The sequence below is a fragment of the Balaenoptera ricei genome, chromosome 7, assembly GCF_028023285.1.
Source record: "Balaenoptera ricei isolate mBalRic1 chromosome 7, mBalRic1.hap2, whole genome shotgun sequence".
In the NCBI taxonomy this organism is placed as follows: domain Eukaryota; kingdom Metazoa; phylum Chordata; class Mammalia; order Artiodactyla; family Balaenopteridae; genus Balaenoptera; species Balaenoptera ricei.
Genome location: NC_082645.1, coordinates 63,908,524 through 64,052,702, shown reverse-complemented (window position 1 = coordinate 64,052,702; position 144,179 = coordinate 63,908,524). Strand labels below are relative to the sequence as shown.

The following is a 144,179-nucleotide window of genomic DNA, read 5'->3' as shown; positions in this document are numbered from 1 at the left end:
CCTTCTCTCCACAGGTCCTCTTATTTCCACATTAAACTTAAAGGAAATTCCTTTTTAAAAGAACTTGAGAATAATGAAATATTATGATTAATTTAATATTCTGAGTAATGAAGACACTGCCACACATATGAAACTTTTAATCCTGGATCATACATTTCAAGGAAATAATAAGATGACTTTAATACTGAGACTAAGTCAAACATAACTGTACTGCGTTGTGCTTCAGAAGGCACTTTCATCTTGTGGAGTTGTAGGGCCATCTATAGGAACATGAATTATTGCCTATGACTACAAAGAATTCTGGTTATTTCAGTCTGGCTAGATAGGAGCTTATGGTATTTGCTTCAATTCTCCTTTTGACTTCATATAAATAAAACCTTAAGTAAAATGGTTTTTAAAACTTTTCTTAATGGTCTTTTTGCAGTACAATAGACTACTTCTTATGTTAGATGTTTTCTTCAAAACTAAAAGTCATGAAAGACTTGCAGTAACTTAAGTCCTATTTGTTAATTTACTTCTGATTTAATATACTACATTATTAACTAATATTAAAATATAAAATATAATATAATATATATACTACATATATTAAATCAGAAGTAAAAGTTTTTATCTATCAGGAAAATCAATGGAAAATTACATTTATAATGTGCATGACAGCATAATGCCCCAATTTAAGAAATAAGTTTAATTGGGAGATCAGTGAGGGAGCATATCCTTTTGAACTTTTCAATTTCTGAAACCATGTACATGTATTACTGTTTCAAAAAAAGAAAACAAAACAATTAATATTTTATTAGGCTAGAATGGGGGCAATAATATTCTATTATTGTAGCGCAGGTAAAATGGCTTATTTTTTTTGGCCTTTTTAAAAAATTTTTTATTGGAGTATAGTTGATTTACAATGTTGTGTTAGTTTCAGGTGTACAGCAAAGTGAATCAGTTATACATATACATATATCCACTCGTTTTTAGATTCTTTTCCCATATAGGTCATTACAGAGTATTGAGTAGAGTTCCCTGTGCTATACAGTAGGTCCTTATTAGTTATCTATTTTATATATAGTGCTGTGTATACGTCAATCCCAATCTCCTAATTTATCCCTCCCTCCCCCTTTGCCCCCTGGTAACCATAAGTTTTTTTTTATTATTATTAATTAAATTTTTTTTTTGGCTGTGTTTGGGTCTTCGTTTCTGTGCGAGGGCTTTCTCCAGCTGTGGCGAGCGGGGACCACTCTTCATCGCGGTGCGCGGGCCTCTCACCGTCGCGGCCTCTCCCCTTGCGGAGCACAGGCTCCAGACGCGCAGGCTCAGCAGTTGTGGCTCACGGGCCCAGTTGCTCCGCGGTATGTGGGATCCTCCCAGACCAGGGCTCGAACCCGTGTCCCCTGCATTGGCAGGCAGACTCTCAACCACTGCGCCACCAGGGAAGCCCCCATAAGTTTGTTTTTTACATCTGTCACTCTATTTCTGTCTTGTAAATAAGTTTATTTACACCTAAAATGGCTTATTTTTAAAAGTACCTTGCAGAGTCAGAATTATAATTTTTCTCCGTTCTCTGTCATTGCTATTTTCTGGTATTACTGTTTGACTTTCAGCTACTAAGTATGGCTATTTCTTTAAAAAGTAGTAAAAATCATTCATTTTATGAGAACATTGTGACTCAGATTAGAGAATCCTGAAAAAGTCCTTTAATGTTTAAAAAAAAATGTATTATGTTAAAAAAGCATTATTATGTTGAGTTTGGAAAAATGTACTCAGAGGCCAGTTTCACAGTGGTTCTTTCAAAGAAAGTTGACGTTTTCCATATTGGAATATGTAGAAAACAGGTAGATGGCTGCAGGGGAGTTTATTTTCCCAGCTGACCTAATAAAACCACATATATCCACTTATGTTTTATTCATGGGAAGACACAGGACATGTACATTATTGTTGATTTAACCTGGAGTTTAGGACAAAAGGTAGAACCCAATAGTCTGGTGTTTCTGTGGAACTGTGAAGGCAAAATAATATTAAATACTTGATTTTTTGTGCCAGAAGTTGAGATTTGGAAACTGATGACATCTCATCAATTTTTTTAATTGACCACCAGGCAGCCTAAGTAATGGCAGTCACCTAATTCTCATTTGGTTATGTCTCCAAATTTATTAGTGGTTTTTAATAAAAATATTCTATAGACTCCACTAATGAGATGATTTTGTAAGATAACTCCGTATCTGCCTAGAGAATGTTGCTTGGTTCCAAATGTTTAGCTGAGTATATATCATAGCAATAGTTCATTTTTATTGAGTGCTTACCATGTGCAAAACATTTTACATGAGTTATCCCATTTAATCCTCACAAAAATCCTTATAATGTCGGCAATATTATTATTTGTACTTTACCAATAATGAAACTGAGACTCAGAGAAGCTAAGAAACTTGCCCAAGAACCTGTTCATAAATGTCAGAAATGGTATTAATTCAGGTCTGTCTGAGTCTAAAATCTGAGCTCTTTCTATTATGCTATCATCAGGCTCCAGATCTTAAGTTCATAACCAATGACATAGTTAGACAATATTTTGTTAAAAACGCATAAATTTATTAAAGATTAAACACCTCTCAGGGCTTTGACAAATTGTCTTTTTTTTTTTTTTTTTAAATTTTTATTTATTTATTTATTTTTAATTTATGGCTATGTTGGGTCTTCGTTTCTGTGCGAGGGCCTTCTCCAGTTGCGGCAAGTGGGAGCCACTCCTCATCGCCGTGCGCGGGCCTCTCACCATCGCGGCCTCTCCCGCCGCGGAGCACAGGCTCCAGACACGCAGGCTCAGCAACTGTGGCTCACGGGCCCAGCCGCTCCGCGGCATGCGGGATCCTCCCAGACCAGGGCTCGAACCCGCGTCCCCTGCATTAGCAGGCAGATTCCCAACCACTGCGCCACCAGGGAAGCCCGACAAATTGTCTTTTATTCATTGCAATAACAGATGGGCCACCTATTTCTTCTGAGGGTTAGTTTTGTTCCTGTATGTCACTAATTCAGTTTTATGATATATTGTTCCTTTTATATTTTCCAGGATTAGATTCTAATCTGTATTGTGATGTTCCAGATCTTTAAAAGTGACTTACATGATAAAGTATTTCACATTTCTAGTTTCTTGCTGATTTTGGGGGGAGTCATTTTCTTTACATAATTACACAAGATCCTCATTTTTATCCTTACACCCTTCTGTGGTAAGGAACTAAATGTTAGGAAATGCTTCTGTCTATAAGATACTACTCATTTAAAAAGAATTAAAATCTGAGTTTGTTTTCACAATAAAATGATCAATAATGCAGAGAAACTGCTTGTGATGAAGAAAGTAAATAAAAATAATAAAATAGCAATTAAGTTTTACAGCACCATCCCTGGGTACTTCCCCTTACAATTTCTACTGCATTATTTTGCACTGATTCAATCAGTCACTTTGTCGCTGTTCTACAGTTTCATACACTCCTCTTTTGTCATCTCAATGACTTTATATTTTCACTGGAACATCTTCTAGGTTTTTGTTTTTGTTTTTTAGATTCTGATCCTGAAGATCTTGGTATTATGAATAAATTAGCACTCAGTAAATGCCTACTAAAAGAATGCTTAATCATTTATGTGTGAAGGGAAGAATTAACTCCATTAACTAAGAAATAGGATTTATTTATTTCTGAGTCAAAGCAACAAGATGGAATTAATACATTTTTATAGTTCTAAAATCCCAGTGTACTTTAAAAAACGTGTGCCTCCTTAAGAGCAAACACCAAAGGATTAATTTATCAACAGACATAGCATTTTCATGGAAAAATCATGAGAAAGAAAAATGTTTATTAAATTTTATTAAGGCAAAGTCTTAGGCTACAGGGTGGGAGTAGATCACGGCTCTCCATTGCGGTTTTTTAAATGGAAGTGGAAAGAGCATAGAAACCTTATAGTCTTTGGGCACAAGAGTATCACACACTCTTCCTGAGAAGCTGCTAGAGTTTTGGTGTGTGGGCGTGTTATCCAGGCTACTAGTCCTTCATTAGCAACCCAAGAACGTTGGTTTTACTATGTAGTTTGTCTTTTTGTGTTAGATTTATTTGCGATCATTTGCCACCTATTATAGGCGCATATTATTTGGATCTAGACAATCTGGACTAAACCTTTTTCCATGAGAGGAAGTGAAGGTATAGAAAGATGAGTGCCAGAACCCAGAGCATTTTTCTATTTAAAATTCAATTTTTTCCCTTCTTGAGTCTGGTTTTGGGATACAAAATAAACACCGGGTGAAGCTAGCAATAAAACTTACCTCTACAGACCCCAGAAAATATTCATGGATTCTACTGGTACACGTTTGATTTATAATTTAGACATAAATTTTGTTTTGGTTGATGACTGAAGTAAGGTCTTCTGCAAAGGGCCCAGGATATTCCTGACTCCTACAGCTGCCCCCTCGCACACCACCAAAGTACTTGCTGAATTTCCTGAAGCTGGGACAGCAATTAGACCCATAAAAATGAAGTTCATTAATGAAAGCTAATTGAAAATTAATTCACCACGACGGCAGGGAAGAGCTTGCATTTAAAATGTTGTGTTGTTAGCGAGCGAGTCTCTCATCATGAGAGCATGGCAAAAGACTTCAGAATGACACATAGGTTAATGAGGTGGTGAAGCATCAGAAGAACAAAGTCCTGTAACATTGAAATAGCCACCAGGCTGAAAACGGCTGCCTTGCCCCTCCCTCTGACTTCCCTTTCTGCCTCATTCCACCTACTTGTTTCACTGTCACTGGACAGAGCAGACCCCATGTTGTTATCCCTTCCCCCAGCAAGTCTTTCCTAGAGGTGAAATTCCACAATAATCTCCAAGTTTTGATTACTAACTATGAATTTTGCAAATGCCACTTTATCTACTCTACAGACCCTAAGAAATACACTTTTTCATTTTAAAAATATTTATTATGGAACATTTCAAACCTATGTAAGAGAGAAAATGAAACCCCCTCACCTGACTTCAACAGTTAGCTACCAGGAACCTATTTTAAACCATATTTTAGTAAACTTGAAAGAGCAAATATTTAGACTTACAGTATTTTCTTTCTCACAAAATAGATATTGTGTCATAATAGGCTTGCTTTTCTTCTTTCTTTCTAATTCATCTAAAAAAATATTTGTTAAAAGTATTCTATGTGCAAGATTAAACTAAGAAGGATGGAGCATTTATTCCTTTTAAAATTCCACCTATATCTCTTCTAAAAAATCATCTAGGATCCTCTTGAAGCATCTTTATATGCAGATAGTTTCTAATTTTATATTTATATTTATGGATTTTTTTTCTCTGTTAGGCCTCAGCCCTCATTAACATTCTACTGTCTTTTGGGCACTCCAGGTGGGATTGTTCTCCATGAAAATATCTACATACATATTTTCACTTTGCTCTTAACACAATTCATAGCTATGCTAGTATTAAAAATATTGGTAAACCGGTATGTGAAAAAATCTGATGAATCACTGCCTTTCCTCTCTATAGTATTACTTTATTACTTTTGAAAATGATAAATTAAGGGAAGAATTTTGAAGATAAGTCCTTTCTCTCCATTTCGTTGTTACTAGAGTCAATTTGTATTTCCTTTATCGTCGGTTCTTTCAGCAAATCTCATCTCTCAGCTTGTCCAAAATTTATTATGCAAGTATTCAAGCTTCAGTCTCAATCCAAAGAAGATAATAAATACAATCTCTTTGTTATATCTCTTAGAAAGTTTTTAAGAAAACTATTCAAAACTATCCAACTATTCTAGAAATCTTTAGTACATTCTTTCAAGGTATGGAGTTTCCACATACTTTCACGGTAGAGCAGGGCCCTCTTAAAAATCCCTTCTTTCTTCACATCCCCCTGTGTATATGAGTTTAATTTTTCACTTCTTACAACAAGTCATTTCAGAACAATTCTGCTTTAGTATCTTCTTTTTAGAATTTCTTTTTATATTTATATTTCCTCCCATATCACATCATTCTGACTTTCTCAACTAAATGGTTTAGGCAAATATATATTTATGGTATTGCTATACTGTTATAATGATTTGAAATAGGAAATTTTTAAGTGGAAAAAAGGAAACTTGACAGAGTGAAAAGTTAAACAGCCTATGAAAACACCTAGCACTGCCCAGCTGCCCTAAGAGATTGGTATTGGACTCCAACTGTGATTTTGTTATTTATTTAATTGCGAAGAAAAGGTCTTGTGTAATTCAGTTTTTAAAAGAAGGTTTGATGTTATACTAGTATCCACAAACTTCTTAGCACTAGAGCCAATTACAGTGGGAAAATGGAGACACGAAAAAGACATGGATTATCTCAATTTGAATGTCTATATAATTTATCTGATATATTTGGTCAGATATTTTCCTCCTTTGACTGAATTTCTTCTGCATTTTACAGTTACTGATTGAAAGGAGTATTACATAGTCTATTTTGGGTTCCTTCCTTTCCCTGCTGTACAAGTATACTATGCTTGGTAAGAAACAATGTGATGAGTTAACAGGAATCATGCAACAGGAAAGGAAGTAGACTGTTTAACTGAAGGGATCCATTATAAGAGGAGCCCAAGACTGGATGCAAGAAGCAGCACATAAAGTTGTCTTCTCCTTCACAGAAATACGAGCTTACCCGCCGCACGTGTACTAAATGAAACACATGCACACAACATTTCTTGAATTTGTGCACTAGTAGTTAGTTTTTAAAAGTCATACCCATTTTCTGTGCATCAAGTTCCTTGGCAGTGGCCAATGAGGGGGATTTTAGGATGTGAGCAAAGTATTTGAATGACAGTATCAAAGAAAATTTGGCTGCTTTCCTTTATTAACGACCAGCCAATTAAATATCTCTAACTTTCCTTAGATAACTTAACAATGGAACTTATAGCTGAGACTTGATCTTGTAAAAAAAATTTTAACTGTAAAACCACCACCACAACAACAAAAGAATCCTTGGCTTAATTTGAGTTTGAGCATTTCAAAGCTGGTATTTGCAAACTCAGAAAAAAGAGCTTTTCATTAATCCATGATTTTGGAAACAGTTACTCTAACACACAACCGCATACAAATACAAAAATCCTAATGGGACTATTTTCTTACTAAGCCTGTAACAGTTTACATTCACCTAATGGCCTGGGGTTATGAGCAAACTACTCAATTAGAGAATTTAGGCTGGTTGCCCACATATTTTAGAGCAAATTATCCCTTTACAAATGCAGAACCCCCTATATAAAACGCCTAACCAGTATTTTCTGTAAAAAAAATACTATTCCCTAAATTCCCACCTTGAACCTACTAAGAATTTCCCTTTTTGCTAGGGCAAAGGTTTTATGGAAATATTTGTTTTTATATCACATACCTTACTGTTGGTCTTCTTGTGGGCTTGTGTTTTGACCTTAAAGCGGCTAAGAATTTATAATCAAAACACTTCTAAATAAGATATTTCTTTCTAAGTACATTTGCTAAGTACTCAAGCTAAGAACCTTAAGTTAGAAGGTGTAGACTTCTGTCAATTCTTTGATAACAGATCTTCTGCTTGGGGGGTTAAATGAATTTCATGGTTATCCTTAACACTTACTATTTCTTCTTAGGCCTCTTTCATTTAAAAGGGGGTCGGTGCTTCCAATCTATAAACACCTATTAAAAGTTCTCCACCCTTTTATACTTGGCTGCTGGTCCTAATTGTCTGCAGATGGGTGGATCACTACATTTTTATTTCAAAGGTAGAGATTTGCAAAATGTAAACGAGCCTATTAAAAGTTCTAAATCGAGACTCTCAACATCCATTAAAGGGATCCATGTGTAAATGCGGATAGAACTCAATCTGAAAGTGTCTTTTTGTAACAAACGTTTTCATCCACATCTAAGTAAGAGTGCATATTCCCACCAATGCATTACACATGTATTCAATACAAATAGTGCATCACTAGAGGGGTATTTAAAAATTTCTTGCAAAACTTGGAACTAAGGAAAATATGTGTTTGCAAAACATTATTTTTCCCTTTTATAATAGTTGATAGAGATGCCACATAACTTATCCTACATTATAAGTTTTCACTGGGTTGATCAGAAACAAAAACATTTTTTATATTTTATCCAACAAAATAAAAAATCAATACAATATACACATATAGTACTACCAAATATTTTATTGCACTTACTATGAAATCTTAAAATGTGACTATTTTCAGTTCACCTACTAAATTATTATTTTCCATCCTGGTAAAATTCCTTTTTTAAGAACTAAACCTCAATTCGCAGTGTTGCTTGTGACTGAGAACTGAAATCTGAGCTAGTTGTTCTTGGCACTGTGGTGTTCTGGCTTATCTTGCCTAAGGGACTGACAGTTTATCTCAGATTCTACAGTTTCTTCCATCCTTCTTTCACTAGCATTTCCCCTTAGTCTTGCTTTTCATTAGCCCACCCTGATGGCTGATCATTTCTGATCTATAAATTAAGCAGAAGGAAAACACAAAAGTATGCTTCTTTTATCTCTGGAAATCAAACCCATCACAAACGCAATTTAGTTTGAGGTCTTTAGGTCCAAAATAAAATATTCCAAGTAGCACAAAATGTTGCTAGAATACCTGAACTTAAAAACCAGCCTGAGGGACTTCCCTGGTGGCGCAGTGGGTAAGAATCCGCCTGCCAATGCAGGGGACACAGGTTCGAACCCCGGTCCGGGAAGATCCCACATGCTGCGGAGCAAGTAAGCCCGTGTGCCACAACTACTGAGCCTGCACTCTGGAGGCCGCAAACCACAACTACTGAGCCCACGTGCCACAACTACTGAAGCCCACGTGCCTAGAGCCTGTGCTCTGCAACAAGAGAAGCCACTGCGATGAGAAGCTCGCGCACAGCAAGGAAGAGTAGCCCCCGCTCTCTGCAACTAGAGAAAGCCCGCACGCAGCAACGAAGACCCAACGCAGCCAAAAATAAATTAATTAAACAAACAAACAAACAAACAAAAAAACAGCCTGAGATACTCACCTTGCAATGGAGGATACAATGGAATTACTTCGGACTATTTTATTAACTTTGGCTTTGAGCCCCACAATCCGTACCCAGTAGTCATATCAGGGTTTGAACATCTGACAACTATATTTCCTTCATCCTTTCTCTAAATGCAATGCACAATTTATTTAATTTTAGGGGAATGGTGTTTTCCAGTTTTAATATACAGACTACAGTGACAGTAATTCAGAGAAGACCCAATCTTTGAAACCGCATTTTCTTTTCTTACTTAACTTTTCCGTGTGACAAAAAGGGAAGCAGAAGTTGGGTATCTAAATAGAAACAAAAAGACAATTTAAGTTACTCTCCTTCAGCTTACAAAAATACATTTACAACCTCTCAATAAAATTTTACTTTTAAAAGCCATTTAAATATTTGTTATCTTTTTCTGAGTAAAATAAGCTGATGCTTTTACATGTGGATCTTATTATGTGAAAAGCTGTCTAAACCTGCTATTGAACATAATCATATGAATTACGAACTGTGACTTTATTTCTTTTATAATCTTTGTAGTTTTTGCCATTACTTTTACATGTCTATGTCTGGCATTATGTAGCTTTGAAACTACGCCAAAAATATTTATTGTCGTATATCTGGCATTCTCATACTATGTGGCTGAGTTTGGTTTCCAAGCTGGGTAAAACTTATTAGCAGATATAGTTCTTGGCATTTGTTTGAAAAAAATCATATGTAATTTAGTACCCGCCCCCCCCCCCCCCCCCCCCCGTAATACAACTTTTTGCACTCTTCAAAACATGTATGGAGTTGAAATTCCTGTGCTTGAGCTATCTCTTTTTCCAACTTTGAGTAATTCTTCAGTTATAAAGCACATAAAAAGTAACAAAATAACAACAACAAAAGAAAACAGAAAATAAAAGAATGAATTTAACTGCAAACCAGGACATTTTGAAATACTTGTATGGATGGTCTCTGTAAAATATTTTCCTAGTATGCAAATCCTAAGAAGCTGGGGAAGGGTCTGAATGATACAGTGAAATGCTAGTACTTTGTTACATGGACTAACAATAGTGATAAAAAACAAAATATGTAAGAATAGTTTTTTTAGTAATCTCTTTGCAGCTTGACTAGTAAAATTCTTTAAAGGTGTGTATTCAGTTCCCGCTCAGGCATAGCACAGTGTTCATGTAGTTCATTCTCAATACATCTTTGTCTACATAAATAAACTATTAGTATTATTTAAGATGTTTTTAAGGTATTAAAGCATATTTTCTAAAAGAAGGTAAAGTCATGACTCATACAAATATAAACACATATCAAATATCTAATTTAATGCATTGATTAATGAGGGAACCAGTAGAATGTTATATGCAGTTCAAAGGAGAATTCAAAGAACCACATACATGTGGGCAGTATGGAAAGCTAAACTACATTTACAAATGATGCAAAACTGATCTATGCATAGAGCAATAATCAACTGCATTCTACTGGGTATAATTTATTTGCATTTCTAAGGACAAGAATCATTTGTATTATCCATTTTCTATAATTTACAGAGTAGTGTATAAGAATACTTGCACCATGTACTTTAGATGGTAAAGATTTTATTATTTGAAATTTAATATAAATTATTCTGTATTTATATATTCATGAATTTTTTTTGGTCGACAAAATTTTTTTGAGTACCTATTATGTGTTAGGTATTGCATTTGATGCTGGAGATACAACAGTGATCAAAAGTAGTCCTCACAGATCTATAGTTTAGTGTGGGAGACAGACATTAATCAAATAAGCACAAAAATAAATGTACAATTGTACCTGTGAGTAAAGCCACAGTGTCTCAGAGGAGTCTGTAGGGCTCTGAGAGGGTAAAATTTGTAGAATTTTACTTTAGCATCTCTAGTTCCTGATTTTTGTATTTATCAAAGGCGATATTTTAACTTAGAAACCTATTTAAAAAAAATTCTATCTTGCTGTGTTAATTACTCGTACAAAACCTAGTAATTCTGCAACACACAAATAAGTCTCATATTTACATACTTTAATATTATTGTAAAAAATACTGTGCAACATAAACTTCTGTGTTAATTTATTAATTAGGATTATAGAAGAGAATCACAGATGGTTACAATTTGTAAAGTCAAAACTAAATCAGCTAATCTTTTGCCAGTTGCTTCTTCTGCAGTCCTTCTGCCTCCCCATACCCAAAGGCCCGCACGGTTTTCTCTGTGGTTCAGCAACCAGTACCCTTGTTCGAAACAATTACATGCAATATATTTGGGCCCCCAAAAGATGTCACTCTTCGGTGCTTTAGAATCCATGATATCTTGTATTTGGAAAGGCTCTAAGTACCTGTGGGTTACCCAGTGCTGAGGTGTCACTGAGCACTTTCATTGCCCATTCTCTCTGTTAACTTAACTGTATTCCCTTTATCTTCAAAGATCCAATTAGAAGACTGCTTTTATGAAGCTTAATTTGATAATATACAAGATACAAATGCATTCACTTTTTGAACAAATTGTAGATATCCACATCACAAAAGCTAAATTTATGTATATGAATGTACCCCTAGCAACAGAAATACACATTTTCGTTTGTTTGTTTGTTTTTTTCCCACAGTAGTGGTGATAGCTGCTAGCTAAGTCATTCATACTTGTCCAAATACTTTTTGATCGTATGTGTGAAGCCACTGAAAATGATCCAGCACCTTTAATGCTTTACCTTGTGTCTTAGATTAAGTTTCCTAGAAGCAGACCATCAGATGAGGATTCATGTGCAAGTGATTTATTAAGAAAGTACTCTTGGGGGAAACCAAGAAGGGGATGTGGAAAGCAGGACAGGAAAGAGAAGACATCCAAGCAAGGATGAATCTCAGGCCAACTCCCATAGAGAGTAGCTTCAGCCTATGCTTACATGGGAACTCTGAAATGTAAGTTATGCCTCAGAATCATCCTGACAGCAGAGGGTAAGGGGGCTGGTCTTTCATACTCCTGCACTCATCAGTCCCCCCTGGGTGAGGTAGAGTTGGGGGAGGTAAATTCCTAGGACTTTCCAGTGCTCCTAGAGCATCTTCTGAGAAACAGTCCAGTGTTTGACATTGGAAGCAGAAACACATAAAGAGGTAAAACAGGATCTGAGGCTACTGGGGAGAAACAGCGTGGAAGGAAGGGGTAGTTACGGAGTTTGGGATTGACATGTACACATTGCTATATTTAAAAAGGATAACCAACAAGGACCTACTGTATAGCACAGGGAACTCTGCTTGATGTTATGTGGCAGCCTGGATGGGAGGGGAGTCTGGGGGAGAATGGATACGTGTATATGTATGGCTGAGTCGCTTTGCTGTGCACCTGAAACTATCACAACATTGTTAATCGGCTACACTCCAATATAAAAAATATATATATATATATATTTGCCTTGAAATATTTTTTATTAAATATAATCATGTATATGCATCGCATTGATAGGCAAATTTTCCATTTTAATCGATTCTTTATTTTTTGAATTTGTTACAACTCAATGAAAATTTGAAAATATTTTCTTTTTCTCTTTGTCCTGGAAAATAAAAAATTCTTTATATTCTAAAAAAAAAAAAACAAATCTACATTTAAAAAATATTTAGTTATTTATTTGGCTGCATCAGGTCTTTACTGCGTCATGTGGGATCTTTTGTTGCATTGAGCAGGCTCTTCGTTGTGGCGCATGGGCTTCTCTTTAGTTGTGGTGCGAGGGCTCCAGAGTGGGTGGGCTCGATAGTTGTGGCACTCGGTAGTTGCAGCATGCGAGCTTAGTTGCCCCATGGCATGTGGGGTCTCAGTTCCCCGACCAGGGATCAAACTCGCATCTCCTGCATTGGAAGGCGGATTCTTAACCACTGGACCACCAGGGACGTCCCAATGTTGATAATGTTTGCAACACCCTATCTGGGCCCCCCAAAATCCATTCTCCTCTTCTTCATGGTCACATGGCTAGCCGGTCTCTCTTGCCAAGTGTGGCCCTGTAACTGTGTTCTCTTCATTGGAAAGGAGTGCAAGTGATGTGTGCCATTTCTGGGCCTGGGATAGCTTCATCCATACTGTCTTTCTCCTCTCTGCTGGCTGGAACTCTGGGTCACCCAGCTTATACTATAAAGATAGTGACAATGACCTAAGGTTTGATTATGCAACATGATGGAAGGACTGGCATCCCTGAATGGCTTTATGGAGCAGAACTTCTTGATGACAGAGCAGTCAGGGTGGACCGTTAGGTAAGAAACAAACCTCTTCTTCAAACCACTGAATTATTGTTGGGTCTCTATCACAGCAGCCTAGCTTTTTTCTAATTCATACAAGGTGCTTTATTCTTATCATAACATTATATTATATTACATTATAGATCCATTTTTAATTGCTTATTCTTGATTTCTTCTATTAGAATATATATTATATGAGAGCAGGAGATCTGCCTATCTTTTTCTTGCTGGCACAAAATACTCAATAAGTACTTATTTAGTGAATAAACAAAAGTGTTGTTACCTTATCCTACAATAATTAAAAATTTAAAAACCACATTATAATTAAAGAACTTACTATAATGTTAAATTAGGGGTGATATAGAACAAATGGAAAGAATTTAATGATGGGCTTCCCTGGTGGCGCAGTGGTTAAGAATCCGCCTGCTGATGCAGGGGACACGGGTTCCAGCCCTCCCTGGTCCAGGAAGATCCCACATGCCATGGAGCAACTAAGCCCCATGCACCACAACTACTGAGCCTGCGCTCTAGAGCCCACCAGTCACAATGTGAGCCCACGTGCCACAACTACTGAAGCCTGCGTGCCTAGAGCCCGTGCTCCGCAACAAGAGAAGCCACCGCAATGACAAGCCCGCACACCGCAAAAAAGAGTAGCCCACGTGCAGCAACGAAGACCCAATGCAGCCAAAAATAAAAATAAAATAAAAATTTTTTAAAAAGAGTTTAATGAAAAGTAATCCATATGTTTAATGAGATAAAATAGTGATATAGAGAAGATAAATTGTGTAAACTTGAAAAAACAAGGCTGAAGGGCACCTTGGTAACTGTCTTTGCCTATTGGAAAGGTGATTATAAAGAGGTTGCTGACCAACTGTTTTCCATGTCTGCAGAGGAAAAACTAGCAGGAAAGAGCTTAAGCTAACCTGACAGTAATAGTGATTAAACATTAGAAAAGGCTCCAGAGTAATACTGTAGAATCTCTGTCCCTGGTGAATTTTAAGGACAAACCATCTGTCTTAGACATTTCAGGCAAAGCCTTGCAGGAAGAGAGAGGTCTGGATTAAATGACTCCTCAAGCTGGCTCCTTTTCAATTCCAGGAGTCTGTGCTACTATACAGGTTATCAGGGGATCTGGCAGTGACATCTTTCACTCCAGTGACCAGCCGGATTGATTAATTGGCATCTCTTATCTGTAACTTGAGAGAGCTATTTCTCTGGATGAGGATGATCAGGTGGGTGGAAAGTAGGGAGTAAGAAGACTGATTCCCCCCCCCCCAAAAGATATTAAAAATACTAAGTATTTCCATACTATCAATACAAACTAACTAGAAAAGTTCTAAGATGTTTGATACATTTCAAGTGCTAGATTTTATTTAGTAAGACTAACTTCTATAACAATGATTAAAAGATAATGGTATACTACTATATATAAACTAGATAACTAATAAGGACCTACTGTATAGCCCAGGGAACTCAATACTCTGTAATGACCTATATGGGAAAAGAATCTAAAAAAGAGTGGATATATGTATATGCATATAACTGGTTCACTTTGCTATACAGCAGAAACTAACACAACATTGTAAATCAACTATACTCCGATAAAAATTTTTAAAAATTAAAAAAAGAAAGAGAATGGTTTAATGCCAACAGTGAAATGACATAGAACAGAGGGAAACATTACTATTGACATTCATTTACAATATTTATTTACATTGGTGTTACTACTCTAGCAACAATGTAAGAATGTTATTTATGGATACCGCATTAAAATTTATACTATACTTATGTTACTCATCAATAAACATTTTAGAAGGTCCCTAAAGACAAGCTTTCATTAGAAGAGGGATTTTCTAAGTCTTAGAAGTTTACTTTTTATTACTGAATAATATCACAGCTATTGTTTTGAAGGAAAACATTTTTTATTGGTTTTTTTTTTTTTTTTTTTTTTTTTTTTGCATTTTGGCATGGAATTGTGAAAAGCAATTCAAATTGAGCATTTATATACTGTGGGGATTTCCAACTTTACTAATAGATAATCTCAGTGAAATTTCACATCTTTGTTACAATCCAAAGATAAACTTTTGAATTCTTCCAGAAAAGGTGGAAAAACTCTGCTTTTATATCCTAAAGTGTTGTAATGTTTTTATTTATTTATCTATTTTTTTTTAAATAATTGTTTTATTTATTATTTATTTATTTATTTTTGGCTGTGTTGGGTCTTCGTTTTCTGTGCGAGGGCTTTCTCTAGTTGTGGCAAGCGGGGGCCACTCTTCATCGCGGTGCGCGGGCCTCTCACCATCGTGGCCTCTCTTGTTGCGGAGCACAGGCTCCAGACGCGCAAGCTCAGTAGTTGTGGCTCATGGGCCTAGTTGCTCTGTGGCATGTGGGATCTTCCCAGACCAGGGCTCGAACCCGTGTCCCCTGCATTAGCAGGCAGATTCTCAACCACTGTGCCACCAGGGAAGCCCCTATCTATTTATTTTAATGGTAGCTGTTATAAAGCTACAACTCAGTAGGAGGGTTTTTTTTTTTTTTTCATTGAAAGGAAAAGAATCTAGTCAAATCTGGAAGGAAATATTGACTACTCTTTCCATAATGAGCCTTGAAAGTAAATGTTGCTCTTAAACACATGAAGTGATGATCCACCTCCCTAATAATTAGAAAAAATACAAAACTATGATGAGATACCATTTTAAAAAATTGAAGTATAGTTGATTTACAATGTTGTGAGATACCATTTTTTAAAACTATCATACTGTCAACAATTTTTTAAATGTGATCATACACTGTGCTGTCCAGGGTGGGGAAAAAGGCATTTCTGGTGGGAATGTAACTTAGTACAACCTCTGTGGAGGATAATTTGGCAATATCTATTGAAACTATAGTTGTATAGATCCTTTAGCCCAGCAATTCTACTTCCAGAAATTCTTTTTTTTTATTTCTAGTTTCTTTTAATAATAATTTTTTAAAGGCCAATAAGCAGCTACAGACACAATTAAAAAGTAGACAAGTGAAAAAAAAATAGATAAGAAACAGCAAAGACACATTTTTCACTCCACAATAACTACAGAGCTCTATCTGTGTTCCCCCACCAACGTCCCATGGGAAGCCTAGCTCTCCGTGTGGTCAGGAGTACTCTCCATTATTGTGTGGGGAGACCAGAGAGCACTCAGGTGTGATTATGTCAGATCAAATGTGTACAGGCACTGCTGAAATCCAGGTCTATAGTTTTTGGCCCTAGACTTGAGTGGGGGTTGGTCACTCTTAACCTCTTCCAGGCTGTGCTGCATCCCATAGCCAAAGTAGATAGCAAACCCAATCAGCATCCAGACCCCAAATCGGGCCCAGGTGCCAGCTGTCATCTGCATCATAAGGTAAATATTCACAAAGATGCTCATTAGTGGGAGGAGAGGCAAAGCAGGTACCTTAAAGTGAAGTGGAGTGGAGCTCGGTGGCTGTCTCCAGATGACTTCAGTGATCCTAGAAATGAGCATCAGGAGCAGCACAAACGCTGCAGTCCACCCTGGGTCTCCAGAAAGCGGTGGAACGGATCACTGAGCCAGCAGCAGGCAAAGGACACCCAGCAGTAGAGCAAGCAGTGAGGAACAAACGTAGACAACTTGGCCAGAGTGGAGTGGGGATGGAGTTGAGTGGACAAAATAGTCCCTGTAGGGTCAGCTTCTCTGCTTCATGGATCTTCTCCTCCTGCAACTCCACTTCACCCTCCTCATTCCTCATCTCCTGGTCAGGCTGATACCTGAGGATGAGAACACAAATAGCCACCAGGGAGTAAGCAAGCAGGGTCCCAATTGACATGAGGTCCACCAGATCAGTAAGTTCAAAGAGGAATGTCATGAATCCTGCGATAATGCCAGAGACCACAGTGGCCACGATGAGGGTGTGTGTGCCGGTGTGGTTCCCGGCAAGGACACGAAATAGGAGGCCATCCTCTGCCATCGCGTAGATCACCCGAGGCATGGAGAACATAGAGCCCAGAGGCTGGTAGACAGAGCACAGAGGGATCCGACGGCTACAACATAGAGGGCAGGGGCCCATCCAGTACAAAGAAAGGCCTCAGGCAAGGGGCTCTCGGGTTGAAGCTGATAGTAAGGCATTATGAGCGTGAGTGCCAAAGAGACACCAAAATAGGCCAAAAAGCAGACGAAGAGTGAAATCACAATGCCTGTGGGGATGGAACGCTGGGAATTCTGGGCCTCTTCCCCAGTGGTAGCAATACAGTTGAAACCAACAAATGCATAGAAACAGGTCGCTGCTCCAAGGAGAATCCCCTCAAAGCTGAAAAGCACAAACCCTCCAGAGCCCAGAGGGCCCAAGCTATAGGTGTCATTGAGTCCAGCCATGGCCAGTTTGTAGTCCTCTTCTGTGAGCTTCCAGTTGTGCAGATCTCCCGTAATGAAGCCAGAGATGATGACAAAACCGAGAACCAAAAGATTCACCACTGTGAACACTTTGGTAACCCGGACCGACTTACTAGCACCCAGAGCCAGCAATCCACTGAGCAACAACACAAGGCCCATAGCAAAAAAGTCTGGATATTCTGCGAGGACATGGGGAATGTGCAGTGAGATGCTCCCCTGCAGGGTCTGAGAGATGTGGTTCCCAATCAGGTTGTCAAAAGCTGAGCTCCAGGCCCGGGCCACACTGGCTGTACCGATGACATAGGAGAGGATGAGTTTCCAGCCCAGAGTTCACCCACAGTGACGTGGCTGTAGAGATATGCAGAACCAGAATGGGGAACCCGAGCATCAAACTCCGCATAGCACAGCCCAGCCAACATAGAAGATAGGGCAGCCGCTAGAAAGCAGATCACAATGGATGGTCCTGCTTTATCTTTGGCCACCCACACCTAGGGCCACTAAGTCCAGAGTGGTCAAGCATCTGGCAAGGCGAGTCTCAGCCTTGCCTGTCTCCAGTGTACGTCTGCATGCCAGCTTTTGACCAAATCTGCAAAGCGCCTGCCACAGCATTCTAGCTGGAATTGAAGAGGATGCTAGGAAGGATCAGGGAGCTGTTGCAAGCCCAGGGCGCAGAACGTCTCGGATAGGGTTCGGCGAAGCTGAGTTCAGCCGAGTTGGGTTGTGGCTGCCGAGTTCGGTTGCTCAGGCTTCAAAGCTGTTGCTTCTAGAAATTCTTTCTTACAGATGTATATTGATATACAAAGAAATGGCCCATGTAAAAGGTTACAGGCTTTTTTGCATTGCTTGTAATTGTTAAAAGATCAGAAGCAACCTAAATAATGATGATGAAGAATGCTACATCCTTTCAATTGAATATAACACAGCCATTAAAAAGACTGTCATTCTTAACATATATGCATAATAGTGTATAGAATGAAATAATCTTTGTGCAAAAAAAAAAAAAAAAAGAGAGAGAGCGAGCAGAATATATCCTTATATTCACAAAAGACATCTGAGAAGCTAACCAAGAACTGGCAACAGTGGTTGCCTCTAAGGAGAGGAACTATGAGTCCTGAGAACAGGGCGGGAGAGAGACAATTTTCACTGTATGCCCTTTTGTAACTTTTGAATTTTGTATCATATGCATGTTACCCATTCAAAAAATAAACAAAATAATTAAAAAAGAGAAATATGTGACTAGTATAATAATTCATTTGTTCTGAGTTTGAGGATTTATTTACATTTAACACAAAATTATCTTTAATTTCGAAGTGTAGAATTAAGGCAATTTCAAAATTTTTTAGACTCTCCTTATACTTTCTATGTGGGCTATAATTATGGGTTATAATTAACATTTATAATATGAAAACACACCTCAAAACAATTTTAAAATATCACCCTATGTAAAGACCACAAGTTATTCTTTTCTCCTTCACCTTTAAAGTATAAGGTCCTTGAAGCCAGGGATCCTGTACTCTTTCACCTAGAAGGATAGAACGGGAAAAAACTACACTTAAAACATTATTATTTTAATTATAAAAGTAATATGTGCCATGCATATTTCAAATTTGGTGGTTATGTTAGAATTGACCTTAAGCAAGTACCGATTTATACTTTCACCAACAGTGTATGAGAGTACACATTACAGAGCATATCTCAAGTAGACTATCTGAAGTGTTTTACTCCATCACCTCAGAGAAATAGTCATAAATAAATTTGGCTAAATAATTTAGATGGAAAATAAGAACAACTTACTGGTATATAGGTAGAATTCCTAAAGGAAGCGTAAGATCTCTGAAGTACTCTGAAATGAGTCATTTTGCAAAAGATTGAGAGTGAAATTTAAATAGCTTCAGTGTAGGAAAAAATGGAATAGATCATTCTAGAGTGAGGTTGTCTGTAATAGAAATTGATTTCCAAAACAGTAACCTACTTTTCAATAGAGCAAACAATATTTCTAAGGTAAAACAAAGCTAATTTGCGCATAATCATCTATTGTGGAGGGTTAAGTTTTTTTTTTTTTTTTTTTTTTAGGGAACGCGCTATTTATTTATTATTTATTTTTGGCTGTGTTGGGTCTTCGTTTCTGTGCGAGAACTTTCTCTAGTTGTGGCGAGCGGGGGCCACTCTTCATCGCGGTGCGCGGGCCTCTAACTGTCGCGGCCTTTCTTGTTGCGGAGCACAAGCTCCAGACGCGCAGGCTCAGTAGTTGTGGCTCACGGGCCTAGTTGCTCCGCGGCATGTGGGATCTTCCCAGACTAGGGCTCGAACCCATGTCCCCTGCATTAGCAGGCAGATTCTCAACCACTGCGCCACCAGGGAAGCCCGAGGGTTAAGGTTTGATGCTAGAAAAATTAATACTGGAGGTATTGAAATATGGCATCTGTAAAAACAACTGAATATAAAGAGAATAATTTAAATGTTATGAATAGTTATAAAAAATAATCTTCCAAATTCTTCCATCAAGTTTTGATCACCAGTTCCAATGTGAGTCATATGGGAGCCTAAGGCAAAGGAAAAATCAGTAGTACTGATCCCATCGTTAAAAAAATTTTTTGATATTTTGTTCATTATGGATTTTTTTGCACTGATTTTTAAAAAATATTGAATTTATATTGATTACTGAGTTTTTTGACACCTCCCTATAGTTTGGACCTAAGGTAAATGTCTCACTCACTTCATCCTAGTTCCAGTTCTTTTGATCACCCAAATAATAAAATAATGCTAAAAGAAGAGAAACAAATAATTTAAAGCCTCTCTTAACCACCATTTTCTCAATATTTTATGGAGAGATATTAAAATGAGAAAAAATAGAATTGATGAAATTGCTAAATTTAAAAAAATTCTTACAAGTCAGCAATGTATATATATTTTATCCGTATTTTATATATGAAGAAATTGAGGCTCAAAGAAGTTAGTACTTTGGTTGTGACACACAAAGAACATGAAGCCCAACCAAGATTGAAACCCTCTATCTGTCTTTTATCAGAGCCCAAATTCTTTCCAATACACTGAGTTCTTTCTCAGGGAATTACTGACATTTGAATTAAGCCGTGAAAGAAGAGTAGGGATTTGCTAGGAGTAGAAAAAGAGATAAGACATTTCAGGCAGTTGGGGAAATTGTGGATAAAGCCTGGAAGTAATGTCCAGAGGCAGATTTACCAAGAAGCTAAGGAGGTTGATGTGTCATGACCCCTTGGAAGAAAATGTTAATAAAGCTTCTTGATAGGGACTCTAATGACGTGCTCCCCAAATTATATATTTTTGCAAAATTTGCCCAAGTAAGATATTTTAACTCCAACCAGTGAAGATTGCTGTGTCTTTCCTTTCTGGCTTTCCCTTCATCACACTTCCCCTTGTGTTAGGTGGCTTTGCAATTACTTAGGCAGTTTTGGGATCCAGCTTAGAGGTAGTTGATTTGGAGATATGCTATTTTAGGTTTAGTGGGATATATTTACGTGGTTGACAGCCACTCCTATGGTTATTGCTAAGCACCTCAGGGTAAGAATAACCTCTCAGCATACTTCAATTGCCTGTTCTGCCTGCTCACTTGGCATGGTGGTATGAAGGTGCAAGGCCAGAGGCTACCGCAAGATGAGTGGTACCTGGATGGTGGGAATAGGCTGTTAGTGGAGGAGAAACAAGGTTTGCAACATATGGAGCTAGAAGACAGTCTGTGGAAAATTCTTTCAATCATCAGATGAGTAAAATTATAAGTGGAAAATTGAGTTCTCATGAAGAGAGTATCCTTTTGGAAGCAAAAAATTTAAACTGAAGATTCAAAAAAGCTTCAAAATATCAAAAACTTTCTTATTAGCTTGGAATGTATACTAAAACTGCCAAAATCGTGAGGAAAAGAAAGCATTCATTAGAGCCGAGAAAATTTAGATGATTAACATGACAACAGAAGAGATAAAGATTATGAGAATCAGGGCACTCCCAAAGAGGAAATGAAAAAGCAGGAGAAATAGAAAATAGTCAAGCAAAATACAATTTGTATAGTCAACAAAGTTTGGCAGCAGCTTCATGTTGATGACTTCATTGACCTTAATAAGGACAGTGGTCTTTTATTATGGCCCTATTGCAAAAAGTAATAATGTCATTCAGTACTTTAATTAAAGAAAATTTTTTCCTTCAAAATTGTGATTCCAATAATATTTATACAGAATCAAACAGAACATAAAACGGGCAAAAGAGATGTTTCTCAAAAAGATATTTTGAAAAAAAAAGTTTTAAATAGTCATACTCTTATGAGATTCTAGCTAGTTTATGCCAAGGCAAAAAAAGATCATAAACATTGTTTTGTTTGCAAATTATTTTCAACAAGACAGACATTACTTACACGGGATGGGTTTTCAGACTAAGCGAATATATCGAAAGCCCTCAAAAGCTGTGACTATTCTATGGAGCACAAGACAACTATCTTTTCTTAGATTACCCATGAATCAAAAAACAGCTGAGTAAGAACATTCCATATTATTTTGAAGAGCTGAAAAGAGTAGTTGAGGTTATTGCATTTTTAAGGGAACTTCAGAGGTCATGATGAAACAATAATCATGATTCAGTTAACAGAAATTTAATGGGAATCCTAGAAATAATTGTTAAATTTAACTAATTTTTGCATGAGAACTTGGAAAAATGCCCAAAATAGGGGAAAAAGTAACAGTTTATGAAGAATGAATAGAAGTAATGGGAAAATATTTATATAATGGAAGGGTTAGCAGATAAATAAACCAGAAACCAAATACTACTCCATTAGTTGGCCATTATTGTGCTCTACTGCTGTTATCGAAAACTCTATGTATAGTTTTAAATTTTTTCACCGACTGAAAACCAGCCTGTGGCTTTATCCAACAGTGTAAAATAACTTTTGGAAATAGTAACCTGTGGTTGAAAACATTCATGGAGTATTGTCCAACAAAGGTGAGGAAAAGGGCTCCCAGCAACCTTTAAAGAATGTTAATAAGTGTGCAGGATATACACCACATGCAGCTCATTCCTTTAATCTGGTAAGAGAAAAAGCTGCTTCACAGTTGTTAACCACCTCGGCATTTTACAACAGTTATTTTCATTTCAGGTTCCTCTCAAAAATGGAGTATTTTACATAAACATATCAACATGGATTAAAAAAAAAGTCTAAGAGTAATATAATGGGTTATCCATTATAAAGCTGTTCAAGCTTTACAACAATGGGTCAAGGATATTTTACAGACGCTAAAATATATTTTCAAAGATTTGGAAGAAAAACCCCAACACAGAAGAAAAACCAAAAAGCTTATTCAAAAAATTGACAACCAGCAAATACATCATTATAACTGTAATACAGAAAGACACTTTGAAATGCTTCTATATTTAAGAAATTGCAATCACCTTATTTGAATTACATAAAGGGGACCATCTTTCTTCATCTTTAAATCTATAAAGAACTGAGAAAAAATTCAGATAAAAAAATTAATGGAATATGAAACAAAAGTGGAAAAGGTAAGCAATTAAATTAATAGAAATTGTTCTGACATCAAGAAGTATTTGCAACAAAAAGGTGTCAGATCATCACCAAAAGCAGGAATTCACTAAAGGAAGAGATACATTTCAAATAGAAGTGATGAATAGGCTCTTAGATTGTTTGATAATGCAATTAATGAGAGGAAGGAATCATATGAACACACTAGAAAACGATTTAAAACTCTTTTTGATTAGACACAAAATGATTACTTTGAAAAAAGTAATATAAAACTCATAATGTGCTATTACAACAAGGACATCAAGAATGAGTAATAACTGTTATTGATTCAAAGAATATTTTCAATTCATTACTGCACAAAGAAACATGAAACCCTGACATCTTACAATGCCTATATGAAAAAACTAACAGTCTGATAGCACTTTTCCCACGCTTGACAGCCATTCTTAAAATTCACATATTGGGCTTCCCTGGTGGCGCAGCGGTTAAGAATCCGCCTGCCAATGCAGGGGACATGGGTTCGAGCCCTGGTCCGGGAAGATCCCACATGCTGTGGAGCAACTAAGCCCGTGAGCTACAACTACTGAGCCCTCATGTCACAACTACTGAAGCCCACGTGCCTAGAGCCCGTGCTCTGCAACAAGAGAAGCCACTGCAATAAGAAGCACGCGTACCGCAACGAAAAGTAGCCCCCGTTCGCTGCAACTAGAGAAAGCCTGTGTGCAGCAACGAAGACCCAACACAGCCAAAAATAAATAAATAAATAAATTTATGTTTAAAAAAAGTACCAAAACCATGAAATACTTAGATATAAATCTAACAAAAATATGCAGGATCTATATGCTGAAAACTATAAAATAATGATGAAAGAAATCAAAGAAGATCTAAATAGATGGAGAGAAATACTCTGTCCTTGGATTGGAAGACTCAATATTGTTAATATGCCAATTTTCCTCAATATAATATATATATTCAATGCAATCCCAATAAAAATTACAGCAAAATTTTTTCTAGAAATTGATACATTTACTTAAAACTTCACATAGAACTAGGATAGCCAAAACAATTTTTAAAAAGAGCAAAGTGGAGGACTCACACCACCTCATTTACTTACTGTAAAGGTAGAGTAGTCAAGATGGTGTGGTAAACGGCAAAAATATAGAAAGAAGAGGGAGCCCAGAAATAGACACACAAATATATAGTGAACTGATTCTTGACAGAGGTGCAAAGGCAATTCAATGGAAAAAAGATAATCTTTTTAACAGTTGGTGCTGAAACTGTTTGACATCTATATGCAAAGAAAATTTTAAAAATGAACTTCAACTCATACCTCACACCTTATATATAAAATTAACTCACAATGGATCATAGACCTAAAAGCAAAACCTTAAAGCATAAAACTTGTTGATGAAAACTTGGGAGAAAATTTTTGTGATCTTGGGTTAGACAAAGATTTCTTAGATATGATACTAAAGGCACAACCCATAAAAGAAAAAAAATGATAAATTCCCTTCATTAAAATTAAGAACTCATGCCTTTTGCAAGACACTTAAGAGAATGAATAGACAGGCCACAGACTGGGAGAAATATTTGAAAGTCACATATCTGAAAAGGAATACCCAGAATTTATAAAGAATGCTCAAAACTCATTAATAAAAAGACAATGTCATTTAAAGATGCGCAAATTTTTTGAACAGATAATTTCCTGAGTATGACCTATTTGGTGAATAAAGAGAAAACTGTACACCTGCTGTGTCCTCAAAGGTAGCACATGGAGATGGTGTGGGCCCTGAATACACTGTACAGGAAGTTGCCCTTTATCTTGGAGAGAAATATTGGGTCTGATTTCAGTATTGCCATAGCATTGGGACTTTTCTAGAACATATGTATATATAAAGAAAACTACTGCTTTTGAATATATAGTCTAAAGTGAAGTTCCTTTTACATTATAGCTAAAAAATATTCTTAAGCTTTTAAATTGTTCACAATTCAGCTGCATACAGAGTTGTACGGAATCTTATTTATATATACATATGTTATAGATGGAATAATTTGGCTTGAACAAGAAGTTTGGTTTAGTGTCTACTGTTTGGAAAATTTGCTCTTAAACTTTATAAGAAATAAATTGTATAGTTAGGATTTCCAGTTGTCTAATTTCAGAGGTTTGTCAAGCAAATCAATCCTATGTTTTTTCTCATGTATTGGTTCATGTCTCACAGTGGCAAGTCTTTTCTTTTATCTTTATCTTCAGTTTTTTCTCCTTCCTCATTTCTTAGACCTTTGTCTTTCATTTCTCACATCTCCTTTTCATTCTTCCTTCAAGCTTTTGCAATCTTTTTTTCAAATTCCTGGCATTTCCCAATTCTTTGTTTTTATGACATCTTTTTTTTTTATACCAAGTCTCCCATTGGTGATCACTTGTAAATCATCATGACTTAATATTTTTCCTGTTAGCTACTGCCTATACATGTTTTACTAAGCTCCTCAGGGCAGAAAATTTGTCTTCCATATTTTATGCTTTGTAAAATCCCATGTACTCTTATGACTCCTATTAACAATAAATCTCAGTATGGATTAGCTAAAGCTACATCTTCCTTGTTTTATGTGTAAGCTTTACATGCATACAAGTGAAGACTCAAGTTTCACTAGCTCCCTGATTTGTCATGTGTATCATTATTTTTCAGGTAGCATTAGAATGCCATCTTTTAGAATTACTGGGCAGCAAGCCAATAATTTATTTTAGCTTAGTTTATATATATATATTTCCAGAACAAACAAAGTTTTTTTTTTTCATTTTAAGAAGGAAATGTTCCTTTCTTTTTCAGTAACTAGATTGAGCTCGCATGGAACTATCTACATGCCAGGATACTTTGTGTTCTAATTTTAAATTATGCCTTTCAGACACAAATGGTCTCTGGAATTATACATTATTTATGATAATAGATGGATCTTTAATGTTAGACTTGATAAATGTCAATATTTATTTTCAGTTATTTCACAGCAATCTAGCCTTTATTTCTTTCTTCACTTTTTTATTGGAACATGGGAACTACATTTAGCATGCATTTGCTTCCAGAGCATGGGCTGGACGAATCTAAATGTGAAGTGAGCAAACAGGTTGAGGAGCCGCAGTGCTCCTTCTGCTGCACCGCAAGCTCTTGGCTTTTGTTGTTGTGCTTTCCCCGACTTGTCGTCCCTCTCCTCCCGAGTACTATCAATCTACCAAACCCAGCTTCAGAGGCAGCTGAGAGTAGCTTCAAGTGTCACCTTCAGTAGATATACGTGCATTTTTAGTCTGGATTCTAAAAGGTGAAGTGATCTCAGCTATAGGACTTGAGTAGTGTGACCTCCCTGGTATCATCCTACTTCGAGTAAAGGCTTACTTGATGAGCCAAAAAGATTTTTGCTTAATAAGAAAGGTGTGTATTAATTTTCTTTTGCTGCCATAACACATTACTGCAACACACACATCTTAAAACAACACTGATTTATTATCTCGCAGTTCTGTAGATCAGAAATCCAGGCATGTTGTGGCTCATCTCGAGTAATGGCATGTGGTTAGCCTGGTGCGGGGCCCAGGCACGGCAGTATCTGCCTCCTGCGTCCCCCAGGGATGCACAAGCACAGCCTGGGGCTAGAAAGGTCACTCTAGAGGCTGGTTCTGGAGCGGAGTCTGGTCCCCTCCTGGTCCACACGTGGGCCCTCCAACCTGAACATGCCCTTCAAGGTCCAGTCCCTGGAGCTCGGAGTTGCCTCTTTTACATCCGTAAAAGGCCTTCACAGCAGGACTATTGTTTTTTGTTTTTTTAAAAAATTTTATTTATTTATTTATTTATTTTTGGCTGTGTTGGGTCTTCGCTGCTGCACGCGGGCTTTCTCTAGTTGCGGCGAGCAGGGGCTACTCTTCGATGCAGTGCACGGGCTTCTCATTGCAGTGGCTTCTCTCATTGTGGAGCACGGGCTCTAGGTGTGCGGGCTTCAGTAGTTGCGGCACGCGGGCTCAGTAGTTGTGGCTCACGAGCTCTAGAGCACAGGCTCAGTAGTTGTGGCACACGAGCTTAGTTGCTCTGCGGCATGTGGGATCTTCCCGGACCAGGGATCAAACCCGTGTCCCCTGCATTGGCAGGTGGATTCTCAACCACTGCGCCACTGGGGAAGCCCAGGACTATTGTTTTATTGGCTCACCAGGGGATGGGAATCTTGGAGGGCCATCTTTAGAATTCTACCTATTATAACGTATGAGACTCATATGATGAAAATGAAAAATTTTTTTGGAAAACACATGAGGACACTTGAATAAATGTAGAGTTATACCACATTCCAGAAAGGGAAGGCTCATGTGGAAGGATATTATTCTCCCTGAAATTAATACATACAGTTAAAGAAATTTTAATAAAAATCTATAGCCACATCCACATGGATGAATCTTAAAGATATAACTTTGATTAAAAACATTCAAGACGTGAAAAAAAACTTACTCTATGATTCCATTTACATAGAGTTGAAAGACAGGCATAAGCTATATTGTTTGAGTGATTAGTCAATAAAACTATAAAGAAAAGCAAGAAAGTGAATATGTTAATAATCATGACAGTGGTTATTAACCCTAGGTACTTGGGGGTTATAAGGGAAGGGGCACTTTGGGGCCTTTTGGGATGTTGATAATGTTCTACTTTCTGACCCAGTGGGGGTTACATGAGTGTTTGGGTTATAGTCTTTAAGCAGTACACATCTGTTTAATGAACTATTCTGTGTGTTTGCTGTATTTCCCGTCACAAAAAATAATTCTAGAGGCTTCCCTGGTGGTCCAGTGGTTGAGGCTCCACACTTCCACTGCAGAGAGTGTGGAGGGTGGGTTCAATCCCTGGTAAGGGAACTAATATCCCGCATGCCGCATGGCACAGCCAAAAAAAAAAAAAAAATTCTAATCTTCTCTTTTCCCCCCATACTTTCTGATTCTTCCTCTACATCTACAGTACCTCATAGAGAAATAGAGATGTTACAGTGACACTAACAATTCAGTCTTTAAAAACAAAACGCTTACAAAGTAGGTTCTTGAGAATAAAAAAAACCTTGCTGAGAGTGAAGCATAGCATTTGAACCTATTTCTCTCCCAACCCTGGCCAGATTAGCTAAAAGAAACCTCTGAACTGGGAGCATAATACCCGTAACACCTTCCCCAGGGAGGGAAGGATGAGGTTTGACAGGAGTGGCAGAAAAAGAGAGCATCAGAATAGGCTGAGCACCATTTCAATGGACAGGGCGGGAGACCTGGGCTAGGAGCCAGGAAAGCTGTTATCATACCAGCCTGCCAGGGCTGCCTGCTGCCTACATTTGCATCATACAACAAAGGACACCAGCTCTCCTCTGAACTGCCTGGTGGAGGGCCTAGGACACCTCTGCCATAGATGGTGAAATCTTGGACAACCTGGTACTGTACCATCTTCCTTTCTCCAGTCCTCCCATCCCCAGAGATTTTAGTCTGCAGGGCCCAAGAGTCTATATTTTAATAAGCACTTAGGATAACTCTCATGCAGGTGGCCTCTGGCACTAGAGTACCATTGCCCAGAGAAAATCACTGAGAGGAAGGATCACCGGTGGCACTTGTTAAAAATCCGAATTTTGAGGCTTCATACTAGACATGTATAATCAGAATCTATAGGGTAGAAGCCTGAGAACTTGTTTTCTTCAAAATGAAGTCCCCAGGTAATTTGAAAGGAAGTTTGGGAAACAGCTCTAGGGACTTCTACTTTTTATTTCATTTTTCCACAATATTTATAATATTTGCATTTTGAAAAAATAAGTACCTTGTGGAAAAGAACATATTACAAACCATAAAATACTTTTTCTCCAGCCCAGACTTCTCCTCAGTGCTGCAGACCCATAGATCTGTTTACATGACATCTCTCCTTGAAGTCCCGAAAACATCTGAGACTCAACAAGTTCGAATTGAAATCACCATCTTCCCCCAAATCCGACTCTCTTTCAGTGTTCCCCACACCTCAGTGAGCATTGCTATCCACCCACTGGGCCTGCCAGAAATCCCATCATTTCTGACTCCTTCCTCTCCCTCAATCCCCATTCATTCCACTCTGCCTTATCAAAATCCATTCCCAAGACCTCCTATTTCACTTCCTAAATCGGTCCATTTTCCGCACTTGTCTCCGTCTCCTTGTGCCCATCCCAGTCCACTTGAACTACTTACTACCAACACTAACCATGACCTATAGATCCTACCTGGTCCAAGGCTGATCCTGTTCCTGTTCCCACACTGCATCTGGAATGATCTTTTCAAAACACAGATCTGATCAGGTCATATCCCTTCCCCACTTTGCTCTGAAGAAAAAGATGAAGGTTCTCAGTATGGCCAACCAAGTTCTGCTTAGTTTGGTCTCCCTGCAAACTATGCTCTAGCCACAACGGCCTCCTTTCAGTCCCTCAGGTTTGCACTGTTCACTCCTGACAAAATACACGATGCTCTCTGTTTCCTTTTCTCCTTTCTTCAGTCTCTCATCCTTCAGATCCCTCTTCCAGGAGACCTCCTCAAACATGCCTTACCTAACTTTTCTGACCAGATCAGTGAATGACCCTAATGTAAGCTCTCAGAGCACCTATCTCTTGCAACTTTCATTTATTTATCTAAATAAATGTGGCTCACTTATTTGTTGAATTAGACATTTTCGAATTCCTTTGCCTAGAATAGTTTGTTTCCTTGCTCATCTTCTCTCTTGTTTGACTTCACTTCCTTAGAACCTATTCCAGAACAATTTTTAGGATGAATATTTGGACTCAACTGAAGAACCACGTTCATTGGCTTTCCCACATCACCTCTGGCTCTTGTTGCCTAATCATTTTCCAATCTTTTGAAATTTGCCTCTACCACAACCCTTATTTACCTTATATTGTATTTTTTTGTTGTTGTTTTCTTGAAGGTTTCTCTCACTAGCATCAGTTGCTTTAGGACAGCTGTTTTACTTATCTCTGTATCCCCAGCACTTAACACAGGGTCTTGTCCTCAATAAATATTTGGAATGACCGTTGTAGCTTGTAGTACAGCCATATAGTGCATATACTGATTTCTCTGCTTCTAATGTCTTCCCTCACTGTGCCTACAAACTCTTACCACTTGATAGAGGCAGTGCTAGCATTACCTTCAATGATATATGTATAATTTTTCTACTTTTCAGTTTCTTCATTTGAATACTGATACCTTAAAACGTTGCTGGGAGGATTAAAAAAGTTAATTATTTAATACTCTTCTCTCTCCCCTTGCCAGGCCAAATCTCTCCTCTTGTAGATCAATTACCTAGGGAGTTTTGTCTCAGGATTAGGTTTTTGGAATCTCTTGCACCCAGTTAGCTCTTTTCTGTTTCCTTCTCTTGTTTTTGTCCCCTTTACAGTAGATCTTGATGGCTCAATTAAAACTAGAGAACAGGGGCTTCCCTGGTGGCGCAGTGGATAAGACTCTGCACTCCCAATGCAGGGGGCCTGGGTTCGATCCCTGGTCAGGGAACTAGATCTCTCATGCATGCCGCAACTAAGGAGCCTGCGTGCTGCAACTAAGGAGCCAGCAAGCCGCAACTAAGACCTGGTGCAACCAAATAAATAATATTAAAAAAACCCAAAAAACTAGAGAACAAATTATTAGCAAGTAGAAAACATTTCTTCCTTGTTCTCTTAGGAAAAGAGATTGTCCTGAGGTGAGGAGATTCATTTGCAAAACTGCACAGGCCTTTTTTTTTTTTTTTTTAACATGTACATGTATCTATTCTTTTTCAAATTCTTTTCCCATTTAGGTTGTTATATAATATTGAGCAGAGTTCCCTGTGCTATACAGTAGGTCCTTTTTGGTTATCCATTTTTAATATAGCAGTGTGTAAATGTCAATCCCAAACTCCCTAACTATCCCTCCTCCCCCTGACCCTTGCCCCCTAGTAACCATTAGTTTGGCCTCTAAGTCTTGCACAGGTCTTTTTTTTTTTTTTTTTTAAAAAAAAACAACTTTGAAATAGCAAAGGCTGAAAAAACAAAATGATTAAATTTCCATACCAGAATAGGTGAAATGTTTCTTTTCATTTTCTTTTAGATTTGTAAAGTGTCTGACCCAGAGTACGAGAAGAAACTTTGGCTCCCTTCCCTTGTTTTCAAGTTTACAAAGCTATAACTAAAGATTTTAGCAGTTAAGCAACTCTACAGTGAATTATCTGGTAGCTTCCAGTATAATAAATTATTCTTACCAACTAGATACTATGCTCACTTTCTTTTCTTACTTTACCTGTTTGGTTGTCAAAGTTTAAACGTAGCATATTAAAACGGTTATACTCTTTAAAAACTATGGACACTTTTCATTATTTTAAAATGTGTATGTAACTAAATAAAATAGAAAAATCCCATGAAAAATGTTTGCACACAGGGGTAAAATGTGACAAAAGCTTTTGCTGAGGTTTCTCTACCCTTCTCCAACATTACCTTGTGTGGTTCAAGTACCATTTGTTATTTAGACTTGTCATTCCCAGTTGACCAGGAGATTTAACACTCTTTAGCCAATGTTTCAAATCTGAGGCAAATAAAACCTAGGTGGTTCATTCGTGGGCCTAGTACCAGGACCTGTGAAGGGAGTGTTCTTAAGGTAAGAGATAGAAAACTCAGCTTATGTTGTTATCCGCAAGTTTGAAATCAACATCCTTGGGCATTCGATGTTTACCACACAATGGTAAGCGCCCAGATATCAAATGACCCTTTTTGCCGTCCAAGAGTCATGAAAGCCTCAAGCAAGCACTCCTGGAGTCTAGGCTGAATTCCTCCACTGGCTTGTTTGGGAACCCGTCTCTTCTAAGCGGTGTAGCATTAACTTGCTCTTCTGCCGGCTGGATGACAGCTGGTCGGGCACTCTTCGGGGCGGACTCCTTTCCAGGTGCACCCACCTCCACCCAAGCGCACTCTTCTCTCCCGCGGCCGTCTAGGACCATCAGGACTAATTTCGGTGTTTTCTTTCGCCGGTAAGACTTGGCAGAACGGGCTCTAAAAGAAAAGAAGGAGGCAGAGGAGGAGTAAGAAGTAACTGTACTGGTAAGAGTCATAATAAATGACAGTCCACCTGTGAGACGCGACGACGAGCATCCTATTTTGCCGCGGAAGGCACAGGGACATAAGTCCTCGGGCCAACCACCGGCCTCGCCCCCCAACTGCCCGCCCCGGTCACGGTTACGTGACGGGGGAGCGCCGCGCGCCGGCTGCGGCGCCGATTGGCCGACGGCGGGAGCGCGGGGTTTGATGGGAAGTTGGCTGAGCCCATCGCTCTGTCAGTGGCGGCTGCTGCCTGCTCCGGGAGCGGGCTGAGCTGTGGCGGCCGAAGCTGGCAGAGCTGGACGCCAGCGCCGGGCTTTGCCCGCTTCTACTTGAAGGTAGAGGGGTCAGAATGAGGGCCGTTGGAAGGGTTCGGCAGAGGGGAGATGCGCTGAGCTTTTCCCTGGGAAATACGCTTCGGGTTCCCCCGCTTGCCTCTCCTGGGCGCCTCCGCCCCACGCCGAGTGGCCTACGAGCTCTGCGGCGGCGGCTAGTCGAGCTCCTGCCCGGCTGCGCGCTGACCCTGTCTCGCCGCCTGATCCCCTTGGTTTCCCAGCACAGTGGCAGGGGTGGCTCTGGAGTGCTGGAGACCCCTTTCTGTTCCCCGAGGGGAGTTGGTTCCCCAGCCTTTTCTCGGAGATTCGGGACGGGGAAGGGGGGCAGTGACTGGGTTGAGCTGAGCATCGTCTCTTTGGCCCACCTCCCTGTTCGGTCGAAGGGTCAGAAGGTCCTACACTAAGCCATCGCTTTGAGTGGGTTCTACCCTTGTCTTTTGCTGAGTTGTGCGGAGGCGCCACGAGTTGGTGAGATCGGGAGGGACCGAAAACTGTCAGTGTCACGCTGCTCGGCCCAGGCGTGTGGGCGTGGATTGTATGCTGCTTAGAGAAGCCTCTCTTCGACTGTATTCCTTTTTTGAGCAATGGTGGGGTGGAGGGAAGGGCGAGATTGCGTGGGTGTCATAGGCATGGCAGAAGGAGAAGAGCAAATCTAAACTACATCATAGTTTTAATTCTTGAATACAGCGTAAGGGGATTGAGAAAGAGTTGGGATTGGTGCACTCAGTTTTGCTGATGGTGCCCTCACTCTACTAAGTAAAATTTGTGACTCACTGAATTTTCCATATTCCGCTTTTCCCAGTAGGCTTCTGGTTTGTGGTGCCTAGTGTCGACTTTCTTCTCCTTTCTCAGTGGCCTGGGTGTCACCATTGACAAAATTGTCACCACACAAAATTCAACAGCGGGTTGTGTGGATGTGAGTAAACTTGGTTTTAGGCATATGTTCAAACTGGCAGGGAATGCTAATCTCTTGTCTTCAACAGCCCCCGTGGTTTCATTTTAGGAGGACTAAGTTGATTTTCAACACATTTTTTTAAACATTTAAAATTAGAATTTTAAGTTTCTCCGTCATCTACTGGCATCAACCCATTGCTGTTAAAAACCTTAGTGTTTACATATTATTAACTTGAAAGAATAAAAAATGGAAGAAATTATATGGCTTACAACAGGTATGATTTATAGGAGAAACCTTTAAAATCAAATAGTCATTTTTTGGTAGCATTTAGTTCAGAATGAGCATTGACTTACCATGAAGACCAGAACTTAATCATTATATAATAAAAGTGCTTTTAGAGATGTACTTCTTTTCAGTAATTTTATTTTTGAGCAATAAATGTGGCGGTTTGGGATATTTCAGAATTGTCTTTTCTGTTAGGATATTTGAAACTTAGAGTTCTAGAACAAACACTTTTAATCTCAAATTGAATAGTCCAGTGTGTTATAGAGGTACTGTTGATGGTGACAGTAGTTTCTACTTAAGTTTGGAACTTGATAAACATAAAACTAAACTTACTTTGCTGTTAAAGGTTATTTTAATGTAAGAGTCTTCAGAGTATTTTGTTTTATTTTTTATACTGGAGAAAATGAGAGCAATACAATTTCAGTTAAAATACAAACTAACTTTATTTTCCAATTTTAAAATTATGAAACAGTTTCTTCATAAGAAGTTAGAAAGAAATGTGTTCCATATGAGAAGTATTGCCATACTACATGTGTTTTCTGGTAATAGTAGTAATAATATCTATAATTTATTATACACTTATTATTTCATTACCAAGTGATATATAATTTCATTTAACTCATGCAACAATTCTGTGAAGCATAGATGTAGATATTTTCACCGCTTTACAAATGCTGAACTGAGGCTTAGAGAGTTTAGTTTATCCAAGATCACGTAACTAGTATGTGGTTGAGTCATATTTTAAATCAAGACCTTTTTTATTCCATTATTTCAATATGACTTGAAGTAAGCTGAAAATTTGAGAATAACACATCCCAAGATTTCAAATTCTGACACCTAAACCTGAGTGTGAATAGCAGTTAGTAGAAAACATTCAAATAATATGGTGGGTGTTATTATTTATTGAAAAACACATTAGATGCACCCAGCTCTTAAGGTCATGTCAGGTCCCATTGTGATATCAGAGTGGAAAGAGACTCTTTATACACGTTCACGGAAGATTTCTTGGAACAGGCCACTTGAGATTGAACCATCTGTCCACTCAAGGGCAAGCAAATTGATTTATGCTTCAGAAAGAAATGCTAGTTATTTGATTCCCATGTATTTTCCATGTGTTGAAAGGAAGCAGAGATGGACTAGAAAAGGGCAGCAACCACAGCAGTAAAAACAATTTGTATCGAGAAATTAGTATGTGTCAGGCACTGTTGTAAGTACTTTAGAATACATTATGCTGTTTAAGCTTTTCAACATTTGAGAGGGTTCTTAACTATTGTTCTTTTGCAGATGAAGATAATGAGTAACTGAGAGGTTAAGTTATTTATTTGCCCAAGGTTTCATAGTAATGGGCCACAGGAATTGGAGTTAAGATGTTCAGGTGGCAAGGAGGGAAAAAGTGTTTGGAAATAGAAGAGGTATGAAATTAAAGTTGTAGAGAAATAGTTGATTTATTTAATTTTGTTATGCTTTTGTATCTGTTGGAAAGTACTGCTTATACATGTGTATTATAGTAAATCAGGCTTCCCTAACAAATACCAGAATTTGATAGAAAAAATGTTGGGACAATGAGGGTTGATTGGCTCTTTGATTATGAACCTGAAAGGATGAATATGGCATTTAATGACTATTACCATAGTGTGTTGTTCTAGAGGACAAATTTAGAAGCACAGTTCTCTGCTTCAGAGATCTTAAAGGGATCTTATGTAGTTTGTTTCATTAACACCAAAACAATTCTCCAAGCAAATAGTTGATGTCAAAGTTGGTATTAATTGTAATATTATGCATACATTTCATATTACACGTATTTTAAAAGTGATGTGCAGTAAACAAGTAGAGGCAGTACTTGCAGACTTCTAGCACCAGTTCTGCCCCTAGCTGGAGCTGCATGATTTTGGCATGTCATTTAGCTTCTCTTCCATGCAGATTTAAGCATTCAGATTTAATCAGATGAAGGAATTGGGCTACATGATACACTGTACTAACCCTGTGTCTTATGTTTATAACTTTCCACTTCAGTAGCTCTGTTTACCAGCTATTTGAGAATGTCTGAGGTGCTTTTATATATTTTATATATAAATATTCCAATCTAATCTACAGAAAGACTTAATTTCTGATTTTGAGTTATTAGAAATAACTTGTTGCTTTTTTTTTGGCCTTTTTTATTGAGCTATAATTGATTTACAATATCATATAAGTGTCAGGTGTATAATATAGTGATTTACAATTTTTAAAGATTATACTCCATTTATAGTTATAAATCTTGGCTATATTCCCTGTGCTGTACAATATATCCTTGTAACTTACTTGTTTTATACATAGCAGTTTGTATCTCTTAAGCCACTACCCCTAACTTGTTGCTTTTTAAAAAATCAAAACTAAAATACTGAGTCTGGCTCTGCTACTTAACTGTCTTTGGGAACTTAGCAAATTACTTCACTTCTGTAGACTCAGTTTTGTCATTTGTAAAATAGAGTGATGGTAGTATCTAAATGATAAAATTCATGAAAAACATTTGTTTTAGGGCCTGCTAGAAGATTAAGTCCTTACCAAGTGTTTAAATGATATTATTGTTGTCATTACTTTCAAATATTAAAAATTCTGATTTGTGATAGCTATAAACTGTTTCAAACCAAAATGTGTAGGTCAGTTGTGTACAAAACACTGTGCTATACACCATACATAGTGATGTATAGCACATACATTCAACGTATACATGGCATAATGTATACTTTGAAAATACACAAGTTAAGTGGTTCCTCTAAATCTTCCCTTCCCAGCCACCTTTCTTGGTGATTTTTAGCATCTTAAGGTTTTAAGATCTAGTTAATGTCTTAACTCAGAAATTTATACTTTTATTCATTAAAGTTCCTGGATTTCCTACAACCACACTTTAGAAATTTGAATACTGATTTACTATTGAAGGATTAATAATATTTAGATTGCAACTTAAATGTGACTTATAACATTGATTACATTTATAAACTTCAGAAGTTTTCAGGACAGATTATAGGTATTTCTGTTCATAAAAATCACTTTGTGTGTTTCATAATTAGGCTTTTTGTTACTTCTGTAACCAAGAAAGTTCAAGATAGGCATGCCTGATGCTAATTCCAACCTAAAAATAGTATTGCAGAGTGAATGTACTTACTTTGTACTGGCATTATTTTGTGATTACATTTATGGGTTTAAAAAAATGTAAGAATTATGGCCTAACTTTTTGTAGGTGGAAATGAAGCAGTTTTATACATTGGTAGTATATAACTGTAACCTGGTAAAAATATGTAAGTTTGAAAATATACTTTCACTATTTCTGTTTAAAAGAATTAAAAATTATATAACTATTGACTGGTAAATTGATTTAGGATATAATATTGCTGATATGTTTTTATATGTATGGTAATATTTAATACATTTGAGAGTCATAGAAAAACAACTAAAAGAAGGGGATATGAGATACAACTAGCTGACATGACAGTTTAACTTGAGGGACTTAGACACAATTTCAGAAAGAAATGTTTATTTGGGTGTTGAACGGTAGTGAACAGACCAGAAGTCTGAAGATAGAGTGGCTTTGGGTAATGTTTCTTCTGAGCTGTTGGGTGAATCACTAAACTTCTTTCCACTTAATATTTTTGTCTGTAAAATGGTAATAATAAAGGCTATCCTGTGAAAAGTGGTAGTATTATTAACTTTAATATACAGAAAGGAAAATTATGGCTCAGAAACATTAAATGATATGCTCATTGTCACAGGTAGCTTTATAACCCTTATTTTCTTACTCAAAATCCTGTTGGCTTTCTATTATTGTAAGGTGATGTTATTCTAAACATTGTAGAGCACCCCTAATTCCAAATAACTAGTTTAGTTGGGAGACAGCTGAATGATAGAAATGACTGTATCTAAGAATGTAGAATGAAAGTAGTACAGCAGAATTTTTCTTAGAAGAACAATATAAGGGACCTACTTTAAGGAACAGAAAATTGCAAAATGGTATGAATATACACTTTTAAAATGCCTTGCTACTTAAGTCTTTCCAGCTTTATTTTCACTTTTAAATATGTTTTGGCTTGGAAGAAAGGAATTTTTAAAAGGTGGACTGTCTGCAAGACTGTCTGAATTAAAATTCCACATAAGTGGAGTCCAAATAAATTAATATTTTATAGTATTTTTGGGTAGTATTGCAACATCTAAATTTTATAGTGAATATGCTGTATGTTTAACTTAAATTTTAAAAATAATTGCTTTATTTCTAGCTGTGAATTCCTTTGGACAACTGATGATATTTATCATTGTGCCCAGTTTCTACAAATAAAAAAATGGGTGGATTATTTTCTCGATGGAGGGTAAGTTACTTTTCTTTACAGCCAGTTCTTAGTCTAATACAGAAGTGTCACATAAAGCTATTTGTAAAGGTCTCCTTTGTGGTGTAGACTTGAGTAGTAGTTTAATATTATCCCTAACTCTATTTAATATTTTTTCTTTCTTCTCTTATGAATTAGTTTTTTATTTGGACTTTAATGGTTCTACTTGCTATATAGGTGTCTGATGTCTCTGTTTAACAGAATTATTTCACGTTGACCTATGAATTATTTTTATTTCTCTGTTTATACATTCGTGTACAAATGGTTATCTTTTCTTGTTTTTATACTGCCTAAATTTCAATCTTACTTGAAAGATAGTTGAAATTAAGTATTCTATACAATATTTATGTTTTTATAGGCTATATCTTTTTGCTTAAAGCGTGTCACAAATATTTACTAAAGTCACACTAGGTATACTTTTAGGAATTAATAGGTTAAACAAAATTAAAAATATAGTTTGATTTTTTTGGCTAAGTCTTTAGAGGAAGTATCTCAAATTTAGAGCTATAAAATATAAAATATTCTGGTCAATGCTCTTCTCTAATATAAGAGGAGGTAATGTAGTCTAGGACAACTACTTTGCTTATTTTTTGACTCCTTTTTACCATAATAATGGAGTCTAGCAATACTTGGTACACAATTTAGTTTTTGGACTATTACTGGAGTTGCTCTGTTTTGGATTGGCATTACATTGACACCCTCCACCCCCCTTTAAAACCTTATTACAGTTCTGCCTGAGAATCAAATTTATCTATTCTTCCTTTGTCTTTCTTGTTAGGTTGAACCATATGAAACTGCCAGTTTTGACTACATAAACAGCAATTTCATGTGGTTCAACCTAATGTTAACAACTCCTGTGGGCGCTACAATGAATTGATAATCATTACCCTCTTAGATGGTTGAGTATATAATTGGTAATTACTTTTTTCAAATGTTGTATGAGCCATTTTGGCTGGTTTTTATTCTAGGTGATATAAAAAAATATCTTTGACAAACAAGCTCTGCAATAATGAAGTATTCTTAGGCGCCCTTTAAAAATCTGATCTTCAGAAAAGTACTTTAGGAATTCAGAATGAAGGTAACCTGTTGATTTTCGACCTCCAGAGTCCTAAGTGAACTTTTAGCAATAGTAAATCAGACCATCTTTAGTCTTGAATTTTTAAATAGAATTTATAATTATAATAATTTAATAGAATTATTATAGAATTAATAATTTATAGTAACTTAATAGAATTCTTTTGAATAATCATATCTAAGAAAATTTTTCTTAGAGGAAAATTTAAAACAAATTTTCTCTCAATAAAAGTATGTTTTATTGGGGTTGGTTAAGGATGGTAAAAATTGAGCTATCAGAGTTGAAAGTACTTCTAGGACTAAAAATAAGTTAAGTAGGTACATCTTATTTCTTATTTCTTTAGTCTTATGTAATTTTGTTTATAGTTATAATTTTTATTTAAGTCTAAATCTCATTTGTAAAAAAACAGGAATACATATTGCTTGATAACATTGAAAAAACTTAATTTTGGATTAAATGTTCTTTTATGATTATATAAGTCAAAGTGTTTCTAAGTTAGCAATAACAAGTTTTAATGCTGTCTCTTATTTCTGTTTCTATAACAGACAAAACCTTCAACTGTAGAGGTTCTGGAAAATATAGATAAGGTATGTTCTTTGGCTCTGGGGTGTTTTAATTCATTTTAGGTGTTATATAAATATTATTTTAGTACATATTACTTTGGAGACTAGATCTGGTATGGGAATTTAGAGGTGATATAGAGTAAGCCTGAGAACTTTAATGTTAAAATTCAAAGTCTATCAGTGACCTAAGAAGTCTGTGTCAGGTAATAGTGAATGTTAGAATGAAATTTGATCTACAGCATGGTGTAAATCAATGTTACGGATAGGACAAAGTAGATTATAAAATAGTCTGCAACTATTGGTATCAGTTTGCAAACTTCACAGCTTTTTATACTTTCTATCATAAAAAATGGTTATTCTTTGAGAATGTTGAGAGTGATGAATGGATTGAAAGAATCTAGTGTGGGTCACTGTTTCAATTTTTATGAATTCTTTTTATAGTCAAGAGTTTTTTTTTTTAGGCCTTATACAGGGAGAATTATTACTTGTTTGATTTAACAAAGACTATTTATTGGTGCCAATTTTATACCTCTGATCTTTGCTAATTTGATAAGTTATCAAATATTATTTTTAAATATCTTAATTTTGAATTTAAAAAAAGATTTGTCAAATCATAATAGACATTTTTCATATATTTTAACTTCATTTTTAATTTTCTTTTTCATATTATGTTCTGTTTAAAATATTAAGGTATTATGTTTCATTGAATTTTTAAGAGTTCTTTATAACCTCTCTATCATATTAAAAATTTTTTTACCATTTTAATTTCTTTATGAATTTGAGATTTAATAATACATAATAACTTTCTCTTCACAGGAAATTCAAGCATTGGAAGAATTTAGGGAAAAAAATCAGAGATTACAAAAATTATGGGTTGGAAGATTAATTCTCTACTCTTCAATTCTCTATCTGTTTACATGTTTAATTGTATACTTATGGTACCTTCCCGATGAATTTACAGCAAGACTTGCCATGACACTCCCATTTTTTGCTTTCCCGTTAATGTAAGTAAAATGTTCTTTTTGTTGACTTTTCCTCTTCCTGACTAGATAGTTTTAATATAGTCAGTTTCTTTTTATTATGAAATAATAATGTTGCAGATTGAATAAATTTGCATTTTTTTGCAGTTTGAAAACTGTTTCTTTAAAAAGTAGAACAATTGTTTTAAACCTTTATTTACAATCCAACATACTTGAAGAATATGACCCAGTGACATTAGTAATAATGGCTCCGTATGGAATCTTTTGTGATTCTCTAATACATGTTCATGCTCCCTAGGAGTATTGGGCATGGAGTAGGCATTTCAGATTGTGGGTAGTGGCAAGTGAGGAAGGACTTGTAAAACAAAAAGAACAACTGCCCCATGTTGAGTGTATTCCATTCATCCCACCCTTCCCCTCTTTTTAGTAACTGCTATAAAGCAATAGACCCTTATTACAGAAATATTTTGTAATACAGCACTTTACAGGAGGTGTGAATTGAGATGAGAATGATTGAGAATTTTGAGAGAAAGTTGAATGAAAAATTTGTTCATTCAATCAACAAACATTTATAGGTACCAATTGGGTGCATGTTGGATTATAATGGTGTATGGTACACAAAAATACAGAACCTTTGACTGCAGATCTTAGACTGCATACATTAAATTAAGTAAAATGTATAATGAATATTATAATGGGTCCCTAACACAGTCTGGAGTGGACATGCAGGTCAGGGAAGGGCCTTTGTATTCTTTACTACTATTGCCACAAATTTAGTGACTTAACACCCATTTATTATATCACAGGTGTGTAGGTAAGAAGTCCAGGTAGTTTGACTGGGTTTTTTTTTTTTTTTTTTTTTTTTTTGAGTGGGTTTTTTGCTTAGGGTCTTGCAGGCTTAAATCATAGTTATCAGCTGGCCTGGAGTCTCTGAGGGGGGAGAATCTGCTTCCAGGCTCAAACAGGGTGTTGGCTGACTTCTGCTGTATCTCTCTGATTTCCTATTTTGCCCTTGGCTGAGAGAAACCTCTGTTTTTAAGCGCTTAAATGATGGTATTAGACGCACCAGGATAATCTAGGTTAATCTCCCTATCTTAAAATCAACTGAGTAATACTTAACTATATCTGCAAAGTCCCTTCATGGTAGTACCTAGATTACTGTTTGATAATATAACCAGAGAATGGAAATCTTGGGGAGAGAGGGGGGGATATCTTTAGAATTCTGCCTACCACAGCCTTCCTGAGGAAGTGATGTTTGAGTTTGAGACCTGAAGGATAAGTATGTGTAGCAAGGGTGGTGTGACATGGTAGGTAGTGTTTTAGGCAGAAGGAAGAGCATATTTGAAGACCCTGGAGGATAGAGCATGGTAGGTTTAAAGAATTGAAAGAAGGCCAAAGACTGGATTATGGAGAAAAGTCTGGATTGTTAGACGAAGGATATTTCTTGTGGGCCTTATAGTCCATGATAAGGATTGTAGGTTTTAATCTAAGAATAGTGGGAAGCCACTGAAGATTTTTAAGGAGTATGACATGATCATATCATTATCTTGAAGATACCAGTGAGGCTACAGCATGGAGAGTAAATTAGAGGGGAGTAAGAATGGATGCGGAGCAGCAAGTTAGAAGGTTATTGTAGTTGTCTAGGGGAGAAACGATTGATGGTGATTTGCACTTGAGTGGTGGTAGCAGCGTTGAAGAGAAACAGATGGGCTGAATGAAGTGGATGGGTTGAAGAGATTTAGGAGGTAGAATTGAGGTAATATGGAGAGGCTCTTGGTGATTGGTTAGATGTGGGGTGAAGAGGAAGAATTGCATCAAGGATAAAATTCAGGTTCATGGCTTGGGAAATTTGGTTGATGGTAGCATCATTCATCTAAATAGGGAACAACATGAGGAGGAGCAGGTAGTTGACCCACTGAGACCAAAATACCTATGGTCTATCCAGATAGAGCTGCCAAGTGGGATGGTTAAGTATGACTATGAACCTCAGGAGAGAAATTTGAATGGGAGATATAAATTTAGGATTGGCAGCTTATAAATATTAGTCAAAGCCATCATCTGTTCATTCAGTAAATATTTGGCACCTGCAATGTGTTAGGTTTTGGGCTAGCCCGTTGTGATTGAGAAAGTAGGGAGCTTACATTCAGTTGGGATTGGACAGACAAAAAATGAGACAAGTAAACAAACATAGTTAATTTAGAGAGAGATAAGTGCAATGAAGAAAATAAACAGGTGATGTGATAGAGAAGAATAGGATACTTTAGGATGGTCCTGGAAGGCCTCTTTTGAGGAGGTATTTGAATTGAGAACTGAAGTATGAGAAAGAACCAGTATGGAAAGAGTTGGAATATATGGAAGAGTATTTATATATACAGTGTGTAATAGCACATATATCCATAGAGAGATATAGGAAAGGATTATCCTCAAAATAATAATGGTAATTTTCTCAGGTGTTGGAATTTTAAGTAGTCGTTTCTTTCCACATGCTTTTTTTTGATATTGTTAGAATTTTTTACATCAATGTGTTGTTCAAATTAAAAAAAAAAAATTCCAAGAAGAAAGAACAGAAAATGAAAAGTCTGTGAAGTAGGAGAGAGCGTGACTTACGCGAGGGTCAAAAACATAGCTATATCCGGAGTGTGTGATGGAGAGGAAGAGTGATGCAAGGTGAGCTTGCACAATCTAGGTCATGGAGGGTCACAGAGAGGAGTCTGAATTTTATTTTGGGTGAAATGGAAAGTGTGTAAAGGTTTTAGTAGAAGAATGGCATGATGAGATCTACGAAGATCATGTGTGATGTTTTATGGAGATGGAGTAAGAGGAGGGCAAGAATAGAAACTGGGAGATCAGCTAGGAGGCTGTTATAGAAGTTTAATAAAAAATGAAGACGGATTGGACTGCCCAGTGGCAGTAAAGATGAACAGATGATTTGGAAATATTTTGGAAGTAAAACCGAGACAACTTGATGGGAGGAAATGGAAGGTAAGGGAAAAGGAGGAATCAGGGTGATACTTAGGTTTTTTGGTTTGACATTGGTGGGTGGGGTAGGATCTTTTTCTTTGGGACTACTATAGTAAACATTTTTGGTTTAGTCTTTAGGAACTCCTGGTGCTGATACAATTTTAACTTTGTATGTAGGTAAAGAGCCAAAAATCGAGTACATGCATATTACAAAATAATTGTCTCTGCCATTTAAAAAATGTTTCTTCTCTTTTGAAGTCTTTTGGAATGCTTCTTATCCCAGGTGTAGTCTCAGATTTCATAATGCTGAGCCCCTTTCCCTTGTTAACTTTCTATTTTTTTTTTTTATGAAAAGAAGGGAGAAAAATTTAGAAAGGGAATAAGTGTGAGATGTTTAGTTGATTTAAATGTCTTTAAATACTTAAAAAAACTCCATTTGACATCCATTTCCATATAAAAATTGATTTTCTGATTATAGAAGATTTTTATCTAGTTGTAAAAGAATACCTGACAGGGAACTCTCTGTGCTAATTCTAATGCCTATGCACAGATTGTGATTGGCTATTGTGACTCAGAAGATTTTTTTTTGTTTTTTTGCACATAAATCATATACTAATTGTTTTTAAAAGTAAAAAAACTTAGTTTCTTTAAAAATGTTTGTTATTTCTTCAGTTTGATCTTTCTACTCTTTTGAGTATGAAGCTTTGTTATCCTTACTGTGTCCTTCTGCCTGTTCTGCATCACCTGCATCTAGTATTTCTTGGCTTGTTTAGCTTCAGAGCCATTTCTCACTTTGTCTCATTCACATCTGTGACCTGGTTCTCAACTGCTGCAGCTTCTATTTCAGTGAGCTGTTGTTCACTTTTGGAAGCAGAGACCAGTTATCCAACAAAGAATAGAATTGTCCTTCTGATTGATGACAATCAAAAAAGCATGAAATAGAATACAACAACATGAGAGTGGATGTTGTGGTGAACAGAAAGAAGACTTACCACAGGACATTGCCTTTTGTGTGTAATGTGAGCTCTCGCCCAAGCTTACCCCTGGACTTTTTTTCTTTGGAAACAAAGTTTGAGGTCTAGACCAGGGTTTGCTTAAAGAAATGGAGGCAGAAGGAGCAATAAAAGGTATTGCTTTACTCATCACTGTCTACATTAATTATAAAGCTTAGAAATCTACCTGGTAACGGCAAAAAATGACTGTTTTCTCTGCATTCCAAGTTTCCCAAATGCTTTTACTGGCAGAGAGGTCATGGATTCAGGACTGAGCATATATTTCCTAATCATAACTGTCCCCTAATTATCTTTTATGGTAGAGTATCAATACCTAAGAAGCTTTGAGATTTTATCTTGTCTTCTTTTTAGGATGTAATAGGGAGGAACTTGGTGAGATTCCAGTCTACTGGTTTTCTGCTTTTCATATTCAGTAATATATTTATATCTCTCTGATCTTTTCAACTGTTACTGAAACTGAAATTATGGTGAAGTGATTTCATAGGAATTATTAAGATTGTGCTCCATAGTGAGGGAAGGTTTGGTTTACAGTTAAATTTTTGTATTTCTGCATTATGCTGGCAGATAGGCATTATCTTGGGAGTTGGCTCATTTTCTAAGAATGAACAACCATAAACTTTGTCTCTACCCTTAACTGACTCTGCAAGCAATCTTACAAACTTTTATTCCTGGATACCTTATTCTTACAAATAATAACTTTCTAGAAGTTCCATGCTCTATAAGGTCATTTCAGAGACCAATTAGCATAAAATGTTAACCTTACCAGAGGATTTGGCCATATTTTCTTTCCGTGTGTATGTGTGTTTTCCTCTTAAAATGAGATCTGAGGGGAAAAAATTTAAGCAAGGAACTGAGGAATGTGGTTTTGTCTCCTGTTTTTTGTTTTCTTGCTTTCCTACTTGAATTGAAAGCCATTTGAGGTTAGAGCTTTGATTTTATACAATTTTTTTTTTTTTTTTTGCTGCACTGTGCAGCATGTGGGAACTTAGTTCCCGACCAGGGATTGAACCCGGGCCCCCTGCATTGGAAGGTGGAGTCTTAACCACTGGACTGTCACGGAATGCCGCCTTCCCACTTCCCCTCCTCCCAACCAGTTTGTGGTATATATTCCCTCAATCCAGCTAGGCAGCTAACAGACATAATTTGTAGCCTTTTCAGGAAAGTTAAAAGTTTGTCTCATGGCACTCTAATAATAACACAAAGTATCTCCCATCAACTGTAGTTGGCTCTTAAAGGAGAAGGTATCTGAACATCTCTTGGTATTTACTCAAGGGGAATACTTACTCTTAGTTTTTGTAGGTAAGAAAATCATTTTGCAAGCATCCCTTTTATAATATTGATATTAAAATATAGATATTCACTTGATATAATTCTGTACTTAAAAAATTATGTACTGAGACATAATTAAGAGACAAATCCTATTCTTGGATGGGAAAACAAATCCTATTCTGAGATTAGTTCTCCCTAACTTAATCTAAAAATGTGTGATCACAATAAAAATAATAACAATACTTTAAAAATCTTGGCACACTTATTCCATAATTTTTAATGGAAAAATAAGCACATAAGAATAGTCTTGAAAAGTCTAAAAAAGGAGCAGAATGAGAAGCAGAGGTCTACCAGGCATCAAATGCATTGTAAAACTTCATTAATTAAAAGTTTGATAGTGTCTAAATAGAGACACAGACCAAAGGAAGAGATACAAGAATCCAGAAATAAATCCCAAAAGGAATTTTTATCATATATGGTTTTTATATATGATAAAGATAGCATTTCAAATCATTGGGGGAAAATGGTGTTGAGTTATAGCTCTCCCCCACAAATAATAAAAAATAAATAAATAAATAAAGCTTGTTCCTTATACCAAAATAAATTATTGTTACTTGTCTAAATGTGAAGGTAATTCTCCCTAAAGCCTTTGATGGTTAAATAAACTGACAAAATTGTCAACATAGTTATAAATATTGAGATCTGTATCTTTTCATTTTTAGCTTTATGTATTGTTAAGTCTCATCTTAAAAACATTTCAATAAATTGGATTGGACTTGTGTAGTTGTTGGAAAGAAAGCACTTAAATTTGGCAGAAAGGACGAGATAAGTAAAAATTCCTTTTTATATGAAGGTTGGTGAAAAATCATTAGAGGTTTATGGAATGTTAATCCTTTAGTAAAAGTGAGGAAGGTTTTATTATATTGATTGAGTTTTAGGTATTCTGCTACATTTTAACTTTTAGCATTTTTAACTTTAGTACAGTAAAAGCACTTAGTATTAAGGATTTAAAACGTTTACTGAATCTCGGGCTTCCCTGGTGGCGCAGTGGTTAAGAATCCGACTGCCGATGCATGCAGGGGATATGGATTCGAGCCCTGGTCTGGGAAGATCCCATGTGCCATGGAGCAGCTAAGCACCACAACTACTGAGCCTGCGCGTCTGGAGCCTGTGCTCCGCAACAAGAGAGGCCACGATAGTGAGAGGCCCGCGCACAGCGATGAAGAGTGGCCCCCGCTTGCTGCAACTAGAGAAAGCCCTAGCACAGAAATGAAGACCCAACACAGCAATCAATCAATCAATAAATAAATCTTTAAAAAAAAATGTTTACTGAATCTAAAGTATGATTCTGTTTTATTGAGGCTCCAGTTATTCCTGTTAGAACACCTTTATAATTTTATAGTGCAAGTCACTGGATAATATTTAACAGAAATCCATGCCGTACTTACATTTCAAATAGCATCAGTTTCATTCAGGAAAGAACAACAGGAATGATTTCATGAATGTGAGTTAAGGTATTTAGTATGTCTTAGAACTGATAGTATATATGAACTTATTGATTTTCTATACTAATTTTGTATTCAACTATAATAATTGTCTTATTGTTTCTAATAAGTTTTTTAGTTGATTCTTTGAGAGTTTCCAAGTATACAATCATATTATTTGTAAATAGCAATAATTTTACCACCTCCTTTCAGATTTTTTGACTCTTTTCAGATTTTTTTTTCCTCTTTGCTAATTGTATTGGCTAATACTTTCAGGACAATGTTAAGTTACAGAGAAAATAGTCGACATCCTTAACTTGTTCCTTGGGAATGCTTCTAATGTTTCCCCATTGGGCATTATCCTGACTTTTGGATTGAGACATATATTTTATGTTAAGGAATCTTCTAGCTATTTATATTTTATTTAGTTTTTTTTTTTTTTAATCAAGAAAGATTGTTGAATTTTGTTAAATGCTGTTTCATAATCTATGGAGATAGCCATGTGATTTTTCATGTTACATCTCTTGATAATGATAGATTATATTAAATATTGAAATCAAATATTGAAATCTTGAATTCTAGGAAAATTTCTACTTTCTTAGTTGTAGTCATTTTATAAGGACATCAGGAAGCTTTTCTTTCTTTTTTAATGCTCTGGAACAGTTTAAATAATACTAGCATTATCTGTCCTTTACAGGTTTAGTAGTATTCCATTTGAAATCTTTTGGGCTTGGTGTTTTTTATAGAGGGTAGCTCTTAACAACTTTTAAAATTCAATAATAGTTAATTTTTTAGGCTTTCTCTCTCTTCCAAGGTTAGTTTTGTTAACCATTCTACAGTTTTAAAGTGTATTTGCATAGTGTTGTAATAGCAATAATCATTGTCTCATTGATTTTTAAAATTTCTTTGTAGCTATGTTTATTGCTTCCTTATTATTTCTTATTTTGTATATTTGTAATTCTTTTTTGGTTGTTTTTATTAGCTGTTTCTTCCAAAGAACCAGCTTAAAAAATTACTTCTTTTTATTAATTCTTTTTTCTTCCATAGGCTTACTTTATTCTTGTAACTCAAAATGGATGCTTTAATGTATTTATTTTCATTCTTATTTCTTAACACAGTACACCACACATGTATTTGAGGCCATGGTATTTTTCTGACTGCTTTAGTTTTACCCCACAGGTCTTGATAGGTAGTGATATGTATTTACTTTGGTTATTTTTAAGACTTCATTACATTTTTTAAAAGTGTTTTTTAAGTTTTTTTTTTAAGTTTTTATAATCTAAGAGTTATTTCCAGGTGGCAATGTGTGTTTGTATGTTTGGTTTTTGGCTTAGTTACTATTTCTAGTTTTATTATATTGCTTTCAGAGAATGTTGTTTAATAATATTTCTACTTCTTTGATTTTATTGAGACCTTTTTTGGTGGCATGCTATTTGATCAGTTGCTGTGTTTCATGAACACTTGAAGATATGTATTTTTTTTTTCAGAGTTTAGTACTATCATTGAAAACTACCTGACTGTGTTAATAGGTCTTCTGTATCCTAATAACAGTATATTTCTACTTCTCCCTATATTTCCTTTAGTTTTGCTTTATGAATGTTATGCTTTTCTATTTGATGAGTAAATATTCTTGTTATATCTTCATTGTAGGCACATCCTTTAAAAAATACTTTTTATTTTGAAATAATTATAGATTCACAGGAAATTGGAAAAAACAGATGTACAAGCAAGTCCTGTGTACCCTTCACCTAGCCTTCCCAGTGGTAACATCTTGCATGACTACAGTTAAATATCACAACAGGAAATCGACACTGGTTCAATTCATAGAGCATATTCAGATTTCACTAGTTTTACATACACTCATTTGTGTGTATGTGTTTTATATTTCTATGCAGTTTTATCATATGTGTAGCTTCATGTAAGTACCCCACAGTTTAGATCCAGAATTGTTCACAGAGTTCCTTTTTGCAGTCATACCAACCCTCTTCCACATGCCCCATTCTTAACCCCTTCCACCCCATCTGTTTTCCATCTGTATAATTTTATTTCAAGAATGTTATAAAATGGGATCACATAGTATGTAACCTTTTGAAATTGGCTTTTTAAACTCAACATATTCTTGAGATCCATCCAAGATGTTAAGTGTAACAATAATTACTTTTTATTGCTGAGTAGTATTTCATGGCATTAATGTAGCACAGTTTAGCCATACACCTGTTAAAGGACATTAGGATGGCTTCCAGTTTCTGGCTCTAACAAATGAGACTACCATGAATATTTGTGTACAGGTTTTTGTCTGAATGTAAGTTTTTATTTCTCTGGGGTATATGCCCAAGAGTGTAATCTCTGAGACGCTTGTAAGTACATGTTTACTTTTATAAGAAACTGCTAAACTTTTTTTCAGAGTAGAGGTACCATTTTATATTTCCACTAGTGATATTTGAGTGATCTTGTTTCTCTGCATCCTAGGCAGCATTTGGTATTATCACTTTTTTCTGATTTGATCATTCTGATAGGTGTGTATTGATAGCTCATTGTGGTTTTAATTTACATTTCCCTGATGGCTGTGATGTTGAACATCTTTTCATGTGCTTATTTTCCACCTGTATCTTTTCTTCATTGAAATGTCTGTTCAGGTCTGCTGTCTAATTTTCTAATTGGATAATTAGTCTTTTTACTGTTGAGTTTTGAGAGTTCTTTATATATTGTAAATACAAGTTCTTTGCTGGATATATGGTTTGCAGATATTTTTTTTCAGTCTGTAATTTGTCTTTTCATCCTTATAAAGGGTTTTTCACAGAGCCAAATTTATTATTTAAAATTTTCCTTTTATGGATTGTGCTTTTGTTGTTAAGAACCCCTCTGTATCTATAGGTCCTGAAGATTTTCTTTGTTTTTTTGCTATGCTTTTTTCCTTCTAACATTTTACATTTAAGTTCATAAGCCGTTTTGAGCCAATTTTTTATATAAGATGTGAGGTTCACACTGAGATCCATCCTTCCTTCCTCCCTCCCTCCCTCTCTCTCTCTCTCTCCCTCCCTCCCTCTCTGCCTCTCTTTCTTTCTTTCTTCTGCCTGTGGATGTGCAGTTGCTCCAGCTCTATTTGTTGGAAAGAAACTGCATCCTTTATAATACTATAAAATGACCTTCTTTTTCTAGTTTAAAGCTTTTTTTGGTGGGGGTGTAGTCTTGAATTCAGTCTTGTGGCATATTAAGATCACAACCCTTATTTTGTGTGTATTTGCCTACTATATTTTTTGCCCATTGTTTTATTTTCAACCTTCAAAAACAGTTTTAGGTGTCAGTTTACATTATAGGGTTGGTTTTTATTTCATGATCCAGTCTGAAAGTCTTTTTCTTTTGCTCTAGTGAGTTTAGCTCATTTACATTCATTGAGATGAAAGATGTTGGTCTAAGTTTTGAAACTAATTTTCTATTTTGCTTTTGGTTTTTATACCTTAAATAGAAAATCTCTAGCTATGTGGTATGTTCGCTTTGGCCCAGTTATTTGTAAGAGGTTTATGTGAGAGTATAGAGGCAAGTCTTCCTACATTTAGGCTATCTAGAATTTTCCTTATGATCCAGGATTTAGTGTGTTAGTTTGTTCAGCTTTTATCCTTCTCCAGCCAATAGGGTTAGGCAACTGTGTATAAAATTTTTCATAGTACAAAACTTTTCTCCCCTGCTGCCATAGAAACAGAATATTCTTTGTAAATAGGGCATTTCTGAGTGATTTCTCTTTAAGCCCTGCCTTTTCTGTTTCATTGTTGGAACCAAACTTAGGAGTTTCTGCCTGTAGCATGTGTATCTTATTCTCAGTGTAATAAACATGAGTTTTAGGCTTTACACTTTGAGAAGTTTATCTTCCTATCTTTTAGTGAGATAAGCAGTTTTCCTTCTCTGCTTTTACTCTTTTGAGCCTCTGCATGAGCTCCACTGTTTTGGGGAACACTTCCACATATTTTGAGGGTTGAGTTTTAGCTTATCTTAATTTTATCAGAAAAGGAATTTGTGTTTTTGTTTTTGTCTCTTTGCTGTTTGGATGATTTCTAAGAAGAGAAGGGGGAAATGGAGATTAAGCCACTATTCTCAAAGGAGGAGTCAATAGTAATATCTTTAATATCTTCACAAAACATGTTGCTGTATTTTCATAAATTATATTTAATTATTGGGAGAGCAACATCTTTGTTAGGATAAGTAGAACACATATTCCTGAAGTACTTTAATTCTTTTCCTAAATTTTATTTTAAAGAATTATGTAAAAGAATTTCATTTAATTTAGCCTTAAGGAATAACTAACTCTATTATAGTCTACCTTTTCAAGGCTTGAAGGCTTGACACTTAGAAATGTGTATTATTTGATAGCTCATTTTCTCCACCAGTAGTTCTGATAAAAACCAAAAGAAGAATTTGTTGTCCACAAAGGGAAATTAGTGAGTTTTATTGTGAAGTAAGGGAGTATATTTCCATTCTTGTAGTTTTTATACTTTGAAAATTATACATGCTTTAAAAAAATCTACCATTTAAGAAAATTTACTGATTTCCTTCAGAATTTTAGTCATTATCTCTGCAACTCCTTCTCTTGTGTTCTCAGTTTTCTTTCCCTATACTTTTTTTCCTAAATCATCTCTCTCAGCTTGCCACTGTTTCAGGGGGTTTGCAATGGGGAAATATTATGGGACTTTTCTACTGTTGTAGGATCATTGAGGGTTGTGAGCTGTATGTTTAACCTCTTTTCTCATCTCCCTTCCCTTGATAAGACAATGCCCAGTGTCTTTTTTTTAGTGCTTAGATAGTTGTCCAAGTACCATGTAGGAATCTGGTACTGGTTATTTTGGTGTTTTCATATCATAAAAATAAATCATCACCATGTAAAAAACATGTAGGGGCTTCCCTGGTGGTGCAATGGTTAAGAATCCGCCTGCCAATGCAGGGGACACGGGTTGGAGCCCTGGTCCGGGAAGATCCCACGTGCCAAGGAGCAACTAAGCCCGTGCGCCACAACTACTGAGCCTGCACTCTAGAACCCACGAGCCATAACTACTGAGCCCACGCACCACAACTACTGAAGCCCGTGTGCCTAGAGCCTGTGCTCCACAGCAAGAGAAGCCACCACAATGAGAAGCCCATGCACCACAACAAAGAGTAACCCCTGCTCACCGCAACTAGAGAAAGCCCGCATGGAGCAACAAAGACCCAACGTAGCCATAAATAAACAAACAAACAAACAAACAACCCCCAAAACATGTACAAGTTATCTATTGCTATGTAACAAGTCGCCCCAGAGCTTAGTAGCTTAAAACAACAAATGTTTATTCTCTCTCACAGTTCTTCAGGGACAGAATATGGGAGCAGCTTAGCTGATGGTTCTGGCCCAGGGTCTTTTTTCATATATAAATTGCAGTTAAGCTATTGGCTGGGCCTATAGTCATCTCAAGGCTTACCTAAGGCTGGAGAATTTACTTCTAAGCCCACACATGCAGTTGTTGGCAGGCTTCAGCTCCTCACTGGCTGTTTGCCAGAGACTGTTCCTCACCAAATGGGCTTTTCTATAGAGTTCCCTGAATGTCCTCATGTCAAAGCAGCTGACTTGTCTCAGAGCAAGTAATCCAAGAGAGAGAAAGAAAGCAAGTGGAAGAAGAGGCCTGAGATGGAAACTGCGTATTTTTATAACCTAATCTTGAAGTGACATGCTATTGGTCACACAGACCAACATTGGTGAGAGAGGACTACACAAAGTTATGCATACCAGGAGACAGCGTTCACTGGTGATGACCTTGCAGGCTAATTCCTAAGAATAGCAATGATATATTTCAGAGTGAAGAACTAATTTTCATACCTATTATCTGAACTTGCATTTAGATACAATGTATTTCTTTTATAAAATGATGGATAATGTTTGTATACTTATTCGGCCATATTCTAGGGAGAAGGGAATTTTGTTTTATTTACATTGAATTTAAGAGATGACCTGGACAAGTTTGTGATTAGGATCATTCTTTGATTTTCTTTTAATTCTTTTAGTATCATTTGATGACTTACTAATGCAAGGCCTAAAGAATTACCTTCATAAAATCTTTGAAAGGCAATGTTTAGCTAAATTTACTTATCAGTTATTTACTTGATGGTAAGATTTTATTTTTTCTCCAGATAGCTTATCCTATTTAGTAGAGAAGATCCCTCTAATATTAAATAACAGGGAAGGAGTAGCAACTTACATTTGTATAATGGTTTGGATTTGTAAAATGTGTTTTTCCCTAACGTATGGGAATAGATAAAGTTTTAGAGTTGATGCTTACCTAGTAAGAAGGGATTTTATAATTTGTTCTTAATCTTTTGGAGGATTCATAGACTCCTTTGAGAATGATGAGGGTAATGGTCTCTCCAGAGAAATGCACTTATGCACACAAAGGCAATTTCACAATTTGGAGGGACCCTCAGGAGGTCCATGGATTTTAGATTGAGAACTCCTCCTTTGAAAGCACAGGTAGACTTCTGGTGGCCTCTGAAAGAAAGGCGTGCTTTTTGATTTTCAAAATACAAAGGGATACAATGTCCCTAACTCTAATTGGAAATGTGTGTTTGTTTTCATTTTATGTGGCTTCTAATTCATGTATCCTAATGATGGTTTTTGTTTCTGAATTTTGCTTGTTCTATAGCATCTGGAGCATAAGAACGGTGCTTATTTTCTTCTTTTCCAAGAGAACAGAAAGAAATAGTAAGTTTAATTTCGAAGTTTTTATAAATACATTAAAAAAACCCATCTTATGGTGCATTGGTTTGTAATTGAATAACAGGTTGTGAAATGGTATATTGAAGTGACAACGTGGTAAATATTGAAGAGCTGTTTACTGTAAAGTATAAGAAAGGTTATGAATGATCAAACTGGTTCTGTTTTTCAGTTGTGTTATTTCTGTCTTGTCCACTTAGAATTTTTTTTACACAATACACAAAACAATTCATTTCTTTAAATGAAGAGAAATTATATTTATTAAATTATCTTTATAGAAAACATGTTATTATGGAGTAAAATATAGTTAAACATCTTTTGATTTATTCTATTAATTGCATCATTCTCTTCAGGCTCACAACCCCTAGGCTTTTGTTTTTATTGAAGTATGTAAATTATGACAATTTTCCTGTATTCTGTATATGTGCAGATTTTAAAGATATTCAGGTCTTAAAACTATGAGTTATAATTAACCCAAGGTATGCAAATTTCATTTTAAATGAACTTTACATGTGATTTTTTTTCTTGTTTTAACTTTTCATTATAGAATATTTCAAGCATATACAAAAATAGACTGAATAGTATAATGAACACTCATATTACCTATCACACAACCTAAACAATCATCAACTCCTGGTCAATCTTATTTCATTTTTACCCCCACCCACTTCTCCATCTCTGTTATTTTGAAGTATATCCCAGATATATCTATCCATAATGTAGTTAAAAATATGTAAACAATGTACATTATTATACTTAAAAAAGAATTCTTAAAAATATTAAACATAAAAATAATAAATTTCCATTTATCTTACAAATGTCATTTGCTTTAAAAAATATTTTGTTTGACTCAGGATCCAAACAAGGTTCACGCAGATACATAACTTTCAAACTGCCCTCCTCATGTATGACTTATCTTTGACCCAGTTAAGGTTCTGTGATCTAGACCAATGACCATCCCTTTTAGACACCCTTGACTCCTTTGCCTCTCTTTCCCATTCTACTTGTCTGGCAAACCATACCTTCTTTAAATACAGTTATATGCTTAATCTGTGACTGGCAAAACCATATCCTGGTTAAAAACATTTATATGCTTAGTCTATGTCTGCATCAGGAAAGCTGAATTTGTTAGAGGAAAATCATACAACATGCTGACTAGACTCACTTTAAATCTATGATTGCAAATATCAAATGTACACTCAACACTGCTACACAATCCTATTATAGTTCCCTAGTAAATTTACTTTTTTCTCTTTGAGAGTATTATTTGACACTGTATTTCTCCTCAAATCACTAATACCCACCACCATACCAAAACCCCAAAACCAAAACCAAACCAAACCAAAATAAAACCAACCAACCAAATAAAAATTCAGAAGCCACAAATAAACAAAACTTCACAAAATCTACCTGGCCACTCTCACCTGATAGTCTCACTTCGTGAAGAAAATAGATATAAACAGGTGAGTGCTATCTCCACCACCAAAAACATAAAGTTAGCCCCATCTGTTACTCAGTATGCTGTCATCCATCATGGTAATTTGGAAGACCGACCTTGATCCCATCTCTGGCTAAGCCTTTCATTTATGCTCTGGATTCTAGATACTCTGACCATCTCATGAACTTTGCTCTTATAGTTATCCCTACCTGCATCTCTTTTGCATTATCTATTTGTATTGGCTTGTCCCTATTTGGCATGTAATCCTGTCTCAATACAATCATCTGGGGGAAAAATCCCATCCTGACTCCATATTCCCTTTAATTTACAATGCATTTCTCCCTCCCCTTCAAAGTTCTCTCATTTTTACCTCCAAAATTATCTTGAATATGACCACTTCTAACTTTCTTTACTACTACTACAATTCTAATTCAGGTCATCATCATCTGTTGCTGGCACTATTGCAGTGGTTTCCTAACTAGTCCATTTTTAAGGTATAAATCAGATCTTGTATCTCTCCTACTTAAATTCTTCTAGTGGTTTCCCATTGCAACCAGAGTAAAATCTGACCTTAACCCCAACTTTCTGGCTTATGTCTATTTCTCTAACTTCATCTCTTTCCACTCTCCTTTTTTCACCTTTGCTCCAGCCACACTAGCCATCTTTTTGTCCTACAAATAAGTTTAAGTCCTCTGAACCTCAGTTTGCTAGTTTATAAACTAGAAACAAATATTTGTTTTGGCAAGACTGTTATGAGTTTTAACTGATAATATTGTGTGTGAAAGCATATAAAAATTGTAAAGTGTTATGTACATGCGGGCTGATGGTACTGATTTTTCTTTTCCAATTCCTATTTTTATTTTTCTTGCCTTTAAAATTTTTCTTGCCTTGTTTAATGGGTTAGGACCCAGTATAATATTGAGTTGAAGTGGGAATAGCAGGTATCTTTGTCTAGCACCTGATTTTGGTGGAAAAGCTTTTAATTTTTACCATTAAGTATGATGTTTGCTGTGGTTTTTAAAAATATTGATACTTTTAATCAGATTAGAGAAATTAAGCTTACGGCATTGTTTCCAGTGATATTTAGCAATATAGTAGATGCCGGAAAGACAAGAAGAAGTTTAAAACAAATATGATCTCTGACCTCATGGAACTAACAAAATCGTGAAAAATATAAGAAAATTTATTTTAAAAGAGCCCTTGGAAACACTTCTCTAAGGAAAATGTGTGAATATTTTGACTTGCAAGTAGGCACATTAGGACATGCTTATTATATAAAGGAGTTTTTTGCTTTAAAATTTTATTTCACAGATCCTTTCATTTAAAAAAATTGTACAAATTCATTTGCGTAGGTATTGCATGTAGATAAAATCTCTTCATAAGAGATTGTCTTGCAGTCTTACACTTCTTTTTAGCATAAAGTTAGGTACCATATGTACATATATGTGTGTGTGTGTGTGTATATATATATATATATATATATATATATATTTTTTTTTTTTTAAAGTCTGAAGCTACTGATCATGTCTTGCTTTTTGTTCTCTGTTAGTTGTATTTCCTTTTTTTTACAAGTTGGACCTAGTATAGATTCGAGCAAGGATTGGCAAACTACAGCCTGTGAGCCAAGTCCTGCCCACCACCTTGTACAGCTCATGATCTAAGAATGGTTTTTACATTTTTAAATTATTGAAAAAATTCAAAGAGTAATATTTTGTGACATGTTAAATTTGAATGAAGTTCAAATTTCTGTTTTATTGGAACACAGCCACATCCATTCATTTATGTTATCTGTAGCTGCTTTCATTCAATGATGGCAGAATTGAGTAGTTGTGACAGACTGTATGGTACTCTCAACATTTCAGCCTATTGTAGGATGCACAAGAAATCACAGTGACACTGTTATAACTTGACAGCATTTCATGTGCCATGTATATTGCTGTATTGCGACTATTTTATTTAATATTACCAAGGTACACTCATTATGTAAAAACAAGAAGAGAAAATTGGACTTTGAATGTTACACTTTTAAGGCACAATGGATTATGGACTATTTTATTATCAAAACACAAAGCATTGTGCTTATTATGCAATGCCATTATAAATGTACTAAAAGAATACACATATACATTGACTATCATGCTAAGTACTCATCATGATACTCCCAATGCACAGAAAAGCAATGTTAGAAAAATTAGAACATTTAAAATGGAATGTCTCATCATAGCAGAATTTCTTCATAAAAATAAGAAGTGAAAATGGAACTTAAAAGTAAGTTTATGAGTTGCTTATTTGTGAAGCAAAGAAAGCTATTTACCAATGGTGAGTTAATTAAACTGTGTAATTGCAGCAGCTGAAAAAATGTGTTTAGAGAAAATACTTGCTTGGCTAGTAGCCTTTTTAGCAAGAACAATTGCTTGAAGAATTAAGAACACTGGAAGCAACATAGTTAATTTAAAAACAAGATCATTTAAAAAAAATTATTTCAAGTGATTGTCATTGGCTCTTTTTTTTTTGTTTTTTGGCCATGCTGTGAGGCTTGCAGGATCTTAGTTCCCTGACCAGGGATTGAACACGGGCCACCACAGTGAAAGTGCCAAGTCCTAACCACTGGAGTGCCAGGGAATTCCCTGTCATTGACTCTTGATGAGTTGACAGATGTTACTGATACAGCTCAATTGTAGTTTATTTCAGGAGTCAATACTGAACTTGAACTGACTAAAGAATTAGCCTCTGTGAACAGTCTGTGTAGAAGACTCTGGGAGAGAATATTTTTAAAGAAGTTGAAAAAACACTAATTTAGTACAACCTGAAGTGGAATCTACTGAGATGTATTTACAACTATTGGTGGTAAAAATATGTGTGAAGCAGAAAGAGGCTTAGTGGATTAATTTACAAAGCTCATGAAACTGTAAGGTGTTTAAATTCTGTGGTTATCCACTGTGTTATTCAACAGCAGGTACTTGCAGAGCATATTTGAACCTATCATGTGTTACTGAACGAGTATTGTCAATGGGGAACTTCATTTGCTCTCATGGACTTAATCATCATCAGTTATGTGAACTTTTATCAGAAATACAAGCAGTTGGATGGATTAGTAGTAGTAGTAAAGTTTTATTGTGATGTTTTGAGCTCAGAGCCAAGACTAAAATGTTTCTGAATGAGAAGAACCACCTTCAACCATTAAGAATGAACTGGCTTTGGAAATTAGATTTTGCTGCAGACTTGATAATGGTTCTTAATGAATTCAACCTAAGAGTACAAGGCAAAACAGTCCTTATATGTGAAACCTATACTGCTATAAAGTGATTTAGAAAAGCAAATAATTTAATGACGAAAGGTAATTTTTTAAAAAGTGCTATGAAAAGTTAAGAAACAAGATCTCCATTCCCACGCAGATTTGCAGCAGATACATTATCTGAGCTCAAACTGCGATTCCAGCAGTGTTTTTCAGACCTCATGCAAGTACAAAGGAAATTTCCGTATTTCAAAATCCATTTAACTGGAAGTGATTAATTTGCAATGACATGATAAAAGGCAAATATCAAGAGAAGAATCTAAAGAATTTTATAAATGCCTTTCACACAATGAATATGCTCAATTAAAATCATGTGATTGTGGATTGATTTCAATATTTAGCAGCACCTATCTGTGTGAAAAAAATTTTTCAAAAATAAAATGTGTGAAATCTCATTACAGATAAACTAACAGATTGACATTTGTGATCAATTTTGAGGATGGGGGACACTAATTTTGAATCTCAATTAAGTGAAATGTTACCCCCCACCTACCTCCCCAGATTCCATTCTTTTCATTGGTAGACCTATGTTACAAAAAATTGAACTCAATTATTATTATATTTGTATTATGTCAATGAAAGTTTTGTGGAAATTTGTTTACTCCTTTAAAAGTGCTCACCTAACTTTGCCTTTTGGCCCATAAAGCCTAAAATATTTACTGTCTGGCCCTTTATAGAAAAAGTTTGCTGATCTCTGCACTAAAGGTTAGATATTTGGCTTGGTCTTATCTAACTAAAGATGACTATTCTCTTTAAAGATGTCAGCAGTTTTTTTCCCCTTTCAGTAATAAGTCTGCTAGAACACTTTGAAAAAAATATATAGTAAAATCATCTTTTCATAAGTTTGTATTTCTTTGGATTTTTACATAAATAGTATTATTTGAATTGGGTATTCAGATGTTTGCTACTCCAGAACTTCAATGAAAAGGCAATAATTTTATTTGTAAATTTAATTAAACATTAAGAACAATTATTTAAATTCTATTTGGTAAAATGTTTAAATCAAGTTGTAAGTCTTCTTTCCAGCTGGAATAGTATTCTTATACTAGTTCAGTATTTCTAGAGAAAAACTAGAAACCTAAAATAAATTTGTAAAGCAGATATTGACATTCATAAATTATATCCTTTGAAATGATTCTTTATGTTCCACCAATGCAACCTAACTAAACAGGCAAATCTTGGAAAAGTTTAATTTTGAAAAGTAATTAGAATCCTCTTTCTTTCCAAGTTCCTCCTCAGGTATATAATACTATAGATTGTCAACGGTTTTCTTTATTAGTGCTCAGTATCTTGAAGATCAAATAACTTAATAAAATATGTACTTCTTTCCTCATAAATAAAGAGAACATTTTTATTACCAATGTATAAAAAGAGAATTGGCTTTAATTTTGTAAATTAACATGGGTGGGATGTTGAAAGGAAGGAGAAATAATAAAAAGTAATATTTCTGAAAACATTTAAAAAATATGTATCTTTTAAAATTTGGAAACGTGTTTTATTCTATATAAAGTCCATTTTTCCCCTCCTGAGCTTGTAATACATAATATAAGCAAACATATAAAATATATATGGGTAAAAATTGAGATGACTTCTGTCTGTACATATCTGTGAGAAATTCTAAAATGAGACTGTTTTCTTGCAGTTGCTTAATGTATATCATTTGACATGATTTTTTTTCTTGTATCTTAATATCTGATTTAGTTTTGGTTTAAATCTTGTTTTCTAGATGAAGCATTGGATGATTTAAAATCCCAGAAGAAAAAAATAGTAAGTTAACTTTTATTTAAGTTAATTTATATAAAACTAATAAATTAAGAACTGAATAATTAATGTTTATATGTTGTAAGTAATGACTCTCCAAGGAACAAGTATGTTTTTAGATAACAGTTTAATGGTGAAGCTAAGTTATGAATATTTTTGCTAGTTAATAATGATGGACAGGAAAAAGTAGTTAGATGAACTTTTGAGAGTCTGAGTGTCTATGTCAATTGGAAGCTGAGAAGTAAGTAAATGAATCATTTTGGAGGACTAAATGAGGCAGAGTGGTAAAAAGGTGGGTATCCAGATTTATTATTAGGGCCAAAAAAAGACCAAACATCATATGTCAGTTCTCAGATTTTCTTGACATAATAAGGCGAGGAGAGACAGAATTAACAAGATTGGATGTAAAAAACGAATTTAACATGCAAAAAAAAAAAAAAAGCCAAAGAAAACTGGGGAGAGAGAAAGAGAGAGTATTTTTTCTTTGGTTTCTTTCATTTTCTATCAGCAGTTCTGATCACATGGGTGTCTGTTGTGGGGCCAGTTAAATGCATCCTTCAGATGGGTTGGAAAAAGGAGGATCAAGAGAGAGTAAGGACTCTAGATGTTTAGAGGTTGATATGCAATAGTTTTTTTTGTTTTTTTGTTTTTTTTTTTTAAGTTTATTTATTATTTTTGGCTGTGTTGGGTCTTTGTTGCTGTGCGCGGGCTTTCTGTAGTTGCAGCGAGCGGGGGGGTGCTACTCTTCGTTGCAGTGCGCGGGCCTCCCATCACGGCGGCTTCTCCCATTGTGGAGCACGGGCTGTAGAGCACACGGGCTTCAGTAGATGCGGCATGTGGGCTCAGTAGTTGTGGCTCACGGGCCTAGATGCTCCGCAGCATGTGGGATCTTCCCGGACCAGGGCCTGAACCCGTGTCCTCTGCATTGGCAGGCGGATTCTTAACCATTGCGCCACCAGGGAAGCCCTGCAATAGTTTTTAATAAGTGGGTTGAACTTGGTGTTTGGCTTGAATTTACATATACTTTTTTCATATAATTATTTTTGAAGTATAAAAATGATAATTGAGGGGCTTCCCTGGTGGCGCAGTGGTTGAGAATCTGCCTGCCTATGCAGGGGACACGGGTTCGAGCCCCGGTCTGGGAAGATCCCACATGCCGCGGAGCAACTGGGCCCGTGAGCCACAATTACTGAGCCTGCGCGTCTGGAGCCTGTGCTCCGCAACAAGAGAGGCCGCGACAGTGAGAGGCCCACGCACCGCGATGAAGAGTGGCCCCCGCTTGCTGCAACTAGAGAAAACCCTCGCACAGAAACAAAGACCCAACACAGCCAAAAATAATAAATAAATAAATTAAAAAAAAAAAAAGATAATTGATAGGAGCATCATGTTATATGGAAACTTAATGAAATTTAATCATATGCAAAATCAATTTAATGTATTTTAGTCTAACATAATAAGTAATAATTATGGATGAAACTAATAAAAATTATGAAGGTTAAGATTAATGTTAAAAATTGTTCTGTGAATTGGTAAGAAAAGACACTGGTCCTGAGGGATTTAAGTACCTGAAAAATAAAGAAACTTTAATTCTGAAAGGATTCCTTATCTTTTTTATTTGATGCCTCTTCAGTGTTCTGTGAGGTATTTATCAAAATTGCATTGATATTTTTGATGGTCCTAAATTGAAACGTAGAAATATTTCCATTGTATCTTATTATATTTCTGGCATTCTACACATCATGGAACAGCCAGAAATTCAAAGTGAGTAAATACTGATGGTTCTCAATAATATAGAAGTTGTGATATGATTGGTTTGGTTTGCTGATGTGATAAAAAAAGAAGAGCTGGTAGTGTTGATCAGAGCCAAGTCTTACTTGTACCAAAATGGAGAAATATTGATTAAAGTAGAAAAGACAAGGAGGAAGACAAAAGAAAAAAGAAAAAAAAAAAGAAGAAAATAAAAAAATTCTAAGTGATGAGAAGCTGATTCAATGTCAGTGGCATCACGTGAACAGAGAACAGAATCTTAGAGAACATATGATTGGTGAAGAACTCTCAGTAGAGTAACAGAGCAGACTTAGAAAATTCTTTGACAGGGCAAACGAAGCTATTTACTTCTTTAATAGCCCTTGATGGAATCACAACATAAACGATGCTCCATCTAGGTCTGACAGTTGGGAAACTCAGTTCAAGGTTCAATAGTTTTGTATATCTAAATGGTTCATGAGACATCAATATTACAGAATACTTCAGTATGGCATTTCTCTTGCAGTGTATGATTAAAGAAAAATAAGTTGGCTGCTCTAACTCATTTTGTTAACTAGGGAACACAATTTGCATTGACTTGATTGTTTCTGGTTTCAGTACTGTTGCTGTTGGGAACTAGTCCCTTGCCTTTACTGCTCAAGCCCTTAACAGAGCTGCTTTGTTTGAGTAGTAGCGTTATACTTTGTTTAGAACAATAGGTGTTAAGGGTGAATTTGTAAGGAGTACAGTGCTAGCTAATGATTGTACTGGTAATGAGAGGAAAAAGAAGGGACGTTACTTTTGAGCAAAAGCAAAATGTAATCAAAACTGATCTTGTTCCTTGATGTTTAACTCTACATTTATAGCTTTAAAAATGCTGGCAGGAAAAATAGCCATTAGTTTAAAATTACCCAACTCCTAACCCTTCTCTTTCACTAAAAAAATGAATGTAAATTGTATTTACTACTTGATGTGTTATTAAAGGTGGTTTCCTCAGGGATGCATCTCTTTAATCTGGATAGATTTGTAATGTAATTTGTAATTTGTCAAAATGTAATTTGTAACAATAAACATGAATTATCAATTGATTAAAAAGTTAAATTACTTAGAAAGGAAAATGAGTGACAACAATGTTTTAAATGTTTTAAAACAATGTTTTAAATCTAAAAACTTAATGTAAGTATTTACTTACTAAAATAAAGCTAGGAATTAATCTTTAGTTACCTAAAAAACCTCCCAAGTCTGGTTGTGTACATTTTGCCACTCACATTTTTTTTTTAACTTTTAGTTTAAAAAATATCAGTGTTCAATAGATAATCGCTTTGTATCCATGAGCATCCCATCAAAACAGTTCAAAATCAAAATCCATCAAAACTCGAGTCAAAATGACCTCTTTAAGTGGCTTCATGAAAATGCTGTGCTTTTTTCAGAATAGTACAGGTCATTCTATGTGGTAATTCCTTTCTGGCATTTCTCAGGCAATTTATATTTTTCCAAGTCCTGAGGAAAATCGGTTGAGAAATTGGGAACGTGGGAAAGAAGTATTACAATTCTCTGAGAATTAGAACTTAACAATCACTACAAATGTTACTGGTTCAAAAGAATCCACTAGTGTCAGTTGAAAGCAAGAGCAAGAAATGCTGACATGCTGAGCTGTAGGTTAATGTGGACATTTCAGGCAACAGGACAGGAGCACATAGAGGAGAAGTGGCACAATCTAATTAGTCAGTCTTGCTTTTGTGGCCATAAGTCTGTTTTATGGGCCCTGTCTCTTATTAATGGTGACTTATTCTTACAAATAAATGTTAATAAGTTTATATATATAGAATACTCTATACAAAATCCTGTGAGTGATATTCCATGAAATAAATTTTGGAAGCAAAATAAGTCCTTAAATTGGCAATTTTAGCATGTGATTCTGTGTGGGGCTGTTAACCTCACTAGAAGTTTCATATGTTACATTTTTATATTACCCAGTAATATTTGCTGGTGTTTTCCAGTGTTTGAATAATCACTGTAGGCTACAGATCTTTGTAAATACTTTAACAGAAGAAATGCTGAGAGAGATGTTACTGTTATTGTAGAATACTCCTATATGAAATCAGAAAATGATTTAAAATCTGAATTAGTAAAAACAATATTGATTTCAGCAGCAAAACAAAATCAGGATAAGCAGACAGTATTTTCATCATTTTAAAAACATGAGTTTAAATAATGCAACATGTACCTTAAAGCTGTGAATTGAAGATGCTTTTAATAATTTGACCAAAGTCAGTACAAAACAGAAGACATTTTTCTACATCTGGAATATTTGTTGTGAAACAAGGATCAAGAATATTGGATAGGGCAATTAATGCTTTGTGTGTTTTAAAATTTTATTTCAAGAGTTATAACTTAAATATTGTATAATTATCTTTCAGAATTAAAAAAATTGACATTTATTTTGTGTTAGTGTTCCCTTCTTTTAGTATTCTCTATGATGAAATTCTATATCAGGTAGAAATAATTTTTATATGTCTTCAAAATATATAATCTTGCCAAAATAATGTTGATTCATAATAAATAAGCAACCATGTGTTTATTATTCTCTTTTTTATTTTTATTTCTGTAATTTTAATTTATTTATTTTATTTTTAAATTTTTTGCTGTGTTGGGTGTTCGTTGCTGCACGCTGGCTTTCTCTAGCTGCGGCGAGCAGGGGCTACTCTTGTGGTGCGCAGGCTTCTCATTGCGGTGGCTTCTCTTGTTTCAGAGCACGGGCTCTAGGCACGCGGGCTTCAGTAGTTGCAGCATGCGGGCTCAGTAGTTGTGACTTACGGGCTCTAGAGCGCAGGCTCAGTAGTTATGGCACGCGGGCTTAGTTGCTCCATGGCATGTGGAATCTTCCCGGACCAGGGCTCGAACCCATGCCCCCTGCATTGGCAGGCGGGTTCTGAACCACTACACCACCAGGGAAGCCCCTATTATTCTCTTTTTTAAATAAAAAACTTTGAAACTTTTAGTATACTCATATCACAGAAAAACAATTCACTCTTTGTTACATCATTCATTATTATTTGAAATATGTAAAATTTTAGGAAGAATACAGAGTAATTTATAATTTAGGGAATTCTGAGAATTCAATTTCTCATTCCTGAATCCTGATATTAATATGTTGGGTATTTGAAAACACTGCTTGTTTCAGATCCACTCTGAATAACTGAGGTATCATTGAAGATTATGCATTTTTGTGTTAGGTACTGTTATAGACTCTCCTACATTATTTAAATTGCATAACAGTGCTATGAGAAAGTATTAATGTTTCTGATCTACAAAAGGAGAAACTGAGGCTAACAGACTTGCTCAGTCTTTCTACAGCTAATTAAGAATGGAGATGTACTTTGAACCCAGATCTTTTCTGATGTCATGGTTTCAAGTTTGTATTCTTCCCACTGATCAGATGTCTCCCTATTTATAAAACAAATTATTCACTTAAAATGTAGTAGGAATATATGTGTTAATTAAGCTATTACGTGAAAAAAGAATTTTTCAAAGTAAATGCAAAAGAAAAAGAGAATGGATTTGTACCTTTTGCTTTTTAAAATGATTTAAGATACTTTACATGTACATAGACATAAACATGAATACTTGCTGAATGATGTACTAGGAATGGCAATCGTTTAATAAAATGACAATTTAGTTTTGAGTTTTATGTATGGTTTTAAAGATCACAGTTGTATCTAATCTTCTTTTTAAACCTACCAATAGTCTTACTCTAGAATTGTGTTGTCCAAATCAGTAGCCACTAGACCCATGTAGCTTTTAAAATTTACATTATTTAAAGTGGAATAAAAGTAGCTACAGTTGGGTTCCTCAGTTGCACAAGCAATATTTTAAGTGATCATTTATCACATATGGCATTGTAGCTACTCTATTGTGCAGATATAAACCACTTCCATCATTACATGTAGTTCTGTTGTTACAGCACTGGTCTGGACCATCAAAAATTAATTTGTAGAGATCAGGGATTCAGTTCTTTGCTATTTCATGTAGATTATGTTGATTTGGGGATAGATTCTATCATGCCCTCTCTCTGTCCCCATCCCAAGTTTTTCCCCAACCCTAAAGTAGTAATGTTACAAACATTTTCTTTACATCAGAAATTTAAACTTGCTTGTTTTGAGAATTTATCATAATTTTGAAATAATTAGAAAAATATTTTAGTTTCACTAAACCAAGGTTAATAAATCATTCATCTAAGCACTTAAGTGTTATATTGAGTTTTTAATGAGGAATCTATTAACTATTGTGGCAGCATATTTTAAATTGTATTTTAACTTGGTAAATGTTCTCTGCTTTGCATTTTAAAATAAATGTCCTTTGGAATAAACATGACATTTAATGAATCTAAGTGGCTCTCAGTGGTCACTGAGAAGGAAAAGGTCCTCTTCCAAGTTTTGCAAAAGCATTTTTATTCTGTATATTAGCTATTTGTCATAACTATGACTGTCTTGTACTAAAGTTAAACTTTTTCTGATATTGGGCTGTAACTGCTAAAATGATACTTTACTAGTGATTACTTTTTAAATTAAACCCACATATTAAGCCATAAAGTGACTTGAGTGCATTGTAAATAAAATTCTATAATAATGAAGTGCTTTAATTACAGTCCCTAGTGTGAGCATAGAACGCAGTAAAATCTTTACTTAAGTTCTTATTATGTTCCGTTTTTTCCCTCTAAAGTTGTTTGAATTTAAGTAAAAAAGGGGGAGCTTCAGCTTTTAAAGTCATTTGAGCAAATTCCATGAGAGAGCATGGCTGTTCTCCCAGTTAAGTGAGTTTTCACTGCATTTTGCAGCAAGCTAATTGCTTCTGCTTATAAATAATCTAAAATCGATGCTGACAGCAGTTAATTGGCACAGAGATTTTATTTTGTAAAGCTCTTGGCTAATGACCTTCTTTAAATTAATAGCATTAAGTGCTAGGAGGAAATAAATCTGAGGAATTGCCTGTCATTTGCTTGTCATGTCTAATAACTTCCAATAATGATGGCTGATAGATTTTTGCACATTCCATTATTGAAGTTGGTGCATGTAATTATTCTCCTCATTATATGTAAACAATTAGCAATATTTGGTATTTCCTTGCAGTAAAGCTGTTAAATACAAGTAACATATTAGAGGTTAGAAGCCATTTTAAAATCTGGATTTTAATTATTTGAATGTGGAAGTCTTTCATGCTATCTGGATATATTATGTGCTGTTTATTTTAAGCCTTGTACTTGAATACTTTTTGAATAGGACTTATAAAAGTAAGTAGGGTATGTGTGTTTTAAAGTGTGACAACTTGTGGAAATTTTTGTTTGCAGCTTGAAGAAGTCATGGAAAAAGAAACTTATAAAACGGCTAAATTAATTCTTGAAAGGTTTGATCCGGACTCAAAGAAAGCAAAGGTAAGGCTGTAATATCACTACTATTTTATTATAAATCGCACATTGTAGTAGGTCACTGTAATAACATTATTGTATTTGACAGGAGTTGGAGCCGCCATCTGCTGGAGCAACTATAACTGCAAGACCTGGACAAGGTAAATAACTTTGTAGAAACTGCTGCTGCTGTTGGAAAGATCCATATTTACCCAAAGAGTTCAAAAGTGTGATAGAGGTGTGAAAAACTTATGTAGGATGCTTTTATGTTAATTTGTTTTTGGTAATTTGGGATATGACTTAAAATAGATGGCAATAAGTTTATTTCATTTTGATTTTATAGAAATATGTTGATGAGTAAAGTTGTTATTATCTGTTGAGATTAAATATATAATTAGTTTTAATCTTTTGAAATTTAAGTGATTTCACCAGTATTTTGTAAGGTTTTTTCCCCCCTTTAAATAAGAGTCTCCTGGAATATCTGCTATTATGAAAATTCTTATATTTTTATGATTTATTTTTTGAGAAATCTAATGAAGATTTTTGTCAAACTTGAGTTCCTTCTAAAGTAACACTTTTAGTTAGGAAGAGAAAAAAATAATTTAGAAATGAGAAAAAAAAATTGAATTACTGCTATATAATAACATTAACTCTTTCTTTTTGAGGTTATATTGCCAGATTACTAGTGAAACCATTACTATTATGTTATTATTTTAAGTGATTACATAAAGTATTCCCAAGACTGGCACGTGAAAAGATATTTTTGAGTTTGCATTGGCTTCCTTTTTTGTTCTCTTCTCTAGAGTATAATAAAATAACAGGCATACCTCAGATATTGCAGGTTTGGTTCCAGACCACCCCAATAAAGTGAATATCGCAATAAAGTGAGTCACACACACTTTTTGGTTTCCCAGTGTGTATTAAAGTTATGTTTACACTATACAGTAGTCTATTAAGTGTGTAATAGCGTTCTGTCTAAAAAAATGTACATACCTTAATTAAAAAATACTTTATTGCTAAAAAATGCTAACCATCATCTGACAATGCAGGTTGCCGTAAACCTTCAATTTGTAAAATTCATGTTGTGAAAAAACTCAGTATTCACAAAGTACAATAAAATGAAGCACAATAAAACGAGGTATGCCTGTAGTTTGTAAGGCTTTTGTTGCTATATGGAATATACTATTACAAAAATTTAACTTCTACTCTTATAAATCATCAGAATTGGAGCCTGGTTTATAAAGTTAGGGTGACATTTAGAGCTTCGAGAAGTCAGTTCTTTTATAAATATCCACAAAGACCATGGGTACTAAATAAGCCATAATAGTTTTAGGTATTCTGATTGGCGGAGGTATGTGGGAAGAATCCCACTGTTTCCCATCTTTTTTTTTTTTTTCTTTTTTGTTCCCATATCTCTTCCCTCTTGCATCTCCCTCCCTCCCACCCTCCCTATCCCACCCCTCTAGGTGGTCACAAAGCACCGAGCTGATCTCCCTGTGCTATGCGGCTGCTTCCCACTAGCTATCTATTTTACATTTGGTAGTGTATATATGTCCATGACACTCTCTCACCCTGTCACATCTCACCCCTCCCCCTCCCCATATCCTCAAGTCCATTCTCTAGTAGGTCTGTGTCTTTATTCCCGTCTTGCTACTAGGTTCTTCATGACCTTTTTTTTTTCCCCCTTAGATTCCATATATATGTGTTAGCATACTGTATTTGTTTTTCTCTTTCTGACTTACTTCACTCTGTATGACAGACTCTAACTCCATCCACCTCATTACAAATACCTCCATTTCATTTCTTTTTATGGCTGAGTAATATTCCATTGTATATATGTGCCACATCTTCTTTATCCATTCATCCGATGATGGACATTTAGGTTGCTTCCATGTCCTGGCTATTGTAAACAGAGCTGCAATGAACATTTTGGTACATGACTCTTTCTGAATTATGGTTTTCTCAGGGTATATGCCCAGTAGTGGGATTGCTGGGTCATATGGTAGTTCTATTTTTAGTTTTTTAAGGAACCTCCATACTGTTCTCCATAGTGGCTGTATCAATTTACATTCCCACCAACAGTGCAAGAGTGTTCCCTTTTCTCCACACCCTCTCCAGCATTTATTGTTTGTAGATTTTTTGATGATGGCCATTCTGACCGGTGTGAGATGATACCTCATTGTAGTTTTGATTTGCATTTCTCAATGATTAATGATGTTGAGCATTCTTTCATGTGTCTGTTGGCAATCTGTATATCTTCTTTGGAGAAATGTCTATTTAGGTCTTCTGCCCATTTTTGGATTGGGTTGTTTGTTTTTGTTTTTTTGTTATTGAGCTGCATGAGCTGCTTGTAAATCTTGGAGATGAATCCTTTGTCAGTTGCTTCATTTGCAAATATTTTCTCCCATTCTGAGGGTTGTCTTTTATAAGTAGGATTCTGGTTTATAGAAATATTAGCCTGCTCTTTTGATAAATGTAAAATTCTATCAAAAGTTATGTAAAAGTTTAAATATGATTAAAATAAATTAGTCGTAGAGAATTCCCTGGAGGTCCAGTGATTAGGACTCTGCCCTTGCAACTGCAGGGGGTGCATGTTCAACCCCTGGTCGGAGAAGTAAGATCCCACAAGCCACGCTCTGCTGCCGAAAAAAAGAAAATTAGTCATAGATACTTGCAATGTAACACCTACTTTCATAATCAGTTTAAATTTTTCTATAATTTGTACTTCTTACTAGTAATTATAAAATTTTTTTGGCCTGCAGGCCAGGTTTCTATACTTTTTACTTGCATGACTGGTAGTAACTTTTCAAAAGTGCTTCTTGAATAACCTTAGTGAATATATTTTTAAAATGTGATATTTTGCAGAAAGCTGTTGCTGTTACTTTAACAAAAATCTGTTTTCTCTCTTATTAAAAAAGAACAGATGTATGATGCCCTTTATTGACATTCTTAAGCATTTATTAATATTAGGCAACATTAGTTCCTTTAAGAATCTAAACTTACCTTTCCTTAGAAACTTTTGAAGCCCCAATTTTTTTCTTTTGCTGTCATATTGTAACTATAGAAAAACCATTTCTGGTCTCTCTACTTTGGATTCCTGCAGCACTGCTTTTGGATATTCTTTTAGGGAGAATTAACATTTAGCTATAATATGAATGAATCATTCACTTCAAAGAATGTATTAAATAACTCTTATGTGTAGACATCATGGGGAATAAAGAGATGAATGTAATATGGTTTTTGACCTTAAGAAGCTTATAACCTATTTTTTTTTAATATTTCTTCTGGGGTACACTATTCTAGTATTTCTAACTTTTCTGGGTCTGTAGATATTAATTGCTATTTGGAATTTTTTTCCCTATTTAAAAAAGATTCTAAACTGTATCTCAACTTTATTCTAGTTTTTGAGAATTATAATTTAGTTCCTTGTTTAATTTGATCTTGTTATTATAGGTGACTTCGTCATACATTTTATTTATGTTTAAGTTCTGAGTTTCTGTGAGTTTAAAATTTTTATTTCTTTGCTTTGAACCATTGTTAGTCCATCAGTCCCTCCCTCCCTTCCTTCCTTCCTTCCTTCCTTCCTCACTCCCTTTCTCCCCAACACCTTCTTCTCTCCCTCCCCCTTTCTTTCCTTTTTGTTTCTTTCACCTATTTCTGAACTTAAATAATAGAAAAGGGAAAAAATACTAAAGGATGTATGTATGTACATATGTGGCTCTCCAAACTGAATCTAATTGTGGTGTCCTTATTTTACTAGCTCTCTTGCATGTTTTCTGAACCAGAACTTGGGTTCATGTGTAGTAGATAGCTTTCTTTTATTTTTTATTACTTAGGTGTTAATGATATATATTACACTAAGAATGATTATAAAATTTGAGAATAGTATTCTTTGATTTGCTTAGGTGTAGCACTAAAAGGAGTATAATATTTACTGAACATAATACTAACCTGACTGCCAGCCTCTCACGGCCCCACCCCCCCGCCATTTTTTTATCTCTTGTGTTTTTCTTTATTTTTTAAAAAAATAATTGAAGTATAGTTGACATACAATATTGATTTCAGGTGTACAACATAGTGATTCAACATTTACATGCATTACAAAATGATCTCCACAATAAGTATAGTAACCATTTGTCACCATACAAAGTTATTATAATATTATTGACTATATTCCCCATGCTGTACACTATATTATATCCCCTTAACTTATTTATTATGTCACTGGAAGTTTGTATCTTTTAATCCACTTCATCTATTTCATCCATTCTCCAATCCCCTCCCCTCTGGCAGCTACCAGTTTGTTCTCTGTATCTGTGAGTCTGTTTCTGTTTTGTTTTGTTTGTTCCTTTGTTTTGGTTTTTAGATTCCACATATAAGTGGTTTTTGTCTTTCTTTGCCTGACTTATTTCACTTAGCAAAATACCCCCTAGGTCCATCCATGTTGTTGCATATGGCAAGATTTCATTCTGTTTTATGGCTGAGTAATATTCCATTGTATACATAAATACATACCACATCTTCTTTACCTATCTATGGGTGGACATTTGCTATTGTAAATAATGCTGAAATGAACACAGGGGTGCATATATCTTTTCAAATTAGTATTTTTGTTTTCTTCAGATAGAAACCCAGGAATGGAATTGCTAGATCTTCTGGTAGTTCTATTTTTATTATTTGAGCCAGCTCCATACTCTTTTCCATTGTGGTCGCACCAATTTACATTCCCACCAACAATGTATGAGGGTTCCTTTTTTCCTCCTTGCCAACACTTATTTGTTGTCTTTTTGGTAATGGCCATTCTGACAGGTGTGAGGTGATATCTCATTGTGATTTTGATTTGCATTTCCCTGATAGTTAGTGATATTGAGCATCTTTTCATGTGTCTGTTGGTCGTCTGTGTGTCTTCTTTGGAAAAATGTCTATTCAAGTCCTCTGCCTATTGTTTAATCAGATTGCTTGGTTTTTTTGATATTGAGTTGTGTATGTTCTTTGGATATTTTGGATATTAACCCCTTATTCGATATATCATTTACAAATATCTTTTCCCACTCAGTTGGTTGCCTTTGTGTTTTGTTGTTTGTTTCCTTCTCTGTGCAAAAGCTTTTTAGTTTGATTAGTCCCATTTGTTTATTCTTGCTTTTGTTTCTTTTGCCTGAGGAGATAGAACCAAAAAGACATTGCTAAGACTGATATCAAGGGTTTATTGCCTATGTTTTCTTCTAGGGGTTTTATAGTTTCAGGTTTTGCACTTAAGTCTTTAATCCATTTTGAGTTTACTTTTGTATATGGTATTTGATACTTTTGCATGTAGCTGTCCAGTTTTCCCAACACTATTTATTAAAGAGACTGTCTTTCTCCACTTTGTATTTTTGCCTCCTTTGTCATAGATTAATTGACTATAAGCATGGGCTTATTTCTGGGCTCTGTTCTGTTCCATTGATCAATGGGACTGTTTTTGTGCTAGTACAATATTATTCTGATTACTATAGCTTTGTAGTATAGTTTGAACTCTGGGAGCACAGTAACTCTGGCTTTGTTCTTCTTTGGCTATTTGGAGTCTTTTGTGGTTCCTACCAGTTTTAGGATTATTTGTTCTAGTTCTGTGAAAAATGCCCTTGGTATTTTGATAGGGATTGCACTGAATTTGTAGATTGCTTCGGATAGTGTGGACATTTTAACAGTATTAATTCTTTCAACCCATGATCATGGTATATATTTCCATTTATTTGTGTCATTATCAATTTCTTTCATCGGTGTCTTATAGTTTTCAGAGTATAGGTCTTTCACCTTCTTGGTTAAATTTATTCCTAGCTATTTTATTCTTTTTGATGCACTTATAAATGGGATTGTTTTCTCTTTTTTTCCCTTTCTGCTAGTTCATTATTAGTGAATAGAAATGAAACAGATTTCTGTATATTAACTTTCTGTATATTAACCTTCACCTACCCTGAATTCATTAATGAGTTCTAAAAGTTTTTGGGTGATGTCTAAATTAGGGTTTTGTATATACAATATCATGTTATCTGCAAATAGTGACAGTGACTTCTTCCTTTCCAATTTGGATGCTTTTTTTTTTTTTTTTTTTTTAATAGAGCAAGTCAGTAGAGCAACTGCTCCTAATCTCTTTATTTTTATGTATTATTATTTTTTTGAACTTTATTTTATTTTTTTATACAGCAGGTTCTTATTAGTCATCAATTTTATACACATCAGTGTATACATGTCAATCCCAATCTCCCAATTCATCACACCACCCCCACCCCCTCCCAGCCACTTTCCCCCCTTGGTGTCCATATGTTTGTTCTCTGCAACTGTGTCTCAATTTCTGCCCTGCAAACCGGTTCATCTGTACCATTTTTCTAGGTTCCACATATATGCATTAATATACGATATTTGTTTTTCTCTTTCTGACTTACTTCACTCTGTATGACAGTCTCTGGATCCATCCATGTCTCTACAAATGACCCAATTTCGTTCCTTTTTATGGCTGAGTAATATTCCATTGTATATATGTACCACATCTTCTTTATCCATTCATCTGTCGATGGGCATTTAGGTTGCTTCCATGTCCTGGCTGTTATAAATAGTGCTGCAATGAACATTGGGGTGCATGTGTCTTTTTGAATTATGGTTTTCTCTGGGTATATGCCCAGTAGTGGGATTGCTGGGTCATATGGTAATTCTATTTTTAGTTTTTGAAGGAACCTCCATACTGTTCTCCATAGTGGCTGTATCAATTTACATTCCCACCAACAATGCAAGAGGGTTCCCTTTTCTCCACACCCTCTCTAGCATTTATTGTTTGTAGATTTTCTGATGATGCCCATTCTAACTGGTGTGAGGTGATACCTCATTGTAGTTTTGATTTGCATTTCTCTAATAATTAGTGATGTTGAGCAGCTTTTCATGTGCTTCGTGGCCATCTGTATGTCTTCTTTGGAGAAATGTCTATTTAGGTCTTCTGCCCATTTTTGGATTGGGTTGTTTGTTTTTTTAATATTGAGCTGCATGAGCTGTTTATATATTTTGGAGATTAATCCTTTGTCTGTTGATTTGTTTTCAAATATTTTCTCCCATTCTGAGGGTTGTCTTTTCGTCTTGTTTGTAGCGTCCTTTGCTGTGTAAAAACTTTTAAGTTTCATTAGGTCCCATTTGTTTATTTTTGTTTTTATTTCCATTACTCTAGGAGGTGGATCAGAAAAGATCTTGCTGTGATTTATGTCAAAGAGTGTTCTTCCTATGTTTTTCTCTAAGAGTTTTATACTGTCCGGTCTTACATTTAGGTCTCTAATCCATTTTGAGTTTATTTTTGTGTATGGTGTTAGGGAGTGTTCTAATTTCATTCTTTTACATGTAGCTGTCCAGTTTTCCCAGCACCACTTATTGAAGAGACTGTCTTTTCTCCATTGTATATTCTTGCCTCCTTTATCAAAAATAAGGTGACCATATGTGCATGGGCTTATCTCTGGGCTTTCTATCCTGTTCCATTGGTCTATATTTCTGTTTTTGTGCCAGTACCATATTGTCTTGATAACTGTAGCTTTGTAGTATAGTCTGAAGTCCGGGAGCCTGATTCCTCCAGCTCCATTTTTTTCCCTCAAGACTGCTTTGGCTATTCGGGGTCTTTTGTTTCTCCATACAAATTTTAAGATTTTTTGTTCTAGTTCTGTAAAAAATGCTACTGGTAATTTGATAGGGATTGCATTCAATCTGTAGATTGCATTGGGTAGTACAGTCATTTTTACAGTATTGATTCTTCCAATCCAAGAACATGTATATCTCTCCATCTGTTTGTTTCATCTTTAATTTCTTTCATCAGTGTCTTATAGTTTTCTGCATACAGGTCTTTGTCTCCGTAGGTAGATTTATTCCTAGGTATTTTATTCTTTTTGTTGCAGTGGCAAATGGGAGTGTTTCCTTAATTTCCCTTTCAGATTTTTCATCATTAGTGTATAGGAATGCAAGAGATTTCTGTGTATTAATTTTGTATCCTGCAACTTTACCAAATTCATTGATTAGCTCAACTAGTTTTCTGGTGGCATCTTTAGGATTCTCTAGGTATAGTATCATGTCATCTGCAAAGTGTGACAGTTTTACTTCTTCTTTTCCAATTTGTTTTCCTTTTATTTATTTTTCTTCTCTGACTGCCATGGCTAGGACTTCCAAAACTATGTTGAATAATAGTGGTGAGAGTGGACATTCTTGTCTTGTTCCTGATCTTAGAGGAAATACTTTCAGTTTTTCACCATTGAGAATGATGTTTGCTGTGGGTTTGTCATATATGACCTTTATTATGTTGAGGTAAGTTCCCTCTATGCCCACTTTCTGGAGAGTTTTATCATAAATGGGTGTTGAATTTTGTCAAAAGCTTTTTCTGCATCTATTGAGATGATCATATGGTTTTTCTTCTTCAGTTTGTTAATATGGTGTATCACATTGATTGATTTGCATATACTGAAGAATCCTTGCATCCCTGGGATAAATCCCACTGGATCGTGGTGTATGATCCTTTTAATGTGTTGTTGGATTCTGTTTGCTAGTATTTTGTTGAGGATTTTTGCATCTATATTCATCAGTGATATTGGTCTGTAATTTTCTTTTTTTGTAGTGTCTTTGTCTGGTTTTGGTATCAGGGTGATGGTGGCCTCATAGAATGAGTTTGGGAGTGTTCCTTCCTCTGCAAATTTTTGGAAGAGTTTGAGAAGAATGGGTGTTAGCTCTTCTCTAAATGTTTGATAGAATTCACCTGTGAAGCCATCTGGTCCTGGACTTTTGTTTGTTGGAAGATTTTAAATCACTGTTTCAATTTCAGTGCTTGTGATTGGTCTGTTCATATTTTCTATTTCCTCCTGGTTCAGTCTTGGAAGGTTATACCTTTCTAAGAATTTGTCTATTTCTTCCAGGTTGTCCATTTTATTGGCATAGAGTTGCTTGTAGTAGTCTCTTAGGATGCTTTGTATTTCTGCGGTGTCTGTTGTAACTTCTTTTTCATTTCTAATTTTTTTGATTTGAGTCTTCTCTTTTTCTTGATGAGTCTGGCTAATGGTTTATCAATTTTGTTTATCTTCTCAAAGAACCAGCTTTTAGTTTTATTGATATTTACTATTGTTTTCTTTGTTTCTATTTCATTTATTTCTGCTTTGATCTTTATGATTTCTTTCCTTCTACTAAGTTTGGGTTTTGTTTGTTCTTCTTTCTCTGGTTCTTTTAGGTGTAAGGTTAGATTGTTTATTTGAAATATTTGTTGTTTCTTGAGGTAGGATTGTATTGCTATAAACTTCCCTGTTAGAACTGCTTTTGCTGCATCCCATTGGTTTTGGATCATCGTGTTTCCATTGTCATTTGTCTCTAGGTATTTTTTGATTTCTTTAGTGATCTCTTGGTTATTTAGTAACGTATTGTTTAGCCTCCATGTGTTTGTGTTTTTTACGTTTTTTTCCCTGTAATTGATTTCCAATCTCATAGCATTGTGGTCAGAAAAGATGCTTAATATGATTTCAGTTTTCTTAAATTTACTGAGGCTTGGTTTGTGACCCAAGATGTGATCTATCCTGGAGAATGTTCCATGCGTACTCGAGAAGAAAGTGTAATCTGCTGTTTTGAGATGGAATGTCCTATAAATATCAATTAAATCTATCTGGTCTGTTGTGTCATTTAAAGCTTGTGTTTCCTTAGTAATTTTCTGTTTGGATGATCTCTCCATTGATGTAAGTGAGGTGTTAAAGTCCCCCACTATTATTGTGTTACTTTCGATTTCCTCTTTTAGAGCTGTTAGCAGTTGCCTTATGTATTGAGGTGCTCCTATGTTGTGTGCATATATATTTATAATTGTTATATTTTCTTCTTGGATTGATCCCTTGATCATTATGTAGTGTCCTTCCTTGTCTCTTGTAACATTTTTTATTTTAAAGTCTATTTTATCTGATATGAGTATCGCTACTCCAGCTTTCTTTTGATTTCCATTTGCATGGAATGTCTTTTTCCATCCCCTCACTTTCAGTCTGTATGTGTCCCTAGGTCTGAAGTGGGTCTCTTGTAGACAGCATATATGTGGGTCTTGTTTTTGTATCCATTCAGCAAGCCTGTGTCTTTTGGTTGGAGCATTAATCCATTCACATTTAAGGTAATTATTGATGTGTATGTTCCTATTACCATTTTCTTAATTGTTTTGGGTTTGGTTTTGTAGGTCCTTTTCTTCTCTTGTGTTTCCCACTTAGAGAAGTTCCTTTAGCATTTATTGTAGAGCTGGTTTGGTGGTGCTGAATTCTCTTAGCTTTTGGTGTCTGTAAAGCTTTTGATTTCTCCATCGAATCTGAATGAGATCCTTGCAGGGTAGAGTAATCTGGTTGTAGGTTCTTCCCTTTCAGCACTTTAAATATGTCATGCCACTCCCTTCTGGCTTGTAGAGTTTCTGCTGGAAATCAGCTGTTAACCTTATGGGAGTTCCCTTGTATGTTATTTGTCGCTTTTCCCTTGTTGCTTTCAATAATTTTTCTTTGTCTTTAGTTTTTGCCAATTTGATTACTATGTGTCTTGGCATGTGTCTCCTTGGGTTTATCCTGTATGGGACTCACTGCGCTTCCTGGACTTGGGTGGCTGTTTCCTTTCCCATGTTAGGGAAGTTTACGACCATAATCTCTTCAAATATTTTCTCACGTCCTTTCTCTCTTCTCCTTCTGAGACCCCTATAATGCGAATGTTGTTGTGTTTAATGTTGTCCCAGAGGTCTCTTAGGCTGTCTTCATTTCTTTTCATTCTTTTTTCTTTATTCTGTTCCACAGCAGTGAATTCTGCCATTCTGTCTTCCAGGTCATTTATCCGTTCTTTTGCCTCAGTTATTCTGCTATTGATTCCTTCTAGTGTATTTTTCATTTCAGTTATTGTATTGTTCATCTCTGTTTCTTTGTTCTTTAATTCTTCTAGGTCTTTGTTAAACATTTCTTTCATCTTCTGAGTCTTTGCCTCCATTCTTTTTCCGAGGTCCTGGATCATCTTCACTATCATTATTCTGAATTCTTTTTCTGGATGGTTGCCTATCTCCACTTCATTTAGTTGTTTTTCTGGGGTTTTATCTCGTTCCTTCATCTGGTACATAGCCCTCTGCCTTTTCATCTTGTCTATCTTTCTGTGAATGTGGTTTTTGTTCCACAGGCTGCAAGATTGTACTTCTTCTTGCTTCTGCCGTCTGTCCTCTCCTAATCTCTTTATTTTTAAACCAGGACTTTTCCAGTCTATAACACCCTGCTAGTGTTGGAAGGTCTTCTGCAGAGGCGGGAGGTGGCTGTGCCTTACCATGAGGACAAGGACACTGGCAGTAGCCTGGATGCTTTTTATTTCTTTTTCTTGTCTGCTTGCTGTGGCTAGGACTTCCAATGCATGTTGAATAAACATGATGAGAGTGGGCATTTTTGTCTTATTCCTGATCTTAGAGGCAAAGCTTTCAGCTTTCTCTGTTGAGTCTTAGCTCTGGGTTTGTCATATATGGAATTTATTATGTTGAGGTATGTTTCCACTATACCCACTTTGTTGAGAGTTTTTATCATAAGTGGATGTTGGATTTTGTCAAATGCTTTTTCTACATGTATTGAGATAATCAGGATTTTTATCTTTTGTCTTGTTAGCGTGGTGTGTCAGATTAATTGATTTGTGGATATTGAACCATCCTTGCATCCTTGGTTTAAATCCCACTTGATCATGGTTTATGATCCTTCTAATATATTGTTCAATTTGGTTGCTAGTATTCTTTTTTTGATTAATTATTTTTTGACTGCATTGGGTCTTTGTTGCTGCATGCAGGCTTTCTCTAGTTGCGTTAAGTGGGGGCTACTCTTCGTTGTGGTGCATGGGCTTTCATTACAGTGGCCTCTCTTGTTGCAGAGCACAGGCTCTAGGTGCGTGGGCTTCAGTAGTTGTGGTGCATGGGCCAGTAGTTGTGGCTCACGGGCTCTGGAGTGCAGGCTCAGTAGTTGTGGCGCACGGGCTTAGTTGCTCCGCGGCATGTGGGACCTTCCTGGACCAGGGATTGAACCTGTGTCCCCTGCATTGGCAGGCGGATTCTTAACCACTGCACCACCAGGGAAGTCCTGGTCTTGGTTTTTTGATCCATTCAGCCATCCATTGTCTTTTGATAAGAGCACTTTGTCCATTTACATTTAAAGTAATTATTGATAGGTATGTACTTATTGCCATTCTGTTTATGGTTTTCTGGTTGTTTTTGTAGTTCTTCTTTGTTTCTTTCTTCTTCTCTTCCTTTCTTCCCTTGTGATTTGATGAATATCTTTAATGTTATGTTTGGATTCCTTTGTTTTGTGTGTGTGTTTTGGTTTTAGGTACTATGAGGTTCATATATAATGACCTGTGTATATAGCTGTCTATTTTAAGTTGATGATCTTGTTTTAAGTTCAAACACTTTCTAAAAGCCCTACATTTTTAGCCCCCCATCATGTTTTATGTTTTGAATTTACATCCTTTTATTTTGTGTATCCCTTAAGTACATAGATATAGATGATTTTACTACTTTTGCCTTTCATCATTTCTACTAGCTTTATAAGTGATTGATTCACTACTTTCACTATATGTTTGTCTTTAGTGGTGAGATTTTTCCTTCAGAATTTTCTTATTTCTAGTTGTGGCTTTTTCTTTTCCACTTAGAGAAGGCCCTTTAACATTTCTTGTAAGGTCAGTTTTGTGGTGATGAACTCCTCTAGCTTTTACTGTCTATAAAACTCTACCTCTCCTTCAATTCTGAATGATAACCTTGCTGGGTAGAGTATTCTTGGTTGTTTCTTTTTTTCTCCAGTACTTTGAATATATTGTGCCACTCCCTTCTGGCCTGCAAAGTTTCTGCTGAAAAGTCAGCTGATAGTCTTATGGGGGCTCTCTTATGTATAACTAGTTGTTTTTCTCTGCTGCTTTTAAGATTCTCTCATTATCTTTCTCTTTTGACATTTTAAGTATAATGTGTCTTGGTGTGGACCTCTTTGGGTTCATCTTGTTTGGGACTCTCTGTGCTTCCAGCACCTGGATGTCTGTTTCCTTCCTCACATTGGGGAAGTTTTCAGCTATTATTTCTTCAGATAACTTCTCTGCCCCTTTCTCTCTCTCTCTTTCTTCTGGAATTCATGTAATGCGAATGTTAGTATGCTTGATGTTGTCCCAGAGGTCCCTTAAACTATTCTCATTTTTCTGAGTTCTTTTTCTTTTTTCTGTTCAGTTTGGGTGGTTTCCACTACTCTTTCAGATCACTAGTCTATTCTTCTGTATCATCTAATCTTCCATTGATTCCCTCTAGTGTGTTTTTAATCTCAGTTATTGTATTCTTCAGCTCTGATTTTTTAAAGTATTTTCTTACTCTGCTGAAGTTCTCACTGTGGTCATCCATTCTTCTCCTGAGTTTTGTGAGCATCTTTATGATCATTACCTTGAACTCTTTATCAGATAGATTGTTTATCTCCATTTCATTTAGTTTCTGAGATAGGTTCTTGTTCTTTCATTTGGAACATACTTCTCTGTCTTCTCACTTTTCCTAATTCTCTGTGTTTATTTCTTTGTATTAGGTAGGCCCGTTACATTTCCTGATCTTGGAGAAGTGGTCTTATGTAGGAGGTGTCCTGTGGGGCCCAGGCACATGCTCTCTTCTGTCCACAAGAGCCAGATGCTTCAGGGGTGTATCCTATGTGGGCTGTGTGTGCCTTTCTCTTGTTGCAGGGCTAACTGCCGTGGGTTTGCTGGTATACGGGGCTGGCCCCTGGGCCCAGCTGGCTGAGAGGACCTGCTTTGTGCTATTATGGAGGATACATTGGTGGGTGGTGCAGGCCCCCCAGCACATCTGGCTGTGAGGCCTGGTGGCAGGCAACTGATGTGAGCACAGTGGTAGGCGAGGCAGGCCCCTGGTGCTAATAGGCTCGAGGGAGGATTCCAGAGCATGCCTGCCGGTTCTGGTGTCATCTAGGTAATATGAGATCACATAAGTGGCTGCTGCCATCATCTCAGTCCCCAGGGGGAGTCCCAGCAGGAGGCTTTCTGAGATCGGCAAGTAGGTCTGACCCTGGCACCTTTCACACTGCTGCCTTTCTGCTTGAATTCAGATTGAGTGAGTTTTTGCCTGCACCCTTTAAGAGCAGCCTCAGTTACCTACAGCCCTCTGGCTCTGCAAAATGTGAACCCTGCTGGTTTTCAAAGTCAGACATTTTGGGGGCTCATCTTGGTTCAGGACCCCTGGGCTGAGGAGCCCAGTGTGGGGAGCAGACTCCTCAGTCCTTGGGGAGGACCTCCTTTTTAAGGTTTTAATTGCTATATGGGAATAAATTTGACTTGTATATACTAATTTCTGATTTATTCATTTGTTTTTGTTTTTTCCAGTACATGTTTATTGAGTGTGTGCTGTCAGGCACTGTTTTAGGCCCTGAGGTCATAGTAGTAAACAAAAGAGACAAAAAAAAAATCTCCCTTTGTGCATGTTGTGGGGGTAGACAATTTTATCTATCAGTTTATCTGTATAGTGTTAGATAGAGGAAAATGAAGAAAGGATGATGTATAGGGACTGTCTTGAGTGAGGGTGGGTTGAAGTGTTAAATAGGGTTGTCAGGGAAGGCCACATTGATAAGGTGACATTTGATGAAAGTCATTTGACCTCAGAGGTGAGGGAATGAGTCATGCAGATATCCGAGGGAAGTACATTCCAGACAGAAGGATCAGTAAGTGCAGAGATTGAGTAAAGAGCATGCCCAGATTACTCTAGAAATAGCGTGGAGGCCAATATGGCTGGACTGGATTGAACAATGGGGAGAATAGTAGGAGAGACAGTAAGAGAGGTAGCAAAGGATCATATCATGTGGGGTCTTGTAGAATGTAGACCACTGTAAGAACTTCAGTTTTCAATTTTTAAAAAAATTTGTTTTTTGTTTTGAGCAGAGGATTGACATGATTTAAATTATGTTATAAAAGGAAGGTGACTGTGTTGAGGCTGCAAAGGAAGCAAAGGTGGAAGCAGGGAAAGTACTTAGGAAGCTCTTGCAGTTATCTAGGAAAGCACTGATGGTGGCTTGAACCTTTGTTTAGTAACATAAGAGGTGGTTTAAGATTCTGCATATATTTTACAGTTGGAACCTAAAAGATTTCCTGATGGATTGGATATTGGGTCAGAGACAGAGGAGTCAGAGGTGACCTTCAGGATTTTGGCCTGAGTAACTGGGAAAATAGAGTTTCCATTTACTGAGATGGTAGAAATTACAAGAGGAGCACTTTTTGGATGGGGTTTCAGGCGAGGTGGTGAAGAACAGGGTTTGATTTTGGATATGTATGTTTGAGATGCTTATTAGACAGATGTCCAAGTGGGGATTCTAAGGAATTAGTTGAATATGAGTCTGGCAAACAGGAATTATGTGGGTTGGAGATATAAATTTGGGTGTCATCAGTATTTGGATGGTATCTATTAAAACCATGAAACCGGATGAGATTATCAAGGATGTAAATGTGGAGAAAGAAGAGAAAAGGACCAAGGCCACCCTAGGGTACTCTAACATTAAGGTATTTGGAGTAATGAAGAAGAACCAGAAAAAGAAAGTGAGAAGAAGTGGTCAGTGAGATAGGAAATCCCAAGAGTGTGTGGTGTCCTGGACACTAATTGAAGTTTCTGGGTCATGATCATCTGTGACACATACTGCCGCCAAGTAAGTTGAGGGTCGAAAATTGACCATAGGTTTTAGCAATGTTGAGGAACTTGGTGACCTTGAGAAGAATAGTTTTGGTAGAGGAATGGAGTAAAAGCCTGTTTAGAGTAGATTTGAGAAAGTAAGGGAGTAGAGAAGTTGTAGACAATGAGAAGAGGCAGTTCTTTTGCGTAAAGGAAATTGAAAAAATGGGTAGCTGGAGGGGGAAGCATTTTGTGTGTATGAGTGAGCATGATGTATGAAAGAAATGATAGCATGTGCATGTTTATGTGCTATTGGGAACGGCCTAGAAGACATGGAATAATTGATGATGGAGAGAGTGGGGACAGTTGATGGAGAACCATCCATGAGGAGGCAAGAAGGGATGGGATCTAGTGTACAAGTGCATCTTGTACTAGTGAAATTAACAAAAGGAAAGTCAGTTATATCCTGCCACAGCTAAGTTTGAAATCAAAAAGTATTGAAAAAAAGTTAATGGTCCTAGTAAATGGATTACAACTTATTTAAGTAGGTTTTTAGAGTTTACTCACTTGTGTTCCATGGCATATATGGAAGATTAAAGTAGAAGTCATGAATCTTTTTTGCTCTTGATAGTAAATGGAATGATACTTCATACTTTGCTGTTTTGGGGGATGTACATTTGATAAGGAAAATCTGCGAAAACATAAAATAGCAAATGCACTTTTTTGGGTGTTCTTACATGTTATAGCTATACTGTTGTAGTTATCTATTGTATTACAAACCACTCCAAAACTTAGTGGCTTAAAACAGCATTCATTTGTTTTGCTCATGAATTTACAATTTCGTCAGAGTTTGGTAGAAACATCTCATCTCTACCCCACATGGGTTGGAGCTACCTGATTGGGGATGGAGGATCTACTACCAGGATGGCTTACTCACATGACTGACAAATTGGTGCTGGCCACTGGTTCCTCTCCACATGGACCTCTCTAATGGAGCCACTTGGACTTGCTCCTAATATGGTGCTGGGTTCTAAGAGCAAGCCACCCAAAAGACAGAAAGTAGTTTTGAAAGCTGGCACACCTATATTCTCTTGGTTAAACAGCAGTAGTACAGATTCAAGGGAGGGGACATAGGCATTCTCCTTCTCCCTTTGAATGGAGGTGACTCAAATAATTTTGGACTCTTATTTTAAAACTGCCACATATACCTTAATACAGGTAACAAAGGCATTTCTATCCCCATCCATTTTTCTGTGTTCATCTTAAATGCCAACATTACCATGAAACCTTTCTTCATCCCATCACTGATTTTAATATCCCCCTTCCTGAACCCTTCATGGTATTTTGTTGTTTCCTTTTTTTGTGGCACTTACCTTGCATTAGTTTATGTTATAATATTGTGTTATCTTTGCTTGCCACCTTTATATTGCAACTCTGAATTCAATTCAGTAGTGCTTTGCTCATAGTGGTTGCTTAATAAGTGTGTTGTCAAAGGAAATAAAAGGAATTTTTTTTTAAGAATTCATAAATTTTGTTTAAATGTTGTAAAAAACTGATTAACCAAATGAGACCTTGGTGAACTGCAAGGTGCAGGTTGTTTAAAATTGAGAGAGGTAGGAGACAAACTAGAGTAGAAATAAATCATCAAGGTGATGAAGAAAAATAAATGTTTCGATAAATTAAGAGTACATTTTGCTTAATAGTTCTTTAAAAAGCGGAACAACAAAAAAGTAAACTCAACTAAAGGCTGGCAAGTGGTATATATTATTAGAAAATCTTCTGCTTGAAGATAGCTTTTTTGTATGGTCTCCTGAAATTAGGCTGAAATTCTCAATGTAGCAGGCAACAAAAATTCAGTTGATTAACAGTCTTATTCCATGTACCGCCTTACTTATTCTTGCATGTAACATAACATATTTATATTTTCTGGGGATGAGGACATGGATGTGTTTGGGAGGCCTTTATTCTGCCTACTATACCACGTAAGTTGGGTAATAGGCAGTTGGAAGTTCGTTATTAAAGTGCAGGAGGAACATAAATTTGTTTCATAGACTTTATTAAGCTCATACTCTGTGCCAGTACCTTGCCACATCCTGGGGATATAAGGATGCAGTTCCTGCCTATTAGCTCATGGTTAAAAAAGTTATGCACATGTAAATAATCTTAACATACCAAGGACCACGGTGAAGGTCGTCACAAATCACAATGCATATGTTTTAATAACAATTTGCTTTGAGAACATGGTGGGAAAGGACTCTTCAGGTCTACTCTAAGGAACCAAGAAGAGACCTTGGTACCTTGAGGGACTGCAAATAGTGCCATATGCCTGAAAAAGGGAGGTAGGGTTTATGTGAGGGAGGGATAATTATGAAGGATTTTGTATGCAGCATTACAGAGTTTGGGACTTTATCTTATATGCAACATGGGAACCACTGGAGGCTTTGCATTTTAAAAAGAACAGCTTTTGTTTGTTTGGTTTTGGTTTTTTCTTTTTTGTAACATGGAGAATGGATTGGAGAGAGCAAGGCTGAACACATGGAAGTCAATTAGGATGCCAACTAATATAGGTAAGAGATAAGGGCCTACACTAGATAGATTATTGCAAAGAAGTTGAAAAGGGAAGAGATTTAAGAGATAATTCAGATTTAAGAGTAGATTGATAGGACTTGATGGCTATTAGATTTGGAAAGTGTGGAGTCGAAGGAGGAGTAAAGATTTTTAGCTTGAGCAGCTGGTTAGATGTTAGTGTTTTAAGCAAGATAAGGAACATAAGAATCAGAGTAGTAGGTTTGTGTTGAAGATAATGAATTTGCTTTTGGATCTGTTGAGTGGGAGTTAAATCCAGGTGATATGGTTTATAGGTAGTTAATTATTTCAAATGGAGCTTAGAAAAAAGTTGATGTTATAGATACAGATTAGGAGTCATTGGGAAGTATAGGTGATATTTATTGAAACCATGGGATTAAGTGAAATTGCCCAGGGAGAGAAAATAAGAGTAAGAGGACCTATAAGAACAGCTGTCCCCAACCTTTTTGGCACCAGGGACAGGTTTCATGGAAGACAATTTTTCCACGGCCCGGGGTGGGGTAGGGGGTGGGGGTATGGTCCAGGCGGTAATGCAAGTGATGGGGAGAGGCAGATGAAGCTTCACTCGCTCGCCCTCCACTCACCTCCTGCTGTGCGGCCCGGTTCCTAACAGGCCATGGACGATACTGGTCTGTGGCCCTGTGGTTGGGGACCCCTGTATAAGAACATTAACATTTAAGTGTAGATGGAGAAGGAGGAGCCCAGGAAAAAGAAGAAATGATCAAAGTTAAAAGCAGAACTAAACTGGCATCTAGAAAGCTGAAGTGTAAGTAGGGATGATATCCATTGTCATATTCTGCAAAGGGTCAAGTAAGTAGAAGACAAATGAGGCCCTTGTTCTTTGTAACAACCATGGAGGTAAGGTTCCTCATTATGTGAGGAAGCTGAACTGAGAGATGTCAACTTGGAAAAGGCTGCATGCACATCTAATAAACAGGGTGGAGCTAAAATTTAAATCAAGACAGTTTGATTTTGGAATCTATGCTTTTAACTACTATTTTATTATTTTAAACTTTGTTTTCTTCCTTTTGTTTATCATAAAATAGTAGTTTTTAATCTCATTTTGAGTCTGCTTCATTTTGAATTTAAAATTATAGACACGTCCTCATACTTGGTATGATTTTTATTGAATAGTTGATTGATCATTGATAAGGATGTTAAAACATCCTCTGGCCAAGAGGTGGCTTTATGGGACAGTCCTTATACTTAACCAGACTGACGTAGAATGCTTGGTAAATCTTTTTGGGGGATGGTATTTTACATTTAAATGTGGGAAATGTTCAGTATAACCGATATGACTACTTTGTTGAGTACTAGAAACTTTTTAAGAGAATTATAATACAAAGCATTTTTAAGTGCCATGTAGCTAAAAGTAGATAAATCTTAGATATTTTAAATTGAGACTACCAGAATATTCCATAACACTTTACCAAATATAGATTTGGTATTGTATTGCTAACTATTTTCAACCATTGTCATTGTAACTCTTTGTTACCTGCTTTTCCTTTGTAAACATTGAAACTTTTTCTCCCTTTCCTGACTCTTCTGTATCAGTTTTCCCTTTTGTCTGCCTAATTTTAGATTTAGAAATTATTAAGCCATATCTCTTTTATGGAATGCTAGATATGGTGTTCTTTGTTAAATAGTTAGTTATAGGCCTTACCTTTCAGTAGCATATGAGTGATGTTAAAAAAAAAAGAGTGCCTTAGTTAATTTTCACTGGGTAAATGCACACTCAGAGGAAGCAGTCTCAAGTCTTTGTTCAAGAAGTGAAAGGATGGGGCTTCCCTGGTGGCGCAGTGGTTGGGAGTCTGCCCGCCAGTGCAGGGGACGCGGGTTCGTGCCCTGGTCCGGGAGAATCCCACGTGCCGCGGAGCGACTGGGCCCGTGAGCCACAACTGCTGAGCCTGCGCGTCTGGAGCCTGTGCTCCGCAACGGGAGAGTCCGCGATAGTGAGAGACCCGCGCACCGCGATGAAGAGTGGCCCCCGCTCGCTGCAGCTGGAGAGGGCCCTCGCACAGAAACGAGGACCCAACACAGCCAAAAATGAATTAAATAAATTAATTAATTAAAGAAAAAAAAAAAAAGAAGTGAAAGGATAATAGTAGTAACTTTTAAGATAGTCTAAAAAATGTTAAGCATTTATTTATCTGGAAGAAAAATGTAATTTTTGAGTTATGTTTTACCTAAAAATCTGCTAAAGAAATGATTTACAATATTTGATGCCTTGTTTTTTTAAATTAATTCCAGTGACCAGATCTTTATATGATTTCATTGATCTCAGTACCTTTTGCAGCGTTTAATGGCTTTCTTAATGTGTAACCATCTTTTAAGGTGTTCCTTGTGAATAAAAGATAATTAAGTGACCAGCTAATTTGCAGGAGTTATTAAGATACACTTAGTCTAGGTAAAATCTGAAGTTTTCTATAAACTGTAAGGAAAGTAGCCAAATATAAGGGCAGTTCCATTTATATAATGATGACATGCTTGTAATTTATTATTGCAGTGGCTAGGTTAGAGATTAAATTAAGAACCAATGGAAAATTAGTTGGTCCCACTAATTACAGATAAATGGTGATTTGAAATACTTAGCTGTATGAAAACACTGTCATCTGAAATATGTATTCAATAAATGTGAGCTATCAACTTACAGATATTATCTTATTTAATTCTCATAACAATTCTGAGTTAGGATATTATTATCCTAATTTTACAGATAAAGAGACAGAGACTTAGTGAAGTTAGCCCATCTGAGGTCTTGTAGCTGCAGCCAGGCTTCTAACCAAACCTTTTTGACCGCAGGGCCCAGGTTCTTAACTAGTAGACTAGATTATAGTAAACTGAAATCTGATGCTCAAGCTGTACTTTTGATTGCAATGAACTTTTCATGAAAATCTTTAACTGCCAAATAGAGTCCAAATCTAAACTATTTTGCTTCTGGAAGTATGCATTTTTTACCAGTCATGCCAATTAAAATTTAACTTCTTTAATTTTAGCCTACGGTTTCAGGATTTGTGATAATTTAAGGTGATATGTAGAATTAAAAAGCTAGAAGTGCATCTTTATTTGAGATCTTACCATCGACATTCAAGTAAGATACTGGTGGGTATGGGGAATGACAGAATTGAATTTTATGTTATCGAGTAAGCAGGGGATCATGAAACTTTCTGTAAAGCACCGGATAGTAAATATAGTAAATGGCTTTGAGAGCCATAGGGTCTCTGTTGTAACTACTCAACTCTTCTAAAGTAGCCATAGACAGTATGTAAACAACAGCGTTATTGTGTTTCAAAAAGAGGCAGCAGCCTGGATTTTGGCACATTTGCCCACTTCTTGTAATTTTTGCAACAAAAAGATAAGATTTGTTTATGATGATATATTGTTTATGCAGAGTGGAAGTTTTCCTTTGTAAACTGTATTGGCAAAAAAAGTTTACCCAGAAAGATAGCAATAGTATAAAGGAGAATGGGAAGCTAATGGTACCTAACAGTAAAGAATACTTTTTCAGCATTTCTATGACTACTTTGATTAATTACTTCATAAATACTTGATAATTACAGAATATACTTATTTACTCATTTCTTAGCATTACCATTTTTTTATCTTGAAAAAACAATTCTACAGTTTTCACTGGCGTTTTCACTAATTCTGATAAACTTTCTTTATCATAACTTGGGAAGGATTATTGTAAAAAGATATGATACATAACTGGGTGATGATTTTATTTTATTTGAATTTATTTTGAAAAATAATATCAGCAGGTAGATCAAGGCTTGTTGCGTAAATATATACATGTAGTTGAATTGTAGGTTCAGAAATGGAGTACTCTACAGTCAGCTTTCAGTGTCACATTTTATAGATTTCTTATTACAAGTAGTTTTGACCCTGCAGATGCTTTCTAGTGCCACAAAACATTATTAAATGTAAGTCATTTGTGATATTGACTAATGGTGGTATGTTGGATGTTGAACCTAATATATACTTTTTATTCTTATTCTCAGAGATTCGTCAGCGACCTGCAGCTCAAAGAAACCTTTCTCCAGCACCAGCAGGCTCTAGCCAGGGCTCTCCCCCAAAAGTTCCAGTATCTCCTGGACCACCAAAGGACACTTCAGCCCCTGGTGGACCCCCAGAAAGAACTGTTATTCCAGCCTTATCGTCAAATGTGTTACCAAGACGTTTTGGATCCCCTGCTACTTCAGTGCCTGGAATGGGTAAACAGAGCACTTAATGTTATTTACAGTTTATATTGTTTTCTCTGGTTACCAATAAAACGGGCCATTTTCAGACAGTATGGAAATGGCATTTCATTTGGAAATAGCAGAGCAGTTATCTGATTAAGCAGGAGTTCCATATTCAATTAGCCATAACTCTTTACAGCTGGCACCTTGTGATACTGAAACCTATTTCTTGAGCTCATTTAACTGTTACGGCTTCTTTGTCTAAATGGCAATAAAACTTTGTAGTATTCTGTAGTCAACAGTATAACATATCTTTTTATATTCAGCTTTAGAATGGTCCCAGATTTATATAAAATGAGGATAGAAGAGAACATTTTTGGAATATATTCGTGCTTTTTGCTAGCCCCTTCATATATATTTTAAAATATGACAATTAACATATTTCAGGAAGAATATTCATGTGTTGTGGTGTATAATACTACTAATGTTAATGTGGGCTTGGTAGATTTTTCTTTTTTTAAGCCATAGAACCTTAGTATTTTCTGACAGATACTTTAACATAAAGTTCTATTGAATTAATAACATACTGCCTTTACTACTATTTCATTTCTTTGGATTCTCTTTTTTCAGTGTTGTAGATCTCTAGGGGAAGATCCCATTTTTGGAGTGTAATAGATTATATTACCCTGCAACTTTCTTTTGGAGTGTGATTGGGACATGGAAGTCCACTACATCAGCAGATCACATTAGTTTATGTAGATTTCCATGTCCGATTATTGAATATGATAGTAAATTATTTATCTTATTTTAGAATATTTAATTTTAATTTAGATTACTTTCATATTTCATGACTAATTACATATAATTTATAATGATTTTGAGGCTAGTCAGTAGTTGATATCAGGTATTCAGGGCACTTATGTAATAAAATCAATAAGCAATCTAAATGTTACTAATGCAGTAGACTTTTTTTCCTGCTTTTTCTTCAAAAAAAGCAGCATAAGGTTTTAGAAAACTAGAAAACTATTAATTTATAAATACATTAAGAAAGCTAGCTACAAATGAAATGAATACAAAACATAACTTTTAATTATTGGTTATTGAAAAAATACTTTTAAACTTGACATATAATGATGTCACCCAAGGCAGCCATATATTTTGTGAAGTTGAGTAAATTAAAGTGATTGAAAATTATTCATCTTTCAGTTGTTATCTGGGTGATTCGAGATACCCATATTTGTAAAGTAAAGCTCTTAGTTGTTTAATGAAAGAACTTTTTTTGTGAGAATGCATGAGTTATATACATTTGTGTAACTAGTTTTAAAGAAATTAAAGTTTAGCAATTTATATAAAATAATAAAAATTATATAATAGCACATGTAAGAACAAGATTATAGCAGGAGCACTGGCCTACCATTTCATGATCATGTAAATATAACATATTTTACTGAAGTTTTTAATTAGTTTCCGTGTAAAAGACTTTGTATTTAAGTTGTACATTGCCAAAAGTATGAATGAATTAAGTGATTTCTTACAGAGAAGATTAATAATTCATATTTTCATTATGCCATATTTGTGGAAGAGAATCAATTTAATGTGTATTACCACAGGGCTCCCATATGTTTGGAAATTAATAACCAGCAGGTACTTGATAATTTGCCAAGCTGTGTAAAAATGACCAGTATTCCTATAATGATTGCTCTTGATGTTTTTATTAATTACTGTTACCCATAACAGCATGAATACAAAGATGTGTTATTTTAAAAGTTATTAGTATGCAAGGGAGTTAAGATAGTTTTATGAAATCTGTTGTTTTATTTATCCAGATTCCTTTCTGGACGTTTTCATTTTAAACATGTAGAAGTAAAATACTCCAGAAAAAGTTAAGTTGGCTTAAATGCTTTCAAAATCTAATTTGGCATGTTTATTCAAGTTGAAAATTTGGTAATGAAGGATGACACTTAATGTCTGCATTCAAGTTAATGTTTTGATGATAATGATTGAATGTTGTTAGTACGACTATACCAATAACTGATGAAATCTGAAAAATGTACTTGATTTGTAATACTAAAAACTTATTCTAGAACCTAAATTTCATTTACTAGCTATAATTCTACATCATTTGCCTTTTTAAAGATGGTAACAACCTTTAGATTTGTGATTATTTACAAAACAAATCTCTTATCTTTTAATATATTAATATCATATTGCTGCCCTAAAGCCATTTTTTAATGCTTTAGAGTTTTTGTCACAGTCATTTTGAAAACCTTTTATCCATGTATTGCAGGGCTTATTCCAACAAGACCACATTTTGTTTCAAAGTCTTCTACGAGGTCTCCACATAACCTCCATTGCTGCCTATCTTACTCTTATCTGGCCTTGTTTTACAAAGGCAAACATCACATCTTATTTATTTTATTCTCTCACTTCTCAGTGCCTTCAGTGTAGTCTCTCAGTTCAGAGTATCTCCTACACACAGTTCTGTTTCAGTTTTCAGAGACTGTGGAGTTACAATTCATAAAGTTTGAATGTGCAACTCTTTGTTGCTACTGTTTTTATATGATGTAATCATTAACTAAATTCTGGGTTATTCCTCCACTCCCCATTCTCCATTCATCTCCTCTGATACTGGCTAATTTATTACATGAACACAGTGTATCTCTCTATTTATTTAGATCTTCTCTAGTTTCTCTCAACAATGTTTTGCAGTGTTCAGTATATAGGTTTTGCACCTTTGGGGGGTTAAACGTACATCTAATTTTTTCATGTTTTTATCCTATTTTAAATGATATTTTATTAACTATTTCCATTGTTCATTGCTAACATATATAGAAATAGAGTTGATTTTTGTATATTGATCTTGTATCCTGTAATATTGCTAAACTCACTTGTTAGTTCTGATAGCTTTTTTTTTTAATAGATTCCATAGTATTTTCTACATAGGCTGTCAGATTGTAAGTAAGGACAATTTTACTTCTTCTTTTAAAATCTGGATTCCTTTCATTTCTTTTTGTTGCCTTATTATACTAGCTAGAACCTTTAGTGCAGTGTTAAATAGAAGTGGTGAGAGCAGACATCCTTGCCTTATTGCTGATCTTAGGAGGAGAGCATTTACTCTTTCTTCCTTCAGCCTAATGTAAGCGATAGGGTTTTTTTTTTTTTTTTAATAGATTGCCTTTGTCAGATTGAGGAAGTACCCTTCCATTCCTAGTTACAAAGGTTTTTATCAGTAAAAGATGATGGATTTTGTCAAATGCTTTTTCTGCATCTATTGAGATGCTCATGTAGGGTTTTAGTTTGTTCTTTTGTTTTAACATCACTATTTCATATGGTGAAATACACTGATTTTTTTAAAATGAATTTATTTATTTATTTTTGGTTGCGCTGAGTCTTTGTTGCTGTGCGTGGGCTTTCGCTAGTTGCGGCGAGCATGGGCTACTCCTCGTTGCAGTGTATAGGCTTCTCATTGTGGTGGTTTCTTTTGCTGTGGAGCACAGGCTCTAGGCACAGGGGCTTTAGTAGTTGTGGCACGTGGGCTCTAGAGTGCAGGCTCAGTAGGTGTGGCACACGGGCTTAGTTGCTCTGTGGCATGTGGGATCTTCACGGACCAGGGATCAAACCCGTGTCCCCTCCATTGACAGGCGGATTCTTTTTTTTTTTTTTTTTTTTAATTTATTTATTTTATTTATTTATTTTTGGCTTTGTTGGGTCTTCGTTGCTGTGCGTGGGCTTTCTCTAGTTGCGGCGAGTGGGGGCTACTCTTTGTTGCGGTGAGCAGGCTTCTCATTGTGGTGGCTTCTCTTGTTGCAGAGCACGGGCTGTAGGCACACAGGCTTCAGTAATTGTGGCTCGCAGGCTTAATAGTTGTGGCTCACGGGCTCTAGAGCACAGGCTCAGTAGTTGTGGCACACGGGCTTCATTGCTCCACGGCATGTGGGATCTTCCCGGACCAGGGCTCGAACCTGTGTCCCCTGCATTGGCAGGCAGATTCTTAACCACCGCGCCACCAGGGAAGGCCGGCAGGCGGATTCTTAATCACAGCTCCACCAGGGAAGTCCCTAATATGTTTTTTTAACACTGATTTTTAGATGTTAAACCACCTAGCTTTCCTGAGGTAAATTTCACTTGGTCATGATGTTTTATTATTTTATATATATTGTTGGGTTCAATTTGCTAAAATTTCATTAGAAATATTTACATCGATTTTCCTTAGTGATATTGGTCTGTAGTTTTGTTTTTGTTTTTTGTTTTTTCTTGTAATTTTTTTTTCTGGTTTTGGTATCAGAGTAATGCTGGCCTCACTATGAGAAAGTATTTTCTCATTTTTAATTTTATGGACAAGTTTGTGTAGAATTGGTATTATTTCCTTCTTCGAATTTTATTTTATTTTTTAAAACAGCGGGTTCTATTAGTTAACTGTTTTATACATATTAGTGTATATATGTCAATCCCAATCTCCCAATTCATCGCACCCCCCCCCACCTGCTTTCCCCCCTTGGTGTCCATACATTTGTTCCGTACATCTGTGTCTCCATTTCTGCCATGCAAACTGGTTCATCTGTACCATTTTTCTAGATTCCACATATATACGTTAATATACGATATTTGTTTTTCTCTTTCTGACTTACTTCACTCTGTATAACAGTCTCTAGGTCCATCCACGTCTCTACAAATAACCCAATTTCATTCCTTTTTATGGCTGATATTCCATTCTATATATGTACCACATCTTCTTTATCCATTTGTCTGTCAGTGGGCATTTAGGTACTTCCATGACCTGGCTATTGTAAATAGTGCTGCAGTGAACATTGGGGTGCATGTGTCTTTTTGAGTTACGGTTTTCTCTGGGTATATGCCCAGTAGTGGGATTGCTGGGTCATATGGTAATTCTATTTTTAGTTTTTGAAGGAACCTCCATACTGTTCTCCATAGTGGCTGTATCAATTTACATTCCCACCAACAGTGCAAGAGGGTTCCCTTTTCTCCACACCCTCTCCAGCATTTGTTGTTTGTAGATTTTCTGATGATGCCCATTCTAACTGGTGTGAGGTGATACATCACTGTAGTTTTGATTTGCATTTCTCTAATAATTAGTGATGTTGAGCAGCTTTTCATGTGCTACTTGACCATCTGTATGTCTTCTTTGGAGAAATGTCTATCTGGTCTTTTGCCCATTTTTTGATTGGGTTGTTTGTTTTTTTTTTAATATTGAGCTGCATGAGCTGTTTATATATTTTGGAGATTAATCCTTTGTCTGTTGATTCGTTTGCAAATATTTTCTCCCATTCTGAAGGTTATCTTTTCGTCTTGTTTGTAGTTTCCTTTGCTTTGCAAAAACTTTTAAGTTTCATTAAGTCCCATTTGTTTATTTTTGTTTTTATTTCCATTACTCTAGGAGGTGGACCAAAAAAGATCTTGCTGTGATTTATGTCAAAGAGTGTTCTTCCTATGTTTTCCTCTAAGAGTTTTATAGTGTCTCGTCTTACATTTAGGTCTCGAATCCATTTTGAGTTTATTTTTGTGTATGGTGTTAGGGAGTGTTCTAATTTCATTCTTTTACATGTAGCTGTTCAGTTTTCCCAGCACCACTTACTGAAGAGACTGTCTTTTCTCCATTGTATATTCCCGCCTCCTTTATGAAAAATAAGGTGACCATATGTGCATGGGGTTTATCTCTGGGCTTTCTATCTTGTTCCATTGATCTGTGTTTCTGTTTTTGTGCCAGTACCATATTATCTTGATTACTGTAGCTTTGTAGTATAGTCTGAAGTCAGGGAGTCTGATTCCTCCAGCTCCGTTTTTTTCCCACAAGACTGCTTTGGCTGTTTGGGGTCTTTTGTGTCTCCATACAAATTTTAAGATGATTTGTTCTAGTTCTGTAAAAAATGCCATTGGTAATTTGATAGGGATTGCATTGAATCTGTAGATTGCTTTGGGTAGTATAGTCATTTTCACAGTATTGATTCTTCCAATCCAAGAACGTAGTATATCTCTCCATCTGTTGGTATCATCTTTAATTTCTTTCGTCAGTGTCTTATAGTTTTCTGCATACAGGTCTTTTGTCTCCCTAGGTAGGTTTATTCCTAGGTACTTTATTCTTTTTGTTGCAGTGGTAAATGGGGGTGTTTTCTTAATTTCCCTTTCAGATTTTTCATCATTAGTGTATAGGAATGCAAGAGATTTCTGTGCATTAATTTTGTATCCTGCAACTTTACCACATTCATTGATTAGCTCTAGTAGTTTTCTGGTGGCATCTTTAGGATTCTCTATGTATAGTATCATGTCATCTTCAAACAGTTTTACTGACAGTTTTACTTCAGTGACAGTTTTACTTCTTCTTTTCCAATTCGTATTCCTTTTATTTCTTTTTCTTCTCTGATTTCCGTGGCTAGGACTTCCAAAACTATGTTGAATGATAGTGGCGAGAGTGGACATCCTTGTCCTGTTCCTGATCTTAGAGGAAATGCTTTCAGTTTTTCACCATTGAGAATGATGTTTGTCGTATATGGCCTTTATGATGTTGAGGTAGGTTCCCTCTACGCCCACTTTTTGGAGAGTTTTTATCATAAATGGGTGTTGAATTTTGTCAAAAGCTTTTTCTGCATCTATTGCGATGATCAGATGGTTTTTATCCTTCAATTTGTTAATATGGTGTATCACATTGATTGATTTGCGTATATTGAAGAATCCTTGCATTCCTTGGGTAAACCCCACTTGATCATGGTGTATGATCCTTTTAATGTGTTGTTGGATTCTGTTTGCTAGTATTTTGTTGAGGATTTTTGCATCTGTGTTCATCAGTGATATTGGCCTGTAGTTTTCTTTCCTTGTGACATCTTTGTCTGGTTTTGGTATCAGGGTGATGATGGCCTCATAGAATGAGTTTGGGAGTGTTCTTTCCTCTGCAAATTTTTGGAAGAGTTTGAGAAGGATAGGTGTTAGCTCTTCTCTAAATGTTTGATAGAATTCACCTGTGAAGCCATCTGGTCCAGGACTTTTGTTTGTTGGAAGATTTTAAATCACTGTTTCAATTTCAGTGCTTGTGATTGGTCTGTTCATATTTTCTATTTCTTCCTGGTTCAGTCTTGGAAGGTTATACCTTTCTAAGAATTTGTCGATTTCTTCCAAGTTGTCCATTTTATTGGCACAGAGTTGCTTGTAGTAGTCTCTTAGGATGCTTTGTATTTCTGCGGTGTCTGTTGTAACTTCTCCTTTTTCATTTCTAATTTTATTGATTTGAGTCCTCTCCCTCTTTTTCTTGGTGAGTCTGGCTAAAGATTTGTCAATTTTGTTTATCTTCTCAAAGAACCAGCTTTTAGTTTTATTGATCTTTGCTGTTGTTTTCTTTGTTTCTGTTTCATTTATTTCTGCTCTGATCTTTATGATTTCTTTCCTTGTAGTAACTGTGGGTTTTGTTTGTTCTTCTTTCTCTAGTTACTTTAGGTGTAAGGTTAGATTGTTTACTTGAGATTTTTCTTGTTTCTTGAGGTAGCATTGTATTGCTATATTCCCTCTTAGAACTGCTTTTGCTGCATCCCATAGGTTTTGGATCATCGTGTTTTCATTGTCATTTGTCTCTAGGTATTTTTTGATTTTCTCTTTGATTTCTTCAGTGATCTCTTGGTTATTTAGTAACATATTGTTTAGCCTCCATGTGTTTGTGTTTTTTATGTTTTTTCCCCTTTAATTGATTTCTAATCTCATAGTGTTGTGGAACACTCACTATGAGTGAGTGTCGGAAAAGATGCTTGATATAATTCCAGTTTTCTTAAATTTACCAAGGCTTGATTTGTGACCCAAGATTTGATCTATCCTGGAGAATGTTCCGTGCGCACTTGAGAAGAAAGTGTAATCTGCTGTTTTTGGATGGAATGTCCTATAAATATCAATTAAATCTATCTGGTCTATTGTGTCATTTAAAGCTTGTGTTTCCTTATTAATTTTCTGTCTGGATGATCTTTCCTTTGGTGTAAATGAGGAGTTAAAGTCCCCCACTATTATTGTGTTACTGTCGATTTCCTCTTTTAGAGCTGTTAGCAGTTGCCTTATGTATTGAGGTGCTCCTATGTTGGGTGCATACATATTTATAATTGTTATATCTTTTTCTTGGATTGATCCTTTGATCATTATGTAGTGTCCTTCCTTGTCTCTTGTAACATTCTTTATTTAAAGTCTATTTTATCTGATACAAGTATCGCTACTCCAGCTTTCTTTTGATTTCCATTTGCATGGAATATCTTTTTCCATCCCCTCACTTTCAGTCTGTATGTGTCCCTAGGTCTGAAGTGGGTCTCTTGTAGACAGCATATATATGGGTCTTGTTTTTGTATCCATTCAGCAAGCTTATGTCTTTTGGTTGGAGCATTTAATCCATTCACATTTAAGGTAATTATTGATGTGTATGTTCCTATTACCATTTTCTTAATTGTTTTGGGTTTGTTTTTGTAGGTCCTTTTCTTCTCTTATGTTTCCCACTTAGGGAAGTTCCTCTGGCATTTGTTTTAGTTCTGGTTTGGTGGTGCTGAATGTTTTTAGCTTTTGCTTGTCTGTAAAGTTTTTGATTTCTCTGTTGAATCTGAATGGGATCCTTGCCGGATAGAATAATCTTTGTTGTAGGGTCTTCCCTTTAATCACTTTAAATACATCATGCCACTGCCTTCTGGCTTGTAGTGTTTCCACTGAGAAGTCAGCTGTTAACCTTATGGGAGTTCCCTTGTATGTTATTTGTCGTTTTTGCCTTATTGCTTTTAATAATTTTTCTTTGTCTTTAGTTTTTGTCAGTTTGATTACTATGTGTCTTGGCATGTTTCTCCTTGGGTTTTTCCTGTATGGGACTCTCTGCGCTTCCTGGACATGGGTGGCTATTTCCTTTCCCATGTTAGCGAAGTTTCCAACTGTAATCTCTTCAGATGTTTTCTTGGGTCCTTTCTCTCTCTCTTCTTCTTCTGGGACCCCTATAATGCGAGTGTTGGTGTGTTTAATGTTGTCCCAGGGGTCCCTTAGGCTGTCTTCATTTCGTTTCATTTTTTTTTTCTTTATTCTGTTCCTTGGCAGTGAACTCCACCATTCTGTCTTCCAGGTCACTTATCTGTTCTTCTGCCTCAGTTATTCTGGTATTGATTCCTTCTAGTGTATTTTTCATTTCAGTTATTGTATTGTTCATCTCTGTTTGTTTGTTCTTTAATTTTTCTAGGTCTTTGTTAAACATTTCTTTCATCTTCTGAGTCTTTGCCTCCATTCTTTTTCCGAGGTCCTGGATCATCTTTGCTATCATTATTCTGAATTCTTTTTCTGGATGGTTGCCTATCTCCACTTTATTTAATTGATTTTCTGGGGTTTTATTTTGTTCCTTCATCTGGTACATAGTGCTCTGCCTTTTCATTTTGTTTTTCTTTCTGTGAATGTGGTTTTTGTTCCACAGGCTGCAGGATTGTAGTTCTTCTTGCTTCTGCTGTCTGTGCTGTGGTCTGGTATTATTTCTTAATAATAAATTAAAATTTTACAGGTTAAAGTACCTGGGCCTGGTGTTTTCTTTGTAGAAGGTTTTTTTTTTTAACTAAAAATTCAATTTTTTAAAGGGAAAACTACAGACTAATATCCCTCATGAACATGGATGCAAAAATTCTTAACAAAATGTTAACAAATTGAATAGTTATCTAATTCTTGTTGAGTGAGTTGTGGTAGTTTGGTAGTCTTTTGAGGAATTTATTTCATCTAACTTATAGAATTTATTGGCATAAAGTTATTCATAATATACCCTTCTTATTCTTTTAATATTTTTACTATCTCTATTTATGTCATTTCTCTCATTCTGTTTTTTATGAATTTATTTATTTATTCATTTATTTATTTTTGGCTGCATTGGGTCTTCATTGCTACGTGCGATCTTTCTCTAGTTGCAGCAAGTGAGGGCTGCTCTTCGTTGCAGTGTGCAGGCTCCTCACTGCAGTGGCTTTCTTGTTGTGGAGCACGGGCTTTTAGGTGCATGGGCTTCAGTAGTTGCAGTGCACGGGCTCAGTAGTTGTGGCTCGCGTGCTCTAGACCACAGGCTCAGTAGTTGTGGCTCACGAGCTTAGTTGCTTGCTTCTTGGCATGTGGGATCTTCCTGGATCAGGGCTCGAACCTGTGGCCCCTGCATTGGCAGCCGGATTCTTAACCACTGCGCCACCAGGGAAGTCCCTCTCATTCTTAACGTTAGTATTTTGTATCTTCCTTCTTTTTTTTTCCCCTGATTAGTCTGGCTAGAGGTTTATCAATTCAATTGGTCTTCTCAAAGAACTAGCTTTTCTCTATTATTTTTGTATTTTCTCTTTTATTAATTCCCTCTCTGATCTTTATTATTTCCTTTATTCTGTTTACTTCAGGTTTCATTTGCTGTTTCCTTTGTGGTTCTTAAGGTGGAAGCTGAATTCATGGATTTTAGGCCTATCCTGTTTTGTAGGTGTTTAGTGGTATAGTGTTTAGTGTTATAAATTTTCCTCTAAGTATTGCTTTAGGTGCATGTCATAAATTTGACATGTTTTTTTTTTGTTTGTTTTCATTCAGTTAAAAATGGTTTGTAATTTCTTTTTTGATTTTTCTTTAAAGCCTGGATTTTTTATATCTCTATTATTTAGTCTCCAAAAATTTGGATATTTTCATGATGTCTTTTTGTTGCTGATTTCTAATTTAATTCTATTGTTATCAGAAAACATACTTTATATTATTGAATCTTCTTAAGTGTATTGAGACTTGTTTTATACCTCATACTATCATTTGTCTTGGTGTATGTTTTATGTTCACTTGAAAGGAATATATATTCTGTTCCTGTTGGGTAGAATGGCTATAAATGTCAATTAGGTCAAGTTGGTAGTAGATAGTATTGTACATCATTAATGATTTTCTGTCTGTTCTGTCAATTATTGAGAGAATGCTGTTGAAATCTCTGACTATAATTGTGTCTTTGTTTCTTTTTGTAGTTCTGTTAGTTTTTGAAACTCTGTTATGATGCACATATATGTTTAGGATTATTATGTCTTCTTGATGAATTGACTTCTTGTCATTATGAAATTACCCTTTTTATCCCTGATTATATTCTTTGCTCCAGAATCTACTCTGATTGCTATTAATACAAGTGCTCCAGGTTTCTTTTGATTAGTGTTAGTGTATTTATATATTTTTTCCTGTCATTTACTTTTAACCTGTTTGTGTTCTTATATTTAAAATGGGGTTTTTGTAAGCAGCACCTATTGGGTCTTGCTTTTTTATCCATTCTGACAATCTTTGCCTTATAGTGAGGATGTTCAGGCCACATACATTTAATGTAATGATTAGTATGTTTAGGTTTGAGTTTAAATCTTTTATTGTGCTATTTTTTTTTCTATTTGTCTCATCTGTTCTGCTCCCTTTCTCCTGTTTTCTGCCTTCTTGTGGGTTGAGTGTCTTTTATGATTCCATTTAATTTTTTTTGTTGCCTTATCAGTGATAGTGCTTTTTTGTTTTTGTTATTTTAGCAGGTACTTTAGAGTTTGCAGTATGTATCTTTAATTTGTCACAGTTCATCTCAAGTAATATGATACCAGTTCTCACATAGTTTATGAATCAAACTACAGTGTACTTATGTTTCTCTCCTTCTGGCCTTTGTGCTATTGTTGTCATACATTTTGCTTATATATGTATTATAAACCCCAGAAGAAATTACAGATATCCCCCACATTTTGAAAGTTCACTTTACACCACTTTGCTTTTATGAAAGACCTACATTAGTACCTGTTTTCAGTAACTGAAAGAAATCGGAAGAGGGTTTTCGCTTTTACAAAAAAAGGTGGAAAGCAAAAATAGCGTTTAGCGTTTGTTTTGCAGTGAGCTGTTATAGAGGCAGCGCACATCCTGAGCAGCAAGAGTGGCACCACCAAGCTCCTTCCCTGGGAACTACACTCAGCATCTCAGCCTCAAGCCGCCATAGCTTTGAACTTTGTCTGTGAACATCTGTGTTTTATCTCAGTTTGTTTTGTGCATCCATTAGCAAGATGTATCCTAAGGTAATTGCTTCTTCACTTTATGCCATTTTGGCTTACAAAAGCTTTCATGGGAAATTTTGGACAGGAAGGGAAATCATGTATTACTTTTTCTTTAAGCCATTGATTATTTTTTAAAGTGATTTAAATAATAAATTTTATATATTTACCCACATGGTAACGATTTCAGGTACTCCTCTCTCTTTTGTGTAGATCCAGCTTTCTGCCTGATGTCATTTTTCTTCTGCCTGAAGGATTTCTTTGAACATTTCTTGTAGTACAGTTCTGCTAGTGATGAATTCTTTCAGTTTTGTATGTCCAAAAAAAGTCTTCATTTTGCCTTCGTTTTTAAAAGATGTTTTTCATTAATACAGAGTTCTAATTTGATAGTTTTTCTTTCAGAACTTTAAAGATACTGTTTCACTGTCTTCTGGCTTGCTTATATTCTGATGAGAAATCTGTCATTCTTATCTCTGTTTCTCTGTATATAATGTATCTTTTTCTGACTGCTTTTAAGATTTTCCCTCTATCACTGGTTTTAAGCAGTTTGAGTATGCTGTGCCTTGGCACAATATTATTTATGTTTCTTTTGCTTAGGGTTTGTTGATATTCTTGGGTCTGTGTGTTTGTTTACAGTTTTCATCCAATTTGGAAAGTTTTTGTGCATTATTTCTTCAAACATATTTTTCTTTCCCTCTCTCTCCTCTTCTGAACTTCAGTTATATGTATACTAGGTGCTTGAGGTTGTTCCACAGCTCACTGATGATTTGTTCATTTTAAAATCTTTTTAGACTTTGTGTTTCATTTTGTATGGTTTCTGTTGCTCTGTCTTCAAGTTTACTAATTTTTTTTTGTAATGTCCAAACTGCTATTCATTTCATCTGTGGATTTTTTAATCAAGATATTATAGATTTCATCTGTAGAGGTTCAATTTGGATCTTTTAAATTTTTTTCATGTCTCTACTTAACATATTAAATCTTTCCTCTGGATTCTCAAGCATATGGAATATAGTCATAATAAGTGTTTTAGTATATTTGTCTATTAATGCTGTCATCTTTGTCATTTCTGGGTCACTTTTGATTGATTTTTCTCATATGGGTTGTATTTTCCTGCTAATTTGCATATCTAATAATTTTTTATCTGATGTCAGACATTGTAGATTTAACCTTATTGGGTACAGGATGTTTTCATATTCCTATACAAAGCTCCTCTGAATACTTACCCGATGACCTGTGAGTTATGAAGTTTTCCACCCTGGCTGGTGGGAACATGTGATTTTTTTTTTTTTTTTTTTAATGTGATATTTTTCATCCCATGTGAGCACTGGTAGCTTTAATATTTTGGGGCAGTTATTTCTCTGTCCTCAGGTAGTCTTCCTCATATGCATCCTGGGCAAATCTTTGGTGTCCTTGCTCTGTGCATTCTCTCCTCTCTGGTACTCTTTCCAGTGAACTCAACCTGCCTTGGCCTCCCCAGAGTTCCAGCTTTATCTCCTCAACTCAAGGAGACTGACGAACTTCACCTGGATTTACCCTGCCTGAGTTGCTACCTGGAAATTCTCTCCAGGCAACAGGTTGGGGGCAGTTGGCTGTTGGCAGTGGGCTCATCTTATTTGCTTTTTGTCTTTCAGAGATCTTTATCCTACATTGCCTGATATCCAGTGTCTTTAAAACCATTGCATCATATATTTTACACAGTATTTTAGTTGTTTTAGGTGGGAAGATTAAATCTGACCCTGGTTATTCTATTGTGGTACAAAGTGGAAGTCCCCTAGTTTACTATTACATAAACTTTTAAGAGTCTGAGCATTTTAAAAATTAATTGTACAGAACTCAACATAGCTTTATTCCTTAATAGATTATGTTCCTGGTTCTAATATAGCACATGTATAAATGTATTTTTTGTAGTGCAGTATTTTTAATGAAAATTTGAATACAGAGGTTAATAACTATTATTTTTGTTTTGTTAAAATCATTTAAAAGTTCTGACAAGCATAGGTAGTTTTTGGCAACTGAATTAAAGTTTAAATGTATTTTATACATATAAGTTATATATATATTTATTTATTTACTAGGTCTTCATCCTCCTGGTCCACCTTTAGCAAGACCTATTCTGCCCCGAGAACGAGGTGCTCTGGATAGAATTGTTGAATATTTAGTTGGTGATGGTCCACAGAACAGGTAATGTTTACTAGGGTGGTAGATAAATGAAAATGAAGAAAAGTTTATTGCTTAGGGTATGTGTGTGTGCACATGTACTAGATGTTCTACAACTTTGTGGTTCTTGTTTCCTGATTTTAGAACATAATGGAGTATTTTATAGCCCTGCAAAAGAGTACATATTCAATTATTTTTCAGTAGTAGCTTAAAGTATCTAGATAAAACATTTAAAACAGAAAAAATATTGTAACTCTGCTATGTTATAACTGCACTATAAGGTAATTTTTAGAGAAATTGAATCATTTCATTGACTCTTTTGAACTTGAAGAGCATGTAAATAGTGAAAAGTTGGTAGGTTGTTAGAAATGGAGTTTTATAAATGTGAGTACTGGACTTGATGGTGATAATTTTAATAACAGTGAGGACAATTTCATGTATTTGGCACTTACAGTTCCAAAATGCTTTTCCAGTTATTATCTTAATTGATCCTTGTAATAACTGTAGGATTATAGGTATGATGTGAGCAAAGCAATTGTCATAGTATAGACTTTTAAGTAATTCTTAGGATATTCTTAGAGTAAATATTTGACAAGGTTATTGTAATATTATCATTTTAATAAAGGGACTAGAATTTAATGTTAATGTAAAAATTTATATGTTATCCAAAACAGATAGAATGTTGTTTGATAGGGCCAAGTATTTGTTAAGTACATATGCAGAGAACAGAAAGATTACATAAGTAGAAAATGCAGAAGATGTTTAAGTGTAACTGGGATAGATACAGGAATCATGATGTACAGAAATTAACCTTTGGACTGGACTAAACAAAATTAAATTCATTTCTTTACTACAAGACATCTCAGAGGTTTTAATAATACTCACTGTGAATCTCTAAGAGGTTTCATCTTTTCCAGTCTTATCTGACCACAGATTTGGGGTCTGTCATCCCCAGGAATATATGTTAGAAAACATTAAAATTTAAGTGTTCTGTTATCAAATATGTTTCTGCTTACTTAGTAAGAATATTTTCATTTGAGTGTTTCTTAGTTTATTTTTAATTTGATGTATAAATTATATTTTAAAATAGTTGAAATTTTGACTGTTAGCATGTTTAAAGAGTATTGTTTATTGTTTTATAAGTAATATCTAATCTACTATGACACATTTAGCTATATTAAATGCTATGTACTGTGTACTTTAGCTGTGATGGCTAAAGTAGCCTCTCCCATGGGTTTTATCTGCATTTGTAACTGGTCTATTCATTTTTCCTTTTGGTGTAGGTATGCCCTTATATGTCAGCAGTGTTTTTCTCACAATGGCATGGCTTTGAAAGAAGAATTTGAATACATTGGTAAGAATTATTTGGCAGTTAGATTTAAATGTTTTAAATATTTCATTCTATGCCAATTCCCATGTAATGCCATTTTATTTTAGGTACTACTCTTTATATGTTGTTCAGGCATATTGTAGAACACAGAGCAAAGCAAGAAAGACAACTCAGGTTTTTTTCTTTGTACAGTATACAGTTGTTCTTTTTTTTTTTTTTTTTTTTTTTGCCGTGCGGTACAGCATGTGAGATCTTAGTTCCCCGACCAGGGATTGAACCCACTTCCCCTGCATTGGAAGCACGGAGTCTTAACCACTGGACCGCCAGGGAAGTCCCTAGGCCAGTTGTTCTTAAACTTCCCTGTGCATCAGAATCACATGAAGAGCTTTTAAAAATTGTGATGCCCAGGTCCCACCTACAAATAATCTGCTTTAATTGGTCTGGGGTGGGGTCCAGGAATCAGCATTTTTTTTAAAGCTCCTCAGAATATTTTTATGTGCAGCTACTAGTACTTAAAAATATTGAACTAGATTAATTATGCTTCTCAAATATGACATACTACATTTTTTGGGTCAAGTGAGCAAAGTTCTGGATTTTAAGATACCTAATGATTCCGGTGACTAGAAATGTAATATCTGTAATACATTTAGATCATTATTAATATTGTTTTGCTATTAGTTAACCTGCTATGTAACTTATTATCTTTTCTGCTTTAAATTGATATTATAATTTTAATAATAATTAGAAAGTATGCTTTAAAATAAACTTTGGTTAGAACACCTGCCATAATATTATTAAAACCACGAGTAATTTCACAAGGGCTAAGTAACTTTTGAAGGGTTCTTTGACTGTTTGTAAAAGTAATCTTGAGAGTTACTTGATTAGTCCTTAAAATTTCTTTGGTTTTATGGTTTTTGTTTTGTTTTTTTAAATTCTCTGCAGCTTTTCGTTGTGCCTACTGTTTTTTCTTGAATCCTGCAAGAAAAACCAGACCCCAGGCTCCAAGACTTCCAGAGTTTAGTTTTGAGAAGGGGCAGACTTTGGAAGGCTCAAGTACAGTTGGTTCCTTGCCCTCAGGAAGTGTGATTTCATCAGAGAACCAGATCAGTGAAGGTATGAATATGTTAATTAAAAAGTTTTGTCTCTTAATAATATTTTAGACAAGAATGGATCAGATTTTGCAGCATGCGTAGATCAGCTGTTGTTCTGATACTGTGGCCTCCCGTGCAACTGGTATGATGTGTTTCAGTTTTAAAATACAGGTTATATTGTGTTAAGCAGCATCTAGAAATAGCTAGGTAAATATTATTTATGGAGTTACCTCTTTTAATAACTGTTGGGAGATTTAACTAGTAATGTTTCCATGGAATTATTTTTCAATTTATTTAAATGAAGCAGATTATGAGAATTATGAAACTACTACTCATAAGGGTAAATTTCTTATAAGCTTTGTAATTAACATTGATAAAAATAGGTTTGTGCCTACCATTTCAATGAATAGAAGTTACTCGAAAGCCGGAAACTTTGGAGTTGGAAAGTCAGCCTTACATTCTTTGGAAGACTATGTTGATAGGACTGGTGTTCCTTTGAAACAAACAATTTATTGAGGTCCACAAGATTTAACACTGCTGATGAATGCCTTTGTTGTAAAACAACCTTATTTTAGAGAAACTGAAGTTATCAGGATTCACTGAGTTTTAGAACTTATCTTTTAATTCTGTTTTAGGAATTCTTGAGGAAGTTTCATGAAAAAATGAAAAAGATGAGATGGAAGATCTGACTATTAATTGCCAGCTATTTCTTGTTATTAATATTGGGTGAGGAGCTGCTTGTTAAGCAGCTCTGAATTATGAAGATTGCTAAAATTATGACAAAGGCCCTGATATTTTGGTGCTTTACCTGGTACAGAAAAAAAAATCCATATGGGAAGTTCAGTTCACATAGTTTAAGTAGTAGTCAGTATGCATCTTTTTAACTTCTTGAAATTATCAGTTACATATATTTGATTTCTTTATAAAATCACTGAGTAGTAGAAAAAGTGCTTAAACTGAGAATAATATATGAGGCAATGAATTTTCACATATCTAAAGTTTAGTATGAAACTGTGAGTATCTTTTTTTTTTTTAACTTCGAAAAATGAACCTAAAATATGTGTGTTGACTTGGGCTTGGCTTTTGGCTTACTAACAAATATCAAAAGGAATTTGAATACAGATAGCCATGACAAGAGGCCTGTGTACTTCCAACACTGAAATCAGTGCATTCGTCTTCTCCAAGTCTGCAACATCGACTCCAAACACAATATCAGATTTTTTCTTTTGCTTATTAAGTCATGCTCTGAGCTGCATGCTGTCACATGCAAATCATCTGCTTTGCCATTGCAAGCCTCTTGGAACTGAAAATTAAAGAATTCCATAGTGAAGATGCCTAGAGGAAAAATTGGAGTCCTTTCCATGAGTAACCTTGCTTATGAAAGCTAAAGTGAATATTTGAAAGCCGATAGTTGGGACAAAAGAAAAGAAAAAACAGCCAACAAAATAGATATCTTGATAATGAGTCCCATACTTTATATCTTCTGCTAAGGTCAAGATGCACAGTTAGCAAAACAACACCCAGCTATACCTTCCCTTCTCATCTAATCTAGGAGGAGCAATACCCCAGATGTCTCATTTTTTGTCAGAAATCTCCGGAATGAAGTCTAACTGGCTCAAAGTCAACCCTAATAAGGTAACGTTAATAGGTGAAGACATTGAGGCAGGGTCTGATAGTTCCACAGTGCTAGAAACTGAAGCGATTCCATTTGGTTAAGATAGTCTGTAGAGTAGTAATTTCTTCATTCTTCTGTTTGGATTCATCAAAATGGCTATTATGAGCACCTTTTTACTTCTTTGGCTTTCCAGAAGACTGAAAATTTTTTCGAAGACTCCTGTCTCAACACTGTTGATATACAGTTATCAATTCCAAGCTGGATTCTATTAGTAAATGACAGGAAGTATTTTGATGAACAGATGAAGCTGCATTTATTTGAATGCTGGTAGCATACCTTTATGATTAAATTGAACTATGAAGTAAGGAACATATCATCTGAATCAGCTACTCTCTCTGCTGACAGCCAATGTGATTAAGGGCTTAGATTGCTGATTTCTACACTTTTGACATAGAAACTTGAGGTCTGAGAGAAAAACTTTCCGTTTTAATATTTATATTTTTTTAAAGTATTGAAGTAGCTCCTTGAAATTGCATTACTGAATTTACAGATGGAACCAAAGGGTAACTTTCTTCCATCTGAATTTTTTTTCAAAAAATATTCCACAACCATTTATATAAATCTAGAGTTAATAGAAGAAACGTTTTTTTGTTTTTTTTTTTTTCTATTTATGATGCAAGACTTTGAAATTAAGTTTTGTCTTGATCCTGCTACTGGAAGATTTTGCGTTTAGGATGAGGCACAAGGCTTTTGAAATTTTTGGACCACTCTTTAGAACAACATATGAAACCTTGGAAAGTTTTCATCAAAGAAGGAGACCTAGAAGAAATTCCTCCCATTAATTGCTCATTTGAATTCCTAGTATTTTTTATAGAACTGTGTATACAGATGCTTTGGTAATAGACTATTAAAGAAAGCAAGATATTAGGATTGTCATTTTATCTAAAAGCATACTAGATATAGTATGCCAAACTAATGAACTGGTTTTTGGTTCCTCGGTTTCTTTTACTGTGAAATGAATAGTACAGTAATATTTGAGTCTCTGCTAAGCCATGTTAAAGTGGGTTTATCAGTTTTGTTTTTTTTAAAAATGTATTTTCCAAAATAACTGATACATAGCATTCTTTTTGTTAGATATGGTAATAATTAGAGTACAAGGTTTCTACACTGTTAGTATTTTAGTAAAGTGATTTGGAGTTAGCATGTTTGAAAAATGTTAATATCATTTTCATTGTTCAGTTATATTTGGCTAGAGCTTATGTAATTATTTTAGTAGAATATAGCTTTTATTCAACTGGAAATAACTTGCTAATAATAAAACTCATGGCATCTAATCAGTACTATCAAAAATAATGATTAAAATTTATATAAGGTGAAATTTATCTGATAACCTGATTTCTGCTCTTCCTTTCTTTTAAGCAATATACTGTAACCATTAGGTTATGTTGAACTAGGGAAAATTCTATTTTTAGTATTGCTTATTATGATGCTCTAGGAAATTGAACTATTTGATAATATAAATTTTATTGAATTCTGTGTATTTATCAGATCAAAAAAACTTATACCTTTATTTATATTTAGCTATGTATAGCTTACTCAAGATGTAAACTTGCCTGTAGTATGGTTTTGCATGTTTGTTTTAGACATATAGATCTTTTAGCCTTTTGATTCCCTTTTCTAAAACACCTTCACCTAATAGTTTTACATTATTACTTAATAATGACATTCTAAAGTCTCATCTAATGAATTTGTTCACCAATGGTAAATAATTACACAACATTCTGTGTGTTTAAGATAAGCTGTTTTCTCATAGGTGGTTATCATTTATTTGAATTTTGTTCGTTGAACCATTGAGTTGAGTTTTGGGATGAAATTCATGTCTTTGGTCCTTAAATATAAGTTGGCCATTTTTCTTAAGGCAGAAAAATCTTGCAAAAACTGTTTGTTTAAAATCTGTGAGTTCAAAGACAAATTGTCCATTTTAATTTAACATATTTCCTTTAGGTAAGTTTTATAGTCTATGCATATAGTAGGTACTGATGTGTTAGCAAGGCAAAAAAAAATTTTTAAGTTATTATAAAAAGGAATAAGAAGTAAGAATCTAAATCACTAAAATATGAGGGGTTTTGGAAGGCATAATCTAAATACAATCATGTATTTTGCTGTGGAAGTTATGTGTTTCTTTTGGAGATATATGAAATTGTTTTGCTAGACTATTCTTTAATTTTCTTAGAAAGTTATTCTTTTAAGAGCTAGAATAAAAACCTAAAGGTAAGGTGATCTTCTTAGATGTTTTTGCATGTGTGTGGTTTACAGGTGAGGCAGTGGTATTCACTGTACAGTTACACTCAGTTTTACAAGTTTGAGCTCTGTCTAGCTGAACTGAAGCTTTGCCCAGACAAGTGGAAGCCAGTTGTTACAATTTTGTGGAAAAAGCTTCTCTCTCAAGGATATTGGGGTGGGAGTTGGGCAGGGGTAGGAGTCAGGTAAGGAACAAATCCCTTGGGTAATTTTTGTTTTATCACATTGTGATCTGTTTTTTCTTGGCATTACAGATGTCAAAGGTGATTTTTAAAATTTTCTTACAGATTGAATTAGGTCACTCATGTAACTTGCATCAATTTTAGTCTTAAACTGGTGCTGCACAGGGAGAGTAGGCCTGTTTTATTAGTGTGAACATGAAAGCTGGTTTCTCTTTTGGTATTTTATGCCCAAATATTGACATCTACTGTAATGTATTTTATACCACCAAGCTATTTTAAACTTCACAGAAAAAATTCACTGTTTTTATTAGAATAGGCAAATGATAGCCCCCCACAGAAATAAAGTAAGTACTTTTGGAATATATTTAATAAACTTGTTATAAAGCTCTGTGGTTTAGTTATTAAACTGATATGTAATTAATTCTCTGTTAATCTTGCACACCTAGTTTACTTCAAGCTTATTGGGATGACCTCTCACAAAATGGCATTGGTATCCATACACTGAATATCTGTGTCGTTTAGACTAGCTGATATCTGCATTATAGATATTATGACACATACCAAATTTTTGTAGTGTTAACTGCTATTAAAATTACTTTTCTAAAAATTAACCTGGGGGAAGAAAAGTAGTCCTTACTAGGCTTTTTGATTGTTCTCCAGCCCTACTCATCATTTCACCAGTTTTTAGTCTTCTATATATTTTCTGAAATACAGTGCAGTATTGATGAGCAAGTTTTGTATATAATGCTATTTTCTAATTATGACAGCATATGGTATTTCTTAGAATTCACCTCTATAGACATTAAAAAATTAAGTATTATAGTTCTTCTCTTTGTATTAACTGCTTCTTTAAGATCCCAGAATTTTTAAATTAAATCGGATTTGACTGGGGATGTATCTGATTCTGAAAATAGTTACATCACAGAGCTTTAATACGATAAATCATGAACTTTGATACCTCTCCTGTTCTAAGTTTAGTACTGAGGCAATCTGTCAAACAGAATATGACAAACTATGTGGACCTATGTTCACTTAAGCACGTTTATTGATGAGTTGAGTCCTGAATTTTGAGCTTTTTGTTTTTTCATTTCATGTGACTTTATTGGAGGGTTTACTAAATTATAACCACTTGTAAAGTTCTTGGCAAGTAAGTATTGCTCTATGGCCAGAGAGTTGTGGAAAACCATGACTCTTAAAATTCTACTCTGGATAAATATGTGAAGGTAGAATTACAAATGGTTAGTGACTCCTGAAATTTTCCACTGAAGAGCTTGCTTGCCCTTATAGCAGAAATGATCTGTACATGTCCATAGAGTTTCATTTCACTTTCTGCTTTTTCTGTGAGCACTGGAACATTCAAGTAACACAACTCAAATGACCTACTGCTTTTCTGCTTTGGATTTTTGTAAGATTCCAAGTGGTGCAGCAGTGCCATTTGAAGTTCCTTTTAAGATAAAAATAACATTTTTGTGACATGAACATTCCTCACTACTTTTTGTGAGCATGTGAAATTTTCATACAGTAAAACCTCATTAACTTGGATGTCCCTAACTATGCAATTTTGGCCTTTTGTTCTATATATAAAAAGAGAGAAAGAGATTGTAATTAATTTTGTAAACTAGGGTCTAAGATATCTGCTTTAAATATAATTTTAAAAATATTTTTTGACTCTTGACATAGAGTGTGTGATTTATAGATAATTTGTATTTATTATATGATAAAACCATGAATTTGTTAAGACCTCCAGGTCAATATGTGTGCGTATAGCACATAATTTCTTTGCAAAACTATTAATTCTATTTAGCAAAATTCTGGCCTGTACTATATAAGGAACAAAACTAGAACTTTTTACTAGTGTAGACTGACCTTTCCTCCAGATTTTTTGAATTAGTAACATTTGTAGTTTATTGCAAGGGATCTTTTGTGATGGTATGAAAATCGGCTTATTTGCTTAGCCGATGTAGTTTAACCATATTTCTCCTAACAATAATATTAGTTGCTGTTTATTACAAAAACAAAGAAACACCTCAAAGTTAGGTTTTTATCTTTGATTTGGAAATTGGGTGGCTCAAAGCTTTCTGCTCCTGTCATTCCCTTTCCTATCCCTTTCTATAAACTTTAAAGAATTAAAGTTGTTATTATTAAATTATTATTAAGAGATTTGAATTTAATGAAACTCAAAAGAGAGTTTGAAGGGAATAAGTTTTCAGGTAGGAACCAAGACCCTTACTTGGCCTCCGCTATGGAGACAGGGGCAAAAGACCCTTCCCTTTCTCTCCCTAGCATTCAAGGTATGTAGCATATTCTGACCCAGAGGTTTAAATCCTGAGGACTTGTCTTGCAGAGGGATGAGGGAAGATTTGTCATGCCTTTGGAAAAGGTGGATCCAGACCTCCCCAGTCATGGACAATAGAGATGTAAATCAGTGTGGGAAATCACGCCACATACACACACACAAAGGTGCACATTTACACATTGGTCACAGTGTTGCCTGGACGCAAGGGAGACCAGTTCCTTCAGGAAACATAATCTGGGAGTTAATACATTTGCTTTTTTTGCTGGGCTGTTGTCTTATAGCGCATAATTCTGTTGGGACTTTGATATATTTGGACATTCAACTTTCATACCCATCTTGAAGTTCTTAAATATTATGAAAGTTCATATATTTCATGAACTATGGGTCTTCAGGTAAAAGTATGTTTGTGGGTTTGTTTCCCCCCAATTTGTTTTTTCCTTCATTCATACCAATTCATATATGGTATGCTGTAGGGAGTTAAGTACATATTTTTTAAGATTTTTGAGGTTAATGTTAGACCATTCTACTGTTTCTTAGTCCATGTTTGCATGTGCTTATCTTATTTAGTAGTTTTAACATTTGGGTATACCTAAAGTCTTGACTCTTTATCTTTTCAGAATCTTTAGAAGAACAAGATGTTCTAGATAACAGTACAGAGCAGACAGATGACAAAATACCGGATACAGAGCAGACAGACCCAGTGATTGAACAAGCATCTGGCACAGAGAAACCAGAGGAGAAGCAAGAAGAGACCAAGAATGAGGAAACCTCAATGAATAAAGCCAAATCAACAGTTCCCAGAGCTGATGCTATTCCTAATCCTGAACTAAGTGGAGAATCTTCGACAATGTAGTAAATGCTTCCACGTGCCTTCAACTGGATATTTGTAGTCTTGTTGATGTCAGTTATTGCTTTCTTAGGTGGTACTTTTTTTTTCCCCCTCTAAAGACATGCTTGATGTCATCTGAATTTCTGATTGCCTAGCTATTTCAATATGTCAAAGTTATGTCTACTGCTATTAAAATTAAAAGCAAGTGATATCAGTAAAGTAAAATCCTTTTTAATGTATAAAACCCACACTGTTTAGACAGCTTTTAGGTATTTTTTTCCATTATAAATATAAACAAATATAGCAGTTTTGTTTTTTATTTGTGACCTGTAAATACTATCCATTTTGACATAGGAAGAACTTTGGTTAGGAATAAGTTCTAATGGCGTTTGTTTTAAGGAATGAAACTCAATTAAGATTTTTAATACTACATCATTAAAATGGATAGAATTTTAACTCTTGAGATATTTTCCAAGGGGTAAAATGTCTATTTAGGCATTTATATTAAGAGGTATGAAAGTTACTACAGTAACAATATAGGCATTGGTATGAATTCTCAGTAAGAATGCAATCGAACAGTCAAGTGCAGTGTTAATTTTGATGTCTCTTTTTTTGCACCTGGGCCAGAGGTACCTGATGTATATAATTAGCTTATGTTTACGTATTAACATATAGGAACTATCTCTGCACTTGACTGTACTTGAATTTTGAGCATTATTTATATTTGTAAAATGATGATATTATAAGTGAATTTTGTGCTCTATTATGTATTTTGTTAAGGAAAATAAAGATGATCTGGCAGCAATTTCTTTCTGTTAAATACCTAGACTTCTTCAGACAGTATCTTGGTGGCTGACATGGCTACCTGAAAAGTCTTAGGAGGAAAAGCTCACAATTCAATAAATCAATAGATTCTGCTAAGAGCAAATTATGATCTTTTTATTCAGACTTGTTGCCTTTCAAATTCAGAGAAATAGTGACATTTAGAGGTTCTAATCAGAGGTTAGATTTTTCTGATTCATGAAATCCTTAGGCCATTTGTAGTTTTTAATTTTGAGAGACATAGTTTTGTGAGAATAGGCAGTTAATTACTAGTAGTTCATTGGATTTAATATGTGTATTAAGGATTAACTGGGAAATTTTTTTGACCCAGAATAGTAATTCTTGTACTTTAAGTACAGTGTTGTTATCTTTTCTCTCTTCCTTTTATCTCTCTTCTCTATTATTAAAAAAAATTGAAATCAAGTTATGCCAAAGGGAGGAATATATAGGAATGGTGTATATGGCAAGTATTTCTAAGTTGTACACAGTTTATTAAAAATTTAATAAAATACCATTTGTTACCATTTAAAAATTCATCTTTATGATTTAATATCTTATATCTGACAGGTATTTTTAAGGAATCTAAATCTGTTGATAGTCTGAGGCATCATGGTATAGTGACCAGAGTTTTCAAGATTACAGGACTGGGCTTAAATTCCAGCTCTTCAGTCTTGGGCAAATCAGCTGATCTCTCTTTTCATCTGTAAAATTGGAAGAATAATACCTACTTTTTCAGGTATGGGGACAATTAAAAATAATTTATGTAGTGTGCCTAGCTCACTGCCTGATAATTAATAGATATTAAGTAAATGGTAGCATTTTATACTATTGATATCCTTGTGAAATATGGAAGGGCTATAAATTCTTCCTCTTGCAGATAAGGAAATGAAAAAACAATATGCACATATAATTCAGCTGTTCAAAATCAAGCCAAAGTTTTCTGCATCAGCTTTTCTTTATCATATACATGTATATAAATGCATAGGTTAAGAAAATAGGAACCTGAAACTGTGGAATATAATACTACAGGATATAGACACTCTCTCTTTTTTTTTTTTTTTTGATGAAGCCCATCAGATTTTTTGTGTGTTATTGGCCCATAACACTTTAGTAACACCTTGCTGAGTCTTCTTGTTATAAAGCATTCAAATTCTGATGTACATTACTGGAAAATGAGGAGTACCTCAGAGAAATATAATTTAATGATAGAATTAAGCAGATATTATGGAAAGTATCTATGGAAGAAGGTTAAAAGGTTAAAAGGTAAATTAATGCAACGGGTAACATACTGTAATCATATAGTACCCTTTAAAATAGAAAAGTTTATTTTGACATTGTAATAAACAGCTAATGGTTGAAAGAGTGGTAAAATGTCCTATTTCTGATTATTAAGACTAGTATAAATGAGGAAAAGCAAACTAATAAGTGCTGTTAGTTAGAGTGATCTTAACTTCCCTACTTACTAATGCTCAACAGGTCATCACCTAAATTTTTCTCACTGTACCCTCAGCGTAATCTACAGTCATGAGCTGGCTTCTCTCTCCTTGGCTCTTCCACCATTATGCTGCAGTCTCAGGGCCTCTTTCAGTTCTCTGACCAAGCTAAACCCTTTCCCATCTTAGGTCTCAGCTTAAATGTTCGTTCTTCAGAGAAATGCCCTCCCAAGCTCCGCATCTAAAGCTAGCCTCTGCCTTTTACTCTGTCATGTTACTTTATTATCATAATGTGTAAGTATTTTATCTGTTTACTAGTTTACTGTATCTCTTCAAGACTTAGAGTCTGTGTGTGCAAGGCTCTTGTCTTATTTACCTCTGTTTCTCCAGGGCCTAGCACAATGTTTGACACATTTATTATGTGAATGAATAACTTTGTTGCTAAATCCAGTGAAGACTCTCAGTCCTTAACTTATTCCACTGCTTGGCAGTATTGACACTGTTGAGTACTTCCTTTAGTTTGAAACACTTCTTTTCTTTTGGCTTTTGACTTCTCACACTATTGTTCTTATTTCTCTGGCCCCTTTCTCTGTGTCCTTTGCAGGCTTCTCTTCCCCTGCGCATCCTTTAAATGTTGGTGTTTCATACTTTTTACCTTGTCAGCATTTCTTCACTCTATGTATTCTCTCTCTAGAGGTTCTGGTCAACCCCAATGGATTTAATTACCATCTGTCTCTCTCATTCTCAGATCTTCACCCTTGATCTGTTTCCTTCACTTTAGAGCCATATATTCACCTGCCTGTTGGAATGTCTTTCTCAATCAATTTATTAAAAAATGAACACTATTTTCTCCTTCAAACTTTGTGTTTCTCATCTCATCAAATAGTGCCACTATTCAAGCCAGAAACTAGAATCTGTTCACTCATTCCTTTACCCTTTTCCTGTACCTTAACTGTCAATTTCTGTATCCTAAACATCTTTCAGTTATATTCTCATTTCTCCATCCCATTAACATTACTTAATGATAGTAAACATTTGCATTCTAACTATGTGCCAGTCAACATGCCAACTGTTGTATGAGTATTATTTTATTTGTTCTTTGGCAAGAACCCTGTGAGGATTTTTTCCTCTGGATTATACACGAGAAAAGAGGTGTAGGGAGTAAGCAACTTGGTAAGTGGAAAGTCTGGGGTTTGAATGCAGGCAAATGACTTCAGAAGTCTTACTTCTTATTACTGTTGTACTGCCTTCTAATTCAAGCCTCCTTCGTCTCAAAACTGTCTCTTAACTGGTTTTCTCATCTCCCGTCTTGCCCACAGCTATCTATTCTGTGCACTGTAGCCTGAAAGAGTTTTCACAATTGGAAAACAAATCATGTCATACCATTGCTTAAACCCTTTAATTATTCCTCATTGTTCTTGGAATGGGGTCCAAACTTACCCATATGGCCCACAAAGCCTGTGTAATTTTGCTCCTAGTTAACTCTGGCATTTCTCACCACAGCTACTGCCACTGTTCCTCTCCCCTTGTTCCCCCATGTTTTTAATGTAGCTATACCGTTTTCTGTGGTTTGCATATGCAGTGTTTTTTTCTCTAATCCCCCAGTCTCCTGGTACTCTTTCTCTGCCTGGGGTATCTTCCCACTCACATAGATATGGGGACACTCAGTAAGTAGTTGTTGAATTCAATTGAAATAGTTCCAGTTAGAACCCAAGTTTAGAAATTTTGCTAATTATTGTTATTAAGCTTTGCCCTTTATTCTTGTAATTGGTCTTTCTCATTGTATGCATTAGACACACAATCACTATTGTTTGGTGAACATAATTGAATCAGGAGAGCTACCGTTTCATGAGGTGGGGGGGAAGATTCTAATTATATAATGATTTTTTCATTAAATATTGTATGCTGAGTGTTGGAAATGCTAAATGACTTATACAAAGTCATAGGGAGAGCTAGCTACCTGAGCCAAGCCAGAACTCAGATCTCAGCTCTTAATGTAGGATGCTTTATATTAAACCACCATTTTTATACATTTTACACACCATTTATATACAATCAATATTGGTGTTAGAGATTAAGATTATTTAAAATATGTAACATGTTTACTTCTATTTCCAGCTGACAGTAACTATCTTAAAACATTTTACTTATTTTTTTCCTTATACCACTTCACAGTATTACTCTACAGTATTACCTGTTGGCTTGTGTGCAGATCAGTTAGCAGAAGGGTCGAAGAATGAGCATAATTTATGGAATTATGGTAGCTATTTTGAAACAATTATGGAGAACAGAGCTGCTTTAGAAAATTGAAAGAAAAATAATGTGGTAAGTTATCTAGTATAACTTCAATTCATTGTAAAAATTATAGAAGGGATTTAGATATAGTTTATGAACTCCCAAAGAGCTATTAAAAATAATAAAAGTACTTATGTAAAGATAGACCAAGATAGAGATAGTTGTGAATCAATGATCTGCTAAATCTTACAATTTGTAATTTGACTTGTTTCAAAGTTATTAAAGACCTAAATATATTAACTCTACCAAGTTAATAAGTAAAATGTGGACATAAAACAAACAGAGATTTTGTGTTGTTGCTGTTACTGCAAACAATTTTAATACAAGAAACTAGTGTCTTACTTTTAAACAGTTCAGTGGTAGAGCTTCAGTTTCTGTCTTGATTAAAACCAGTTGAGATAATCACACAACAACATGGTCAGAGCTGAAGAGGAACAGCTGCTAAAAAACAGGAGCCCCAGTCAGTCTCTGTTCATGGTCACTTGGTCAGTTGACTTTATTATGCATAAAAAAAGATGGAAGCCAATGAGACTGGTTAACAAGTTTGCTGGTGACCTCCTTTAAAGTGTTTGATTAATGTCCACAGATTCAGGCTCTGAGTTTGGAAAGATAAACATATAAATATAGAAAAGTACATTTATGAGAATATAATCATAAGAATAAAAATTAAAATGAGTACAGAATTAAACCTTATTAAATTGTATCAATCCATAAACTATTTATTTGTCTAATTTCTTTCCTCCTCAGAAACTAATCTACATTTTCTACTTTAATACTATTTAAAACTTCCTTTAAAAATATTGTTGCATTTATTGGATAGTAGATATCCCTCCAGTTACCTTTATCAGTTTGCCTTTGTATGAAACTTAGATTCCATTTAATTTCCCATTCTTTCTCCTTCAAAGGTCCTGTTATATGTAGTTTAATTTATACTATCATGTAGTTTTAGGAGAAGAAAATACTATCCACTTATGTAGTTCTGTATTATTTGATGTTTTTTAAAACCTAGAGTTTCTGCTTTATGCATTTTTCTCTTTTTAAAAAGATATTTATGCCTTCCTTTTTCCTTTGGCAGCACAACTGATAGAATCTGGAAGCACTCTGAGAAGATTAAAAAGAGTTCTCAAAAATCTCCCTCGTAAATTAGTTTTTTAAGTTCTTATTCCAGGATTATATGAGAATAGGCCTAATCTTCAACTGCCAAAGACTTTTACCAGATCCCTGGCACTTGATTTAGGAAAACTGGGAAAAATCATTTATTTTTGTGGAAATAAATATTTCTATCTTAGTCTGATTTTGAAGGATAAAGAAAGTGGGGAATTAAATGAACATTTTTTTGAATACCTATTCTTGGTTAGGCACTGTGCTCTGGGTACTTTCATATACATTCCCTTACAGTCTGTGTGAGACTATGAGCTATGTGAGAGGATGGAATCCTGTCAAGCAGGGATTAAATTAATTTCCCAAGATCACTTAGTTTATGGATATTTTAAATGAAACTGGAACCTAGGATCTTTTAAGTCCTGTCCTTTTCGCTACTACCTACGAGCCCTCTACTTCTTTTTCTTTGGTAGCTGAAAGAAATAGACCCAGGCTCCTGGGTTTCTCAGTTTTGTGATAACTCAGTTGTTACTTCTTCAGGGCAATCTTCTCTTAGCCTAACACTTGTCAGACTTTCCACTCACACACACCCTCCCCTTGAAATGCTTTCATAATATTATCTTTTGCACCAGACTATGAACTCCTTGAAGGCAAGGACATGTCTGGTTTTGCTTATTATATTCCTAGTGCCTGGCGTATAGAAGAGATAATAAATTATCTGTTGAATGGTAGTATGCATGCATGTACACACATGCACAATGGGAAATACCACTGCAGTCTTAATGCGGATTTTATAGTGTGAAGAATTTTGCAAATCTCAAATTATTTGAATTATTGAGAAGGGAAAGGGCCAGAAAGCTTGTTTCTCACAATTTAGGAAAATTCCAATTGACCCTTTTGTCTTTTTTGTTTTTTAATACATTGTCCACATTGCTGTTGGAGTTTTCTAAAACACAAACTTTAAAAATTATTGTAAGGCTCCTTTGTGTATGGCCAACTCCTTAGGTGGCTTGTAAGCATGCCCTCAGAATCTAAATCACTTTTCCGGCCTTGTCTCCCACTATTCTCCCTCGCGCTCTGACCACAGGTGAGTCTTTCATACTTCTGAGAGATGCCCTGCACTGATCTTGCATGACGCTACTCTTGTCAACTCTCATTTCTTTAAGAACTAACTCTGTCTGTAATCTGAGTGATTTCCTCAGCCTTCCTAAGCAGTCACTTGCCTTTTGTTCCCAGTGTACTTTATATGCCAGGTGTAACTTGTAGTCTCCTGATGTTTGCCTCCCTCATTTGATTGTAAACACTGAAGAAAGGCCATGTTTCTCAGTTTTTATTTTCTCACTTTTTTTCTCTTCAAACAAAACAGCACAAATTAAAACAAAACTAAAACCTGGCATGGTCTCTGCTACATGTACGTTTAGAGAGTGGATTCCTATAAGTGATAGACCTGAGTTGATCAGCACTAGTGGTTGGTGTGCTACTTCCATCTGAAACTCCTACAAATATAGTAATTGGGGCTAGAAAGTGAGAAGGACTGGCTCAAGATATAAGAAAATGGAAACTGTGAGCACACTGAGGGTGGGGAGGATTCATTTGTTTTGAATTCTTAATGCCTGATATAGATGCTCAATAACTGTGAATGAACAGACCTGGAGAAGGCCTAAGAACTGGTGTGCTGGGGGGGACCACAGTGTCAGAGCTCTTCCTTGACTCATGTGAGTCCATTGTTTGGGTATGATTTCTAAATTGTATGTATAATTTGTGTTCTTTAGCAAACTCCCATTCTTGAAGATCCCTATACTCCCCCCACCCCTGATCCCATATTTTACTTACCTGTGGAATGAGGTTTTTAAAAATACCTTGTTTTTATGTTTATTTTTATTCATTATCTCATTTCTGACCATTTAATGTTGCAACTGACATTAAGTTAGGAATTTTATGGATTAAGTTGCTGCTTTTTGGACATTGGTGGAGCCTGGACACACACACACACACACGCACTCACACACACACGCACACACGCACTATATATATAATTTAAGAATATTTCCTCTTTCAGTATATAAGCTATAGGAATTCAGACCTTAAAATTGAGTACTTTCCTCAAAAAATCATTAAAGGCAAAGTTTACAGTACATGGCAAGTATAATTAAAACTTGCATTAGTGTGGTATATTTTATGAATTATAGTCAGCTATGTTAGTTTTTTCTGAAAATGAGAAAGGCTACTTGTGCCTTATTGTCTATAGCAAGAATTCTAAAGGCTTGGCCTACCTGCCAAGAGTTGACATATTTTATTAAATTACAGTGGTATGCTTAAAAAAAACCCTTTTCCTAGGAACAAGAAGGAATCAAATTTTGGAGTGAATTTGTATTCTCAATTATGAGTGTTCATACAGCCAAAGAATAAATGAGTTTTCAGTATAGGATGTTGTGAATTTTATAAAATAATCTAACCTGAGAATTGGCTGAAATAAAATTGATATGCTTGAAACATGTTTTGGGTGGACGTTGTGGATTCTTTTCAGAATGATTTTTTTTTTTCTTTTGGTTTTTGAAGATCTGGATTCTTTTTGTATGTTTGTATGATCTTTCTTCTCTTCAATAAGGCAGTCTCCTGTAGTTGGGCTTGATGGAATTAAATGGCGTTTTATTTATTTAAAGACAGCCACAATCCTTACTGAAGAGTGGGGATTCTTCCTTCCCTGCTGCCTGATGCCCCACCCTGCCACACCTCCTCCCCTCCCCCAACCAGCAAAGGCAAGAGCAGCAGCTGTTCAGGTTTTAGGAGATTCTGATAAGACCAATTTCTCCTCCCAGCAAACAATTGTAAGCAATAGTTTGAAGCAAGCATGAATGTTCAGCACTCCTTTTAGGTCAGGATGGCACAGGACTACTAAATTGGACAGTAGTGTTGTATGTTTGGAGCAGGAAGAGGGGAAGGGGAGCAGATGACTTGCCTTCTAATGAAGAAGTGGAATTCAGGGCTACTGTGTTGCAGATGAGTAACAAGAGGTATGGCAGCGAACACTTCTGTTTTTAACAGTGTCTCCAATAGACATGTAAACAATTCAATTTGTGCATTATAGGTTTTATTGTCTCTAAAGGGTGATTTATGTCCTTATCTCTGCATGATTGTCCACAAGATACTGCCCTCTGTCAGAGGGCCTGTGCTATCTAAGTTTTTAGACCTTTGTCTTCATTAGTACAGCAATTTTAGCTTGTGATCATTGTACTAGACCTCACTGATAAGCTAAGACACTGCGAGGTTCATGGTGCTGATATCTAACCTCGCCACTGGCTTCTTGACCCTTCTGCTTCCGAAACATGGGTCATTTTTTTTTTTTTAAACCCAAGGTAGAACTCCATCTATTTTTCACACACATTGTGGGCAGTTTAAAGGTTGGTCAGAATCAAATATTGTGCTTTCAAATTTGATAATGTATGAGTACAGAAGGATGACCTTTGATACATGGTCATACATCAACATGACATGAGCAGTAAATGCAGCAATTACCTTTACTACATTGAAATGGTGCTTTAGTTTTCATCTTCAGAGCAATTATTGCAAAAACAACAAAAATACATTTAAGTTCTTATAACATTTGTAAAGTTAAGTATCTTTTGAAAACAGTCCTAATTTATGCACTTATTTTCAACATGAGTTTGGTTTTCATAAGATGCAGTAGTTCACTATAAAAAGATGTTGTTGACATGATAACATTAGGCAGGTTTGTTGTAAAGCTACTTTGTGTTTTATAAATAGGTTATTTTTCAAAAGTCTTAAATGCTGGTTCTATACAAGAGTTTTATCATTTGTAGTTTAAAATATATTGAAGTCTGTGCCCAGTGGTCATCTAAAGGAATATTTAGTGATGATAAGGATCTTTGTGATCACACACAACTGCATGTAGCTTCTCCCACTGTCTAAGGGATTGTTGCCCCAGGGTGTTAATTTATATATTCAGTTCTCCTTTGATGAGTGCCTTCTGTGTGTCAGGCACTGGAGATATAAAATGAGTGAGACATGGACCCTACTCTCAGGGAGTTCATAGTCTACTAGGTGGTTATTCTAATAGGTCAGTTCTATCTTAGGAAGTCCAAGATGAAAAAGCAGTAAGTTGACTTAGTAAGTCCTAAGTGAAATGTACATGGGACTTAAAAAGTCAAGAGACCAGGCTTGCATTTTGACTCTGCCACTTTCCAGCAGTATGACCTTGTGGGAAAGTTAGGTAACCTCTCTGAACCTTGGTTTCCTTGACCATAGAAAATGATATGTAGTACACAGAGCTGCTGTGAAAAGTAAATAGGGGATGTCTAGGCCAAGTCTGGACTAGAATGGGAAACTTTCTTGTCTACTTCCCATCCTTCCTTTATCTCCCTTTACACCTCTCAGCCTGTTTACTATTTCTCTATAAATTCTTCTCTTTCTGGCATAGAGGTTAACAGGGATTCAGGGAGTCCAAGGACCTCTGGAAATTTTCTGCAGAATTTTATGTGTGTGCATGCACATTTTTCTATGAAGAGAATACATAGCTCTCATCTAATTTTCAAAGGGGACCATGAGTCAGTAGAGCAGGAACTCTGTAGCTCTCTTCTAGGAGAATAGCTAACTATCAAAGATACCAGTTAACATTACTGTAATATTTAAATTAATGATGTTAAAAAAAACCACAATTGAATCTCAAGTACCTTTTCTTTGGGCATTAAAGAACCCATCAAATTATCCCCATGGCCAGAAGCTATATGCCAGGTACAAAGCAGCAATGGCCACAGCAGTGGCAAAATTAGTATAAAAAAGGAACTATAGTTTAGTGTGTGGGTCTTGAGTGTTTTTAGATTGCTGATAGCTTTATCAGTGATCATTTTTAGACAGGAGAATTGCTTAAAACTCGACAGTGTTAGTGAGATTAGTGAGATTGCATTTTGAAAATAAGGTAGGGGTATTGGAAGGAATCCCAAAGTATCTTACTGGATTTTGATGTTATAAATGTTAAAGTCTCACCACCCTCCCCCCAACCCCCTACTTGTTCCCTCCCCACAACCCAGGAGCTTCCTGCTCATGCAATGATGTCATAAAATTAGTTTTTTTCACCAATACTTGTCTATTTCTCTCTTGGTTTTTAATATAAGAAATCTAAAGCACAATGATAAAAATTTTAGAAGCTATTTCACTGCATTCTATCATTGTAATGCATTAACTGCTTTCTCTTCCTTAGGTTCCCTTTTAGTCTTTAGTCCTTTTAGCTTACATGCTTTATAAATTGATAGGTACACAGTTGTATTCTTAAACCAAACTGTGTCTGAGCAAGGTGCTCTGTATGGGGCCCCACTTGCCTCCTGTAGCTTCTCTCACATGAACTGTCATCAAAATCGTGAGTCAGTTACTGACCGTTTCGTAGCACCTGAAGCCATGGGCATCTGGTCACTGGGAAGAGGTTTGAACCCTTAACTTTTTATAAACCACGAAGCAGCTGTCAAGTGGTAATGAGTTTTTTTCCCTTACACTCAGGCAAACGCAGGCTGAACGCTTGAATGCCTGGTCTCCCTCCTTCCCCTAGTATCTCCTCTTCCATTTCTCCTTCAGAATATACCTTAAGTTTGAGTTTGTACATTTGCCTCGTAGGTCTAAACCTGTTGCATTGTAAAATGAAGTTCATCACAGAATTATTTATGATAGTGAGAAAAATAGATGATCAAAATGCTCAGAAGTGAGCGAGTATTTAAATAATGCATTTAAATATTTTTGAAGTATTTTTAATAATGTGAGAAAATGCTGAAGATTTAATATTAACAGAAAAGTGGATATGAGGTTACATGGTATATTTAGTCTGGTCTCATATACAAGGATGTGGAGATAAATCTATATCTATATAAATACATAAATATAGATCTATCTACAAATATATAGATATATGAAAAAGAAGGGTTTATAAAAATATTATAACAAATGTTATAAAAATATAAGAAATCTTAACTAATTATAGTTGGGTTGTAGTATACGTGTTACTTTGTTTTTTCACCTTTTCCCCCTGTACTTTGAATATCAAGAATGTGCATTACTTTTTAGCAAGTCTAATTTTTAAAGTAAAAAATTAAAAATCTAGAATAATGAGCTACAACAAATCACTGTGTTACAGAAAGATTTCTAAATTCAAATTAATAGTTCAGTTATTTCCAAATTCAGAACATTTTCATATATGCAAAGTCTTGAAAAAGAGTTCAACTTCAAAAGGCAGAGAAAAAAATGAGTTTATCTGGGCAGTAAAAATATAGAAGGACTCCCCTGGTGGTGCAGTGGTTAAGAATCTGCCTGCCAACTCAGGGGACACAGGTTCAAGCCCTGGTCCAGGAAGATCCCACATGCCGCTGAACAACTAAGCCCATGCGCCACAACTACTGAGCCTACGCTTGAGATCCTGCGAGCCACAACTACTGAAGCTCGTGCACCTAGAGCCTGTGCTCCGCAGCAAGAGAAGCCACTGCAGTGAGAAGCCTGCGCACCACAACGAAGAGTAGCCCCTGCTCGCCACAACTAGAAAAAGCCTGTGCGCAGCAACGAAGACCCAGTGCAGCCATAAATGAATGAATGAATGAATGAATAAATGAAAAAAAATAGAGACCTCTGTTACTTTGGAATAAAGAATAGAAATGAATGCTTTATGAAAAACATGGACTTAAAAATTAGGAAGGAATCTGAGAAACTCAGATAATTTTTTTCTTCCAGCAGCTTAAATAACGTACTCTCAGCCTGTAGATTTTTATGAAAGCCCCTGTGCATTTACATACTTTCTCCACCTTCCTTTCTTTGCACATAGGCATACATAGCTCATTAATTCCTTTGATTAAGAGGAATGAATCAAAGGTTTTTGTCTTCTAATAAGCAGTTGCTTCATTTTATGCAATATGGCACCATAATCTTTGATCTTCCCTTAATATATTTCTTTGGAAATCTCACAAGTTGTCAAGACTGCTTCCTATGGATGGTTAAATAATTTCCTAAATCTGCGTTCTGATAAACATTTAGAAATAATCACAGTACAGTATGCAGTAATGTAGCTTAGTGCAGATTGCTCTGGAATAATTATCATATGATAGCAATCATAGCAAAATCTGACTCAAGCTTCCCAAATTGAGAATTTGTGGCAATTTGTGATAGAGATGAGAATGAATTTCATGATTTACAAAATTAGGTAAATTTAGAATACATTTAAGATTTTGTAGAAATACTTACTTTATGGTAGTTATTTTAAGTGTCTATTTATGTAGGCTAGTGTACCTGGAGGCCCCCCTGATGTGCTGGTTTCCTACTGGGGAAACCATAGTTGACTAAATACTTAATATATACCCAACCTGCTGTAAGACATATACACAGTGTCATTTGATCCTTAGAAGAATTCTTTGAAACAGAAAATTATTTATCTCCGTTCTTTAGATAAGGAAACTGAAGTTCCAGGAAATTCAGTCACGCATGTAAGGTCACACAGCTGGTAAGTGGGAAAGGCAGTATTTGAACCTAGGTTGATCCATAAATGTTTCACTGTATCACACCACCTCCAGTCTTATCCATTTGTTCAAGCTGACTTTTTACCAGCAATACTGTCTTGTCTTTATATACTTGTAAGTGATTAAAATATCCTGTAAAAATGTTCCATAGTAATATTCTGAAGGAAATCTTGAAGAGTCCCTTTGGTAAGACACTCACTCCTTGGGTTGCCCAGATTTTGTGAAACAGTATTCGAGATGTTACTATTATTTTAGAAGCTAAAAAAGAATATGGTACTGCTTGCTGGCTCCTCCTCCACTTAGTAAGGAGCAGTGCGCATTCTTTCCGCTTTCACTGTTAGCTGTGTCTCTTCTGTGCTACCATACAGAGTTGACTTGATTTGTGACAACAGCAGAAAAGGTGATTATAAGTTGCTCAGTACATAAATTACCTTTCTATTCTTGGTACTAAGTGAATTTCTAAAACCAACATCTAAATTCTTTGATTCTGTGCCATTAAAAAATTTGTCTTTCCAATGAGATTTTTACTGAAAGTACTGAAAAATATCTAATATTTCTTGTCTATTGAAATGTTTTTCTGAGTACATGCCAAATGCTGGTTTGATTTATACAAAGGATGCAGATTTCTTCCTGGATTGCACTTTCACTGAGGGACTAATTGTCTCTTAGGTTCCTTCAACTCTCCACTTAGAACAGTTCTTGGCAAACAGTACGTTTTCCATGCATGTTTGTTGAATTGGAATTGTTTCTAGCAGGACACTGTGCCCCTGATATAGATGCTTATCTTCTCTGAAGTTTAAGATTTTTGAATGAAATGAAGAAACCTTGATTTTGGATTTCCTTGTGCGTCTAGGTCTTCATCTGAAGCCAGGGAGGGAAGGCTACGGACTGCTGCTGTCCACAGCTCCCATGCCCTTGGGCTTTACCTAGAGGTCTAGGCATTGATGACCAGCTGCCTTTCTCCACTTAACCTTTGGTTACAGGCACTGGCCCAACAAAGGTCCTCACACTAGTCAGCTGCCTTGTCTGGCCCCTCTCCCCTTCCTTCCTCTCCTATCCTTCCTCTGCGATCATCCTGTGCTCACCCAGCACCTGCTTCCCCAGTACTTTGCATGTCCTTCTATTGAATTTGGGATTGGTATCAACCTTTCTCCTAGTCCTTTATGGCTTTTGCATGTAGTTTTCATGACTCCTGATTCTTATGTGTAATTCATGCATTGTGATGGTTCTATTCACAAAGAACATGCGTTCTACACAAACTTCTAACACATGTTGCTGTCAAACATTATCGCCAGATGTTTGGGAAGGCAAGTAAGGAAGTAGTTCAGGGCTGTGAGACTAGGCCCTCCCAGAAAAGTGATGAGGAAGTGGGATGTCCTATTGCTTCCAGTCACTTCAACAGCCCCCGCCTCTCCTGATGCCTCCCGAGAGTGTTCTGAGGCCACCTCCGTCAGTTTTCACGGGATATGGCATCTTTCCTAGCAGCCTAGGGAGTTCTAGTTTTCATGCTGTGCTCCACAGATCCCCTAGACTACACAGGTCCCTCTGTCATTCCTCGAACATTTGACTCAACTTCTAATGCAGATGTGTAGTGACTTTAAAGAATGTACACACAATGTATTTTATTACAAATTTTAACACTGGAGGCCACTAAGTTGTGTTCTCACTGATGGATTGATTTCACAGTACATACATTTTATGAATTAGAATTTATAAAATAAATTCATTTGTAACCTAGATGTTGGCTGTGTCTGTGAGCAGTCTCTAATCTCACTCCATGCTGTTCAGACCTGAGCTCTGTGTCTGTTCTTCTTTCAGACCCCAGCCCCTCTCATCTCTCCTCTGGGTTATTGTAACAGGCACTCATCCACTTGCTTCACAATCCGTTCCCAGCAGCAGCCAAAGTAAGCCTGTTCATAGGGTCTGATGACTCCTCTACTCAAAAACCTTCCCATAGTTTCTCATCTTTTTTTGTTCTTCTTGTTGTTGTTGGGGTTTTTTCCAGGTTAATTGAGATATAATTGACACATAACATTGTGTAAGTTTAAGATGTACAACGTGTTGATTTTATATAATTATAAATTGTAAAATGGTTACCACCATAGTATTGGCTACCCCTTCATCCTATCACATGGTTACAATTTCTCTTTGTGGTGAGAAAGTTAAGATCTACTCTCTTAGCAATGTTCTAGTATATGGTACAGGATTATTAGCTACAACCACCATGCTGTGTATTAGATCCCCCAAATTGTTAATCTTATAACTGGAAGTTTGTAACCTTTGACCAGTATCTCCCCATTTCTCCCACCACCCCCCAATCCCTGGTAACAACCACTCTACTCTCTATTCCTCTGAGTTCATCTTTTTAAGACTCCACATACAAGTGATATCATACAGTATTTGTCTTTCTCTGGCTTATTTCACTTAGCGCAATGCCCTCAGAGTCCATTCATGTTGTTGCAAAGGGCAGGATTTCTTCCTTTTTATGCTTGGATAATATTCCATTGTGTATATATCACATCTTCTTTATCCATTCATCTGTTGACAGACATTTAAGTCCATAGTTTAGATTCACAGTTCGCCATATTATTTAGAGTAAAAGCCCAAGACATTGCAATGGCTTATAAAGTCCTACACTATCCACCCTCACCCCCTGCTTGATGTTCCTGTTCTTATTATCCCATCTCTCTTTGCCCTCACTGGCCTCCTTGGCTTTCCTCTAACATGCCAGCCATACTCCTGCCTCAGAGCCTTTTCTCTTAATTGTCCCTCTGCTTTAAACATTTTTGCTTAGCTGGATCCCCCATCCCCAGGTCTTTACTCAAATATCAACTTGCCTTACCTAACCTGACAACACCTTCCTTATAATATCCCTCCACTCCCTTTCCTGCTTTTTTCCTCTGTTAAAATTGTCTAAAACTTCTCTATTATCACAAATATTCAATAGCAATATTATCACCATCTAATGTGTGTATATTTTGCATCTTTGTTTATTGCACCCTTTCCCCCTGTAGAAAGTAATCCATGTTGCCAGAAATTTCTGAAAGTTTAATTCCCTGCTGTACTCCCAGTACACAGCAGTTGGTAGGTTATCAATAAATATTTGAGTTCTCCAGAAATAATCCATGAGCCCCAGAACGTTAGTAAATAGACTAGATTTTTCTGGGACTTTTGCAGGGGAGATGGACAAGGTAGTTTATGTCCAAGGGGAGGTTCTCCTTTCAATGATTCCTTTCCTAAGAATAGAGACCAAATTGTTTTGACTTAAGAGAGCTGCTCTCCCAGTGCCTTGGACATTACTATAAACAGTTCCTTTTTAGGTCAGTACAACATTTAATCAAGCAGATTAAGTTATAATGTTTATGAGGATCTGAGAGTGAGATGTGCCATAATGCAAAAGTCAACTGGATTTTGGAGGAAAATAGATTTGTGAAAATTCTTTTTTTTTTTTTTTTTTAATATTTGACTGATTTGTTTGACCCTTCTTCTAATGATTAATCCCACTTTTTTTTTTAATTAATTAATTAATTTATTTATTTATTTTTGGCTGTGTTGGGTCTTCGTTTCTGTGCGAGGGCTTTCTCTAGTTGTGGCAAGCGGGGGCCACTCTTCATCGCGGTGCGCGGGCCTCTCACTATCGCGGCCTCTCCTGTTGCGGAGCACAGGCTCCAGACGCGCAGGCTCAGTAGTTGTGGCTCACGGGCTTAGTTGCTCTGCGGCATGTGGGATCTTCCCACACCAGGGCTCGAACCTGTGTCCCCTGCATTAGCAGGCAGATTCTCAACCACTGCGCCACCAGGGAAGCCCGTGAAAATTCTTTTTACTATTACCTGAATGCAATGATCTAGATAAGCTAAATAAGTAACTCTTTTTTTTTTTCCTATTTTTCCTAACCCCCAACCACCAACTGCCTCCCCCCTCATCTCCATCCCCATCCCCAATCGATGAAGTAAAGCCAAACTTATTGTCCAAATGGTGGATTACCCAAGCCACTTGCTTTTCCTCATGCCCTTTCTGTTTATAGACTTTTGGCCAATTTTATTGTTCCCTACCTGGAATGACAATATGAAAAGAATTAAGGCAATTAATGTTATCACTTATGGTAAAAAGTTAGGTGAGGAAGAAAAGAACAATTACTGGCTAAAAGGAAATTTGAAGGGTCCATATGGATTGTCCCTCCATGTATTTTGTTAGCATATAAAATTGATAGCAATACTAATGCATTAAAAATGATATTCTTTACTTCCCAGTTTGCATTTTTAGCTCACATGTATTTCATTAACACACATGAGCAAGAGCAATACACACGTAGCAACAAATGAGCTTTCTTTACCAGCCATTGTGCAAAGTTAACGAGTGGCTTTTTTTTTTTTTTAATATTTATTAATTTATTAATTTATTTTTTGGCTGTGTTGGGTCTTCGTTTCTGTGCGAGGGCTTTCTCTAGTTGTGGCGAGCCGGGGCCACTCTTCATCACCGTGTGCGGGCCTCTCACTGTCACGGCCTTTCTTGTTGCGGAGCACAAGCTCCAGACACGCAGGCTCAGTAGCTGTGGCTCACGGGCTTAGTTGCTCCGCGGCATGTGGGATCTTCCCAGACCAGGGCTCGAACCCATGTCCCCTGCATTGGCAGGCAGATTCTCAACCACTGCACCACCAGGGAAGCCCACGAGTGGCTATTTTTAAGGGTGATCTACTAGTATATGTAAATGTAAACACCTCTGTATGCAGTGGTGACATCTTTAAGTAATTGAAAGCTCAGCATGAAAATTGTGTCCAGCCTTAAGATCATTCTCAGTTAAAAGGTTAATCCTTTTAATAGTTAAATAGGCTGCCCTCTCAGATATATCTCAGAGAAGAGAATTTATTATATAAGGTATAATCTCATTGGGTATGCAAGGTAAATAACCTCATTAAGACTGGAATGTGAAGGAGATACACTACTATTCAAATAGGGCAAAAGGGGGCCAACAAGGTAAAACAAAAGGCAGTTATGGAAAGTCAACCACTGCTTTTATTTTGTGTTTCATATTTTGTGCTGAATAAGCAGATTAAAAGGGTGAGCTGCTTAGCTTCGAGAAGAGCCTACAGAAAAGAGGCCTGGATAAATCCTTTTGGTGAAAAGCAACAGATTAGAGTATAGCCTGTTGGTCATGCATTAGTTGAATAATCTCAAAGAGTGGAAATTTTGATTTCCATGAGTGTGTCTTCAAAGGGCTATAAACAAAGTTGTCCTTCCTGGATCTAAAACCCTGATAGACCTTGGACACTTGTTTCCCCAAAGCATGCGTACCCCTGATGGCTGACTTGATTAACTGTCCTCTCGTTTGACTAAGTTCCCTTGTTATGTTGGAATTTCAAAATCATTATGCTATGAAAAATTCCTCTTCCACGTAGGGTATTGGGCAATGCTCTCCTACCAATTAGTATCTACATTTATTGTCATCTACATCTATTTCATCTACTGTTATTGTCATTTATATATCATTAAAAAAATTAAATTGCTCTTGAGCCTCCAAAATTGAATATTCCTAAAATGGAAGAGCTAGATGGGGCTTGGAGGTTATTTGGTTCAGGCTTCTGCCTTTAGATGGTTAAAGAAGTAATGCATAGGATTCTCAGATGTCGTCTATGTTCTCAGAAAATACCATGTCAACACTTGGATGACAACTTTTCCAGGGGAGTCTGTAGTATGTTTCTGTAACAGGAATTAGCTCTTACACTTTAATGCACATAAATTTCATCCTTTCAATGATAAAAAAAATGTTCATTAAAAACAGCAACACAAAAATGGAAAACTGCATACGTAAAATAAAAATTTACTAAGTTAGTCAAATATTATTATATTGCAATCTTAAATTACCAGGTTAGACACATATTATTATACTGTAAGCACACAGATAACAACAGATATTTTTCTACCAAATATAATATAAAATCATATTTTGCAATAATTTGAACATTACCCCACTTAATGTATCATATGGAACATTATTCACATCAATACTTGCAGAACAGTCTCATCTATACTTAATGACTGTGAAAGTTTTTTTGTAGGCATACATTATAAATTATCTCATTATTTAATTTATTGATAGTTAAATTGTTCCTTTTACTTTTTTAAACAAAATAGCCATTGGTCACTTGAAAAACTAAGAAAAGTTATGAATAATTATTTCAACAGATACATTGCGGCAACAGAGTTGTATGTCATTTTCATTTTCTCTAGGATACCTTCTAATAATGAGCATGAATATTTATAACCACAAAAAAGATATTTCTAAAAATCAGTATTTGTTACATTTTATTTAAATACAATACATCCTTTATTTACATAACAGTGTTTTAGTCTTCATTGTTCATTCACTGTTTCTGAAAAATAACAAGGCAGAAAAGAAATCGTTATGGAGAATATAATTTTAAACTTTTGCAGTAGTCTTTTAAATTAGGAAGTTAACGACTTTTTTAAAAAAACTGAAAATATTTTGATTAGGTTTATTATTCTCTGTGTTGGTGTTTTCATTATAAAGTTGCTTAAGTTTTGAGTGGTTTGCTACTTTTTTTCTCCTATAAATCCTGTGATTTTGCAGAATGCAAGTATCATTTGAAACACATATATATCTTTTTTTTTTTTAATTAATTAATTTATTTATTTTTGTCTGTGTTGGGTCTTCGTTTCTGTGCGAGGGCTTTCTCCAGTTGCGGTGAGTGGGGGCCACTCTTCATCGCGGTGCGCGGGCCTCTCACCGTCGCGGCCTCTCCCATTGCGGAGCACAGGCTCCAGACGCGCAGGCTCAGTAGCTGTGGCTCACAGGCCCAGTTGCTCCGCGGCATGTGGGATCTTCCCAGACCAGGGCTCGAACCCGTGTCCCCTGCATTGGCAGGCAGATTCTCAACCACTGCGCCACCAGGGAAGCCCTGAAACACATATATATCTTATAGTAGAAGAGCCTGTATTTCATTTTCTTAATGCATGTTGCATGGCTGTTATAACTGATCATGCCCAGGGTTTGTCCTAGGAAGCTAAACTAAGGGTGGAGCAGGATTATCTATAAAGAACGTAACAGGAGGAAGTTCCAAGATCAGCCAGGAGACTTGCTGAAGTTTTTGTGGGTTTATTAGTGTCGAAGTTCAGAAGTCTCACAACCTATCAGTCTTGGTGCAATGTTCTTATTCCTCAGCCTCTTCTACTTCCAGTGAATGAGATATAAAATGCTGCCTAAGCTTATAGTGGTGACTTCTCTGAACTTTCCCACAACCAGTAAAAATAATTTTTGTGTCAAGAATATAGTTTGTTCAGTATACAATGAAGCTTCTTTCTAAGCCTTTTTCAGTTACGTAAGAATTCTGTATTTTCAGGTGGGATTTTTATTTTCTGCTCTCTCCTCTGCCCCCCACACAGCACTCAGGACTTGCTCTGTCCTGTGATGCTTTTGCTCATTACCGATTGGGCAGATTACATGGACGTGATCTCATGGGTGCTCTTTCAATTCAATGAGCATATATTCTTACTACATGTAGGGAACCCTGCTAATGAGTTCCTGTTAACTCTCCCAGATCAGAAATTGTTGTCTTATCAGAGACCTTCTAGAGGCAATGCCTTAAGCCAAGACAGCAACCGGACAGAATAGGGACTCAAGTATTCCTTAAGTGTCTCTTAAATCTCTTCAGGGACCAACCCTGATATTTTCCTGGATGACCTATTTGCTATGGTGTCTGCAGACAAGCTAGGATCCAAGAGAAGAAAGGTGTGGAGCTGGTGGGCATCCATACCACAGAAGCCACCTTTATTTGATAACTGGTTTCATCCAAGATGTTAGTTTAATGGCATGTGTGTGGTGGGTGTGTATGTGTTCAATTATTCCACAAAAGACTGTGAAAACTTCAGTGTTGCAACAACTAAATTTCTCTGCGCACAAAGCCACAGGGCTGGCCTGGAATAGTGAAATTCCCATGAAATTGAATTGATCCTCAAATTATTGCTTAAATGATAGGACAGTTAGAACTTAAGAGCATATTAATACTAATGGAAATTCTTTAGCTAATGCTGTGAGACCAGTTGGAAACTGCACTAGGCAAGCTACAAAAAAAAAACCCATTATGGTCTTCTTTTCATTGATGCATGATTTGTTTTATTTAAAACATTTGAGGCTTAAAGTTTTTATACCATGCTCTATGAATAGAAGTATAATGAGGTTGAAAACCAAAATAGTGCCCACCACTATTAGAAAAAGAAAAATGAAAAAGAAGCTTTAGCTGAATGCTGCCCATTTGAATCCCTTTTTCTAAAAATCCAATTTAATTTTTTATTTCTTGTCTCATTAACCCCAAGATTTAGAAAATAGAATGCTAGCTGAGTAAAATAAGAGTGACAATGCAAAATATTTTTAAAGGGCTTAGTTTTTCTATTGATCTTCTCTTAAACATTTTAAAATTAAAATGTTCTTACATTATAAAGCTATTTTGCAATATGTATGTGATTTATTCCTAAGTTTGAATCTACCTGAATTAAACGTATACTGAGCTTTTATTTATTCTTTGAAAATACAGTAGATAAAAAGCCTAAGTGTTTCTGATATTATATTTTGTCATCTCCAGCGAAGAAGATTGAAATCTTGAGAAACAATTTTCTGAAGAAATGAAATCGTATGCCCTCCTGAACCCTTGGGGGAAAATAGCCTCTCTGTTTGCTCAGAATATGAAACAGTAAAACAGTGCAAGTAAAATGGACAGCCATGCCATGCATGTCACATTTCTATTTGTATTGTTTGAAATGATGTTTTAAAAAGATTTTCTGGGGTTTTATTTATTTGTTTAAGAAATAACTGGTACAAATAATACACAATCTTGCTGATGTAAGAATTTCCAAATCAGATGTATTTATTTTCTGGGAAATGTGAGAGATTGCTTTGTAACCCTTGTGATCTATAACACAGAGAATATATAAAAAAAGAAGATTTTGGAAGTATGAAGACAATCCTCCAGGATCTTTGTCTCCTGGACCATTAGGGGAGTCCTCAGTAGACTCAGTGGCCTCATAGTGTAGGCAAAAGAATAACTTATAGAGGAAGGAAACTTTTTTTTTTTAAAGTTTATTTATTTATTTATTTTTGGCTGTGTTGGGTCTTAGTTTCTGTGTGAGGGCTTTCTCTAGTTGCGGCAAGTGGGGGCCACTCTTCATCGCGGTGCGCAGGCCTCTCACTGTCGCGGCCTCTCTTGTTGCGGAGCACAGGCTCCAGATGCACAGGCTCAGTAGTTGTGGCTCACGGGCCCAGTTGCTCCGCGGCATGTGGGATCTTCCCAGACCAGGGCTCGAACCCGTGTCCCCTGCATTGGCAGGCAGATTCTCAACCACTGAGCCACCAGGGAAGCCCCAAGGAAGGAAACTTTTTAAAAGGCAAAAAATGAAAAAAATATTTTAACTGCTATATTTTTCAAAGAGAAAATTACCACATTTAGAGGGAAGAATTTAGAGTGAAGAATTGTCCCTTCTCATCCCCCAAGGTAATAAATGTCCCCCTTGGGCTTGATGATAGTCCAGATAATTCAGTATTGTTGAGGTTGGAATGGAAGATTCTGTAAAATCCAAAGTAATCTTTTTTTTAAAACAAGTTTGCATAATACATCCAAACACTTTTGGTGGCACATCTCTTGTTGTCAGATCTTGGGCTTAGGGGGAGAAGATTTTTCCTTTTCATTTATGAATCTGATTAGATAAACCATAAAAGTAAGATTTTAAAACTTTACTTTGCAGTTAAACTATATTATAAAATTATAACAGTATATAACTGAGCAAAATCACTTGTCAGAAGCAGTTTGTCAATAATGAATGAAAAAATCTATCTCCATATTTATATTCAAGTGTTATTTCTGATGCCAAGTAGTTTTCTAAGCTGGATTACTCACCTTAATCAATAACCTTGGCTCCAAATATTTTGGCTCATTCCAAAAGTCTAGACCTGCCTCCAGTGATAAATATTTGGTACCATTAAGAATATTTAGAGGGGCTTCCCTGGTGGCACAGTGGTTAAGAATCCGCCTGCCAATGTAGGAGACACGGGTTCGATCCCTGGTCCGGGTAGATCCCACATGCCGTGGAGCAACTAAGCTGTGCGCCTCAACTACTGAAGCCCGCGCGCCCTAGAGCCCGTGCTCTGCAACAAGAGAAGCCACTGCAATGAGAAGCCTGCACACCACAACAAAGAGTAGCCCCTGCTCGCCGCAAGTAGAGAAAGCCCGCATGCAGCAACGAAGACCCAACACAGCCAAAAATAAATACATAAGTAAGTAAGTAAAAAAAAAAAAAAGAATATTTAGAGCATAGGTGGTAAGCTGTGAAGGCCATCCCCCAATAAATAAATAAATAAGTTAAAAAAAAAAAAGAATATTTAGAGCATAGGTGGTAAGCTGTGAAGACCATCCCCCAAATGGAGTTCCAATGCTGCTTTGAGACATGGCAGCCTCAGAGACCAAGTGTGTGGTTCTAGGTTGATGGCTTTAAATGAAAAAGCACACATTTGGGCTTTAGACTCTGGTATATTTATTTAAAAATCAGTTGCTTTGCTGTGGAGTCATAACTTGTGTACCATTTGACTTAGAAATGCATCTCTTTCAGAATCTTTGTGTACTCAGGAAACTGTTGGGAGGTGCCATGTTTTAAAGCACATAGGATCCCCTAGCCCTAAAATTTCTGGTGTCAGAGAAGAGGGATGGTCTCAATAAGTGTGGGTGAAGCTGAATCACTTGACAACATGAACTAAGTTATCTGTTGCCAATCTCTACCTTTAAGAAAGTGTGCCTTGGTCAAACTTTTTCCACTATGTATATGTCAATGATATTTTACATAGTGATACAGCAGCCCTTGCTTGCAGGTTGTTTATAAAGAGTTTCTGAGTATTTTTATGGAAATTAATTCTTTATGCTTGTGTTATTCAGGACCTTTTTGATTGCAAGTGGCAGAATTCCAGCTGGTTTAAGAAAGAGGTGAATGTTTTGGAAGGCTACAGGTTTATCTTATTTGACCTAAATTCAGGTCGGGGGGATATGTGGCTAGACCTTAGGGAAAATAGGATCTGGACATTCAAATGCCCTCAGAATTCCTGCTCTCTCCAACTCTCAGCTGTGTTTCTTTCTGCCTGTTGGTTTTGCCCTCAACCGCTGTAGACCACGTGGCTGAGAACACATGGCCGATGATGCCAAGTCTTGTATCTCACAGCTCCGGCCACTAGATTCGCCAACTCCCACTTCTCAGTTTTAGTTCAGTCAAGACCAGATAGGCACACCTCTAGATCCATCAGTGGTGGCCAAACATCTCATGTAAGATCATGGCAGTCCCCGCTGGGATCACATGGTTGAAAAGAAAGGGGGTGGGGAGACAAGTTCTCAAGACAAGGGAGGTTTGGAGCAGAAAACATGATAGCAGTCCATCACAATTTCCAGCCTAAACTATAAGAGCCCCAGGGACACAGGTGGTAGTGTCTCAAGTAGAATGTTCTGAGGGCTCAATGCATGTTTGAAACTGGCTGCCTGCCGGATAACTTTTAGGGCTCGAAAAATATAGCTGTTCCGACTATAGAATTGGTAAGAGTAAATCTCCCACATTTCCTTGACCGTACCACATGGGCTATCTGTGGTGACACTGCCGTTGAGGATGTGGGCTCTGGAGCCAGACACCCTGCGTTGAAATCCTCCCTTCTGGCTCTGTGACCTTGGGCAAGTTACTTAACTCCCTGTATCTCAATTTCCTCATCTGTTAAATGGAGATAGTACCTTCATCCGAAGGATATCTAAAGATTCAATGAGGTTTCAATACCTGTACCTGACAAATAGTTGAGTGTAAAGAGTTAGATGTTATTCTTCTTCTTCTCATATTTACATAATTAGAAAAAGAAACTATAGGAAGAATGTCTGTGTGTCTTTGCATGCTCCTTCTGCTGGGGTGGCCCTTTTCCTACTCTCTCAACATGCAAACCTCTAACTGAGCTAAAGCTCCAGCTTCTCTCCTCTGGTTGCTCAGTGTCCTAAAGGCAGAAAACACGGAGACACTATTGTGGGGTTGCTGATGCTGCCCTTCCCGTGTCCCATGAGAACTTTGAGAGTATGGACTGTTTCCTTTCCATTATTTTAGAGTTTAGCAGATGAGAGAAGATCACTTTTTGGTGGGATTACTAAAAACATGCACATTTCAATTTTCTGTTGTTGGTGTTGCCTCTGCCATTCTACCTGGCATTTCTTCCTTCAATTCTTGTCTTATTGAAATCCTACCAACCCTTCAAATCGCAGTTCAAATGCTGTATTTGGAGTCAGGCAGCCAGGTTTCTGCAATCTCTTAACACACTTTCCCCAGTCACGTAGCACTGTTGTGTATCATACATGTTGGTTTACCTAAAAATAAACAAGACATAGAGATTTTGTTCTTATAGTTGCATAAGGAAACTGTGTAGTCAAATAAATGTACCTCTTTGCTTATGGGTAGACTATATGTAGTCAGCCCTGGCTTTTCAAGTATCAGCTTAATATATTTTTAAACATAGCTTTGTGCCTTATAGCCAGGAAAGAGTCCTTTTATTTCCTAAATTCTTATACTTAATTTTAAAAGTTGTTATCACATTCTTGGTAAAAACTGAGCCTATTAAAGTATTTATTCCATTATAAGATAAATTGGGAATTCTGATTCCTGATTCCATTAGATTTTAATTAAACTCAAACTGTTAACCATAGAGAAGCCAAATAATCTTAAGAAGCCAAAAGAAAATTTGCAAACCGGAAGAAGAAATATGTGGGATTTATGCTATTTCCTAGTAGGTGTCAGTGATAAGATTAAAAAACAGCAAACAGTTTATGGAAAAAGACCAGCTGCCTGTTTTGTTTTTGTTTTCGTTTTTTATTTTTTAATTCTTTTTCAAATTCTTTTCCCATTTAGGTTATTACAGAATATTGAGCAGAGTTCCCTGTGCTATACAGTAGGTCCTTGTTGGTTATCTATTTTAAATATAGCAGTGCATACCTGTCAATCCCAAACTCCCAATCTATCCCTCTCCCCATCCTTCCCCCCGGTAACCATAAATTCATTCTCTAAGTTTGCAAGTCTGTTTCTGTTTTGTAAATAAGTTCATTTGTATCATTTTTTTAGATTCCGCATATAAGCGATATCATATGATATTTGTCTTTCTCTGACTTACTTCATTTAGTATCATACCAGATGCCTATTTTGGAACTGTGAATTATGACTGAGGATAGCTGATGTCCTAGGTGCCCTGCATTGTGAATAATTATGGACAGAAGTATTCACAATATCAAGTTGTATAAAAGTGCTTGTCTGCACTTTTTATGGTTCAGGTCATCATTTTTTTCCAAGAGGAGGTGCCATATTAGATGGAGATGGAACAACTTGGAATAGTTTCTAGTTCCAGCTTGAGTCCCTTGTCCATAAACACAGAGGACATAATACCTGTGTTGGTTAGGATCCAAAGGCATGAGATCTGGGAGTGTGTGTCTGGGAGCCCCAATGTCCTTTCTGTTTCATTGTTGGCAAGCCTTTACTCTTCCACCCCACAAATAGCAAGTATTCATTCATGGGATATTTTATTTAGGTATTCAATTTGTATGGAAACACAAAAGACCCCGAATAGCCAAAGCAATCTTGAGAATGAAAAATGGAGCTGGAGGAATCAGGCTCCCTGACTTCAGGCTATACTACAAAGCTACAGTAATCAAGACAGTATGGTACTGGCACAAAAACAGAAACATAGATCAATGGAACAGGATAGAAAGCCCAGAGATAAACCCACGCACATATGGTCACCTTATCTTTGATAAAGGAGGCAAGCATATACAGTGGAGAAAAGACAGTCTCTTCAATAAGTGGTGCTGGGAAAACTGGACAGGTACATGTAAAAGTATGAAATTAGAACACTCCCTAACACCATACACAAAGATAAACTCAAAATGGATTAAAGACCTAAATGTAAGGCCAGACACCATCAAACTCTTAGAGGAAAACATAGGCAGAACACTGTATGACATAAATCACAGCAAGATCCTTTCTGAACCAGCTCCTAGAGAAATGGAAATAAAAACAAAAATAAACAAATGGGACCTAATGAAACTTAAAAGCTTTTGCACAGCAAAGGAAACCATAAACAAGACCAAAAGACAACCCTCAGAATGGGAGAAAATATTTGCAAATGAAGCAACTGACAAAGGATTAATCTCCAAGATTTACAAGCAGCTCATGCAGCTCAATAACAAAAAAACAAACAACCCAATCCAAAAATGGGCAGAGGACCTAAATAGACATTCCTCCAAAGAAGATATACAGATTGCCAACAAACACATGAAAGAATGCTCAGCATCATTAATCACTAGAGAAATGCAAATCAAAACTACAATGAGATATCATCTCACACCAGTCAGAATGGCCATCATCAAAAAATCTAGAAACAATAAATGCTGGAGAGGGTGTGGAGAAAAGGGAACCCTCTTGCACTGTTGGTGGGAATGTAAATTGATACAGCCACTATGGAGAACAGTATGGAGGTTCCTTAAAAAACTAAAAATAGAACTACCATACAACCCAGCAATCCCACTACTGGGCATATACCCTGAGAAAACCATAATTCAGAAAGAGTCATGTACCAAAATGTTCATTGCAGCTCTATTTACAATAGCCAGGACATGGAAGCAACCTAAATGTCCATCATCGGATGAATGGATAAAGAAGATGTGGCACATATATACAATGGAATATTACTCCGCCATAAAAAGAAACAAAATGGAGGTATTTGTAGTGAGGTGGATGGAGTTAGAGTCTGTCATACAGAGTGAAGTAAGTCAGAAAGAGAAAAACAAATACAGTATGCTAACACATATATATGGAATCTAAGGGGGAAAAAAAAAAGGTCATGAAGAACCTAGTGGCAAGACGGGAATAAAGACACAGACCTACTAGAGAATGGACTTGAGGATATGGGGAGGAGGAAGGGTAAGATGTGACAAAGTGAGAGAGTGGCATGGACATATACACACTACCAAACATAAAATAGATAGCTAATGGGAAGCAACCGCATAGCACAGGGAGATCAGCTCTGTGCTTTGTGACCACCTAGAGGGGTGGGATAGGGAGGGTGGGAGGGAGGGAGATGCAAGAGATATGGGAACATATGTATATGTATAACTGATTCACTTTGTTATAAAGCAGAAACTAACACACCATTGTAAAGCAATTATACTCCAATAAAGATGTTAACAAAAATAAAAATTTAAAAAAAAACAAAAAAAAAACAATGTGCTTTTAATACTTCAATGGTTACATCAAAACTGTTAGGGAAAAAAAAAAAAGAAGGGGGGAAGATTTTTCCTAAGCACTGCTGAAATTTTCCAGGATGATTTACTTAAAAAAACAAAACACAGTATCTTAAGCCACTATTTCTATTGGCTGGCTTCTAAATAGGTCACCATGGCTTTGTCTTCAAAAGTCCAACAGAACAGGCTGAAACATTTTAAAATGCAGGCATGCTGTGTCAAGTAACTTGCTAGACTGGTCTTTTTTCCCCGGTGACCTGATGGATTTCCAGAGCTGATCCTTTCATCTGATTACATCTCCCAGCCTCCATCTGAAGACTTCGTATCATCTGTTTTTCTCTTTCCAATTCCCTCCTCACTCTCTCTTCCCCTCCAGCATCTCTTCTTCACTAGCAGTTTCCTATTAGCCCAGAGACTCAGGCTTTTGACATCCCCAAAGAATCTTTCCTGCATCCCGCCTCTCTTACACTTACCTCATTCCTTCCTCTTCCCAGCCAAGTATCTGAAAAAGAAAAGTCTATTCCTGATGCCTCCACTTTAACTCCAGAGTCTGGCTTCTATCTCCAGCATTTACTGCAACTACCCTTTCAAAAGTCACAGATGTTCAGCTAATGTCCAGCTCAATGGCCTTTCTCTACTGCCCTACTCCACTAGGCACTGTTGACACTAGGTACTCCACCCCCAACTGGTCCTTTGGCAAATTCACTTACCTCATTCAAGATCACTGCTAGTTCTGGCCTCCTTTCTCAGTCCCCTTCAATGGCCGGCCTTCCTCTGCCCCGCCCACCATTAGTGGTTGACACTGCTGTTGGCCCTTTTCTTGCTTCTTTATACTTTTTTACTGGTGAACTCAATCATCCCCATGGTTTTAGCTATAGCATATACCCATATTCTGATAACTCCAAATTTTGTATTCCCGGAACTGAGATGGTCATAAACGACATCTGATCCCATAGCATTTTATTTCCAACTATTCATTCCCTGTATCACTATCAGTTATCTTTAAAAATTTTAATTCTAATTATGTCATTTCTCTGCTTAAGATTCTCCAGTGCCTCCTCACCATGCACAGGATAAAGGCCAAATCACAAACATGGCACAGGCATGTAAAGTGCTTCCCAATCCCTACTTAAGCTTCAGTCACCCCAAACACCAGGCTATCCTTGAACCCGCTGGGTCTTGCATGCCTCTAGCCTCTGCTCCAGCTCATCCCTCTTCCTGATCTTCTCCTTCTTGGTTTGATGCTTGAGCACTCCTTATTTCTAAGGTCCAAGTTAATTTCAACTCCTCTGTGAAGCTTTCTCTGATTCTCCCTTCCCCGAAGCCTAGGATAGAATGAACCCACTCCTCTATCATGCTTTTCTCGCACTTGATTTATACTCTGTAGAGACAGTATATTGTAATTATTAATGTGTCTGTTTCCTGCTAGAATGTAAGGGCCCTGAAGGTAGGGATAATATCTCATTCATTTATCCATCTTATGTCCTTATTTCCTAACACAGTCTGTCATATATAAATGCTCAATAAATGTGTACTGATTGATGAGTGACTAACTTGACTAAACCAGTTGATGATTTTGGTGAAGTGTAGCCCCTGCCTATAATTATATTATGTCATATATCAAAGAGCACAAATAATAAGATAACTTCCCTCAAAGTTATAATCACCCTGATACTTTCCCAATATATAATCCCAGTGTTCTTGTGATTGTTATCAGCAATGAAACATCTACAAGTACTGTTCATTTGATGATGACA

General features: G+C 35.9%; 1 protein-coding gene and 1 pseudogene across 2 annotated transcripts; one reads left to right on the top strand and one right to left on the bottom strand.

Moving 5' to 3' along the window:
* Window positions 1-16,410: 16,410 nt before the first annotated feature.
* On the bottom strand, window positions 16,411-18,214 carry LOC132368557 (cationic amino acid transporter 3-like; annotated as a pseudogene).
* Window positions 18,215-32,397: 14,183 nt separating this feature from the next.
* Window positions 32,398-116,529, top strand: LNPK (lunapark, ER junction formation factor). Of its 2 annotated transcripts, XM_059928139.1 has the most exons (14): window positions 32,398-32,509; window positions 37,937-38,026; window positions 39,665-39,706; window positions 40,499-40,686; window positions 54,049-54,107; window positions 60,579-60,619; window positions 67,707-67,790; window positions 67,873-67,924; window positions 89,988-90,200; window positions 104,239-104,344; window positions 105,604-105,674; window positions 106,593-106,763; window positions 108,294-108,376; window positions 113,753-113,846. In XM_059928139.1, exons 2-14 carry the CDS (start codon window positions 38,000-38,002, stop codon window positions 113,759-113,761), a joined length of 1,146 nt encoding a protein of 381 aa, XP_059784122.1. In that variant the 5' UTR covers window positions 32,398-32,509; window positions 37,937-37,999; the 3' UTR covers window positions 113,762-113,846. The 2 variants fall into 2 exon arrangements, with proteins under 2 accessions (XP_059784122.1, XP_059784121.1); XM_059928138.1 differs by lacking the exon at window positions 108,294-108,376 and having other exon boundaries at window positions 113,753-116,529.
* The last annotated feature ends 27,650 nt before the right edge of the window (window positions 116,530-144,179 follow it).

What these genes read in the sequence shown, in the direction of transcription:
- LNPK (XM_059928138.1), top strand. Translation starts at nt 38,000, where the DNA reads ATGGGTGGATTATTTTCTCGATGGAGG. An exon ending in GGTGATGGTCCACAGAACAG is followed by an intron (nt 104,345 to 105,603) that starts GTAATGTTTACT and finishes CTTTTGGTGTAG; the next exon opens with GTATGCCCTTATATGTCAGC. An exon ending in AGAAGAATTTGAATACATTG is followed by an intron (nt 105,675 to 106,592) that starts GTAAGAATTATT and finishes AATTCTCTGCAG; the next exon opens with CTTTTCGTTGTGCCTACTGT.